The following is a 144,179-nucleotide window of genomic DNA, read 5'->3' on the forward strand; positions in this document are numbered from 1 at the left end:
GGCACACTCTGGACCACTGCCAACAGACCAAGGTAGGGTCAACTTTGTGGATTCCTGAGAGCCTCCCCAGCACCCTGCCTCTTCCTATTCCCATGATGTCCTCATCTATCATGGTATCTTCCTCCCTGCCCTCCCACTGTGTCCCTGTCCCAGCTGGACCCTCTCATTTCCCTGTTCTCATCCCCCACTTCTCACCCTCTGCCACCACCCCCACACCCAGTCTGCTCATGTAGATCTCATCCACTTCTCCTTCACAGGGTCATCCATGTGTCCCTCCTAGGGTCTTTCCCTGTTAGCTAGCCTCTCTGGAGTTGTGGGTTGCAGTCTAGCCATCCCTTCCCTCCCATTTAGTATCCACTTATGAGTGAGTACATACCAAGTTTGTCCTTCTGAGTCTAGGTTAGCTCACTCAAGATGATATTTTCTAGTTCCATCCATTTGCCTGCAAATTTCATGATATCATTGTTTTTTACTGCTGAGTAGTACGCCATTGTGTATATATGCCATATTTTCTTTATCCATTCTTCAGTTGAGGAGCATCTAGGTTGTTTCCAGATTCTTGCTATTACGAATAATGCTGATATGAACATAGTTGAGCATGTGTTCTTGTCGTAAGATTGAGCATTCCTTGGGTATATGTCCAAGAGTGGTATAACTGGGTCTTGAGGAAGACTTATTGCCAATTTTCTGAGAAACTGCCATACTGATTTCCAGAGTGGCTATACAAGTTTGCACTCCCACCAACAGTGGAGGAGTGTTCACCTTGTTCCACATCCTCTCCAACATAAGTTCCACATCCTCTCCAACATAAGCTGTCTTCAGTGTTTTTGATCTTAGTGAGGCATACTCATTATGTCTAATTAATTAAAACTGTTGTGGTATACATCGGTGTTTTGGTCTCCTCAACATAGCTAAAATTTACTGAACTCCAACAATGGAACAGTATACAAAAGTACAACCTACTATGTATCAATTCCTTAGCCTCGCAATAGATTGTCATCTCTCACCATGCTGTGAAAGATTGTCACAGGAATTAGCCCTATTAGAAGAAATAGGCTTGGCAGGGTTATATGACTAGTTTGCAAGATTGCTCAGTATAACAGGGCCCAAGGGGGCAGAGAGTTAATATTTATTGTTTATGTATAAGACTGTTTTGTCTGTCTGTATGTATGTGCACCCTGTGTGCCGTGTGCCTTGTGCCTTCGGAGGCCTGAAGAAGGTATCAGTTCCATCAGAACTGGGCTGCAGACAGCTGTGAACCTCCACCTGGGTGTTTGGAACTAAACCCAAGTCCTTCACAAAAGCAGCAAGTGATCTCAGCTGCTGAGCCATCTCTCCAGGCCCAGCCCAAGGCTATTTAATAGATCCACCCTTTGAATTTCCCAGGGACAGCCTTCACAGAAGTATTCTGCCTCCTACTCTAGCTTAGGAAAGTGCACTTCAAGTCACTGACATAAATTCCCCTCTACATTTTACATGATTCTACATGTGGACCAAACAGTATTCTTCAAAATCTTTTTATCTAGTACAATGTAAGTAACAAGAAAATTAAAGATGTCTTCATTTTAAAATCCCTACAAATCTTTATTTCCACTGCTGATGACAGTTAAAGCTGGTGTGAATCTATTAAGTTCTTTTTTGTTTTTCAAATAATATTAAATCTGACTTGGACTCAGCAGAAGCTAGTTATGGTGAATGTATGCCTGCTAAATCAGTCAGGTACAGACCTTTGAAAACTTCACCACAGACTTATAAAGGCTCTCAGTATATAGCCCCCCAAAAGCAGAAATTTGAAGCAATAGTAGGTCAAAGCTGTGTGGACAGGAAGAAGACAAACAGCAGTTCCTTCAGGAGTAGCAATAGTTCAGTTAATGGAAATACAAGAGGCTAGTGGAAGGATTGGACTGCCTCCATTTCCCTGAAGGTGACTGGGAAACAAAGCAATTCTGGTCATTCTTAAGCTAACCCATAAGGCCCAGCAACTGCTGTGTGGAAACACCAGCAACAAGACAGCAATGTTAGGATCCTGTACATGCGCAGCTTGGGGTCTGGCGTCTTACGTCATCAGTGGGTGTGAGCGACTATATACCTACCTTAAAAAGCCGGAGGCGGACCCCCGTTCTCTCTCTGCTCTCCTCCCCGTTTCCCTCCCCCACCAGGCCTGGCTCACCTCTTTCTCTCTCTCCCCCACCTTTCCCTCCTAATAAAGCTCTAAAACCACCACTGGGTTCTGTCGTGATCATGACCTTTCCGCCAGTAGTCAGCACCACCAACCAGCACCATTTAACTATCATTTGGTGCCGTGACTCGAGCTCCCTAAGCATCAGGAATGAAAAAACAAACAAACAAACAAAACCAGCTACTAAATGGGTTCCATGGACAGCACTGGTGACTTCATTGGTCCTTTTTGGAAAACAATAATACCCATTCTTTTAAGTTCCTGACTCGGGCCTGTGCCCATTTACTTGGCCTCTGCCTTTCAAATTCTAGAGAGATCTGAAACTACAGAGTGTTGTTGCAGGACCCATTCCACAAGCTACCATCCAAAGACACCTTCTGGGTGAACAATAGGTTCAGACATGTAAATGAGGTAAGATGCCTTTTCAACCAGCTATACTAGATCTGATAAAGGAAAATTAACCAACTGGCTTGAGCAACCTGAGATTGTTTTTAGAAAGTAAAGATAATAGCTGGGCAGTGGTGGCACATACTTTTAATCCCAACACTCAGGAGGCAGAGGCAGTAGGAGCTCTGTGAGTTCAAGGCCAGCCTGATCTACAGAGGGAGTTCCAGGACAGCCAGGACTGTTACACAGAGAAAACCTGTCTCTGCAAAAAAAATAAAATAAATAAATAAATAGTGGTTAGACCTCATGTGGTTCAGCCTGGTCTTGAACTTACTATGTAGCTCAGGTCATTGAACTTCTGATATTCCTGCCTTTGCCTCTCTCACACTGGGATTACAGGCGTGTGACTCCATACCTGTCCTGGCAGTCTGCTCTTTAGAAAGACTATCCAGTTATTTTATTCCCAACATTTCAACAGAAATAATGAGAAGCAGCAAGTTTTAACTGAGGAGCAGTTGGATAATCCCACTCACAGAGCCCAGATTAGTGTGCCCTATGGCTCCCAAAGATGCCCATGTCTAGGACCTAGAGGTGCTTCCTTTGTGACAGTTGATTAAATGAAGATACACTTAAGACAGGGACATTATCTAGGGCTATCTAAATGGGCATAGGGTCATCACAGGACCCCAGGAAAGCAGAGAGTCTGGGTTAAAGAAGGGATGAAGGAATGATGGAAGGAAGAGTGAATGAATGATGGAAAGGGAGTGAATGAATGATGAAGTGAGAGTGAATGAATGATGGAAGTGGGAGTGAATGCATGATGGAAGTGGGAGTGAATGAATTATGGAAGGGAGAGTGAATGAATGATAGAAGTGGGAGTAAGCCGAGCGGTGGTGGCGTACGCCTTTAATCCCAGCATTCGGGAAGCAGAGCCAGGTGGATCTCTGTGAGTTAGAGGCCAGCCTGGGCTACCAAGTGAGTTCCAGGAAAGGCGCAAAGCTACACAGAGAAACCCTGTCTCGAAAAACCAAAAAAAAAAAAAAAAAAAAAAGTGGGAGTGAATGAATGATTGAAGTGGGAGTGAATGAATGATGGAAAGGGGAGTGAATGAATGATGGAAGGGGGAGTCAGTGATTTGGGATCACAGCCCAGGCTGTGAAAAGCTACTAGGAGCTGAAAAAGGAAATGAATTCTCCCCTAAACCTCAAGAATCCTACCAAGACATTTGAGTTTCCAGCCTCCTAGTCTGTAAGATAATAGCTCCTTAATTCTAAGCTTCTAACGTGGTGATTTGTCACAAAATCAATAAGACATTACTATACTCTCCCAACAAAATACTTGTTAGTGTCATTCCTCGGCCCTGATCTGCCAAGGTGCTCTTTCGATGCTAAAACCTAACAACACTCTCATACTCAAACAAGTGATGTATAAAAATTTATAATTACAGTCCTCCTGTTCCAAATGCAAATACCCTTTGGAGGAGTAATCCTTTCTTAGCATTAATATTTGAGGAACAAATTAGTTATCATATCCTTTTCAGAGAGTAATTTGAAAGAAAAAAATATTCAGGGGTTAAATGGGGGTCAGGAAATAGTTTCTAAAACAGAAAGAAGGAAGCTACTGTGTGTATTTTAAATTTCACACTTTTTCTGGACCTATATCATCCCTTAGAACAGAAGCCTCCCAAAGTCATGGGCTTTAGTCTGCTTCAAGTTCAAGTTTACATTAGCTGATAGCAGGCACGCAATAAACACTGAATGAATGGACCTATGGAGCAGAATTCTGATTAAAATCCAGATTAAAGAACTCTTGAAAATTTGGGAAGTCCTCAGCATTTCCCACACCACCCAGTGGAGCTGGACAAAGGCTACCTTTCTAAGACATGTGGACCAGAAACACCCTCACCATCCTACCACCTCTGCCTGTGGTTCCTACTGCCCTCTGCTGTGGTGGTTGTTCATGGTGGAGATCATCAGCACTCTATGCTGAAGTGGAGAAATGCTTCTGAACCTTTATCTGTATCAAAAGAGCAGGAAATGTCAGCTAGACAGGACATCCCAGCCAGCCATCTTCTCCTGCGTACCCTCTTTGGAATTTTTTTTTTTTTTCGGAACCCAGGGCATTGCGCTTGCTAGGCAAGTGCTCTACCACTGAGCTAAATCCCCAACCCCTCGGAAATATTAACACAGTTACGACTCCCTTTACTGGTCCTACTGTTTATTCCCTTTGGGGCTTGGGGTACAGAACGCCCATCTCTGTGATGCTCATCCCCATTTCTCTACCTGGAAAACCGCACAGTGGCACTCAATGGGATTCTAAAGAAATCAAATGCAACTTTGGAGAAGGTGGAAAGAGCAGAGTAATGGTTCCCTTTGCATTGTGGCGTTTCTGTGAATAGCGGGGCATGGCGGTTCACATCTGTAATTCTAGCACTCAAGGAACTGAGAAAGAAGGATTGCTGAAAATTCTAGGCCAGCTTGAGCTACATAGTGAGTTCAAGGCTAGCCTGAGATAACGACAATGAGACCCTGTCTCCAAGGGAACAAGCAAAGGAGTTTCTGGGCTGTTTGTTTTTTGCAAATGATGGCAACAGCTGAAGAGATACAACTTATTTTAGAGAGAAGCAGATAGGTGCTCTGCCATACAGCCTTTAAAAAAAAAAAGCCAATACTCCATGTCTATGTATAAACAGGGCCTTCTCTATGTCAACCATCTGGAGTCAGTTTGTGTTCCAAACACTCTCAGTCTCGTGTGTCAAACCAAACGGCCTCCACCCCAAAGCTTGACAATTGTAGTAGTGAAGGTGGCCACCAGGGGCTGATCTCAGACAACATTTCTACATTTAAAACCTGTGGCTTCTGCCAGTTGCCTTTCATCTAACTCATTCTTATGGGCCTGGCCGGCCTTGAAATCCTCCTCGAATTCATCTTCAGTAGTCAATAGCACCAAATACTGTCTGTTGTCCTTTCAAAATCATGTCGCTTGGGCTCACTGGGCAGGGATCCAGCTGAAGTCAGTCTGGCATCAAGGTCCCCATGCAAGCCTCTAAGTAGCTCTCAACCTGTACGGGGCAAGCTAGCCAGCTATAAAGAGCACGTTATTCTTAGCTGAACATATTTTCACAGCATCCATGATGAGAAGTAAAGTCACATTGAGAATGAATGAACACCCTGTGATGTTTCGGGCTTTTTTATTTTAATTTTGTTTTGGTTCTGGGTTCCAGGATTAGCTTTGAACCTGCAGCAATCCTTCTGCTCGCTCTCTCAAGAGCTGGGGTTACAGGTGTGAGCCACCCTACCTGCTTGGAAAAAATGGAGCCAAAAGAGATGGGCTGTTAAAAGCGGTGACAGTGAGGGAGTCTCTGAAAAGTTCCTCCAACCTGTCACCATTGCTTCAGCAAATTAACTAACTGGAACATGTAGACAATGTTGAGGAAGATAAAACACAGAATTTTAAAATGTTAATACTATTTTTAAATAGGAAGGTAGTCCTAATACCACAAGAAGCACTTGAGAAGTTTGTTTTGTTTTGTTTAATTACCAGTGAGGTACAGACCTCACACCAGATTAATCAGACTTCGAACCAGAAGGAAAATATCAAAATCCCTGAGGTTGGAAACCAGGTGCAGTGTGTTTATAAAGTATCTCCAGGAGCTCTGATGTGCAGGAAGGTTTGGCAACCACCTATAAACATCTTTAAGCATTGGTTACATGAACTTGTCAAATAAGGAGGAGATTGGACGAAGATTAATAATATCCGATTCTAATTCTCTAAGGCAATAATTCTACTGATCAGATATAATAATCAAATCTATCATATAATACACAATAATCAAACATTTATGCCTGGACAAATATAATACTTCATTTGCATGTGCAAGGTCTACCTAGTCTAGGCCTCCTACTATAAGAAATAAATATCTTCAAAACCACTCATCATTTAGCTCCCTATGAAGACCAAGGAAATATTTTTCCATCCTTTACAGCAATCAGAAGGGTCATAAGTCAAAAAAGTATACACTTTGGAGCCAATATGGAAACTACCCGAGTTTGTGTTTTATTTATGCATTGGTCCATTTTGGTCTTTTTAGCTTCTTTGGCTGTGGCTTGGGACTTGGTGGAAATATTTTTTGTTTCTTTCTACATTATATCATTCAAAGTTTATGCCTTTAGCAACAAGTAACTCTCCATCCTTGAACAAGAAATATAAGTTTGTCCACTAGTGTGGACTGTGGTCAGAGACCAAGGTCAAGTAGAGCAGGATGGTTCTGTGATCTCTATAAATGAGATATGAGGGGCAGATAGGGAATGTTATGGGCTATGGCTACAACTGACTCTGGGAAAATGTTAATGGCTGCTTCTTGACTGTGGGAACATTTGCTCCTCACTTCACAGAAACGTGAAATTCTCTTTCCTATGGGTTTAACTAATGACTACGTCTTTTAAGGAACTATACAACCATAGTACACATTAATTTTTCTTTTTTCCTTTCTCTCTTTTTTTTCCAATATAGGAAGTCTTTTGAATCATATACCTAGTAAAAATATGCTCGGAGAGCAAAAAAATCAGTTAAAAATTAATTTAAAAGTCCAGAGATATCTATACTGCCTTTGAGAAAATATGAATTGTTACAAAGAAATCTAAGGTTCAACTTTTGGATATGAAATAGGGTTTTTGAGTCTTGGCCAGCTAGTCATGTTGAAACCTGGGCTTGGCTAGCAGGGGGCTTTCAGAATTCACTTAGCTTCCATGCCAGATTTTGAGAGGAAACAGGGAAGAACATGAAGCCTTCAGGGCTTCCCAAAACTTCCCAGCAAAAATCACTACCCCAAAGAGATGGCAGCATTTTAACAGGCCAAATCCAGCCTTTCAGTTAGTAGAGTTAAGTCACACACAAACACACACATGCTCATGTACACCCACCCCCTTACCTTATTGGGTAAGGGCACAGGGAAAGTTATGCCGGCCCCAGAAGATGCAGCAGCAGATTTTCTTGTGTATGGAAATAGTCACACATGACCATTGTCAAATAATGGCCTGGTTTGATCTGAACTAAGACCTATTTTCTGCACAGGAGGTAAGGGGTGAGACTGAACCGAAGTGATAGTCCTTTGCTATCTGTGTTCTGAGACATCAGTACCACAGGGCAAGACCTCAGGAACATCAGGGCCTGTCACAGTTGAACAAGAAAGGTTTCCATGGACACATGGAAGGAAGAATAACTCAGAGGACCCCAAGTGTGATTTCTATGTGAGAGGACTTCACGTTTCTAAATCTAAAGAGTCTGTGTGACTCCTTCAGGCAGATAATTCTGACCCATCCTGGGAAGAGGCTAAGGATCAAGGCCATTTCATGGACACCATCGGTGAGATTAATGTGAAATGTATGATTAATTTCCAAGTGCAAAAGAAGCACATTTATTATATTTAGAGGTAAAAGGGGAAATGTCTCATTCTATAAATAGGGAAAGAGAATAAAAAGCTCTATATCAGAATTCTATGCTAACCCCAAGCCTCACAGGCCAGCAATAGAAAGAGTATTAACAACTGATTCTTCTCTGATGGCAAATACTGAACTCCCAAATCTAGAACTGAAAGTCAGCTAAGAAGCATTGACTTAATTAATAGACTTTTTCAGCTAATGCAGACCAAGTAGTTCCAACGTGTCCCAAGCACTTTGTTAAGCACTCAAGGCATGAAGCTACCTTCAAGCACAGAACAACTGAGTAGGGTTGAGAATCCAGGTACATGATTTAATATGCTGTAAAGTATAATATAGGAGTGGGTACAAGACACTAGAGCAAGGAAATAAATCTTCTCATTAAGGACTTACAGAAGAAGTCCTTTTCTGCTGAACATTAATGCTGGGATAGATCAGAACCACATATCAAAGGACTTATGTAGAAGATATCATGAAAGGAAATAGTACCTGAAAAAAATTTTTTTTAATATCCAGGTGTGGTGGTACATGCCCATAACCACACAGCTCAAGAGGCTGAACCAGGAGGATTATGAGTTTGAACAAGCTTGGGTTACATCATGAAATGCTGTGTCAAGAAATCAAAAGAAACAGAGTGATGCCGCCGCTAGACTCAATTCAGTTATCTAGAGATAATTTGTCACTTGTTTTTGACAGAGTCTCACGTAGCCCAGGTTAGCCTTGAACTACTGATCCTTCTGCCTCCGTGTCTCAAGTGCAGGAATTATAAGCATACTACCAAGCTTGGCTAAATCTTTCCTTTAGCAATTTAACCTTGTGTACACATGCGCGCGCGCGTGTGCGCGCACACACACTGATTTTGCTTTCTTTTAAAACCTATGAATATATGCAAATAGACAGAATGAACCTAGTTTATAATCTGTCCTATATTTACATGGAGCTAACAAACAAAACAAAACAAAAAACCCTTGATATCTCCACACTCCAAGTCAAGAAAGAAACACACTGCCTTAAATATTTACAACAATTGATGATACTTAAAAGTTTCTTGCCAAGCTATAAATGCCAAATATTCTGGCTTCTGGTGTGGTCACTGGATTCTAGAATACTAAGACACATGCTGTTCAGTTTATGAGCAAGCCGAAGTTAAAGATTTACTGAACATTGCATGAAAACCCAGGAGCTGGTACAAGCTGGTACCATCCATTTATTACTGATATGAGAAACTAGACACGCCTACTATGAGCAAATAGTGACACGATACTGTGGGCGTGTCCCAAGGAAGTAGACCCCAGCTGATTGGTCATGTCACTTCATCACCACGACAATTACTAATGGGTTGCTCCCTAAGAGACCACAGCATTCTCTAGACCAGTATTTCTTCACAGGTGGCAGTTTTGTTCCCAGGGCACATTTGCCGGTGTCTGAAGGTATTTCCTGTTGTTGAAACAGAGAAAGTAAGCCTGCCTTGTAGCACACATCGGTAACCTCAGCACTTGGGGGAATAGAGGAAGAAGGATCATGGGTTCAAGGTCATTCCTGGCTGCATAGTAAATTGCAGTGCTCTGTAAGAGCATTGAGTGCTATTAACTGTTGAACTATCTCTGTTATCCCCCCCCCCCCCCGCCCCACTCTCCTTAGTTTTTGAGACAGACTCTCTCCCTGGGACCTGGAAGTCACCAAGTAGGCTGGGCTGGCTTGCCAGTGAGCCCCATAGATCTCCTGCTCACCTCCCCTGCGCCAAGCTTTCAAGCACACACCACCATGTCCAACTTTTTAAAGCCTGCACTCTGGGGGGGGGGGGGGGGAATCAAACATGGGTTACCATGACTACAAGGTAAACATTTTATTGACTGAGCCACCACCCCAGCCCAGTCTTCAGAGTCTTCAACTGCCCCCTCTCTCACCCCTTCTCACTGGAAGGCTTGTTTGAGAGAGAGGATAGCATAGCCTTTGTCTACCCCCCTGTGATAGTGGTCAGACTTCAGACACCCTCTTCTGCTTGCAGTCCAAGAGGCAGCCTTATTGCCGGACTATGGCATGCTATTTCACTTCGATATTTTTGCTTGTGTTGTTTCACCCTTTAAGGTTTTTTAAAATGTATTTCTATGAGTACAGATGTTTTGCCTGCATATAAGTATATGCACTACATGCATGACTGGTGCCCCTAGAGGTCAGAAGAGGGCATTGGATGCCCTGGAACTGCACTTATAAATGGTTATAAGCCAGCATGTCGGTGCTGGAATCCAACCTGGGTTCTCTGCATGAGCAACAAGTGCTCTTAACCACTGAGCCATCTCTCCAGCCCTTTGTTGTTTTATCTTTTATTAACCTCATTTTGTCTGACTATAGCCCGCTTCTCCTTCTAGATCCTACCATAAGGTCATCTTCCGGAAGCCCTTCCTCATTTCATCCTCCCCCGCTCTGCCCACTTCTTAAAACATCCACATTAGGTTAGATAGCCTATTGCACTCAGGGGTTAAAATCCAACCACTTAAAAATTAGTCCCTTAGCCCTAGTCTCCTAGAATACGGATGGCTAAATTTACCTGATAAGGTGATGGGGTTGGTTGGGGTGGGCCAGCATACACCTTAGGACAGCAAGAGTGAAGGGGAGGAATATGAGGCAGAGAAGGACAAAAAGCCAATGTTATGTTACTGAAGCCGTTGCTTCTCCAGAAAGGCCAGCTTGTTAGTCCTGGGTAACATCTCTCAAGAGCGCTATGAAGCCATTGTACTCAAAACAGTTACCGAGAGGAGGAAGGGGGAGGAAAGGGGGAGGAAAGTATCTATCTCTTGGTTCTTTCCTGCTCTCAACCTCCTTTTGGTCAAAATTTGAGTGCTGAGATACTAACCCTCCTCTTCCAAATGCATTTCCTGGTGTGCATAGGCTGCAACAGAGGTGCCTCTACCACAGCAGTGTGCTGCATGAAAGGATGCTGTTCAACAGTTATCAGTTGATGACGGTGACATCTTCATCACTGACATATGTGGCATTCTCCAGTGCTCAGCACAGAGGAGGGAAGCGGGGAGGCAGACTCTATAGTTCAGCAGGCAATCATAGGACAGCACATTGTCAAGAGGCATGGGACACAGAGATGGGTTGTTGTGACAACTTTGAAGGATCAAACCTATCTTTCAGATCAATGCCACACCTTTACCAACCCAACGGTACACTGACTTCTGGCCTTCCTCTGCATTCCAACCTCTGCTGGCCTTCTCAGGAAGTGTCACAGGACAACCTCCATCTGGACAGGTGGGGTAGACAAAATGGCCTCAAGTTAAACACTCAGCAAGTGTGTGCAATATCTAAACTCAGGCATCTGGAATCTTCCTGCTGCTGATGCTGAGGCCTGGTCTCATGCTTATACTGAGCACTTCGATTTTTACAAGAAGGTTTTAGCATATCTCTTCAATCAAAACTATTTCTTTGAACAGTCTTTGTTGTACAGTTTATTTCTAATGAATCTTTCCACTATACCCCTCTGCAATAGAACTGAGTCAACAATAAATAAAACTGTGGTATAGAAAAGGGCCCAGTGGTTCATAATGCTACTAAAAACAGCAAGACACCCTTCTTTGTTTTTTAAGTTTGAATAGTACTCCACTATAGATATTTATAAATTTTCATGTGTGGATGTAAATTTCTTTAATACATTGGCAAGCACTGAGGGTGCTTCCCTCTCTTAGATGCTGTGAACACTGAAGTAAAGATTTCTCTGTGTGAAATTAACTAGATACAAGAAGAGAAGCACTATACAATCTCACATGTAGGTGTGTATGTGTGTGTGTGTGTGTGTGTGTGTGTGTGTGTGTGTCTGTGTGTGCCTGTGTCTATGTCTGTGTGTGTAAGATGTAGACCAGAGGTCAATATGTCTTTCTCCTATCTATTGCTTTTAAACATGTTCTCTTGCTTAACCTGGAACTCTTCAATTTGCCTACACTGGCTGAGCATGAGCTGGAGGATTCATCTGTTTCTACCCGACCCCCAGTGCTGGAGCTATGGGAACACACTGTCATACCCAGCTTTCACATGGGTTCTGAATATCCAAGCTCATGTCCTCCTGCTTATGGAGTCTTTTTAAAAACTAAAATACAAATCAACAGAGACTAGAAGCCAAGAGAACAGAGAAATGATCAGTATAGGTCAAAGGGTACAAAGTTGTAGTTGTAGAATGCGTAAACCTAGAGATCTAACCAACGTTCAACTGGAGAACCAGAGCAAATACTACTGTGTCACCCTCTGGAGTTGATTTTAAGAGCTCTAACTACACGCTAATGTGTGGTTGTGTGAGAGGATGGATGGTTAGCTCTCTCACTGCAGTAATCCTCTCCTGGTGCTTATGTAGGTAAAAATATAGTGCTGTATGCTTTAAATAGATACCATAAAAACTTTAGATGGGCTGGGGAGATGACTCAGATTGAAGTACTAGCCAGACCAATGTGGAGCCTGGAGATAGGATCCCCAAACCCCCTTAAATGCCACATGGGTATTGTGGCCAGTTTATAACTCCAGCTTCAGAAGGTAGACACAGGGGATCTGCAGGTTGTTAAGGGCCTTGGAACGCAGAGATGGGTTGTTGTGACAACTCTGAAGTATCAAACCTATCTTTCAGATCAATGCCACACCTTTACCAACCCAGCGGTACACTGAGAAACACCCTAGAGAAACTTAGCAAGACTAGCTGTATTGGCAAGCTCTAGGTTTGACTGAGAGACCCTGCCTCAATGAAAAAGGTGAGAGAGCAATGGAGGATGATTCCTGACATCAAACTTGGACCTCTACAGGCACACACACCCACATGCATGCACACCCACGTGCATGCACTCACACACGTGCAAGAATGCATATACACACATACATACCATCACACAGACAAGCGTAGGAAAGATGGAGAGAAAAATATTGAGACAGAAGCCCCTGTCCATATAGTTATATTTGCTAGGAGGACCATGATCTTATACAACCCCTTAGTACATAAGCAACTTTTGTCCAAGTGTGTGTGTGTTTGGTCAGCTGTCTGTCAAGCTTTCCCTGGCTGCAGAGCAGCAGGTTAGCTGTCTTACACATCTCCACTCACTTCACCAATGACTTTTAGGGGAAGCCGGGCAGTGGTGGCGCACGCCTTTAATCCCAGCACTCGGGAGGCAGAGCCAGGCAGATCTCGGTGAGTTCAAGGCCAACCTGGACTACCAAGTGAGTCCCAGGAAAGGCGCAAAGCTACACAGAGAAACCCTGTCTCGAAAAACCAAAAAAAAAAAAAAAAAAAGACTTTTAGGGGGCTTCATGTTTCTAGCCCCTCACCATGCACCCCAAAGTAAAATCCGAGAACCTTCATCTTACTCCTCTCAAGGTGACCACAAAGTTAAGAACAGGATTAAAAGAGGAATTTAAAAAAAAAAATGAGTTCTGAGAAGTAAAATAAAGGATGTGCCTGAATCAATTCCTAGTCATATTCCATCCGTTTCTTGTTCTGAAAGTCTCAACAATAAGGAAACAACAGGAAGCTGTGGACAGTGATGTGTCCCCTCATGATCGCACCATTTGGCAATGACATTTCCACCGGCACATTAGTCAGCAGGTGATTTACTGCTTCCTGTTCTATTAATCATTTATCTGTTATTGCTCTGCATGCTGATATTACAGCTTCCTCCAGTCTCCATTGAAGGAGCATCTGGGAATGCGCATACCATCTGAAGCAGGCTGCAGAAGGCGTTCTGGGGAGTTGTATGACTTGGTCTTGATAGTTTACCATATGTGGACAGTCAAATCTCAGCAAGGCTCCTGAGTGGAGCCCACACAGGCTGTGTGTGTCCGGGGGAGAGCGGCGGCCTCACAGGGAACTTTCAACGTGTGCCTTCTTTTACAAAGTGCTGAGCTCGGGTGGCCACACAGAGCCAAAGCATGGGGAAGTTCAAAAGACAAGCAGCTCTTATCTTAGGCATCCCAACCCCAGTATCCCCTCATAAAGTGAAACATTTTGAACATAGATCAGGCCTTTAAAAACCATAAAAAAAAATCATAGGATTCTGCAAATGGGCTGTTGCCTCTCCATATTGGCATTGCTTTGCATAGCATCATGAAACAAAAAGTCAGTAATAAAAATATTCTTCCGCTCAACACTACAGGCAAGTAAGCACAGTTTCTTAACCAAATACAGTGTTTTGTATTGATGGAAATACATCTCACTAAGAAAGGGCTCCATGAGTGCTCCTAGTTGGGATCACAGAACCAAGTGACCTTGAGGTGGAAGTGGGCTCATATGCCACCATATGGTCTGATCTTTTGCTTTAGAGGTATAAACATGGGCGCTATAAGTGGAATGGACTGATGTCATCAGTCACTCAGCTAACTACAGAAACTAATGGAGGTGTCATGAGGTGGCCAGAGACAGAGGGAGATCTCCTCAGGGACCTCTGGCCAGCCACCTGCTCTTCCTCATTCCCACCGAGCCAACGCTGATTCTCATCAAACCTCTTTGCCTAAATCAAACCAAACTGATTGATTAAAAAAAAACTCAATCAATTAAGAATTTATTTTAATTTAAAAAATAAAATTTACCTGAGAAAAGTTGGCTTCTGTCCAGATGATACACACATTTCTAAAAAGCAGAAAGGTTGGCTTTTAAAAATGAAGTATATTTAGGGTGCTTTGCTCTCTTGTAGGATTCAAGAGTACTGAATCCCACGGGCCACTTTCTGTCTTCTGTCATTTCCTCATCTGGCTTTCTGGGTGCCACATTCGTCTGCCCACCCACCCCCAACCCTTTGCCTCCTTTGCAGTCTCCTCACTCCTTACAAGGCACTGGCACACTGAAGCCTGCCTCCAGTACGACCCCACACACACACACACACACACACACCCCACAGGCCTTCTCCTTCCCATCTTCTCTCCGCCCACTTTCCAGAGCAAAACCAACCAACCTAGCTTTTGACATACGCACGGCACCGACTCCCTACCCATCTCTAACTTTGTGTCCTTCCCACTCAGTGGCCAGTTCGACATCTCTCCCTGAGTGTCTAATAAAAAGCCTCAGACTTACCACAGAACCTTTGTCTCCGGCTCCACCATCTTTTCCCTGGCTGCCTTCCTCACTTCGGTGAATGTCTTCGCCTCCCAGGAGATGCCGGAGCCAAGACCTGCAGGGACACCCTTGATTGTCTCTGGTTTTTCTTTGATCAGTTTGCTAACACCCAAAGGGAAGCATTCTTCTCTCAACAAATCCCTCGACTTCATTTTAACATCTCCTCAAGTCCCCTCAACACACCACCCGCCTAACCAGCTGCTCGTCACTTCAGGGGTATTGGCCACTCCCAAGGCCATCCTTCCCCACGTCCCTTCCCACCCCTGCCTCTTCACTAATCTCAAGGTACAGTACACATACTCCCCAGGAACTCTTCCTTCTCCGTGGCTACTGTTTCTCCTTTCCCAACTCTGTAGCAGCCCTTGTCTGTAACAGCCATTCAATGCTCGAGTTCTATCCTGTCTTCACATTACACACTTGAGCATCTTCAACCACCCAGGTGGATCTAGAGGTCCTGGTGGGCAAGCACCCTTGCCGTTAGCTTCGTTTCTTCTGCCTGTTAATTCTGAACACAGTGTTTGCTGGAGCGTCCCACATCGATGTGTTAATGGGATTCTGCAGTTGGACCGGAAGTGTTTTCTACCTCCTCTTCCTGGCCTCTGATCTCTCTCCATCTTTCCTGTTCTTTTCTCTTCACTCACCTCCCTAACTCTGTTTTTTTTTCCCCCTTCTATAGTAGATATTTCTATCAGGCCAACTTGCCATCACATCCGCCCTCCTTTGATTAAACGCACACTGATTTCTTCCAAGCAACACCCTTCACCCATTCTCTCTGGAAGATTGAATCTTCTTACAGCTGCAGTGGCAGATGGGACCCCGAGTCCTCACAACCTAGCCACACACCCCTACACCCCTACACCCCTACACACACACACACACACACACACACACACACACACACACACACACGCAAGGGAGACCAGTGGCAGATGGGACCCCGAGTCCTCACAACCTAGCCACACACCCCTACACCCCTACACCCCTACACACACACACACACACACACACACACACACACACACACACACACACACGCAAGGGAGACCAGTTCAGAGATAAGCCTGAGTTTCACTCTGAGCCTGAGTATCCGATCAGGACGCATATTCAAACTTACAGGAAAGAAAAGCTTTCATTTTCTCTCCAATAGTCTTGGAATTGTGAGATTGAAAATGAGAATCCAGAGGTAGACATCTTTCCCTTGAGACAGGGACTCCCTCTGCAAGGAGATAAACCAGCTCTAGGAACTACAGAGAGACCATTCAGACCGAGACACTGTTAATTGATTACCTACATCCCGTTGTGCCTAAAGTTAGCAGCCCTTTTGAATTTTAGGAGACAATGATTACTTGTTTGCTTAAATTATTGAGGGTTAAGTTTCTAGTCACTAGCAACCGAAAGGATCCTACTGACTATTCCTTCTTCCGTAGACCAGCAGACCTTGAACTGAAAATCCTCCCTCCTCAGCATCCCAAGTAGCTGCAATGGCAGGCATGCTCCCATCAGGTCCTACTCTGATACATCTTCCTAAAAGCAAGCTGTCTTTTGTGGTTTAGGCCTGCCAGCAAATGGAGAGATGAAGTCTAGCTGCTAGGTTTTCATAACAGAAACCTGAGAAGCATGGCAGAAACGACTCTGATATAAGTACCGGTCCCAAATTGGGAGCTTTGTTCTCTCGGTGTTTCTCTGTGATGCAAACTGCAAATTGGATTGAGGTGCATTTCCTGATATAGATGCATTATTTTCCCTTCTGGAGCATGAGAATGGCAGGAGTCATCCCATGCCTATCCATCTGTCACGTGTCCTATAGTCCGGCAGCAGTGTGCACATAGACTGAGTTCCTGCTCACACACGCCGGAGTTGAAGAAAGCATTTCACTATGTCAGATCTGGGGTTCGGTCCTGGGGAGATGCACATGTGGCTTTCAGGGTGTTTATTGTTGGACAGTGGAGGAGTAGAGGCATGTACTGCCTCCAACAACTAAAACCCCTTCCTGTTAATGCCAACATTTTTGTCTTTGTCAAGTGACTATTTTATGAAGTAACCTCTGCATGCAGACACGTGTGTACAGAGTGTGTCAAGCAATAGCCCTGTCTCAGCCCTGGAGACTTTATTAACTAACATGAAGGGGGGACACGTAAACAAACAAGACAAAAACACTAACATTTTTGCTTTTGTTTATGTGGAGGAAGATGTCAGTCCAAAAACCAACACTACATAAATGAAAAAGAAAATTTATTCTCTCTGCACTAAGAAAGACTGAGCAAGTGTTAAGCTTTGGAAAGTTAGAGTCTATGTACATTTTGCTGAAAAAGCCTGAGACATAAGTGGTCTTACTATGGTAAGTTGAGAACTGTCTTGTACTTACTGAGTGAGAGGCAGCTACTGTCCTACGTGCTGAGGGTACTACAGTGGACAGAAAACCTCCCTGGCCCCTTGAGGTTTGTCCCAGTGAGGCGGAGAAGGATGCGCAAAGGAATAATACTGTATTGTTACTTTTGCCATCGCTGTGACCCAAATCCCTGAGAAAGCACCTTCAAAGGTGGAAGGATTGCTTTGGCCCAGTTTCAGAAGATTCATTCTGTCAGAGAGGGAGGGCATGGAGGAGCAGAGGAGCTCACATCCTGGCTGACAGGAAGCAGAGAAGAGGGGACACAGGAAGGAGCAGAGTAGGGTGCAACCCCTCAGACATGCCCCCCCTGACCCATCTCCAACCTTTAGCTCCTCTCAGTGATACCACCCCACCATGGCTCCCTCAGGGGACTAACCCACGGATGACGCCAAAGCCTCGTTATCTAATCAGATCTGGAAATGCCCTCATAAACACAACTGAAGTTAGCCACACTAATCCCCTAGGTGTCTCTTAATCCACTTACCTTAACAATAAAAATTAACTATCACAAATACATTGAGGCCATCAGGTTTTCTCTCGTATGTATAAAAGGGGTGGAGGCGTAGAGGTGTAAAGCTAAGTCATGATCTAAAAGGCAGCTACTATGGACGCAAAAGGGGGAGGGAAGAGAGTTAGAAAAGAGTCATAGGGAGGAATATAATCAAAATACTGTATGTATCGGTCATAATTAATGCCATTATTTTAAGTAATACATACTAAAAAAAACAAAAATAAAAACAAAACAAACAAAGGGCTCATGAGTAAGTCACTTGCCTAGTATGTGAATGGCCTTGTGTTCAATGCCTGGTACCACTTTTTAAAGGAACAGGGACAGAGTGGGAGAGCAAGGAAAGAGATACCATGATAAATTAAGACAAATGGAAATAGGAAGAGCCAGGGTGCTGGGGAAGCTCTCAGGAATCCACAAGATTGACCCCACCTTGGTCTGCTGGCAATGATCGAGGGAGTGGACTGGTCTACTGATCGAGTAGCCTGGACTGGTCTACTCTGGTGACCGGTCTAGGGAATACCCTAACTGTCATCATAGAGCCTTCGTCCAGTGACTGATGGAAGCAGATGCAGAGATCCACTGCCAGGCACCAGGCTGAGAGAGATGGGGGATTCTGTGGTCAGGGGACATGGAGATCATGATGGGAAAACATGCAGAGATGACCAGCCACATTATTGGAAACCCATGAACTGTGGAGCCACAATAGGGCTAGACTAGGCCCTCTGGATACCGGAGACAGTTGTTTAGCTCAAACTATTTAGGGGACACCCAGGCAGGGGGATTGGGATCCATCCCTGGTGCATAGGCAGCCTTTTTGGAGCCCAGGGCCTACTGTGGGTGTGACACCTTGCACAGCCTTGGTGCAGCGGGGAGGGGCTTGGACCTGCCTCAGCTCAGTGTGCCGGGCTCTGCTGACTCCCCATGGGAGACCTTGATTTGGAAAATGTGGGGATGGGGAGTGGGAAGAGGGAAGAGGTAGGATCTGTGGTTGGTATGTAAAGTGAATAGAAAATATCTTAATAATAAAAAAATGAAAAAACAAAAGAAGAAGAATAAATTAATTAAAATACTGATCTGATGATGGTTAAATCCAAGGAAGAGGGGAAGAAATCAGCAAAGGTGTAGGAGCTTCAGGAAGGGGTGTGACATGGAAGCAGGGAGGGCTGCAGATTTTAAAAGATGGTCAGTGAAGACTATTCTGAGGTAGCACGGCATCAGAGGCCCAGAGGAAGGGAAGCACAAGCCATAGAGACAAGTGCAGGAAGAGCTTCCCAGGCAGAAGGGACTGTGTGGGGGAGGTGCCGAGGCCAGATCGTCACTGCTGCATTTAAGGAACAGCAAGGAGGCTGCTCCACCCAGAACACACAGGATAAGGGGGAGAGAATGGGAGGGAATCTACGAGAGAGAAGTGGGAATGAGGGAGACGCCGAGCATTATAGGGCCTGATACGCCGGTGATTGTAAAGACTGGCCTTCCCTGAGAGCATGGGAAAGCCACCGGAGGGTCATAGCCAGGAGAGCAATGTAACCCAGAATGTTCCCAGGTTCATGTGTACTCCGACTATAGGGACTAAAGACAGAAACTGGGAGACATGTTAGTGTACCAATCCTGGAGGACCGCTGTGGTGTTTGGACTGTGGAAGGAGAAAGGCGGCCAGATCCCCACTCTACCAGTCACCATGACAACCTCGATACTCCCACTCATTGCCAACAGCCCCCTCGGTGTGCAGTACCTCCACTCTATGAACCCTCAAATTCCAAAAGACATAAATAAACACACCCTCTCTCTTGTGCAACACCATTATGACTTATAATAATTAATTATTTATGATGACACAGGAAAACTCTCATCACTGGGCTAGTGACCTTTACTCCCACAGATTATGTTCCCTCATTCTTTTCGTCAAGATAGCTAGCTCCCTCTCCCCTGGAGCCCAGAAATCACCGAAATGCCTTCAGTCCCCAAGGCTGCAGCTGCTGGGTAGAGCCCCGCCACCTCTGTCCATCTGGAGAAGGAGACACCTAGGAGAGTTTAATTTCAACCAGATGGAAATCTGACTACGGGTACATCTAGAAAATCAAGATTGCTCTTGGTGGCGGTGATCTGGAAAATTAAAAAGCTATGACGACTTAACCTCTTAGCTTCTATCTTTCACCTCCCTAAGGGTCATAAATTCATAACCGGGTATTGACGTGCTCAGTAACTAGGCACCCTTGGACACAACTTATCTCCACAGTAAGATGTGTATCTAACCGCTCCGTTCATTCTCCTGACCTTTGAGTTTCCAAAGTCAAACTTGAAAGAGGGAGGGACCAGGAACCAACACGGATTCCCTGGAAGTTTCTAGGAGGGGTGAGTGATGCATAGGGTGTGACTCCCAAGCCAGTGCAGAGGTGGGGCAGAGAGGACTAGGCCCTGAGAAGTCTAGAGCGGTTGAAGGAGGTGTGGACAATAAAGCAGAAATTAGGCACAATTAGAAAAAAATAGCAAAGAGCCAATGTGTGGGTTATTCTTGACTTGTGTCTTCTTCCCACAATGAGTCTCTTGGAGACAAGAGACTTTTGTATCCCTAAGACCTAACACTCTACCTGGAACCCGGTTAGTCTCCGATCTTTCATTTCCTCCAATTTGCAGAGCTCTTGCCTGCTTTGAACCTTAACACAAGCCACTACCATCCAGTCTGGAATACTGTATTTTCAAATGAGAACATCTTGTCCTTTGATTCATAGTTTAAATGTTAGCTCTCTAGCTGGCTAATCCCAGTGCTTGGGAGGTAGAGGCAGGGGGACTTCACCTCAAGGTACAGAAAAATGCACCTCTCACCACAAAGGCAATAAGAGGTGATACCAGATTCCAGGGCCAAAGGAAATTCACCAATGGCCTGGGAACACAAATTCAGGGTATCCCAAATACTGTGTTCTGCATGCATAGTTTTTTTATAGCTACAGAATGTAAGAAAAGCATTGATAAAGGTGCTTTTGGAATACCATGGTGGGAACATTAGGTAAGCAGGTTATAGCAAAGTGGAGACATCTCTGCTACAGGCCTCAGATGTCATTTGGTGACGTACTTCCTAGCCTTTGAGTTGGTGGACAAGTCACATTAGATCAGATGTGGAGATGGGCAATGGACGGCTATTAAGGAACCAAAAGACAGCCAAGATGATTGATTGGGCTCCAGATCTGCAACTTTCCATATCTCCATAATCATGACGTTCTAACCAGCTATTCAGCCTCGTAGAATCTTTAGCACAAGTAAGGCACTTTTTTTCTTTTTTATTCTGGAAACTTTAATTCACAAAATCACCCTGAACTACATGGAAACACTCTGTCTCAAATGTATATGTTAAATAAATGTTGGCCCCTTGAAAATCCTGTCCCCATTAAAAGGAAATATTATACACACACACACACACACACACACACACACACACACACACACACGCACACACACACACGATAATCTCTATTATGACATCCTTTCTTTATCTAGAACCTTCTCTTGGATACTGGCAGATATCGGGGTTTATTGGACACCTGCCAATATTTCCAGGTTCCTGTGACTCAGAGCAAGGGATCGGTCAGAGACACATGGATAGTAGCAAGCAAAGCGAGAGGATTTATTAAGAAAGGACACTTCAAAGGAAGGAAGCAGGCCAGAGCAGAGAGGAAGAGTCTGGGCACCCAGCAGGGCAGTGTACAAAGGAACCTAGACCTTCGGTTACCTTTTGCATGTTTCCCAGCTCATTTGCTCATGCATTATTTACAAGCTATCCAGTCCCAACTACCTAACTAAAAACTAACTCAACCCCTTTCTTCTTTAATCTTTATCAAAAATCAATTCCTAGCAGATCGAAGATGTAGGGCCTAAACATTGGAAGCCATTGCGTCACAGCCAAGCCTGATTGCAGGGGAGCCCACCCTGACAGCCTGCTCCACCCTGCACACCTACACTATATACCTACCCATCCTCCACGGCCCTTACCCGTGGCCAACATAGGGGCTGCTGACTCACTTGCTCTGAAGCAGTGAGTGATACAAGGAGCCCCCGGACACTCTAGTGTCCCCAGATCGACATCCTGATCCCAGAGGCCTGGGCAGGCACACAGCCCCGGCTATCACCCAGGGTTAGTAGAGCTAGGCAAGGATCCGAGGGCAGCTGTCAGGGAGAGGCTGGATTTCCCTGGCCACACTTGGTTATCCCTCTCTCCCTCATTCCCTCTTCCTCTCTCAACATGCCCAGTCACATGTGAGATGTCTAATATGGGTATTAGGCATTGGGAGAGGGGATGCCATGTCTCTTCTGAGTAGCATGTTAGAGAAGGGTGATTAGGCTTTTTATCTGAGGGAGGAAGGAAAGGTGCGTGCCTGTTAATGTAAATAACAAAGCCTTGCCGTCTTCTCTGTGACGCGAAGCAGTATTTTCACGTCATGTTTTGGACACACATTATTTATATTTTTAAAAAGCAGCAGAAGTCTTCACAACCCTGGCTATCTCATGGTGTTTCCTGGCTGGTTAGCGTTGGGACAGAGTGAGTGGAGTGCAAGAATTGGAGGTAAGGCTCTACACATTCACAGCCCCCCCCCCCCAGCCATGCTTCAGAATGGGGATCTTATTACCTAACACAAATGGTTTTTGTTTTGTTTTGTTTTTTTGAGGGAGGGTGTCATGTAGTCAGGGTGTCCTCAAACTCATTATGTACCCAAGTGCTGGCCTTGAACTGTGTATCCTTCTGCTTCTGCCTCCCAAATTCTGGGATTAAAAGTGTGAACCACCTGAGGGAGAGGGAAAGATGCCTCCCCCCTTGCCCCTTGCTACTAGTGGTAGACGAGAGAGCTGACCCTGCCCCTCACCAGATGCAGAGCTAGGAAGAGTGGGCCCTGCACCTCACCTGGGCAACACAGTAGAGCTGACCTCATTGATGGAGGCATGGGTGAGCTGGTTGTGAGAACGTGAGTGTGAGAGACTGAGCCCCGTCCCTCATCTATCATATAGTGGTGTGGGCAAGTGAGGGAAGCCCCCTCCCCATGCCCCTCAAGAACTGTGGTAGGTGGGAGTCCCTGAGGTCACTAGAAGGAGAGAGCTGGCCCTGCCTCTCACTAGCTGCAGCCCTAGGCAAAGTGGCCTCTACACCTCAACTGGGCAACACAGCTGGCCCTGGTGTTGTAGGTATGGGCCAGCCGACTCCAGGACAGGAGAGCAGGAAAATCGGCCCCGCCCCTTACTGCTTACTACATAGGGTGAGCTAGCTGGGGCAGAACTGGAGAGCTCACCCTGATGTTGAGGATGAAAGACAGCTGGCGGGTGGGCTGACCAACCCAGCAACCACCCAGACCCAGAACCAGAGCTATGAGTTGGCCCATCCCATCATCCACTCAATCTATGATCTGCTGGAGCATGTGAAGTTGGTTGGTGCTGCAGACCCAAAATTCCAAGATCTCCACGACACAGGACAACGGAATAATCCAAGAGGAGCCCCAGTGAGAGCCCAGTATTGATAGGGTAGCAAAAACCAGAGACCTCAAACCAGACCAATGATTCAACACAATGAACACATGCAAGTAACAGTATGTGGACTAAAAGGCTGTGTGACTCACTGTGTCACACTGTAGCTTCCACACCAAGATTTTTCTTTTCTTTTCTTTTTCTCTTTTCTTTTAAATTTTATCTTGTTTTTTATCCTGGAAGGGTGGGTTGCAAGGTTAGAGGGCAGATGAAAAGGGACAGGGAGATGAATGAAATCAAGACGCATGATGTGAAATCCACAAAGAATCTCTCAAAAAGTAGAAAGAAACAAGTGATCCTACTCAGCTGTAGGGGGCTGACCCAGCACCCGTGGCCCTCAATTTAATCCCTGTCACTGAAACAAATAAAAAAACAAAACAACAACCCAAACCTTGGAAAACACAGGATTTAAGCATCTCAATGCAGAAAAAGGATTTCCAAGCAAAAGAAAATAAACATTTATATATTTAAACAATTAAAACACCACAATTTCCTCTCATATATATTTTCATGCTTAAAACAAACCAGACCAAAGGCAAAAAACAAAAAACCTGGTGAAAAACAACTGTTCCACTTGGCAATGGTCTCAGTCTTACTGTAAAGTGTTTTATGAATAGAAATGCAAAGACCAGCGACTCGAACAGAAAACAGGAACATGCCCAAGAAAACAGCAGAAAAGTTCACAGAACAGCTTCAAGGGAACTGAATATATTTTTCAAAGATATGAAACAAAAGGAATATAAATCAAGTCACCATTCTTCCTCTTTGAAATTGGCAGGAGTGAAAAGTGGGGCTATGTGAGTGCGGGCAGCATGCGGGAAGGAGCCCCGAGCGCCATGATAGGGCGTCTGCTCTGTCTTTTCAGCACAAGGCATGACAGTGGTTCAGCGGACCTCAGCAGTAGTCAGCATTCTAACACCTGTAGTAGAAGATAACTTAATTACTAGAATTGTTAAGTACCTGTACTCTTTATACGCAATCTCATTTCAAGAGTCAACAAATAGACAAATAAAATCAAAGGTGTAAGACATTGATGCAGAAGACCCAAAAACAACCTAAATGGATTGTAATGATGGACTGATTAAATAAGGCTGAGTTCGTACCTGTAACAGATTAGCATATTTTAGTATAGGAAGCAGACAAGGCATGGAGCAAAATGTATCATGAAATCCTTTTGTTGTAGATGCACATACCAGATCATAGATAGATAGATAGATAGTTAGATATAGATAGATAGATAGATAGATAGATAGATAGATAGATAGATAGATATAGATAGATAGATAGATAGATAGATAGATAGATAGATAGATAGATAGAGATAGATACAGATAGACAGACAGAGAGGTAGATAGATGTATGTATGCAAATAGGGAAACAGACATGGGTGCATATGTATAGATCATTTTTTGAGAGGATTCATAGAAGCAAGCTTCTAGAAGAAGGGGCTGAGAGATCAGTAGGCTTACTTCTAATGGTTATCTTTCTAGTGAAAAAAAAACTTACCCAGATCTGCAGCTATAATTTTTTAAATTTAAAAACTATTCAGATTATATAAATATAGCCCTGTACAACTCAATGTATCTATCAAAAATTATTTGTAATAAAATAACAATAGTAATACAAATAAAATGGAATTTTCAGACTGCTTGTTAATGCTATGATGATGATGATGATGATGACGATGTTGATGATGATGATGGGTTTTGAGACAGGGTTACTTTCATTATGTAGCATTGACTATTCTAGAACTCACTAGGTAGACCACACTGGCCCTGAACTCACAGAGATCTGCCTGTCCCTACCTCTCAAGTGCTGGGATTAAAGGTGTGTGCCTCCACATCCAGCAATGCCTTTGATTGATATATATATAATCCAAGAATAACTTGGGGATGTTGAGATGGATCTGCAGGTAAAGGTTCTAAGTGTGATCACCTGCGTTTGTTTGATTTCCCCCAGACACACATATCAGAAGGAGAGAACAGACTTGCAAATTGTCTTCTGACATGCATATGGTCCCTATGGCATGCACATGTATACATACACATACACACACACATATACACACACACAGATGTACACACAAAATACATACATATATACATACATACAAATTTTAATTAAGAAAACCCCTCTTGGCAAGAGTGGTAGTACAGGATTGTAATACCAGCTGAAGCAGGATTACATCCAGCTGAAGACTAGTACAGGCTATATGTGTAACAAGAACCTATTTCCGACAAGAAGGGGAAAAGAAGGAATAATCTTCTCGAATTCTTTCAACTATTAGAAGTGAGGCAAGCTTAACCTTTTAGTTGTGATTAAGTAATTCAACTTAAAAAGTCCAAGCTTCATTTCTCGGGGTGTATTTTCTCTCGATGGCTGGCCCACACAGCCCAGGTAGCTAAAGCTCACTCACAGCTATCACCACTCCCTACCCATCCCCACCAGTGTATTCAAATCCAATGCCAAAAGTTACTTATTAAACACAAGAGATATCGTGCCCTGAGAAACCCATTATAAACTTTGTCTGTGGGAGAACAGATCTCTTCCTGAAACCCGGGACAGCCATCTCAGAGAAGAGGACATGGGGAGCCATCACGTAAGTATTTACTGCCTTTGGGAATCAGTTTTTTTGTTTGTTGTTTCGCCGGGGAAAGAATTCATCTCTAAACTCATGATTGATAACCTCATGCTTCATTGCTTTGATGGTCCCCTTCTTGCTATTTGGAATATATTTCTCTCCTGCCGGGTAAAAAATCTCGTAAGAGGGGCTTTTAAAAGGTGTTTAAAAATAGTGCAATAAAGATTGCCTCACAGAGGGCAAACGGCTTGCATGTATTTGTAGGATGTATAAGTAAAGCTTTTAGTTTGTGGCAAAATTGCACAAAACCTCATAGACTATTCCTATTTAGAGTTTGTGTGATAGAGGGGTTCCTGTTGAAAATATCAATACAGCAAGGTAAGATACTCCTGTGCAGCCGTATAATTTAGACTACAAGGTGAAAATCTCCCAGAGTTACCTCCAAGCAGCTTCAAACACCCAGATATTTGCAATTGTTCACAGTGTAGACTGAACGTTTCATTTTTCCTTCTGATGTGTCTAGGCTTATGAATATCATGTCTGAAATGAGTAAAAACTAACTAAAAACACTTACTGTTTGGAATCTTTGGTGCATGAGGCAAATAAGAAGTGAATCAGATTTTTAAGCTGAGATATGAATATCTTAAGCTAGTCCAGTAAGAATTTGAATAAGGTTGTGCTTCTCATGGCAAGATTTCATATATACAATATATTTAATATAGATATTTATAGAGTATGACATTAGGGTAAAGTGTCATAGGTAAAGGGAGTAAAACTCCAATTTTTCCTGCAAACTAGCTTTGTGTATAAGAGTTTGCCTTTATTGGTATGAAAGGGATACTCAGTGGTCAGAAACCTACAAGTGTTGCTTTCAGAGGGTCATTAACTTTTAAATCCTATGTAAATAACCTTTTCGAGCTAGCCAAGATGATGAGTTATCTATTCACTGTCTCTCCCAGAAGCCAAAAACTACTTATAATAATAAATTCTTCAAATGGACACAAGGGACTTCAGGAGACCACTGGCCCCCCACCTGCACTTTGGAGGACAATTTTGTTCCTTGAAAAAATCACCCCTCACTAGGGTAGCTGCCTTTTGAGACTGGAGCAGAATTTTTTATAGATTTCGTTTTTGAATCCCCAGGCCCTTTCTTACTCCTCTGAGAAGGCCGTTAACCGTTGTCCAAAGGAGACATCCCACCCTCGGTAGCCCTGCACTCACTCACGTACAGCCCATAGGCACTTTGTTTTCCTTTCTAATTATAAGATTTCTCACAGATGCAGTATCACCCAGCTACGGTCTTTTGCTTCAGGCTGAAAACCTCATTATAAGGCATGACTTGCAAGCAAGGATCACACACACACACACACACACACACACACACACACACACACACACACGAGTGCACTCACACATGCATGCACACACTCATGCATGCATGCACACACCCATGCACCCATGCACACATGCACCCATACATGCATTCGACCCACCCATGCACCCAGCACTCCTTAACCCACACAGGCAAAAGGCTTGTTACAATATTTGCAGCTAATGGAAAAATGTAGCTTTCTAGGACTTCACAGTTCCCAGCAGCATCCCATTAACAAGCCCCAGGATGCTTTACCCCAAGCTAAGTTACAGTGCAGCAAGGAAATTTAACAAGTGCAGAAGGAATGACTATATCCCAAAAGAGTAGATGTAAAACCCACTTAAAGAACAAAGTATTATCCCAGAAATGGCTCAAATTGACAGCCCTAGCAAGCCTCTTGAGTATCTACAAACCAAAACCTGAATGCCAAAACCAAGTCACAAAATACTAGTAAAATGCATGTTCCTGCAAAATACTAGTTAACATACTAGTTCCTGCAAACCTAAAATTGGACATGGTGTTGTGCTTACTCCAGTCAATTTAGCAAGAAAGTTTTAGTCATGGTACTTCCTGCAATGCCATTGGGCCATTCTCTTGGCTCTGATACTTGATTTCCACATCAACACACACACACACACCCGCACGCACGCACGCACGCACGCACGCACGCACATATTTTCTCTCTCTCTGATCTTTGTTCTTTCTCTCCCGTGACTATGAAATGAAATTTGACTTATTAAAACATTAAAATACATACAAAAAGGCAGACAGTGAACTCATGTACCAGCATTTGCTCATCTTTATGATCCAGGGTGCTGTACATTAAGTTTTAGGCTATCATTATCATTTAATACTGAGAAAGTCATACCTCCCTAGGAACACACCCATAGACCAATATTCTTGCAAAATCAAGAGAGCAATGGCCAGGGCATGCGTCTTCCAAGTGCTGGAGTCTCAGCCAGGCCAGAAACTGAAGAACACTTAGACTTTTGCTTTGTACTTTTCTTTTTCCTCCCCATTAGTGATTCTATTGTTTTTATTTTTATTTATTACTCTTGTATGTGTGCATGTGTGAGCATGCATGCCATGATGCATGCATAGAGGTGTGAGGACAACTCTGTGGAGTCAGTTCTCTCCTTCCACCGTTACATGACTTCCAAGGATCGAACTTAGGTCTCCAGACTTCCACCACTAACACCTTTTCCCACTGAGCCATCTCACCTGGCCTGAGTTTCTTTTTTTTTTCCCTTTCACTTCCTTCCTTCCTTCCTTCCTTCCTCCCTCCCTCCCTCCCTCCCTCCCTCCCTTCCTTCCTTCCTTTCTTTACTGATTTATTGACACTAAAGACATAATTCTTTGTGAGTAATCTGTTTGGAACAGAAGTAACCAAGATACTGGATTAGTAACATCACACCATACATAGTCAAAGAGTTCGCACAGCCTAAGCTGTCCCTGTGCGGCTGAGCACCACACATAGAAAAATAAGATACCTAGAAAATTGTGCTTAGGTTTAGCTAGATGGCTCATCAGTTCTGCTTTGTTGTGTGGGTTGTTTCCAAGAGAACTGGTATCTAGAGGAAAATAGAAAATTGAGCTGACCACTGAAGTGTGACAAAATAATGAAGAGGCAGAAAGCAAGACTTGGGAGGGACACTAAAAATGTGGAAATGCTCATGAAGCCAAACGGATGAGTGGTTTCTGGGAAATTATTTGCAACACTGATGAAGTCTAGAAAAACCCACAACTTTGCTATTCAACCCTGGGCCCTTGACCTAGAAGAAATATCAGCATTACCAGGACTCTTATCATAGATGCGAAACTGGGACTACAGAGACGGCTCCGTTGGTAAACTACTTGCTTCACAGGCATGAGTACCTCAGTTCAAAGTCCCAGCACCCAGATAAAAAGCTAGGCATGGCATGGCAGCACAGGTCTGTAATCCCAGGGCTGCACAGGAGGAGACTGGGGGATCCCTAGAGATTTCTGGCCAGTTAGTTTAGATGAACCTGGGAGTTCTAGGTTCACTGAGAGACCCTGTCTCAAAAATAAGGTGCCAAGCTAGGCATGGTAACACACCTCTATAATCCCAGGTGGGTCTCTGTGAGTTCAAGGCCAGCCTAGTGTACACAGTGAATTCCAGGCCAGTCAAGGCTACAAAGTAAGACCCTGTCTCAATAAAAGAAAAATAGAGAAGTGATTGAGGAAAACACTATCAACCTCTGACCTCCACAGGTACACACACACACACACACACACACACACACACACACACACACACAGAATCCCAGTGCCACCCAAAGCTATTGAACTTCAATCTGTATCAGTGAGTCTCATACATATGAAAGTCTTACAGTCTTGGGTGCAGGTTCCCAACACTGGATGGACGTGGGAGAGTTCTAAAATCCACTGGTGTCCAGGTCCCACCCTAGAGGTTTGAAATCAGTTGCTGTAGCTGTTGTCTTAGACATTAGGACTTTTAAGTGTTCCCTCAAGTAACACTTAAGTCCCATGCATACGCCTAACCATGAGGAGAGCTTGGCACACTGCTGATGAAAGCAGAGTCACTGGGAGTGTCTACGAAAGACCAGCTTGTAAACGTCACATCTGTCCAGCGGCCTGCTGTGTTGCCCGTGAACATGCCAAGGGAATGACTTGCTTGTGCTAATATTTAGCCAATGTAAACATTATCTAATGTGGAGAACAGTTTGGGACCAGTGGCAGATGCACACTAAGGGAGCCCCGGTTGAAGGTGGACCAAGTGATACTTGGGATGTGCGCAACAGGTCGGGGAACATGCCTAGATTTCTGGGGAAAGAAGGCAAGCTCTGGAGGCAGGTGAAAGTCTTGTAGGGAGTTTCAGGGAAGAAGGTACAAGTTTAACCAAGTGTGTACATTAAATTGTGACCTGTTACTCCAGTGTACCACAGTCAACCCCCAGCAGAAACACCCTGCAACCAAGCTTCCCTTCGCAGGAAAACATGTACAGTGGAAAGCTAGTGTTTGGGGTCACCATACTGAGTAAAGGAAGTTCTCAGAAGGACCCATGACAGCAAAATACTCCATGTACAAAGTATGCCATCTTTATTTACAGACAGGTTTTCTTTCTTTTTTAATTTATTTATTAATTATGTGTATAGTGTTCAACCTGCATGTATGCCTGCACACCATAAGAGGGCACCAGATCTCATCATAGATGGTTGTGAGCCACCATGTGGTTGCTGGGAATTGATCAGGACCACTGCTCTTAACCTCTGAGCCATCTCTCCAGCCCCTACAGACAGGTTTTTACTCAAGGTCTAGATACTTTTCAAGTGAAATTATGTGCCCCGGGCTTCTGGGGATTTCTGGACGATGGCCGATAAAAGCAGCCACGTTGAAAAGGTAGTGAGAAGGCTGCTTGGAACACATAGGGCAAGTATTGATACACTCACACAAGGAAGAAAACGAAACTCAGACCAGGAGCCACTTAGAATGCAGACGTGTTCATACACAACCTGGCAGCACAGCCTGGCATCCGTGATCTCAGCACAGAAGCAAGAACTGAAACTTAGCTGGGCAGGGATGGTACATGCCTTTAATCTCAGCACTCAGGAGGCAGGGACAGACGGATCTCGGTGAGTTTGAGGCCAGCCTGGTCTACAAAGCAAGTTCCGGGACAGTCAGGACTGTTACACAGAGAAACCCTGTCTTGAAATACCAAAAAGAAGAAAGAAGAAGAGGAGGAAGAGGAGGAAGAGGAGAAGGAGAGGAAGAGGAAGAGGGGTGATTTAGACATCCATTAAGAGATACATCATGGGGAACAGGGGAGATGGCTCTGTGGGTAAAGTGTCTGCTGTCTGAGCAGAATAATCTGAGTTCAGATTCCAAGAACCCATGTAACAGGTGGGCATGGCAATGTGCATCTGGAACCCTCAGTACTGGGTGAGGGATATGTAGGCAGGAGATTCCAAGAGCTTGCTAGCCAGTCAACCTAGGCAAAATAGTGAGCTCCAGATTCAGTAAGAGCCCCTGTGGAGCATGATGAAGGGAGACACTAATATTGACCTCTAGCCTCCATACACACACACACACACACACACACACACACACACACACACGGGAGTGTGAACACACCCTCACACACACACACACACACATATATATATATATATATATATATATATATATATATATATATGCAACACACACACACATACACAAAAGATCCAGCATGGATTTGGATTTAGCAAGTTCTCATACTGTGTCTTAGGTTCGTTTAAGGCTCGTATTAATAGTAGAAGCTAACTTAACTGTCATAATTAGTGGGAAAACAGGGTCATGACTTCTTCACCTTCTTTCATCCCCTTCCTAAGTCTTCACCTCCTCCAGCAATCCCCTAAGCATCTGCAAACAGTACTACCAATTGGGAACCACATGTTGAATACATGAGCCTATGGGAGCTATTATCATTCAAACCACCACAAAAACTTCCAAATGCATCTAAATTAAGCCAACATTTTACATCATTGTAGCCAAAATCTTTCTATCCAGCTCCATTCCCAGATCAATTCATGAGTGAGGCACTAACAATGATATGTTTTAAGACCCCCAAGTGGTTCTGTACTAACTGTAGATGAGAGTCATGGGCCTAGTGGCAGATGTACATCTAGGGTGGTGATTCCTAAGTGGGATCTGCAGATCGGCATCATGGGTATAACATAGGACCCACTGAATTAGCAACTGCAGAGGCAAAGCCCAGTGAGCTCATCTGAACGAGTCCTGTGGGTGATTCGGATGGTCACTTTGAAGAGCTTTAGCAGGCTCGAGCATGGCAAACACCACAGGCCCAAACATGGCAAACACAGGTCTAAGCCTGGCAAACATGTCACCGACAGGTTTTGCCTTGTCCCCTTCTTCCCTATCCCATGTGCCTTGCTAAAAAAAAAAAAAAAAAAAAAAAAAAAAAAAAAACCAATAGGTTACGTCCCTAAAGCTAGCCACCAAGGCCCATTCCCTTATTTGGCCACTTCCTCCTCCTAAGGCTGATTACCAAGGTCCAGCTATCTAAGTACTGAAGTCCAGCAATCAAAAGCCCTGTTCAGGGGCTGGAGAGATGGCTCAGTGGTTAAGAGCATCGACTGCTCTTCCAGAAGTCTTGAGTTCAATTCCCAGTAACCACATTGTAGCTCACAACCACTTGTAATGAGATCTGGTACCCTCTTCTGGCCGTAGGGACACGTGCAGGCAGAACACTGCATACATAATAAATAAATAAATAAATCTTTTTTAAAAAAAAGAATTAAAAAAAAGCCCTGTTTGGTTCACCTAATTAACATGCCCAATCGAAATTAAACACATCATCCTAACACAGGATTTTCCCCTTTACCTTCATAAAGTACCATTTGCCTATGTGCCACACCTGTGTCCTCTCTATCCAGAGGCAGTCCTTTGTCCCTCCAGAGCAAAGGTCCCTTCCTTTTTCCCTTGTTCCCTTCCCCTTCTCCTTCATCCTCTGTCTCCTGTCTTTCTCTTTTACTCTCTGCCCTTTGTCCCTCTGGGGAAAAATCGCGGTTGTGCCGAGAACTTGGTCTTGGGGTGTTTTGTGCCAACTTCATGCAAACATGTTGACACAGGTTTTGCCCTCTAGGCCTGTGTTTGCCATGCTTAGGCCTGCTAGAGCCCTTCACACTTAACTGCCAAAACTCTGATCAAAGCATAAAACCTCTCCCAGGTCCAAGGTAGAGCTGGGTCTCGGCTTTCTCTGTGGACCATTCTCAGCACCAAGCCTCCAGAGATGCCCAGATAATGGCCCCGAAAGTCTGCTTAGCTCCAGCCTTCCTCCCTGCTTTAGGCAATAGGGAACCCCCAGTCAATCCCCCATCATGGAGTAACAAGTGTGGGGCTGCCTTCAGATGGGCCACGCTAAGATGTGGAGGAGAAAGATTGGGAGATGGACAATCATCACCAAGGACAGCACAGGGAAGCAATGGTCCCGAGACAGTGAAAAGACTTTACCCCTTCCAGCAACCAAAACAATGACACTGGGCTGGAGAGAAGAGGGCAGGTGAGAGGGTCAAGTCACTGTGGTTTGCTAACTGCCTATGGGGGGGAAAAGGAGAATACAACGACTTCTAAGCGTCTGGCGTGTGTACCCAGGTAGATGGCCATCCATCTCAGAGATGGAAGGCAACATGGAGGTTTGCAAAATCAGGGTAAGTTCAGTGTTGGGGTCTGTTGAGTTTGGGATATCTTCCATACACCCAGCAGGCACCTGGATCGACACCTCAAACAACAGGGGGCTTGAGGTAACTGGGGGAGAATGAGCTCAGAGCAGGTTTCTCTGTTTGTCCTTGAGCAATTAGGTGTCTGATTATAAGCAGGACTAAAAATAGTTTCAATAACAAACACATTTATTGATCTGTCTGTTGTATGACTTTTCTTGGGGAGACATGAACCAGTAGCTACTCACCCTAGATATGGCACCAAAGAAAAACCAAATCAACGATTTTACCCAAGTTTAGCATGAACCAATGGATTTAATTGGGGTTACTTACAAGGACACAGGAGAGTGGATTTTTGCCTGCAAGAGTATGAATTGGTGGCTACAGCACTAAAAACAAGTTTCACCCTTTGGCAATTGTTAACTATTAATATGTCATGGGGAGGGGCAGAATCTAGTTCGGGGGCCTAGTGCACAATCCATGAGCTGGCTGCTTCATGAGCTCTCTCTCACATCTTCAAAAGAATGTTAGAGGGCCTGATTTAATGAGGCTCTCATGAGGGTAATCACAGCTTCTCTGATTCCAAGATAGAAACAGCAATGCCATGCCCAGAGGACCGCGTTCCACAACACAGCCTTAGCAGGCAGCCTGGAAGGAGACATGTGGTGTTTCAGTAACATCATTAAGGACCAAGCTATAGCTGCTTCTCTGTCCTGCCACCTCCATGTATGTATACCTCCTCCTCATGACACAAAAGGATGGTCATGAGTCACAGGAAGGAGGAAAATAGATCTTTCTCCTTGTGTACCACCTTCCTGTACGAGAAACATCTTTTTGAAAGTTCCCAGCATCCCATGTCACAGGGCAGACTGATCAACAGATTCGCCCTAGGCTGGCAAAGGGAGACTGAAGGGTTGTGAGTCCTTTGTCCCTGGGATAGAGTGAACCATCCATTTACAAAGAGGGGAGAGAGGAAGGGTTGGGGCAGGAGAAGCGTTGGCTCCATGCTGTTGGAAATGGTGTGACAGCCCAAATGAACCGGTAAGAGGGAGGCCTGATCAGACAGTCTAACCTAGGAAAACAGGTCTGCTCCCAGAGTCCATAAATATTGGCTCCAACACAAGCATGCATGTTGCATGCACACACACACACACACACACACACACACACACACACACACACACACACAGAGAGAGAGAGACAGACAGAGACAGGCTCTCAAGTCCCTTATACAAAACTGCTTAACACTGACATGTAACCTATGCACATCCTCTTGTATACTAAGTCCTGTCTAGATTAGTGCCTGGATAGCACTGTATTATATATGACGTGTAAATGGTTGTTCACTCTACTGTTTCAAAATTAATGACAATGAAAAATGCCTGTACATGTTCTGGACAAAGGCAATTATTTTCCAGATAAAGTTTTACCTGTGGTTGGTTGAATCTGTAGAAGCAAAGTCAATGGGCAATGTACAAAGACTGTACATCATCTCCCCTCAGCATCTGTACATATAATTCATCAGGGAGGGGATGGAGAGATAGCTCAGTGGCCAGGGGTGCTTGCTGAACCATCCTGAAGACGAGAGTTTGAATCCCAGTACTCATGTAACAAGCTAGGTGTCCTGTGCACGTTTGCAATCCCAGCTCCCAAGGAAGGCAGAAGCATGAGGATCCCTAGGGCTTGTTGTATTCCGGTTCAGCCAAGAAAACCTAAGTCCCAGGTTCAAGGAGAGCCTCTGCCTCAAAAGAACAGTCAGAGGGTGACAAAGGAGGACACCCAACACCCTCGTCTGTGCCCTGTGTTGTCTTCAAAGACACACATACCCACACACACACACACTCACACAGACTTATATACACATAGATAAATAAAGCATCTTTTTTAAACGTCAAAGAATTCTGGTTGGCTTGGGTCATGTCCTGCATGGTGGATGATCCTGCATGGCCAAGGCTGAGTTTACCTTTGGGAGTGGGGGCATTGCCTGATTTCTTCAAAATGTGGTGGTTTTTTGTTTTTTGTTAGCCCCCACTACTCATACTAACTTTCAGATGACTTAGAGACAATAAAAAAAAAACCAAAAACAGACAGGAAGTAAAACAACTCCCTCTTCATGTGATGGGGGATTTGAGTAGTTGTAGTGGGGGTGGGGGTAGAAGAAACACACAAAAAGGAATTTTAAAGAAAAGAATTACTAGGCCAGGAGCCAATGCACATTCAAACTCTCTTACTGGGGGAAAGAATAACATTCATTGTTTTGATACAGACTGAGATAGGAATTTGCTAAAGTGAATTCAGCTGTTTCACCTTGCTTCTTTTTCAGCAAATCAGGACTTGTCCTCACTGGTGTTTAGAGCTCTCACTGTCCAGTGTATATAATACCACAACCACCTACCTTGGTCCCAAATATTTTCTCTCTTCGATTCCAACTGCCCACTTATTTTTGACTCTTGAGGTTTCTAGAATACACCAGTTATTTTTTATCTTATAGGAAATGAATCCCAAGTGTTCACTCTGGGTGAATTGGCTAAAGACAGTCTTTGGCATTATAAGAAGGAAGTAGATCATTCCTTTCTAATGAAAAACATGCTTCGTTTGCCAATAACCCCTGAAGTCATGGCTCCTGCCACCTTTGAGAAATAACCTTCATCCCCCAGCAGCCACTCTGCCCTCTAAGCTCCTTTCCTTGGTGCAGTCCAGTGGCAACTGGATATCTGGAAGCTTAACACTCTTCCAAGGTCCCCAGCTCCCAAAACAATCTGTAGACATCCTTTGAGTAGACCGTCATTATCCCCATGACACAAATCTCATTTCTAGATAATTAATGCTATTCCCCTTCTAGCAGACACTCTGTGTTCTTGGGCCCCAACACAGTACTAAAAGACCCAAAATGGGCCAACCAAGAGCTGTCATGTAGTCGTGACATCCTTCAGACAACAGATCAGGAGATGACAGCCGACTTCTCGCTGAGATCTCTACTCAGCTCCAATTTGTCTTCCTAGTTACTTTATCCTGTTACTCATCTTTCAGATTTATCCTCAGAAAGACACAGTCCGCTTTTAAGCTTCCCTTGTATGGAAGCCCAGTTGTTTGCTCTTGGTGCCTGGAGATCTTGCCTTAGTCAGGACCCACATGCCCTTTACCACTAGAAGCTCAGCCTCTCAACACCTAATAAAGTAATGTGTTGACAGCATCATTACAAGTGCGTCTAGACCCTGGTCACGTAGGACCTTGGTACTATTGACATTTGGGCTCAGATAACACTTGGTTGTGAGGGGTTTTCTATGTATTGGAGAATGTTTAGCAAGCCATGGCTTCTATCCTTAGCTGGAAGAGTAGCTGTCCCCTGTTTGGGATCGTTGTAAATGTTTCTGGGAGTACCAATATTGCCCAGAAGGAGAAATCACACCTGGTTAGCTGAGAACCAATGCATTTGTTCCACACCTTTGAGAGAGAAAGACCGTGGGGCACAATCTGTCCCCATAATGTCTTCAGCTCTCTGGATCTGCGTCAGCAGTCATATCTGCTGCCTTTTGCCTTCACATTGACCCTGTCTCTTATCACAGGGGCAAAGCTCCTGAAGATCACTCCTTGTCCCGCACATGAAGACAGTGGCAGCTCTGGGGCAGCAGGTGTACGATGTCAATGATTAATGGTGGCCAGGGGAGGCTTCACTGTACAGTCAATGAGGAGGCTGGCAGACTGCTAGGCGGCAGGTGTCCCTAGTACAGTGACACTACAGGGTAAAGACGTTGGTGTAATCACTCACGAGTTCATTTACACACATCTCTTGCTTGGTTGCAGCCCACAAAAGGTTTCCCGGTTTCATCTCCCTGTGTCCTCACTCAGCATAATAAGCTGGCCACACATTTATACCTCTGAACGTCCACTGCCACCTTCAGGAACAATGGTACCTGCCACTTCAAGGTACTGGCTGTAGAAGAGTCTTAGGTCAGGCTTCCTTGCTTCTGGCCAAGTCCACAGTCACCTTTGATAGGTACATGTCACATCAACACATATAGCCTATGAATGTGTGTCTTTCTAGAAAATGCCCTAACTATGCTAATTGCCATTAAAGGGTAAGGTGGGCGTAGTAATACACACCTTTAATTCCAGCACTTATGAGGCAGAGGCAGGGGAATCTCTGTTGAGTTCCTGGCCAGCCTGGTCTACAGGGTGAGTTCCAGGACAGCCAGCTACATAGAGAAGCCTTATCTCAAAAAAAAAAAAAAAATTAACTAAAAAAAAGTAGCAACATATAGAATAGATGTATATGCAAGTTTATTTCTAATATAAGAAGTTTCACTCATTTTTTTCAATACACAGTCAATCCATGTAAATAAGGCATGTTGAGTTCTGATCCAAATTGATGTCTTTATTTTTCTTTTGCGTGTGTGTGTGTGTGTTGTGTGTGTGTGTGTGTTGTGTATGTATGCATATCCACATGTATATGGGTACACGTGAGTGTGCATGTGTGTGGAGGCTTGAAGTTGAGATCAGGAATCTTCTTCAGTGCTCTCCCCCTTGTACATAGAGACACAATTGAACCCAGAGCTTGCCTGCTTCAGCTAATCTACCTACTCAGGTTACTTCAGGGATCCCTTGTCTCTGCTTTCCCAGCCCTGGAATTACAGGAGGACCACTTCACCCACCAGACATCTACACGTGTGCTGGGGATCTCAACCCCAGGCCTCACATTTGTGAGGCAAGCGCTTTAACCATTGAGCTATCTTTCCAGCCCCATTTGTCTTCTTTCAACCTTATTTGTCAAATTATCCAAATAGCTTACTCATGTAGAGTGATGTCCAAACACTTAATGATCATAGTGTCACTCCAAAACTGAGTCTCCGAAAGCAGAATCCAGGGCAATACATGGCTCTGTCACACTCCAGCGCCCCTCTGTGGACAGAGCTCAGGCTTCTCCAAGCACTTCCCAGCTCTCTGATTTACCCCAAGATTGGTAATTACAGATACCAGTGGGAAGAGGCACTGGGGCTAGGAAAGCCCTGCTCTGAGCTGGTGTGATCATGGAGAACCCTGATAGAAGTAAAGCAATAACCACAGGGCAGAATACCAAATATTCCTGTAAGATTCAAGCTGTGCTTGAATGTGCCCAGCAGAATACAAAGAAAAACAGTGTTTTCTGTTTAGTAGCCTTGGTGTTTGCCATACAAGCACTTAAGTGCATTTTGATTAAAAAAAATAAGACTTTTGATCAAGTTGATTAACCAGAAGAAACCATGACCAAGAAACAATCAACTTAATGAAACCAATATGTCGTACTTAAAATGCAAATGGCCCCTTGATTGTTTCAAGTTGTCTCCCAACCACTACTCTCCGTGTCTGTGGATATGTCATGAGGATATTTTCTGGCTCAGAATTCATGAACTTTAACTGTGCAATAATTTGTGTTCAGACTAACTGGCTCAAAGCACAAATGACTAACCATTTAGAGGTATGAGGTCATTACAGGGACAGAAGTTTCTTCCATGAGCAAGTAGGTGACCATAGGCAGGTGACTTGATAACTAGACTGCAGTTTCTTTACCTGTAAAAGGACAGGATTAGACACATTCCTCAACGCTTCCCAAAGTGCAAACCTAAATACTGCCTCCGTGATGTCGGCTGTACACACATGTCACCTGATCGACTAACAGTTCTAATAACCGCCTTTAAATCTGTTTGCTTTTTTGCATCGCTGAATTTATCTTAAGAGGAAACTCTAGATTAGCCCCATAAATAGTGAGCTAGCATCGGTGTATGTATAAGGGAAAACAAAAGATGGTATCAAATTCTAACTAAGTTTGATGTTGCCTGCTAATGGCTCTGGTCCTGTCACCTGCTCTCAGATTTTAAAGTGAGGGGGAAAAAGAAGTTTGCATGAAACAGAATAAGTTGACGCAGTAAATATCGGAGGCCAAGGGGGCCGCTGTGCAAATACTTACATCCTGTTATCATCTAAAAGTAGCCATGGAGACATACCTGGATGGGCTGAGTGTTGCAACGTTATTTCCAAAAACAAATGATGGGTTGGTGATGGCCCTCAGCCCATGATGGCCATCTGCTAGGTTAGAAGAGTGTGAAACCCTAACATTATCAAAGACAGCCAGAAGAATTGAGAGAGAACTTAAAAGGGAATTTTTTTCTTTTTCTTATTACATCGTTATTTATTTTATGGGGTGTGTGCATGTGTGCGTGCATGTGTGTTTGTGTGTGTGTGTGTGTGTATGTGTGTGTGTGTGTACATGCACACTCACATGCCATAGTACACATACGGAGGTCAGAGGCACATGTGTAGACTTCAAAAGCCATCTTGTGGGGATCAGTTCTTTCCTATCATGTTGGTCCCAGCGATCCGACTCAAGTCATTAGGCTTGATGGCAGTCACATTCACCCACTGGGTCATTTCCCAGGCCTGGGAATTCCTTTTCTAATGGGAGTCCTAATGACTTCCCTGTCTTGGTGTTCTGTATCACCTATTTGAAAAGCCTCTCGTTATATTCCACTATAAGACTCTATGCTAAACCTCTCCCCTCAGTGTTCAGCATTTTGAATAAGGTCCAGGCTTTCTTACCTACGCAGACCCTCAGTACATTTCCATTCTTCTTTTGTCTTCATTGAAATATGACCAGGAAATGTTGATAATTATTGTTAGATCAATGGCTCTCAACCTTGGCTGTCCATTCGAACTGTCTGGAGAATTTCAAACGTACACAAGACTGATCGATACCCCCCTTTCCTGATTTAGTAGTGCCAAAGTGGGGCTCTGTCCTTTGTATATTTTGTACCTCCAAAATGATGGTGCTATGCAGCCAGGGTTGAAAAACTACTCACCTTTATCCTGGCCAGGCCGTCTTCCTCAGAGCCCATATTCCCTTCGTATGGTCTTAATTCTGAAGCTCTAAGCACAATTTAGCTCAAACTGGCTCACATCCGAATATCTGAGGCCTTGCTTTCCCTTCTCGGTTCTGTCTTCCCTCAGGTAAGGTCTGAGGGAACCCTCTCTCAGCTAGCATTGTCTTTCCCTTCCCTGCTCATCACCCTAGGAAGCCTGAAGTTATTTTCAACTCAGGATATTATGTTGATAAATTTTCTCTTCCCTTCCCCTGGCCTCACTGTTGTCCTTGACCCCCGACAATGACATGAACAAGGGCAAGCTATACATTATATAAGGAAGAGGAGCCTCTTCTCCTGAAAAGACAGAGACAGGTCTTGCCTGCCTAAAAGAGTTCCTCCGTTCATCACATGCAATATGCTTTGGAACTGGCAGCATGTGGCCCCATTCCCTTCGTGAATCATGCACATTGACCAAGCGCCTCTGTGGGTGGCCATCGTGCTGGGTACTGGGGATGTGACAGTGGACATGAAGTGACTCTTCCCACCGAGGAGTCTACAGTCGAAGGAAAAGGCTAGTAAATGTCTACAGTGAAGGGACTAGGCGAGACATTCCTAAGGTAGACTATAACCACAAAAGACAAAATCAGTGGGTGTGCTGGAAAAGGAGACCATAATCAAAACCCTAATTTATCGGTTTGCCAATCATATGGCTGATTTCCAATAACCGAAATGACCTCTCTGGGCCCAGAGTTCGGAAGAGATGCTCACAACAGGCCCTTGCAAACCTACCTAGTCAGCTTCAGACAAGATGGTGAACCTCAGTTTACCCAGCACTGTCACAGATTTAGCACCGAAAGTCCTGTCTCCCAAGAAATCCCCAGTTCTAGGCAGACAGATTAGAGACGGTTGCAGATCAGAGTTGAAGTTTTAGTATATTCCCATAAACAATTACGTTCTCCATGACTACGAACAGAATCAATGGCCATGGCAACCACTTATTTTAAAAAATGAAGCTGGGTGGTGGTGGTGCAAGTCTTTAATCCCAGCACTCGGGAGGCAGAAGTGGGCGGGTCTCTGAGTTCGAGGCCAGCCTGGTCTACAGAGCGAGCTCCAGGACAGCCAGGACCACACAGAGAAACCCTGTCTAAAAAAAGCAAAAACAGCAACAACAACAACAAAAATGGAGGTTCACAAGGCTCCGTTCTGCCGGTTGGTCCCAGCCAGGAAATTCCAGTGAGGAATCCACTCGAAATATTTTTCCTCTTCCTCCCTTGCCTCATCGTGATGACCCCTTGGGAATAACACTAAGACTTACATATAAGACTTACATAGATTCTATCAGACAGACAAGTGTTAACTATGTCAATATTTGACAGTTTGTCAGGCTGGCAATAGTCACTTCTCACCTACTCCCAAATAAACACAGTAGAAGTGGCCTTCTATTGGCCATACCTTTCCAATCCCTAGAATATCTTCGCTAAAATTACACACACATACACACACACACACACACACACACACACACACACACACACACACACACCATGCTGTAGTACTTCTTGTTCTGGAAGAAAGTTGGAAGTGTAGGGTGAGATGGAGAGAGGAGGAAGAAGTGTCCTCAGAACTTACGGAAGGATTGAAAAACTGATTTCTCCCCTGTCAGCTCTGGGTCATCGTGCCAAATGGCCGCTATTTAAACTCTCTGAGATTGTTGGGTAAGGCAAATGTTAATCTTAGTTTCCCAATGAGAAGCAGAACACACGATTCTGCTCCAGTGGAAAGGAACACTGGGAGAAGGTTCTGGCTACAGTGTCCCTCCTGCATGCCGAGTCTGCCTAAGAAGAGATGGAAGCCCATACTACCTTGCAAAGAGTTGGTATCGGTACCCAGTCTTCACCATTTCACTTTCTATTTTTGCTCCATTCAACATCTCTTGATCCCACAGCTAACTAGACAAGAGGATCTTGACTTCTCTGGCCAGGGGACAAGTGTCAAATGATGTTTCTGTGAAAGACGACCTTTCAAAGAGTTGGGCTGCAATTTCCATTCTGAAAACTAATTTTAATAGGGGCCCAAAGAATCAATAATGGCAAGTCAATAGCAGAGTTTCTGGACCCAGAGTGTAGGCATGGAGACTCATTCCATCACTTGACCTTGGATGGGTAATTTACCTCTCAGTCTTCTAACTTGGCCAGTCATAACACCTGTCTCCACAGTTGCTGCAAGGATTAAAAAAGAGTTTGATGTAGCTAATCTAGACCAGGGCCTGCCATAGTCTGTTCTTGGCTGTTAATCTCAGGGCTAAGTTTTCCTCCCACAGATTTCTCTGTGACTTTTAGTCCCTGATGCTAATTAAAAGTATAAAGTGGTTTTGGATTTGACAAAATGTACAATTAGTAATTTTTAGTTCACTATGGTAAAGGTAGGTTTTATTTTTATGTGTGTGTGCACACTCGAATGTTTATATGTTAAGGTTCAAGTGTGTACACATTTGTCTGAAGGCCAAAAACAAGCGGACAGCCTCAAATGTCATTTCTAAGGCGCTATCCATATCTTGTTTTTAATTTTTGTTTGTTTTGTTAAGACAGGATCTCTCCAGGTAGATCAGGCTAGGCTGGCTGGCCAGTGAGTGCTCGCCTGCCTCCCTAGTGCCAGGATTACACGTGTGCAATACCATACCTAGTCTTTTTTTTTTTAATGTGGGCTTTAGGGATTGAACTCAGACCTGTGTGCCTACAAAGCAAGTGCTTTACCAAAGAAGCTATCTCAACAACCCAAGTTCCGATTCTGAAGTGTCCAGGCTCAGCACCAGGGGAGGAATTCACTCAACCCAGTGCAAACCAAGTAAAAACAGAAGGTGATAACTGAAATACCGCATGCTCACCATACGCCAACCATTATGCCAAAGGTTCTATGTCCATGTCCCTATAACAGGCCATAAGAGGTGGGATTCTTACTAACTTTCAGAGGGGAAAACAGACTTAGAGAAGACAAGAGGGGAGAAAACTTTTATCTGGATCAAGAGTAAATATCTTCCAGGGCAGAGGGGGCAACTAGGCTGTCTGAGAAGTGCTTTCCCAAGTTAGACCTCGGGTTTTCTCCACTTTACAACATTCTTAAAATCAACACAAGGCAATTTGACAATGGAGTGGGATTCAGCATGTAAAAAGAAAACAATCATGCCATTTGTGACACCTTTGATGAACCTAGGAAGCACCCTGCTAAGTAAAATAAGCCAATCACTAAAAGATCAACACTGCATCCCTCCACTAAGGGAGGTGCCTACAATAGTGAAACTCACAGGGGTGGTACATGGAGCTGTGGCTCCCAGGAGTCAAGGCGCAGCACGGGGGTGTTGGTCAGCCACGGTACAGTCTCAGCCATGCAAAACAAGCTAGTTCTGGAAATGCACTGTGCAGCATGCAACCGCTAGTCAATGATATTCTAGCACACACTTAAAATTAGTCAGGCAGGTGACTCTAACGCAGAGTGCTCTCGCCACACATTCAAGGGAACACAGAAAGTTGGGGAGGTGAGGGTGTATCTCACCCCTTGATCATGGTGATAGTCCCATAGGTTTATGTGTAAAGGCATCAAGTTGTATTGTACCAAGTCCACTTCAATCAAATTGCCAATTTTTTCAAGAATATTGTTTGTTAAAAACTAGTGCAAGTTCAGCCAGAATAGTCAACATTGGTCGTGGTGCCATGAATGGTGGCGACGGGAATTGCTATGTCTGAGAAGGATCCAGGCATGCCCGCGTCTGTTTCCAGTACAACCACCCTCCACTTTGCTCCTGCTTCCTAGACCCAGAAGTCAACTTCTTCTAACCCCAGCCCTTGTTTTTAATACCCTCGGCTTCTTCATTTACTTCACAGCGGCCCCAGCAGCAGCACCTGGCAGCTCAGCAGCCCTCTGCCCTGTGCGCTTCCTGAGCCCTGCTGGCTCAGAGCCTGGACACCAGGCAACGATTCCCAAATATTTACTGAGCAGAGTACCCCCACGCCAAGACCTCCAGAGACCTGTGGTGGAAATATTAGATCCCAGGGCCGCTCCCATCACAGTTCAACAAGACTCCAGAGTCACAAATGACCCTTGCGTCCTTACGTCACCAGGCAGCCCACCTTCTACGTGCCACCAACCAAGTGATGACTGTAACCCAGCACGGTGCTGCTCTGTCGGAGACACGACAGCATCTGAACACCAAATGACACATGAGCGGGTGCATGTCTGCTTCAAAGACGAGCTGGTGACTCTCATTACAGGGACAAGAAAGTATTGTTCCTGAGGAAAAGACGAGCCAAGCTGAAGAGCAAGGCTTTCTAGTCAGGCTGAATTCGAATTCCAGTAACTCAGACTTGTCCACTCTCAGTCCCAATCCTCTGCTTAGGGAACATCAGGGTTGGAAAATAAGAGTATACTGTTAAAGAACTGGGCACTCCTAGGACTCCAGAGGCTGAGGTGGGAGGATTGCTCTGACTTTGAGGCCCGTCTGTACTATAGAGTGAGTTTCGGGCTAGCCTGAGCTAGAATGAGACTGTTTCAAAACGAAAGTACCCAACAACAAGGACAACCAAAGACTGAAAAGGAATAAATAGCTGTGCCAGAGCCACATGAATTAATTAAAATACATCAGAGAACATTAAACTCTCCTCTGAACAATGCTTCTCTTTCTCGCCCTTTTTTCTTCCTCCTTCTTTCTTCTCTTCCTCCCCAAGTGTTCAGGACCAATGTTGGATGGGGCAGGCATTTGAATGCATGTATGTCTCTGCACCACATGTGAGCCTGGTGCCTGGGGAGGCCAGAAGAGGGCACTTGATCCTATGAAATCGGAAGCATAGACCATTGTGAGGTGCCGTGTGGGTGCTGGGAATCAAATCCAGGTCCTCTGGAGGATCAGCTAGTGTTCTTAACCACTGAGCCACCTCTCTAGCCCCATAAAAAATTTTAAAGCAAAGTAGCAATTGCTCTACTATAAATAAAAAAAATTCTCTTCCTTAAATGTTAGATCATGATAAAGTCAACAAAGAGTGTGGTAAATTAGAATATTTTGCTAGCAGTTAGATTATACAGCTAGTAATGGGTAACATTTCACAATCTATTTACCTTAACTACCACGTCTTTAGTGGCCAACTGCAATAAATGATACTGTTTGGACATTGTGATATAGAGACATACATACGTGTGTGTGTGTGTGTGTGTGTGTGTGTGTGTGTGTGTGTGTGTGTGTTCATGCACAGATGTATGTCTCTTGAGTATTATTGAGGACCAGCCTTAATAATATTCTTCCCAGGAGCCCAGAAGACAGGCTATGAACGGTGAGAATTATTTTCCGGAAAGGAATCTATGTACACCATGCTCTTTTGTCCATATACTTTATTTCTCTAAGACAAAATTCTATCTATACAGCTTCAGCTCCTTCCTCACATTCAGCTCCTCTCTGTCCCTTCTTTTTCTGTCCCCTCATAGCCCTAGTAATAACTAATCCCTTATGTTTTTGATCTCCTCTTCATCCCCTGTTCCTTCGACCTCCATTTTTCCTCCCTCTTCTTCTCTCCTGACCTGATTCTTATTCTCTACAAAGATCTGCCTTGTTCCTTTCTCTCTGGCCATGCCACTCTGCCTGGGCCAGGAATTCCACTTCAGTCTTTACTGCACCTGGTTATGCAAAAAGCCCTATTGTCCTGAGTCAATAGTTCTGCAATGCTACTAGTCCTGAAGGCAAGGGATGGTCTGAGCTTCATTTGTACAAGAAACAAAGCTATGCATCTACAGTCCACCTGTCTCCTAGGCACTGCAGGGGTGTTACCTAGTGGATCAGCAATAGGTCTGAGAAGCTTAACTGTTTGCCATATGGTCTAGTAGTATATGAGCACACAAGAATTTCACAGCAGAAGACAGCTGATATATTAAAAACTGAGTAACACCAAATATTCCTTGATAAATTTTTCCTCTAGAAAAATGCCTTGACTTTTCTAGATATAGCTTTAATATATAGCTGAATCTCCATAATATATTCTTGGGGTCTGCTGTACATGTCAAATATATGTGAATCAAAATATGCAGAATATGAAACTTAGGTATCTTAATATATATGCATTTAACTTCCCAGATTTGTTGCTGAAATAGGCATAACTGAGCCAGGCATGGCATGGTGGCGACACCTATAATCCCAGCACTTGGAAGTAAAGGTTGGAGTCGCAAGAACCAAGGCTATCCTTGGCTACATAGTGAGTTCAGGAACAGCCTGGGATATGTGAGATCCTGTCTTGAAAACACATGTGTAATTGATAGCTACATAAACATCACTTTCTGAAATGTTGGGAGACACCACCGCAAGACAGAAGGGCAAGAGGTGACTGAGGAAGCAGGGAAGGACTTGCACAGATGCTCTGTAACAGTGGGCTATTTAGTGCTGGCGTGAAGCAGTCACGTGGTATAAAGCTGGCATACACTGACTCGCAGGTGAGCAGCCAAGTAGCCGAATCAGAGTTGAACCAGAATTCCTGTGGCTCAGGCCCAAGCCCTCATGCTGATGGTTGCTGGCATTTAATCTCTTGGGCCATCTTTGTTTCCTGAGTGTCGGTGGGTGCCAGGGCTCCTCAAAACAAAGCCATCAAAACACAAAGGATGTCACTCAGCCTCTGCATTCAAAGCAGGCAGGGTATCTATCTCTGCGCTCACTCAAAACCTGGGAAATATGGCCACCCCGGGCCGGCATCCCCTGAGACCAGCTCTGTCGCTGACCCACATTCCTCCCCTGTGAGAAGTTCTGCACCATGACCTTGGTTTCAAGACTGAAATCTCCTGGCTGGCAAACAGAACCAGGCCCCCAAGTCTGCTGCCCATTTAACAATGAACAATGGCTATGGCAATGCCTGCTACCTGCACATTCCAGAGGAAAGCCTGTACCGGTTTCCCCAGAGGAGCCCCAGGACACCCTAGGATCAACCAAGGAGCCACTGACAAACGTCAATACAGTCATTGTGGAGACAGACCCAGCCAGACAGAAGAAAAATCCAAACAGGCTGAGATTCCCCCCCCAACCCCCTCCCCCCCCCCCCCCCGCCCCCGCCTCCTCTCTCTCCCTCCTCTTCTCTGTCTGTCTTCCTCCCTCTCCCCTCCCCCTTTGCCTCTCTCTCTCTCTCTCTCTCTTCAATCATGACATGGAACAACATTAACCCTGCTGTTACAAAGAACAAGACTCGATTCTCTTCTCAACTAGGTTGGAAAGGACAGCATGGCTAACAGCGATTCCTACAAGGAGCTGGGCCTGGGTCCTTGTCCTTCCCTGCCAGTGATGGTGTTTCTGCTATGGAGCCCACTCAACATTAAATGCCAGGCATCCACACCCATAAAGAAGTCCCAGGGTCTTAGTAACTGTTCTACTGCTGTGAGGAGGAAGGAGAGAGAGAGGGAATCTCAGCCTGTTTGGATTTTTCTTCTGTCTGGCTGGGTCTGTCTCCACAATGACTGTATTGACGTTTGTCAGTGGCTCCCTGGTTGATCCTAGGATGTCCTGGGGCTCCTCTGGGGAAACTGGTACAGGCTTTCCTCTGGAATGCGCAGGTAGTAGGCATGCCATAGCCATTGTTCATTGTTAAATGGGCAGCAGACTTGGGGGCCTGGTCCTGTTTGCCAGCCAGGAGAGTTCAGTCTTGAAATCAAGGTCATGGTGCAGAACTTCTCACAGGGGAGGAATGTGGGTCAGCGACAGAGCTGGTGTCAGGGGATGCCAGCCCGGAGTGGCCATATTCCCCAGGTTTTGAGTGAGTGCACAGATAGATACCCTGTCTGCTTTGAATGTGGAGGCTGAGTGACACCATGACCAAACAACTCTTATAAAGGAATGTATGCAATTGGAGCTTGCTTACAGTTTCAGAGGTTCAGTCCATTATCAGCATGTCAGGAAGCATGGAGGCATGCAGGCAAATGTTGGAACAATTGCTGAGACCTACATCCTGACGCTTAAACACACACACACACACACACACAGACACACAGACACACACACACACACACACACACACACACATGGGGGGGGGGGCTCAAGCAAGCCTGGGCCTGGCTGGTATGGGCTTCTAAAACCTCAAAGCCCACTCCCAGTGACACACTTCCTCCAACAAGCCCACACCTCCTAATCCTTTTCAAATAGTGCCACTCCCTGATGACCCAACATCCAAATCTACGAGCCTATAGGGGCCATGCTCATTCAAACCACCACGTGAAGCATCACCTCCACTCCTAACACGTGGTTCCACACCCTCTCACTGAGTCCCCAGGTATCATAGTTTGAACCAAATGACACTTTGACTCAGCTTTTGCCCTTGAACTTGTTGGGCAAGTACAGGGGATGCTTTTCCCATCCCTCAGTTATACTTCCATTATACTTGTAAACAGGACAGGGCTGGGGACAGGGATGTCATTTATTATCTTCCATGATCAGAAAGTCCTGATTCTAACCTTAGTTCCCACTCAGCCATTCCCTGACCAGGAGATCTCAGACAAATCTTCACATGACCTCTGATAGCCCTCGAAACTTCTTTGTGCCCAGGAGGAAAAGGCATTCCTTTGAGGGTAAGCCACCCTGCCAACACTTGAGAAGTGTGACCTGACTCATAGGGACTTGAGGCAGAGCTTAAGCTCCACAGCCATTTCCAAAGCCCTGTGTTCAGCTTCCGCTCTTAGTTTTGAAGTGGGACAGCTAACACCTGTCCTGAGTGCTGTTGAGGCCAACAGGACCCATGGAGCAGTCTGGGAATGGACCCCTGAGGAGACAAGTTCTGCTGTCCAGGTTCAGGCTTGCCCCTGAAGAAGAGCAAAGCACACCATGTGCTCTTCTGAGACTCCTACTTCCACCTGCAGAGAACCACCTTTTCCTGGAGTTTGATTTAAAAAAAAATTATGGTGGGTAGCTGGGGGGAGGATGGCTCAGTGGGTGATGCTATTGCTTTATAAGTGTGAAGACCTGGGTTCAGATCACCAGAATCTACATAACATCGAACGCGGTAACACATATCTGTAACACTAGCGCTCCGATGGCAAGACGGGAGACCGAAAGGGAAAACTCCAGGGATGCTCCCAGCCAGCTAACCTGGGAGCAAAATGGCAAACAACAAGAGACCTGTCTCAAACAAGGTGAAAGGTGAAGGCTGACTTTTTTTTTTTTTTTAAGATTTATTTATTATATATACAGTATTCTGCCTGCATGTATGTCTGCAGGCCAGAAGAGGGCACCAGATCTCATTACAGATGGTTGTGAGCCACCATGTGGTTGCTGGGAATTGAACTCAGGACCTCTGGAAGAGCAGTCAGTGCTCTTAACCTCTGAGCCATCTCTCCAGAGGCCGACTTCTATCCTCCTCACTGGTGACATGGCAAATCCATGCCCCTGCTTACACACACAAGCAGGCATACGCATGCACACATCATGTGCACATATACACATACTTCTCTTCAAAAGTAGAGTGGGCTCCATGAGTATGTCTGTGTGGCCTCATGGGAACCATGCTGAAAGAACCCCACGTTTGCCTGAATACTCCAATAACATCATGTTGGAATTCGTCACTTTTGAGCATCGCTTGGTAGTGAGTCTTGAAAATAATGTGGCAGTTCTTGCCAACAAGCCTCCAACAGCAGCAGGCAAGCTTTCTCAACCCCATGTGAGGTCTGGGTAAGGAGAGTGGGAATGCCAGTCCTCTGCCTGAGCAGAAGGCCTGAGGCATAAGTGGGGTGAGCGGCAGGATGGTGCATGACCTGAAGCCAGGTGTCCTTGCCTATAACGAACACTGTGAGTGTAGTGTCCATTCTCTATAGATAACAAAAGAAGGTCTATAAACTGGCTGGTGTGTAGTGGGTGTTCTAAGAACGCCAGCCCACCTCCTGGCTTGTTTCAAATACTTCAGTACAGGTCATGTCAGGCTGGCAAGATTGTTCGGTGGGTAAAGACACCTGCCACCAAGACTGGTGGCCTGAGTTCGGTCCCAGGACCTATATGATGGAAGGAAAGAACACTGCAAATTATCCTGTCCTCTACATAGACTCACCTGCCCATACCTACAAACATATACAAACAAAATCAATCAGTTAATTAATACATAATCAGTTAATACATACAATCAATTCATATGTAAATAAATGTAAGAAAATTCTATAGGAATTATTTTTTAAATTAGTGGACCATGGCTTCATAAGCCAAAAAGGGTAGGGGTGGCCCAAAGGCCCCCTTTGATTCTCAGAACCTATGATTCTCCATTCATGGAAACCTCTGTCAGACCACAGACTTGGTAAGGCCACTTAGGGTCACAAGGGCAGAAACCCAACTCATAATCTCTTGAGCCAGGGTGAGTTTATGGTTGTCATTGATGAGACAGAAAGTCAAGGATCCAGGCACTGCCATGCTGGGGATATTTTTCTTCCTGCCCTCCTCCTCCTCCTTCGTCCATTCTCCTCACTCTTCGCTAGGTCCTGCTCTCATCTTCTCTCTTCTCTCTCACACTTTCTGCTGTGGTATGTAGTGGGCAAAATGGCCGCCAAAACAGCTTTCAGTTAAGCATCACTCTGCTCCACAAGGCCAGTAGAGGGAGTCTCATTCCTCTCTCCGTATATTGACTAAGGGAAGGACTGAATGACTCTTTCAGCTGCATCCTTAGTCCTGAACCAGTCATAACAGCCAGAGTGACAGGGCAGGTGTCCACATTGCTGACCAACAATGATGCCGACCAGGCCTCATGACTGACAATCTCATTTGGGATATCGAGAATGGGGGGCAGGGCAATCCACCAAAGAAACAGTGATGCTAAGCAGATAAATACCACACGCCCGTTGTCCCATGGGCAGTTTGATCCTCATTTCCTCTGTTCAAGGAGCAGAAGTAGAGTGAAGGTGATGTGGACCCTGTCCCCTAAGCCAGCATCATTGAAGGACATACATAGATGCCTTGTGGAGTGAGGCAAGGCAAAGAGTTGAGAGAACTCAGGTGTATCCAAGGTTATTAGCTGCAAAATGGCGATTTAACCCACCTTTACATTTTTAATCATGATCTGTTTCCTTTTTTTTTTTTTTTTTTTGGTTTTTCGAAACAGGGTTTCTCTGTGTAGTTTTGGTGCCTGTCCTGGATCTCGCTCTGTAGACCAGGCTGGCCTCGAACTCATAGAGATCCACCTGGCTCTGCCTCCTGAGTGCTGGGATTAAAGGTGTGCACCACCACCGCCTGGCTACGATCACTTTTATGGTGATCTGTTATTTATGCCAATGATATTGATTTTCCAGTTAAGTGCTAATGAAAATGTCTTTTTAAAATAACAAAGTCTGTTGACTGAGTGAAGGAAAGCCTTTATTATGCAAATAATAAGGCTATCAGTATAAGTAAAAAAACACATCAGTGCATGCATTAATTCCAAAGACTGAAACACAAGATACAGCTCAATATATAAATAGGACTTTTCTCTCCCAAGAGGATGAAAAAACTAAGAACTACTCTCTTGTCGGTTCACATAGAGCCTCCGGCAAACTTGATGATGTTCTTCCTGTGTGGATGGCACCAATCCAGGCCAGCAAAAGAATCTATAATAAGATTTCTTCAGCTTTGACCTGCAAACCCCGTTCCCTAGATGTATTTGTTATATCTGTCATGGAGGACAGATACTCCAGGGACAGTGGCCCACTGTGTCATGCTTTGTTTGAGAGAAAAGGACACACAAAGATGGGTTGGTATGAAAATCATTTGCCTTAGAGTTGGCCTGAGCAATTGTCCTTGAGAGCAGAGGAGACTCTTCTTCCCTGATCACCCACGGCCATCTGGCCCCAAAGAGTACCAGCCATCTCTCTAAGGCCAAAGCTTACCCAAGTTGATTTCCACCAGCATCTACTTGTAGAGTGGCATCTGTCCTTTCTTGAGATGATGGCTTGGTCTTCTATTCCAGCAAAACTAATTTAAGAATGACCGCATTATCCCCTTTTGAATTATTTCCTCTCCAGGCCAAAGAGAAAAGCCCTCGGGGTTTTGATGCAGACCGAGATGCCAAAAAGCTGTACAAAGCCTGCAAAGGAATGGGTATGAAATAATTTTGTTCATTTATTTGTTTTTGAAATTGATTAAGCTTGATGTCATGACCAACTTTCCCATAGTGACAGGAAGGTGACCTACCTGTCCTATGTATTCTAAGCTAATTCAAGTTGATCTCTTCCAGTAACTTCTTTATTTGAGGTCTCAGAGTTACCATAGGGGGCTCATTACTTTGAAGGGTATTGCAAGCTAAATCTTATGACATTTACTTTGACCTTGAAGTTATGGGGAACTTCATTAGGATTGAAGCTTATGCTATCTTAATCTTGTCTCAATCACTTTGGCCTTTTCCGTGGGAGGTCGTGAGGAATCAGATGTGACAAGAGCTGAGTGCAGGGCAAGGAAGATGCATCTGGAAGTAGACAGGCCTGCTCGGCAGTGACAGCTTGGGGAAATCAGAGAAAAGCACAGAAGTTGCAGCTTCCTGCTTACATCCTGCTGCGGCTCATCTCTAGCCTCATGTCAGGCAGACAGCTGTCCAGGAAAGGCCTTTATGGAAGCCTCAGGATGTTTATGCCTGAGGTTTGCTGAGTGGAAGGGAACCCCAGGGTACTTTCCAGGCAGCTGACACTTTCCTGATGCTCTGTGGTGAAGTCCAGATGCCTGGCCATGGGATGGAGACAGGAGTATGTTATTGGGTACGGTAATGATGTAGCATGCTTAACATGAACGCTTACTTCCTCACCTAAAATTCATTGTAAAACATCCGGACTGAGCATCTACTGAATGCCAAAATCAGAGTTCTCATGTCCCTTTTGTATGTGACCTCAGAATGGAGCCAAGGTGCCTCTTACTGAGTAGAGTGCCTGTGTGACCATTGCCTAGCTCAATGTCACTCATCCATCACTGTCCTGTTTAGTCTCCCAAACAAGCCTGTAATGTATATACTATTATAGTATATCAGGTGAGAATGAAAGGGTTGGTGTTAAACATTGGCCTCAAATCATAAAATTATGAAACAAGGGTGGAGCCTTCAGACACTTGGCCATCTGAGAGGTCTCTGATTTGGTTGAAAGTATAGACTCTCACCTCTTTTGACAAGTACACGCTGAAGCAAACATCATTGATAATTTACCTTCAAGACTTTGTGGGACAGTCCTGCCAGAGCAGAATTTAAATGTCTAGAGTGAAATTCTCCAATGGTCACACAAGTCATATGATCACTTTACTACTTCAAATGTTTCTTTGAGATAAGGCCTTGCTGTATAGCCCAGGCTAGCCTCAAGTTGGTGGCCACTCTCCTTGCTCAGTGCTGGGATCACAGGCATGCGCCGTCCCATGCAGCGTTGCAAGTTTCATCTGCAGTTATGTGCAGTCGTGGATGTGCAGGCCAACAACGGCTGTCGGGTGTCCTCTTTAACCGCTCTCTACCTTGTTTGGAGACAGGGTCTCTCGCTGAATCTGGAGCTCACCGATTGGCTAGACTGGGTGGCCAGCGAGCCCCAGGGATGCTCCTGTTTCCAAGCACCGATATTTCAGGTCTACACCGTGTTTGACATGGGGCTGGGGAACTGAGCTGAAGTTCTCATGCTTGCACAGCGAGGACTTTACCCACTGAGCAATCTTCCCAGCTCTGTTTTTGTTTTGAAGTCAGTGGCTCATGTAGTCTAGGCTGGCCTTGAACTCATTATATAACCAAGGTTGGACTGAACTGATCTTCCTGCCTCTACATCCCAAATGCTGGAGTTACAGGTAGGTGCCACCACACCCAGTTTTAATTTAAATTTTTAAGAAGTCAAATTTTAAAAGAAAAAAAGAATATTATTAATATGTTTTATTTTGATGATACAATCCCATTAATCCCAACTTATATAAAATTATCATTTTACTCCAATATTGACAAAATTATGAATGAGGTTTTTACATTCTGTTTTTATTTGTTTTCTTTTGTTTTGTACTAATTCTCTGAAATTTGGCCTGCACTCTGTACTTATAGAATATTTTGATATGCATCAATCACCCTTCAAGTACTAAATAGCCATGATTAGTCAGTAGCTGAGGGGTTGAATGGAGAGCTGGAAGCCCCAAGCAGAGCAAAGATTACATGCATTTCCACCCAGGCAAGTCAAAATTATAATGGTCCCTAATAAAATGATAGTTTATTCCTCCCAATGGTGCAAAACTTAGATTCCAGTTTGGGGCATTTTTACTCTCCTGGGATCTTATGATGCCCTGAGTATGCGGACAATCTGGGCTATGGGCAACCCAAAACGGTCCCCAACTTATCCCTAACCCGGACACTCTTTCTCAGCCTGTGCTCCTTTGCTGCCCCATCCCAGTTCCTAGGCACCACACCCTCAACCCGCTTCTGCCTAGACTTACTCTTCATGGAGTCATCACCATGAACTGACACCACCAAAGAGAATGCCTTAATATAACTGTGTATGGACCAACAGCCCCCTAGATATCAAAGCCACCAGAGATGGTCTAATTCATGGCTTCTCAGATGTTCAAAGGCACACTAGTTATCAAGCCGTCTTTGAGAGATATAGGGAAGAAGGAGACTGTCCACTTTGCATCTCCAATAGGTCTCAGTTAGTAAGAACACTGCAGAGTCTGGGACCACATCTTAGGGTCACGCTCAGGTCCACTGAGGTGCACAGAGGTTAAACTGCTCAACCACTTCAGAGCATGCTTCTGGCCTAGAACTCCAGTCCTAACTTTCAGCCAAGCACTGTTTCCCCACATTATCAGTACATGTTGTGTACAGCACCCTATGGGCCCTCATTACATGGTGACCATTAGGCCATTCCTTAACAGTGTGCTCAGATCCAATTAGGTCAGCCTGTGCATTAAGCAGACCCAACTTGTTCTCCATCAGAAAAGGTTGAAGGGAGGCCTCTAGAAGCTTTAGGACCCCAGAAACTTGGAGAGTGGCCTTGTCTTTATTTGGAAAAGGGGTCTTTGAAGATGTGATTGAGTTAAGGATGCTAGGAAGAGAGCCCCCTGGGTTACCTGGGTAGGTTCTAAATCCAATGACGGTGTCTTTCGGAAAGATAGAAGGAAGAGAAAGATGGCGGTGGGTTGGGGACATGTGAAGACAGGTAGAGACTACTCTCATGTAATCACAGGTCAAAGAATACCAAGAAGCTGGGAGAACCAGGACTATGGACCTATTGACACAGTGACTTCAGACTTCCAGTATCCAGAACTGTAGGGGTGCAAGTTGTATTGTTCGAAGGCATTGAATTTGTGGTAATTGACACAATGACCTCTGGAAAGGAATGCAGAGAACACGTGCAAGCCGCTGGTCCCCTCAGGCAGACAGGATTCAGCCCCACTCATCATTTCTCTCGACTCCCCTGGGCCCTTCTTCCCCACCATGTGAGAATGTGGGGCCTGGCCTCAAGCACCAGATCTAAGAACACAGCCTTCTGGGGTCAACCAGGTCAGCGTGGGCTGGAATTTCTGTTACCAGTTTAGCATTATTTATCTAAAACACGGAACCTTGTGGCCTTCAAACACTGTGGTCCCATCCTGCCAAAACTCCAGCACCATCCAGTTGCTCTCCAGAAAATTGCTGGGAAAGCATACCACAGATGCCCACAGGTACTTCCAGGCTGGTGATCACTTTGGCTCTGACAGAGCTATGTAATTACTCCCCATACAGCCAGCATGGAGGGTCTTTTTTTTTTTTTTTTTCAATTTTAAAATCGTTCCCAGAACCACTGTGGCCTGGCCCAAGTGCTTCAAACCATTACAAATGTTTACAGGAAATCGTTCAGCAGCACAGCCTGCTTCTAAGACACATGGACCGTGAAATTTGGAGTGAAGTCACCTTCAGCAAACTGCTTCTTCTTTGGGATGTAAAAACAGCTTCCAGGATCAACCCAAGACTTGGTCTCAAATGGCTTCAAGGTTATCTATGTGCCATTGTCCTGCCCTTCCCCCACCGGCAGGCTGGTGTTGAACCATCCATCCTGCAACCACTCTGCTCTCTTGTGTCTGCGTTTTTTAATGTTTTGTTTTGCTTTTTTTTTCTTTTTACACGAGGTCTTGCATAAACCAGAATGGCCTTGAACTCATTATATAGCCCAGGTTGATCTCCAACCTGTAATCCCCCTACCTCAGCCTCCTTAGTACTTGAATTACAGGGGTATATCAATATGTTCACCTTAAGATCTTTCTTGTTTAAAAGCCTTCTAGCAAGGAAAATGCAGAGAATTAGATATTTTTCTAATAAACTCAGTTTCCCTGATTATCCAGATATAGGATGCATATGACATCACAGTGGAGGAGAATGTTTACTATTGACCTTTGCTATATACAGTCCCTCTGAGTATAACACACAACTCACACCAATGCAGAGACAAGTTCTATCCTAAGGGTGTGCAAAAGTCTCCTTCCATTCATACATACAAATAGTCATTCATTCATTCATTCATTCATTCATTCATTCAGAAAGACATGAAAATACCAAATGGAGGCAGGAAGGCATGGGAGGCTCTAGGACCTAAGCCTACAGTACTGAGGCCCTCAACAGAGACAGGAGGAGACCCAAGGGAAGGAGGGTCCACAGAACCGAAAGGGTACATTCTGTGATATTTCAAAGAACACGAAATCTTTTCTGAGGTGAGATTTCTGGCACTCAGACATTTAAAAGTTAGTCACGAAAACATCGTCAAGTACAAAGATCCACGTCACCCAGGAGAAAGCCCTGGAGGAAACCAGGAGGAAACCAAGAGGGATGGCAGGAATGACAGTGTTGGAACCAAACCAGAAAGAGGCAGCAATTAACTCCTGCTGTTTTTGCAAGTGAGCTCATCCTAGGATTTTCTCTTTTTCTGGTTGGACCCAAATAGCTAAAATCTTCCCAGAATTAGAGGTGGAAACAACCCTTGAGATGAAATGACTGATCCAAGGACACAAAGCTGTTAGCTACCCCACGGCTCTCTGTCCCCTGCACTGGCTCTCTCCTTCTAAGTTCTGGCTGGGTCTTTCCAAAGACAGTCATAAGCGCTGATGCAAAGCCAAAGTTAAGGTAAACATCATAGGTGTTTGCCAGGCTCCATCTTCTTCCCTCCAGCCAGAGCTTTTCCATCTCCTTCTGCTCCCAACTCTTCCATCAAAATGTGTCAGCTCCATTTACTGGTCCCCTAGGATCCCAGTCTCCTAGCAGGGTAGTATTCCTTCACCAGTTCATTCATTCAGCTCTGTTCACAGGTCACTGCGACAATCCCCTTCCCCTTCAACTGAAGGTAGTCACCAGCAACTGCAGGACTCACCGGGTTTGGGGTTGTAGAGAGAGATCTTGTTTCCTGCCACAAAATCTGGAGGCAATGAGGTTGTATTCATGTCTTAGAATCTCATAATGACTCCCCCAAAATAACATGGCTTCAAACAATGGAAATGTGTTGATACTACAGGTCTGGATGGCAGAAGCCCCCCATGAAAGGGTTTGTGGCTCACATTATATTTCTATGGGCAGTGGCCATTTCAGAAGAGGCGACTGACCGAGTGGGTGAAATACTAGCCCAAATTCACAGGCGCTCAGCTTTGCATCACTTTCTTTGAGTACAATCAGTGCAGGACAATGCAAGAGGCACTTTCACAGAACATACTAGAACCACCATAATCCACTGTGTAAAGAGACTCAAGGCTATGTCATACTCACCCACATCCCTGAAGAGTCAATAATCCATTAGAAGGGATCTGGACCACCAAAGTTTGACCTTCCCCAAAGTTTTGCCAATACAAATATTATTGACTTAGTATTTCCTTCTTATTCAATGTATTCTTAACTCTTGTTCTTTCACAAAACACAAGTTCACATTAAAATTAAATCATAATTACTAAATGTAAAAATAGTCATAGATCAGCCTTTCTAAGTCAGTTTCATACTTCTATTCATATGACATAGGGAACACAGGTCAGTGGACCCGGTAGAACCTTCGATTCCCCCAAGCTCCCAGTTATGGCTCAAGCAAGATAGATGTAATTGACAACCCAACAGTGCCTCCTACCATTGAGTGACCACTGCCCAGGGCCCAGACCCCAGACTCACAACTTCACATCTATTCAATCCTCTAACTGGTCCTAACACTGGTGATATAACTGGTTATGGAAAAACACAGAAAACAGGAAATTGACTCTTCGAGGCTTATGAAGGTAACTGAGCTACCAACAAATATCTTTAAGAGAAGCTAAGTGAGCCTTGTGTTAGTCATCATAGAGATGGGTCTAGCAGAGCAGCTTGGGACCAAGTTGCAGCAAGTCTTGTTCCATTTGGGGATTCTGATCCAACCCTAGGAGTCATGAAGACTCATGACATTTAGGTTATGTGAGATGATCTGGACATTGAAGGGATCAGTGCCTTGCATCAGGAACACTAAAGGCAGTCAGAACTTGTTGGCAGTGGCTTCGGAAAGCAAAGGCAACAGCGGTGAACCCTTAGGATTTGGATTTTCTAACTAAGGTGATGTCATGCATGGAAATGAAATAATAGGGCAGAGAATGGACTTAAGAATTTACCAAAAGAATCCAGAGACGATACCCTGAAAGTAGAAATGCCTTGGAAAGCCATGACAATGTGGCTACAGGCAGCTAGAAATAAGGTAGGAACTCAGAGGAGAGAGCTAGGCTAGACTGGTTGGTCTAGAGCGCATCAGCAAAGAGCAGTGGTCATCTGAACAGGAAGATCACAACCAGAAAGGCCAATTGGAAACTGAGCTTACAGGGGAGGGAAAAGAAGGGCAGGTCAGCATATGATGCCGAGAAGAAGGTGGGGGAGGGCAGGGAAGAAACTAATGGGAGTCTAAGGGTAAACTAGTACAGTGTTTGTAGTTCAGAAAGATGCATGCAGGGACCAATAAAATGTTCCTTCCTCGGTTTCCTCGTCTATCATTAAGACTTTGAACTAGATGGCCTCAGAAGTGCCTTGTAGAGCTCACAACTGCTGAGTGTTGTTGTGGGACCCTAGCATACTCTATCATTGGTGAGCATCCCTTGCAGGGTGGTCTAGACACAAGCCTTCCGCAGATGTGAGACAGTGCCAGGTCCTTGGGCATTTACGTTGCTTGTTGTCTGTGGTATACAGCTTGTTGCTATATGCACCATGGACCTCTCTTTGGACTCTCTTTTCATTCTCACATACCTTGGAACTACATGACACCAGGTTGTAGGTGAGGAACTAGAAGTGTGTCAAAGTCTTTTGTGTGCATGTACACACACACACACACACACACACACACACACACACATACACATTTGTGGATAAGATTAATATTCTGTCAATTTGGGCTTCAATATTATCTATTCAGTTATAAGTACCCGGAGAATAAGGAACAAAACATACTCTTTACTAGGTCTTTAAAATAACTTGATTGAGATAGAATTCATATACCATATAACTTAGCCATTGAAAATATACAGTTCAGTGTTGTCTTAGTTAGGGTTTCTATTGCTGTGAGGAGACACCATGAACCACAGCAACTCTTACAAAGGAAAACATTTAATTGGGTGGCTTACAGTTTAGAGGTTCAGTCAATTATCATCATGGTGGGACATAGCAGCCTGCAGGCAGACATGGTGCTGGGGAAGGAGCTGAGAGTTCTGCATCATGATATGCAGGAAGTGGTCTATCTCACTGGGTGTAGCTTGAGCATAGGAGACCTCAAAGCCTGCCCCCACAGTGACATACTTCCTCCAACAAGACCACACCTACTCCAACAAGGCCATTCCTACTCCAACAAGGCCACACCTACTCCAACAAGGCCACACCTACTCCAACAAGGCCACACCTACTCCAACAAGGCCACACCTACTCCAACAAGGCCACACCTACTCCAACAAGGCCACATCTCCCCTTAGTGCCATTCCCTTTGGGGGCCATTTTCTTTCAAACCCCAACAAGTGTTTTGCTATATTCATAAATATATGCAGCCCTACCACAGCTAATTGATTTTAGATGAGACTGGATGTGTTCAGGGTGGTATGGCCATAGACAGTTGATTGATTTTAGAATACTATCATCTTTGCATACACCCTGTCCACTATGTCAATCCCTAACCCACTTTGTTCTAGATTTTCATACGAATAGAATCATGCAATACGTGGTCTTTTGTGATTGGTTCCTTTTACTTAGTCTAACATTTCCAAGGTTCATTCATATTTTTCTGTACCCTAGTCCTTCTTGTGACCCAGTAGTACTCTATTATATGGATACCCCACATTCTGTTTAGCCATCTGTCTCCTGATGGACTTTGGGATTTTTCTGCCTTTGGCAGATTTTGGCCAATGCTGCTCTGAACACTGTGTAGATTTTTTTCATCCCCCTGGGAGTTAAGTTAGGGAACACGCCGTAGGCATTTCTCTTTCTAACCATGCCTCTTACTGCCCTGTGCACAGGGTGAAGTCTCCACGGGTATTTGGGTGATTGGAAAGAATATGGTTTTCAGCACCAGACAGTGAAGCCATCAGGTCCACCTAGTCCCATTCTAGCCTCTGACCCCTTTAAAGCCGGAGACGCGACTTCTTCAGACCTGAATAACAACAACATCCATCGCGTTTCTTGATCACTGTGACTTTGTCTGTCTCCTACACTTCAGGGACGGATGAGGCGGCCATCATTGAAGTCTTGTCAATCAGGACATCGGAGGAGAGGCAGCAGATAAAGCAGAAGTACAAGGCGAAGTACGGCAAGGTACGCAGGGCTGTGCCAGCCTCAGCCCCCTCTACACACCCCTGGAGGGACAACACAGTTGACGTCAGAACACAGTCTGAGAAAAAGGCATTTGGAACCTTTCATTGACTAGACAAAAGACTAACATTGCTATTAATGCCTATAAATCAGTACTCCTTAACTCTTTTTTTTAAATTGACCTCGTTTTTCTATTACATTTACTCAGTTTTCATTCAATTTGGACTAATCCCACATAATAACTTATAGATGGGACAATGATTTGAAAACCAGTTTCCACAAGTGGGGCTTAATAGAGGAATATTCTTGTATTCAGCTGTCTTTGAGATTCATATTTCTTCATAAATTATTGGTTCGGAAAACTTTAAAGTTATTTCTTTGATTTTTGAGATGACATAATTACATCATTTTCTCTTTCCCTTTCTTCCCTTCCAACTCTCCCACATAATCCTCATTTCTTTCTTTCAAATTCATGGCCTCTTTTTTCATTGTTGTTACATACATAGAATGCGTGTGTGTGTGTGTGTGTGTGTGTGTGTGTGTGTGTGTGTGTGTGTATGTGTGTGTGTGTGTGTGTGTGTGTGTGTGTGTGTGTATGTATACATATACACAGAGCTGAGACCACCAAAGAGATTCTAAAAACACTCAACCATAAGTCCTCACATCAGCTAAGCCCTGGGAACAGTGACAGCATGGAACCATGGCCAGTTATCAGAGAAGCCAGGACAGGAGTCGGGGCTTCCTGTGCCTATTTCTTAGGCTCAGAAGCATAGAAAATACCAGCTTGGCTTTCATGCCTGTGGATCAAAAGACTGAGGAGCTGGGCCTCTCTAGAGTCCTATGCCTCTCTGACCTGGAAAAACGTATTTCAAATATATCAGTGGACCCATACTGTATAGTCTTGAGGAAGGCCTGCCTTGGTAGGGCGCAGTGTGAGGGGAAGAGACAGTAGGGACAGAGGCATCATATCACAGTCCCCTTTGAACACAGCAGACCCCCTTGCACAAAATATTCTGGCTTTTTCTCCCAAGCCCAGAGTTCAGAGCTCAATCAGAGAAATAGTTGATTTGTGTTTTCTCAGAAAATTCTTTTCAGGATGGAACAATAATATTCTTGCATAATATATATTACCATGAGTATTTTTTGAGCATTGAATGTGGGCACCGTGCTGAGTTTTCCATGAATTCTCATTCCCCCATGACCCTATGACATAAGTCTTGCTATTCTCCCATATAAAAACACTGACCATTAGTGGAAATTGTTGAGTCTTTTCTAGCTGAATATTTGGGGGCACATTCTTCATTTTCTGAGGTTTATTAGGTGGAGAGAATGAGATGCATCGATTCACCTGCCAGCCTTGCGGGGCTGTATGGAACTTTAGCTGAGAGACGCTCTCAGAACTCTAAAATGTTCAGTACATGTTCTTGCTGTTCCAAGTCATCTCGGGGTGGGGAGGCATCAGCCCTGAGCAAGGTGCCTCTCGGCCAGATTTAGGGGTAGGAGAGAGATGAATGGGCAATTGTGGCGACCACTGTCCTCAAGATCATTGCTATGGCTGTCTGGGGCAGGTGTCCTGTCCCTGGAACTCACATAGTAATGTAGGCAGACACCCATCTTCTCTTCCCATGACTCTTGCAGTCAACTGCTCTGTGCTTCTCGCAGGACTTAGAGGAAGTGCTCAAGAGTGAACTGAGTGGAAACTTCGAGAAGACAGCCTTGGCCCTTCTGGATCGCCCCAATGAGTACGCCGCCCGGCAGCTGCAGAAAGCCATGAAGGGCATGGGCACCGATGAAGCTCTGCTCATAGAGATTCTGTGCACCAGGAGCAATAAGGTCAGTCTCGCTTGAGCTCTTGGTCCCAGCTCCTGGAGGGCAGGTCACTCCTGCTCAGAGATGGCTGAGCCTCCCCAACCACGCCCCCCACCCCCCAAGGAAGCTCATCCCCTACATGGTATCCATAAGTGGATAAGATTCTGGGCAGAAATATGTCTGCTAAGCTCAAGCAAGAAGAATAACTCTTCTGGTCCTCAGGAGGTCGGTCCATCATCATGTTGCTGCCCCTGGCTTGACAGAAAAGCTGCATCCATCTAGGTTTTGTTTTTCTAATGGATGTGGTTTTCAGGAGGCAGGATTCTGTTTTATCTGTTCCTGCTCTGACTTTGTAGGCCTTCTGCTGTGAATATCATTAAGTATGTTTGTGTCACTGCCTCGTACATGGCTGTCACCAAGCATAGAGCAGAAAACTTCAATAATGGGCAAAGGTGGGTGGTTCCAGGGATTCCAGCGAGGGGCCCCAGTGGCCACTAGCATCTCCCTGGGTAATTCTCTGTCAGTGGGTTTTTTTGTTGTTTTTCTTTGGGGTTTGGGGGGCTTGGGGGTTTTGATGATGTTGTTTTTGGCTTTTTCTTTTCTTTTCTTTTGTTGTTGTTGTTTTTGTTTTGTTTTGTTTTGAGACAGAGGCTCATCTAAATGTAGCTGAGGATGACCCTGAACTCCTAATCCTGCTACTTCTGTCTCCCGAGTGTTGGGATTATAGGCACACACCACCAAACCCAGTTTTATGTGGTACTCAAGATCAAACTGAGGGCTTCGTACGTGTTAGGCAAGCACTCTATCAACTGAGCCACATCCCCAAGCCCAATCCTGGGTCCTTCTATTAGTAGTCTCTCCACTTACCCTTGAGAACACACCACCCTTTTAAGGAGCTGCGCAACACATTTGTTAAGGTGCTGGCACAAGCCAACTCATCTTTAGTTCCTAAGCCAGGAGGGTCGAGAATAAGATCCCCAAATCATTCTTAGAGAACCCGCCCTTCTCCACAACTTCCCAGTAGAGTGAGGAGGCATGGCAAAGAAAGTGCCAGAGAAAAACCAACATTCTGAAGCTCCCGGGAGGGAACAGTGGCCGTGGGTAGAACAGATAGCAAGGAAAATCTGAAGCACTGCCCTGCCACCATGCTTCGATGTAATGACATGGCCTGCTGACCACCTGCTTCCCCTGCTTGACGGAGACTCAGGCTCAGTCATGTCCCCACAGCACCGCCATGAACCAAGCCACTGATGAAATCACCAGTCCTCTGAAACTCTGGGGTTAATAAAATCCCTCCATTTCTTTTTCCTTTTTGGTGCTAGGAATTAAATTCAGAACCCACACCTACCAGGCCAATGCTCTACCAACGAGCTAAATCCCCAGCCTGTAACCCTTCCATCTCAAGGAGCTAGGGTAGAACCTCAGAGCAGGATTAGCACAGACCCCGTCTGAAGTCACTCCATTTTCTCTGTTCATTCCCACCTTTCCCAGAGATGCCCAGGTCCCTGCAAAGAAGCACCCGATGTCATGAGCAAGGAGTACCTACTTTTGTGAAGTGGTTCCTTACATTGTTGTTTTCTTAATCTTAGCATGGTTCCTCTAAGATCCAAAGCAATCAGTAAAGCCTTTCTTTCAATCAAATAGACCTGGCGATAAAAAGAATGAACACACACACACACACACACATACACACACACACACACACACATACCACATACAGTCAAGGTGGGGAGAGCTGGGTACGTGGAAAACACCAAGGGGAGGGAGCTGCATAAACAAATGAGCTGGCCCTACCACCTGGCCTGCCCTCCCTCCCCCACCGCAGCCCACACCTGCTTGCTTGGTGCCTTCCCCACACCTGCTCCTCTCTGACTTTCCTTCTAACTCACTTCCGAGCTGGGGGACCGACCCGACCGGGAAATGCCTGTTCTTAATCACTGCTGGCTCAAGTGTAAGTTGAGACAGCTCTGAGGTGGGAGACTCCACACAGATGTAAAACGATTCCTGCCCGTACACATTCTAGAGGGAACCTTGTACTGCTGACCCCGCAAGTTGTTTAAAACAGAGGCAAACTGGAAACCACGGAAGCAGCCACCCGGGGGGGGGGGGGGGGGGGAGGTTAGCTGAATCAACTGTGGCTTATGCTAGCAAGTTATGCTAGCAAGGGACGCTTTCTGTCTCTTCCAAAAAAAAAAAAAAAAAAAAAGTTGATCGTTGCCGAACCTTCAAGACAACATGGAGTTAAAAACAAGCCACAAAAACAATAAGCCCTGTTTTCCACTGTCTAAACATAGGATGCACACAGAATAGCTCTAGAAATTCTGTTGCTAAGATTTCTTCCCTCGGGGAGATGTGAACAATGCCTTCCGCTAAGGTCCCAATGACAAACCAAAGTACAGTTCCACAGAATCCACTCTGGGGAACCAAAGAGTTTATTAGGCTTGTTTCGAGAGCAGACAGTGCGGGGTTACAGGCAGGAGTGTGGGTGGCCTTGAAACAGCCACACTGGAAGGTCTGCAGGCAACATGGATGCCCGCCCCGCTATGGCTGCATAGAGGCAGCTCCCTTGATGTCACCAAGGGCAGAATGACACATAACTGGTTGGCAGGAGTGGCTGTATAGTTAGGTAAGGACCCATGATCCTCTACACCCCTTATCCCATGAGGGAAGGTCAACAGTCAACAGGCCGAGCTCTGATGAGCATTTGCAAGTGGGTGTAGGTGAGCTTACAAAGATGGCTGACGTTTGGCTTGGAGGAAGTACAGGAAGCATATATACACGTATCCAGGACAGACAGATACACACTGAACTCTAACCTTGGCTGCATGGGTGGAGATGAGGGAATGAGACTGGGTTAAGAGCCAGGGAGAACACTAGCTCAGCTGTCATATTTCTACCTTCCGATTACTAACCGCTGGTCGTCGTAGCTATGTTTGGGCTAAGGTGTGTTATTTTGATACATGTAGACAAAATGTCATGGTCAAGTTTGAAGAACCAGTGAATCCCTCACCTAAAATATTCATCATTGCCTTTATGGTGAGAACACTCAAGGCCCTCTCTCTAGCCGTGTTGAAATAGGCAATATATTCTTGTTAACGTCAACCGTCCTACTGTGTGTACTAAGACTTCTCCCTCCCACCTCACTGCGTATCAGGGCTTCTGTAGCTGTGATAAAATACCAAAACCAAGAGCAACTCAGGGAAGGAAGGGGGTATTGTAACTTAAGGTTCCAGGGGGATAAAAAGCCCATCATGGCAGGTTGTCATGGCAGCACAAGCAGGAAGCTGACCAATCACATCTTCAGTTGCATTCAACAGCAGTATAGCATGAGGCTGTAAACTCTCGAAGCCCTCTCCCAGTGACATACTTCTTCCAGCAAGGCTGTACTTACCCACAGCCTCCACAAACAGAGCCAGCAACTGGGGACCAAGTGTTTAAATGCCTGAGTTACGGGGAACATGTCTCATTCAAACTACCACACACTGTAACTTAGTACCATTGACCCCTCCCTGACCTCTAGCTCTCCAGCCTTTGGTAACCACCATTCCACTTTCCATACCTATGAGGTTACCGTTTTCATATTCCATAAATGAATGAGTTCATGAGGTGCGTGATTTTCTGTGTCTAGATTATTTCATTCACTGCACTCCAGAGTCAACCATGTTATCTTAGATGACAGAATTTCTTTCTTTTTATGGATGAATGTTATCCCATAATATAAATAGACTATATTGTCTTCATTTGTCTGGTGACTGGTCCCCCAAGTTGACTCGATTTCTAAGGAGACTGTATGCATACACCACTTACATGTTTGAAATGCTTACACAGAGAAGGTCATTTTACATTAGCAGATTCCCCAGGGGCCTGTGTGCCCTGCTCTGTAGGGACAACCATCTCAATAGAAAGTCACAAAGGCCTCCTGCATCTGGAGACGGACTTCTGCCTCATCTGTTTTCTATTGACTCCCAGCATGGACACTAATTTTTTCATCCATCTTCCTAGGAAATTGTCGCCATCAAAGAAGCCTACCAAAAGCGTAAGTAATTTTTGTTCCGGCTTTGGATTAAGTTTCGTTTTTTGTTTGTTTGTTTGTTCATTTTTGTTTGTTTTTAACACTGCTGGTAACTCAGTCATCCACTTTCCTCTTTCCCTTTTTCTTCCTCAAAAGTATTTGGCAAGAGCCTTGAAACTGATGTCAAAGACGATACAAGTGGAAATCTGAGAAAGATTCTGGTGTCCCTGCTACAGGTGAGAATAAACAGAAGAATGGGTCTTTAAGATCTTCTGTGACATGGGCCCCTGGGGCTCCAGACAGACATCATCCACTTCTCACTGAGAGACCTCGGTCCACTCTCCCCATTTCGCTGCTCCCACTTGGGCATACTGACAGCCGAGAACATGAGTGTGTAGATTTCAACCACAGAAGGAAGACTGGATAATCCCCTTACATTTCCCTGCTCCAAACATCACAGCTCAATGCATCATGGCCCGTTATCCACCAATGCCCATGGGCCAAGGGTCCAGATATCTGTTAGCTGAGCCCTTCACGGAGGGTTTCACCACGGTGAAATCAACCGGGCAGCCTGGCAGCCACCCAAGGCTCTGGAAGAATTCGTTTCCTTGGGGCCCTCTGCCCGATGTGACTGTTCTCTGCTGGCTGTCACCCAGAGGCCATTGTGAGTTCCGGGGACTTTCTCCTGCTCCCTACAGCTTACAGCCTGGCTGCCCGCTTTCTCCAAAGCCAGCAGCAAGAGTTCCTCCGGGGCCTCCACCTCTGACCTTTAAGAACTCTCATCTGATTGGGCCAAGGGTCACCCAGGATAATTTCCCTTTGGATTCATTTGCCTAATTAGAGACGTGGATTACATCAGCCAAACACTGCCCTGCTATCTGACATGATGTCATCATGAGATACCATCTCATCTGCTTTACTGCTCCATCCACACCCAAGGAAAGGGGTCAGGTCACTGGGGTCATTTTAACACTCTCCCACCCACCCAGGGCTTTCTTTTTTTTTTTTTTTTTTTTTTTGGTTTTTCGAGACAGGGTTTCTCTGTGTAGCTTTGCGCCTTTCCTGGAACTCGCTTTGGAGACCAGGCTGGCCTCGAACTCACAGAGATCCGCCTGCCTCTAACCCAGGGCTTTCTTTAGATGCCGTAGTCTCCCACAACCAACTTTCAGAGTTCTTTGGCATTGGCCACTGAATGCGGTATTTGGGGAGGCAGAATGCTTGCTTCCTAGTGGATATGAAGTTATATTAGCTCTCACTGAAGACTGTAGATTTGGTGAGTTACCATTGTCAGGTATGAGGGGGGGGGGAGGGAGAGAGACAGAGAGACAGAGAGACACAGAGACACAGAGACACAGAGAGACACACAGAGAGAGAAATCACAGAAATTAGACTGTTTTCAGTCTTTCCCAAAAGATGGCAGCAAAGAGCAGTCCTTGCTACTCTGCCAGACTGAGCTGAGCTCCAGCGATCCCCCCCCCCACCTTTCCCCTGAAGTCACCCCTGTATCACACGGCTCATCGGCTTTTCTGTGGTCAAGCAGGTACTTAAGTTAATGGCAATACATCCATCTTTGTAGGCCAGTCGAGATGAAGACGATACCGTGGACAAAGATCTGGCTGGTCAGGATGCCAAAGACTTGTATGATGTAAGTGTTTGCATGCACCTGGCTCCACACATTGTTTTGGTTTTTCACTTATTGCCATTGTTTTAACAGGCATTTCTTAATGAGAGTTACTTTAGAATAAAATATGTCCTTTGATAAGTGAATATATGCTACAATCTGCCTAGATCATATTATAAAGACTTGTTCCTGTTCTTATACTCCAGAGTTCACCACCTGTGATCCATTTTGGGACACAGGATGGAATAGATAACAATACAGGCAGATATGTATTGTTATATACATATATACTGCGGGCTGGAAGCTTTAAGTACTCATCTACCACTTGACTTCTATCGCCTGCATGTTTTGTACATATCTGTATGTGAGGCCTGCTCACAGTCTTATGAGGGCATCTCTTGGTTCTTGCCTTCTTAAAGAAAAGAATCCGGCTGAAAGGCATAGATAGTGTATGCAGAAGTTTATTCATAAAGCAAGTACCCCAAAGAGAGATTGGAATGGGATTCCCCCCCAAAGAATACCCCAAGTGGGGTCTGCTTCGCAGGTTTTAAGGGTGTTTTGTTGAGTATTTATGAGATGGGTGGCACACGCGTGGGATGAGATAGTGACTTTTCTCTCTCATGTCATGATGGACCAGATCTCTGTTTTAGGGTATTTCTTCTCATGAACCTCTAGAAAAGCCCACAAGGTAGAGAGTGAAAACCACAATGTAAGTGATGTTGTAATAACGTCAGGGGCTTTGGAGGACACAGGCCTTTAGTTGGCATGCGTGTGTAGCAGTAGCAAAAGCGGTTTCTGATATGTTGAGAACAACCTAACTACGGATTCAAGGGTGTTTAACCACCGAGTGGCATTCTGACAGTCAGGAGACATAGCCATTGTATGTGACATGACAGTGGTAGCCTTCTCCATTACGTTATATGTGAGTGCTTGCCTGCCCAGTGTCAGCAGCAATTTCTGTCCAGTCTTCTCACGTGGTTTCTTTTCACACTGTTGGCACTTGGCCCTTCAGGCAGGGGAAGGCCGCTGGGGTACGGACGAGCTTGCCTTCAATGAGGTCCTGGCCAAGAGGAGCTACAAGCAGTTGCGTGCTACCTTTCAAGCATATCAGATTGTAAGTAGTAAAGCCCTGAGGCTCAAGGGCTCCTTCTGGCATGGTCCTGAGCTATTTCTAAAGGAAACCAAGCTCTGGGATTTAGGACTGAGCGTTGGGGATGGGGTCGTTTACATCAGTGGTTCTCAGTGGTAGGAGAAGGAAGGCCCAGGGTACTGCTAAACACACAGAGAACAGCTCAACTGTGCAGAACTGACCAGCCCCGATTGTGGAGCTCTGGTTGGGATACTCCAGGTTACAGAAGAGCTAGGGCAGCAGAGAAATGTCATGTTTAGGAGCAAAGCTCTAGACTCAGAGGGTCCAGGTGCGAATCCTGGATCTACCAATAGCCAACGACTAACCTCCCCCTCCTCTTTTGTGAGACAGAGACCACGGGCATCATCATCCCCACAGAGTCATCTCAAGTGTGGGATCAGATGCAGGCTCAGGACCATATCTGGCATGAGGCAAGCATACAAGTGTTTGCTTTCATTTTTATGATTACAATTTACCGTCGGCCTCACAGGACTGATGTGCTATACCTCAGAAAAAGGATCCCGAGAAAAACATGCATAAATTATGTTTTTAATCTCATGGTCGCCATGAGCCAACAAAATGAGCTGGCTGTTCCAAGGTACTTAGTGATTAAGTCCTTTCCTGAGAGAAAATCTTTAATTGGCAAAAAGACTACAGGGAGTTTCAGATTTCTTTTGTCTTCTGTTTTGTTTCTGGGGGAATGCTTTCACCTCTTCAAAAACATTTCTGTGCTCTGCACCTGATTTCAATTTCACAACAGTATCAGAACTATCGCATGGGCTGAATGGTTATTTGATGGTAGCCCACAACGGCTGGACAAGGCCAGTCTGCCGAGCAAGGAGCCATCTGTAACTTATCAGGACCACACAGCAAGTCGGTAGCAGAAAGCGGACGAGGACTCCAGGACTCCCCAGCTGAGCTCTACCTTGGCCGGCAGGAGCTGGCGGCTCCTCACTCAAAATAGCCTCGCGTGTGTGCGGCCCCAGATGAAAAGACAAAGCTTTGGGATTGTAGCCTTACTGTATGTCAGCATTAAGGGCCTCCTGCTTTCAAATCGTGCCCAGTGTCATGATCAAAGGCAGCTGACCCCATCCTCCCCATTCTCCATGCCTGAAGCCCGTGGTCACTGAGCTGGAGGACTTATATGTGATCTATGTCCTCTTTCCACGTCACAAGGGCCACAGATGGAGTTTCTGAGGATGGCTGACATTGGAGATCACTAGAATCTCTCTCTGTCATTCTGTCTCTGTCTCTGTCTCTCTGTCTCTGTGTCTCTCTGTGTCTCTGTCTCTCTCTGTCTCTCTATCTCTCTGTCTGTCTCTCTCTGTCTCTCTCTGTCTCTCTCTCTCTTTCTCTCTCTCTCTCTCTCTCCATGAACTAGTAACTACCTCAATAAACTACTAAAAACAAGCGACTAGGATCTAGGCCATTACCACAAAGTTCATCCCCAAACAGCGACAAACAGTTATCCCTTAAGAACCCACTGAAATGAAAATTCTCAGTCCTCCCTTTGGTCCTGCTGAACCACATTTCCTTGGGTCTGGATCTTGAATCTGACACATGCTGAGGTTTGAGAAGTCGGCTCCAGGCTTATCGGGGCTCTGTGCCTTGGTTTCCCCGGTTGTAAAATAGAGTTAATACTACCTACAGGAGTTTGATTATATTAGGTAGGATTAGGATTCCTAAGGGTTGAATGAATGAACAAGAGAACTTAGTGCCTGGCATGTGGTCGATGTTCAATAAACACCAGCAATTGTTAGTTGCTTCCCTTTGTAACCAACAGTGACAACGGACAGATTAGGGAACCATCTGATTTCATGATCATTTATAGGAAAGTCGCTCTAGATCCGCTCCCAAAGCGTTGCTAGACTGTTGATGAGCTTTGCTGTTATTTTTCTTTAAGAGCTTACCCTGCTGTTAGAAACCAGGCCCTGTAAGGTTTTGATAAGTCACTGGCCAAAAGCACACAGATACTAGCGTGTGACCACTGGAGCGTTACTCAGTGCGCGGTCCTGGAGTAGAGGTGGATTTAATCTTCGGCACTACAGCTCAGGTGTTTACCCTTTGCCACCTCCTCTAAGCCCAAGTCTTAACTTCTGACTCCCTCCACGATTCCAGGTCCAGCAACAGAGCCTCTAAAACTGCCACACTGTGCAAAATGATCACGGTCCTGGTTTTATTAAGCGCAAAAGACTTACACAGTTAGAGAGCCACAGTGAGTTCTGCAAGCAGGGATCAGTAAGAACAGTACGTGCACATGCCCACGGCACAGCCTTGCGGCCTCTATGTTACATACCTCACTAGTCAGCGTCGTCACATACGTATCCCTAAGTCCACGCAAGAGGCTTTGGCCCTTTCACTGCGGGCACACTGTCAATTTGGGGGAACACATTTGAAAAGAAGAACATGTGTCCTCCACTCTTCCTGTAAGCTCCATACAGGCACTATCGCCCATTTATCTACCTGAGACTGCTTTGGTGTTAAGATTGGAAAACCTAGGTTCATCCAAAGTGCACCTTACGAACCAGGTATTTCAAGAACTGGTATGAAAAGGTTGCAAAGTAGGGTCCCAATAGCATGGAGCAGCCTACTGTCTTAAGACTGTGTTCATGGAGTCCCCACAGATCCCTAGCTGGGGAGCAGCAAATAAGGGGTGAGGCAGGAAGAAAGGCATTGTGTGAGTATCGCCCCCTAGAGGTCAGAGCATAGCATTGATGCCTAGAACTCAGGTAAGAAACCCACCTCCGCCTCTTTAGAACTGCACTCCGGACACTTTTGTCCGCTCTGGAGGCTGAGAGTCTACAGAAAACTGAAAGCCACCATTCTGGCTCCGTCCTCACAATAGAAACAAAAAGTGGCTTAATGTGGGTTTTTTTGCTTTTTAAACCCAGACCTGTGTGAACAAAACATCCTCATGAAATACAATCTCGGTCTTCACAATAAGAGCCCAGTTTCCGGGAAAGCGATAGCCCTCCCTCCAAAGCACTGACTCCCACATCAAACCCTAGATGGGTGGTTAGCAGCTCGGGGAGGGGAGCTCGAAAGCTCCGGTCCCCTTCTGATCTGGTGTCCTCTGCGGCACAAAAGACCTCTAGAGATGTGAATGGTGGGAAGAGCTTTGCTAAATCTCTCCTCCACCCACCCACACACAACTATTGTCCTTACATCACAAAGAATGTTTGGTTTGCCTTTGTTTTTCCAATAACCCCCCCAAATCTATCAGTGTGTGCTCAAATGTCTCAATTATTTTTTAGGGTCAATTGTGTCCTGTCTTCAAAAGACAATTTCTAAGAAAGAGACAAAAGCCCTCGAACCTAGCAGAGCATATTCCGTTCTCTCTATTTGCCTTCTCTGAGCTTGGCCCTGCAGTGTTTGTGTTAAGGATAGGCACAATTTACTTTAACTTTAGTTTCTGTAAATATTTGGAAAGAAACCTAATGTGTAATACTGTGCCAAGCGACGTGAGCCAGTAGTGAATGTATAAGACCATTAGCAATCACCCAGCGGTGAAGGAAAGTGGCATTTTGATGTGGTCAGCCCCTGGCTTCCAGCCCTTGAAGCCCCATTCTGTTATGAACCATTAGATCAAGTTTCATCATGAACTTCACAGTCTCTCTCCTTCCTTTACCCAAACTGTGAGTGACTGAGTCTCCAGTCCCAAGACAGGTAAGAAGAAGACACAGGGCCAGAGTTTCAACCACAGCTTCCCCCAGGAACTTGCCATGGGAAAGGGAGAAAACATAATGCTATAGCATGCAAAGAATTATTGTGGCAGGCTGAGGATATGGCTCAATAGATAAGAGCTCTTGATGAGCGAGCACGAGAATCTGAGTTTGAGTCTTATATCCACTTAAAAAGCCACCAGGAGTGGCCACAAGTACCCGTAACCCCAGAGTTATGGTGGGGGTAGGAGGAGAGACAGAGGGATCGCCTGGGCTTGCTGCCTGCCAACCTAACTCTACATCGTTCAGTAAGAGACTCTGTCTCAAAGGAATAAGGTGGAGAGATACATAATAAGGTGGAGATAGGGCATCAGTCTTCCTCCACTGGCCTCTGCACACACTGTCTGTGAATGGGTGTGCTCCCCTGTCTCTCTCTCTCATAAATGCACACAGGCACACACATACACAAAAAATATTCTTGTAGTATGCATCCATTATCCCTCGACTCTCTAATTTTACAGATGAGAAAATGGAAGCTGAAGAAGTGGCATTGGCTGGGGTCAACTCGGTCAACTCCTCAGCAGTGAGAGCCCCCGCCCTTGAATGGGGTGGGGCAACCATCCTGCCTTGCAATGCAAGAGGCAAGATAGGCACCCTTAGGGCACAGCACTAAGTATGGAACAGTGCAGCACTGCTTCTGAAGGAAGCTGAGGGATGCTGAGGCCAGAGCAACCCTGGAGTAATAGCTGGGGTTTGTTTGTCTTTCCAGCTCATTGGCAAAGCCATGGAAGAAGCCATCGAAGAAGAGACATCGGGAGACTTGAAGAAGGCTTATTTAACTATAGGTAAAGTAAAATTAGGGGGGTGCTGCCCCAGGGTGGGTTCCCTGGAACCATGCTGAGAGATAGCAGTCTCCTTACAGGAGTCATTTCGGAAGCAGCACATCTAAGCAGCACGGGGCAAGGCAGAAGGTGGATGGGATGGAGTTTTGTTCTCCAGGGAGCTTTGAAGGTGGGGTGTCCAAAGTGAGGCAAGGAGCCAAGTCTCCGCACTCTGTTAATGGCTGTACACCAACCAGTCATTGGACACGGTCTGTACCCGCAGGACCACTGGCAATACTGAGCAGTCAGCTCTCTTGCTTGGAAGGTGACTTCTGAGAAGGGACCCAGCTGTTAGCAGTCAGCAAGCACCCCTGGCACTGAGTGCCTGATCCTAAAGAGAGCATCTAAGTGGTCCATCACAGCAACTCCTGTGGTTTTACTGAGAGTGTGGGTCTCGGAGAGCACCTGTGAAAGCCCAGGACTGTTTTCTAAGCTCAGGTGGCAGTGTGGTGACAGTTTATATGACACACACTGAAAAGTACCCACAGATAGGACCTATGGACAAGTTTCTGCACATGCCCGATGGCCAAAGGGTTTCCTTTTCCCACTGGATTCCCTTCAGTGTTCTCAAAGAATGAGGTCTGTTTAGAAACAGAGGGGGGGGGGCTAGATCTTAGCCATGCCAAGCCAACCCCAGGACCTTCTCTTCAGGTGTTGCCCAAAGGCAGGAAATAGCAGAGAGATGGGCATGGGGCCATGTCTGGCATGCTCCGTTTTCCTTTCTGCAAGTCCTGAAATGAAGACACTGCCCATTGTCCACATTGCTGTGGTAGAGAGTCCAGGGAACCATCCCAAATGGCACAGGAATGGAGAGACATGTCCCCCCAGAAGAAGAACTAAACTAGTAGCCCTGGAACCCAAAAAAAATGTGCTCCTATTGCCAAACCCCTTTGTGGAGTTGGGAGCATTTTTTTTTTTTTTTGGTACGTGTTTTATTTTAAACAATGTCAACCATTGACTTTTCCCCACTATGCTCATTTTACATTCAGATTAGCAAACATTAATCTGATGTACAGAACTCCAAATGTTACCCACACTACTCATGCCCCACACTGAACACACATGGGCCCTGTGTGAACAGCCGTCCTTTGGGCTTCATGAAGGATCTCCCAAATGGATAGCATGCTAGTCATCAGTTAGTGATGACTAGTTCCAAGGGTCCAGACCTTTCCTGAACTTGTGGCACGAGAACCAGAAAGACCCCAGAGTACAGTCAGAAGACACCAGTGCCACCATTCCGAGACAGCACTTTCCTGAGTTGTTCTCAGTGTGGGATCAGAGGCATGAAAGACCCAGTTCTTGCTTGTGAGGAGCTGAATGTCCACAAAGGACACCCACAAATAGATATATTAAGTAACAGTGAAGAAAGACAGAAAACAGACAATAAGGATGGTGAAGAGGAAGGAAAAAGGCAGGCCCTGGAGTTGGGCACTGTGAACCACAGGAGCTGATAGACTTGTGGTTCCAAAAGTAAACGTGATTAGATAAGACCGTGCACATCCACCTCACAAAGCATACGGCTTCGTGACTGTGTTTTCTGGATACCCCCAACCCTACCCCACTTACCTTGTAAAGACATCACTTGACCACTCAAATCTAGAGGGGCTGAGATCCCGTGATCACCACCACATACACTTCTTCCATAGGGCCATGAACCACCTGCCTCAAAATCCCCTTTGAGGAAAGTTTCCTGGACCCCACCCCAGGTTTACCACAGAGAAACCAGAAACGGGATGGAGCCTGGAAAGCCACTGTCCCAAGCTCCCCCGTGATGGTTTTGTGCTCAGTTAGGTTTATGAAGCCCTGCTCTTTGAAGGCAAGAGGATCAAAGCATGGAGAGCCACGCCTGTCATGGCTTCCACTCAACATAAACAGTTTGATTACCGATATTCCAATATTCCCTGGCTGTCATGGCCCAACCTTCTGAGGGATTCCTGCTACTCGCTATTAACAGAGAGATGACCTTGGACATCCATTAGTGCTGTGCAGCATAGAAAAACTTTGTGGATGCCAGCAGCTCCAATAGCCTGGGGACCCCCGCGAGTCTCAAGTATGCACTTGTCAGAGTAGCACCCGGCTTCCCACCCACCTCAAACCAGGAATTTGGGAACTGTTCTTAGGATAAAGAGACCAAACACCTGGCCCTCCAGGTTCCCACTGAAACTTAGGTGGCTGCTGTATGGACTGAGGGAAAAAAAAGAAATTAGCTCCCCAACCTAGGTTCTGCTCCTCTCTCTTACCCAGAAACATCAGCCACACAGGTAGCGACCTAGGAAATGAAATCACTGCTCCAGCACAGATCAAGGCTCACATTCCAGGCTTATCCTGAATTTATTAATATCACTAACATTGGAAAATTGCTGTAATTCTAGCACTGTAACTCCTATCTGAGGCAGGAGGATTCTTGAGTTTGAGTTTGAGGCTAGCCTAGGCTATAGAATGAAACCCTGTCTCAAAAATAAATAAATAAATATAAATAAATAAATAAACAAAACAAAAACAAAACCCAAAAACAGAAAACAAATTTTAAAGAATCTAAATATTGGTAAGCTTTCTAGGAAAATGTCAGCAACCTAAGGAGTAAGTGGTTCGTTCTTCTTAAGCCTTTGTAGTGGGGGATGCCTATGAGCCTGGGAGGAGGGGTGAGAAATGCTTCCTTCCTGCTTTAGTTAGGGTTTCTATTGCTGTGATGAAATACCACAACCAAAGCAACTTGGGGAGGAAAGGGTTTATTTGGCTTACACTCCCATAATTACAGTCCATCATCGAAAGATCAGGACAGGAATTCAAGCAGGGCAGGAACCTGGAGGCAGGAGCTGATGCAGAGGCCATTGAGGAGTACTGCTTACTGGCTTGCTTCCCCTGGCTTGCTCAGCCTGCTTTCCCATCCTATGGGACCTCCAGCCCAGGGATAGCACCACTCACAATGGGATGGGCCCTCCCACATCAATTACTAATTAAGAAAATGCCCCCAAAGGCTTGCCTACAACCCGATCTTATGGAGGCGCTTTCTTCATCGAGGTTCCCTCCTCTCAGATGACACCAGCCTGGGTCAAGTTGACATAAAACTAGCCAACACACACTTACCTGCAGTGTGGAGGTTCACCCTATTGCCTGGTTGATGAGCAAACACTGAGCCTCATCAGTTTGCAAACAGAGCAAAGTTGGCAGGCTAGGGCGGACCAGAAAGGAGTGCACAGCAGAAAATAGAGGATCTTTAGTAGTTGGTACAAACATCTTTATCCCACGGACCAGATGAAAGATGCTGGGGACCTGCAGGGGATAATACAGAAGATGTCCAAACAAATGCAGTCAGGAAAACAAAGGGTGCAGAAGTTGCCGAACCCAGAAAGCAGGGCGTGGTCCAGCTGAGTAAACCTTCTAGATAATAAGGTTCTATTGTGGAAGGCTGCTGGCCATGCTGTGTTTCCCACAGAGCCCCGCTTTAGCCCCAGAGGTTCCCCTGCGTAGCATGTGAGTGCGTCCATGAGTGAGACTCCAGACCTCCACAGTATGAGGTGGGGGGGCACTCTCCTTTCCCAGAGCTTGCAGAGAATAGAGGCCATTTTCCTCATTCTGCAGTGGATTTGACTCAGCTCTGGTTGGAAAGCCATGCTACACTGACCCAGGGAACCTTCTAGATCTCATTTCGTAATAGTATAAAGTCAGATCCTTCCAAACCTCTGCCTGTCAAGTCTAGAAGGCCCACGGACAGCCGGGACACTCTGTGCCTGTGCAGGGTCCCTGGGTTGTTGGACAAACCACGAGAACATTTCACATCCTCCTTTCTCTCCCTCCCAGTGAGATGTGCCCAGGACCTCGAGGGCTATTTTGCTGACCTACTGTACAAGGCCATGAAGGGGATGGGGACAGACGAGGAGACGCTAATTCGCATCATTGTGACCAGGGCTGAGGTAAGATACACTGGACTCCAAAAAGGGGACTTCAGTTTCTTTTCCCCAGTTCATGTCATTGGCAAATCACATGGTGATGATAATGATGATGATGATGATTGATGATGGGACTACTTATCAAAAGTGTAAGACAAAGACAGCCCTGCCCTTCCCAGAATATGCAGAACATGTTGGACTCTGCTTCAGTCCTCTCCTTTTTGTTAAAATACAATAATAAGAGTTGCTTCTATTTTTGTCATCTGTGGCTCCAGAGGGCTGGTGGCGCTGTGTAAAGGGGAACTGGTGGAGTTGTTCCAAGGTAGCGCAGCTACGCCCTGCTCTATTTTAGGGAAGACAAGCCAGAGACACGGGAAGGGGTCATCGTTCAGCAAGACGGAGATAATACGCAAGTGATGTCCTCAGTCCTTTTATTTAACAGAGCACACCTTAGAAGTACCGTTTCTCAGAGAAAGACAAGACAAAATAAAACAACAAGAAAAATCAAAAACAAAACAATAGAACAGTTTCTTGGTCTTTTTCTCGATCCTGGCCCTCTCAAAGGGCCATTTTAGACAGACTTATGTCTAATTACCATCTCTCCCCCGCCCCCAAATTTAACAGCACAGATAATGCTGACTGTCTGTTTATGCACCATAAGCATATGAATGCCTTACGCATAAAAAGAACAGGGCTTCTTTTACTCCCTAAGGACCAGTTTGCACCCCATCTCAGAGAAGAATGTGAGTGTCAGAAAGCGAGGGGAAGATGTAGCCAGAAGCTGGAAGCAGCCGCCAGGCTTTGCAGTGAGCGCCTTGGGCTGTCCGACTGACCATGGTCAGACAGGGATGTGAAATAAAGGAGAAGAGGCAGGGGTGTCACTGCCGCGGAAGGAACCTTGGAGAACGAAGGCAGCTAAAGAGCTGAAAACCACAGACATCTTTCAAAAAAAAAAATGTTCAGCGGAGAGGGAGAGGTACCAGCCCAAATTCTGATCCACGTCTTTCGACAAACACTTAACATCTGACGTTGTTTTTAAATATAGCTCCACAGCAAGGCAGTTCTTTCATTTTTATTTCTGTTCCTGGAATTTTGCCTCCCCCTCTTCTTCCTCCGTGCCCTCCCCCCACCCCCTTACTCCTGTGAGCCGCCTCTCTGTTCCTCCTCTGGAGTTTGCACTCTCTCCTCTGCTGTGAGTCTGTCTGTCTGTCTCTCTCTCTCTCTCTCTCTCTCTCTCTCTCTCTCTCTTTCTCTCTCTCTCTCTCTCTCTCTCTCTCTCTGTTTTCAGGGGCCTTGCCTTCTTTATCTCTCCAGCTCTCAGCAACACAGCCCCTAGCTGAAGTTTCAGAGAAGTCTTGAGAGAAGCAGGGTTCTATTGACTCTTGGAGAGACTGGATTCCAGCAGAAGGCTTGTTGGTATTCTGGCTCACTTGCATATAGACCATGGGATGTTCAATCCCATCTCAGAACGGATCCCATGTGAGTGTGGGTAATCTCCACCTGGGGCCAGTCTCTTTGGAATGCTTCAGGCCCAGGCACATATATGTTTAGAGGATCTGCTAATCTTCCATATGCACTAAAACAAAATGCCAGCTGCCCCAATCCTGTACTCCACCCATCCTACCCCTCCCGCAGGACTGGGCATCCAGCCAGGCAGAGGACACCCAAGCAGGGCAGCAAGGTCACTCACAGCATCTGCCCTCCGGCAGTCTCTAACTGGAGATCAGCATCCTCTCCAAACAACCCCTTCCTCCCTGGCCTCGCCTAGCTTTCCTTCTTCTCTCTGTCTCAGCCCAGCCTCTCACTGGAGCAAGAGAAGGGACCCAGACGGTTGTCTCCGGTTCCTAGGTCTGGAGTGTAAGGCAGAGTTCAAACCAAAACCCAAACATGGCAAACCAAACTTTGTTTCTTTGCAGGACTTGTTTTGTCCCGACTGGAGTGTTTTGTTTTGTTTTGTTTTGTTTTGTTTTTTTCCTGGTGTAGCTCCCGTTTTTACAGCTGAAGGAGTCTGAAACAGCACAATCTTTGGAGTATTTTCCTCCTCTCTTCCTTCAGGCCCTGGGTTCTTAAGCTTTCTACAAATTAGACTCAAAATAAGCCCTACAAATGGTGATTGGCTTAAAACATGTTACCTGGAACTATTATCCTTCCTGATGCCCAGGGAAGCCAGAAGGCACAGGATCCCTTGAAACTGGAGTTACAGATAGTTGTGAGCCACCATGTGGGTGCTGGGAATTGAACCTGGGTCCTTTGGAAGAGCAACCAGTGCTCGTAACTGCTGAGCCATCTTTCCCACCTGCAATGCTCAATTTCAAATCTCCATCCGGAAAAATCTTCTTACCCTTCTACCAAATACTGTCAACAAATGGGCCCGACCTCCTACCTGCATGTGTAGAGCTCTGCTACCCAAGAAGGACTCCTTCTCAAAGACCTACGAAAAATTCAAAAGCAAACTATTTTGTAACACATGAGAATATATGCAATTTAAATTTTAGCTTCGATAGATAAAATTTTAACGGAATACACGTATGACACTTTCACTTTCGGAAGCTGAAGTAGGCTTTGCTTTTCTTATCCTCAAGATGTAAATAGTGCCAGCTCAGCCCCTGAGGGCTGTTTAAAGCTACACTAAATGAGCATGCTGGCTTAGGAGAGGGCCTGCCTTTTACGAAAACCACACCATCAGTGTTATCACCCACGCTGTTGTCTTTATTCCTACAGGTAGACCTTCAGGGGATAAAAGCCAAGTTCCAGGAGAAGTATCAGAAGTCTCTCTCGGACATGGTTCGCTCGGACACCTCTGGGGACTTCCAGAAGCTGCTGGTGGCTCTTTTGCACTGAGTCAAGCCAGAGCAACAGGAATTCCGGCAAAGGCCACGTCATCAGGATTCGTCAACGTAACACATCAAATGCACAAATGGGGCTTTTACGTGAAACCCTTCACCTCCTGGTTTGTGTCCTCGGTGGGCACCGTAAGGTGCCCCAAGGCCAAACAGTTGAAGTCAATGGCAGCCTCCTCCAAATGCTTGAGCAGTTCACCTTGAACGCTGGCCTAGCAAAAACCTAAGCTGCCTCTCAATCTTCCTTTAGCACTATAAGTGAGTGCTTTCTAAGCACATATGAAATCAGCAGTTGGTGATAAAAACCATGAACATTCATAATAAAATGTTTAGAAAATTATATGCCTCCCAGATGTATCGAGCCAAAGCAGAGATTAAATGGCTAAAGCGGAGTAAAGACAAGATTAAACGGTTTGTTCATCTCCCTTCTGTGTATTCGGTCAAAGTCTTTCTGTTAATTACAGTCATGGTTTGCACCTCCATCAGCTGCTTTTCCAAACTGGCTTGATGAGCTTGAGCTCTTGCTTGGGAAATATAGAGTTTGTGAAACTCAAATGTACTGGGGAATTGCAAACAGTGACACTGATTAACAGTCACCAGGGATGGCAGTCAAGGCCAGCATCGAGGAAAGAGAAGACCTGCCTATGTGCAATACTAGAAGTAAAACGCACTGACTATTCCTGGTTCAGTTGGGTTTCCTTGCTTCTCAAGACACAGGGCTCGCTGGAGTCTTCCTTCTGATCTTCAAATACAGTTACTAATATAAACACTAAGCAAAGTGCCCACAGGATCACAGTCAATGCCCGGCTTCTCAGGTGGATTGATTCTGTGATAATAGAGTCTCTGTTCCGAGATGCTGGTCTTACAGCCTCATGGGGCCAAGCATAGACTGTCAAGGTAACTTGCACACTTTGGGCAAGTTATCACAGCTGTCCTCCGCTGGATGAGAGCTATGCCTGGCACTGCTAAGTACCACAATTTCATATTTAATCCATAACCGTATGAGGTTAGTGTGACTTCCGTATATGACTTGACACAACTAAGACGTTAAATAACCCAGCTAAAGCCCATTTGTAAGCAAGAGAATTAGGATTCATATCCCAAACTGGATGGCTGCAGAGATCGTGCTACTGACCGTGTTTCTCAGAAAAAGAACCTGAAGGATGTGTGTGAGGATGAGTCAGTCGTCCTTCACCTGCTTATCTTCTATCTTCCATTCACTGTGGTGGGCTCCACTGAACCAAAGGTAAGAAGATATGGGCTGTTTCTTACCTAGTATATTTCCAAGCCAGTATTGAAAACAGATGCCTCCATAGTGCACGGAATATTGTAAGAACACTAAGAAAAGCAGATAGGTCAAATGCAGAGAATAAATAAGTGTCTGTGGAGCACTCAGACATAAACAGGACATCTCCCGCCAAGTCTCAGGGAACATCCCAGACAGGGAGATGGAAAGATTGTAGGAGCCACTGAAGGAAAACAGTGTCTTCTGAACGTGACATCAAAATTGCCCTCCTGAGCTCACAGCAGCTGTGGCTGTCTGCATAAGGTCTGCACACGAACGATCAAGGCACTCAACATTCCAGCAGAGATGGGGGAGCAGCACATGAGCCCCATCCCGAGCTGAGGACCCACGGACAGTTTCTTCATGGGTGTGGTCTCTAGTGGGTTGAAAGGCCAAGGAGCCTTAGTGGACAGATGTCTGTTTGAAAAGAAGGACAGGTTGGCAAGGCTACAGGAAGGTTGCTGAGTTTTTATGTTGACTCCAGGAGCAATGGATGTTCTCCCAACGTAGGACTTTATCTTTTGAACACTGCCAGTCATAGGCGATGTCTACATATTCAAAGAACATGATCAGGTCTGGACCTTTGGGAATCACCTGAGTAGCATTATAGCAAATAGCCCAAACATTCAATGTGAGGCTAGATGTCATGTGGTGGAATGACCTTTTAGTACTTAGAAAATGGTGACCCACGAGTCAAGAAGTGAACATCGCTACCTTCCTAACAGTCATGTCAAAGCTGAGATTTTACACATACAAAGTTATTTTCCAGGACCACATTTAGTAACATAACATTTTGAATCTACTTGGCCCCAAACAGAAACAAAGCCGTCAGTTCTTAGGAATCAGGACAGAGAAACAAAAGAGTGGATTGAGAAGAGCCCCAGTCAGAGTCGGCACGATTTGCATACAGAAGAGAGAGAGAGGTGTTCCGTAGAATCAGTATGAATAAGACAGAAAAGCAAGGTCATTTGCTCGAAGTCATCCAAGGGCAAAGTTAGGGCTGGAATTTCACCCCCGTCCTTCTGACCCCAAAGCCTGTGCCTCTCCCCACTGCACCAGCTCACGGCTCACAAGCGCTTTTGTCTGTAGTTTGGCTGAATGAAGCATCCAAATGCCCATCCCTGTGACCGCGGAAGAGTCACTCCACTTATGAGCGGGGCGGGTTCCTACGTGTCTGACTAAGTGAAAACTATCAGCTCTGTCCAAGGATCGCCACCCACACCCTAGCCTCTGGTACCCTGGCCACCTAAGGAATTCTCTCTTTCTTTTTCACACTCCTGTTCTACCTAGACCCTGCCTCATTCTTGCTGTGTCCTCAGTGTTGGAGGAGAGGAACTACCTGGGGCCGTGGAGAGAGAGGATGTAAAAAAACAGAAAGAGAAAGAGAAGAGAACACTCTGTCTTGGCCTCCACTGCACAGGCCTTTCCCCACCCCGCCATTCCTCCAGGGCCACCAGAGGAATGCTACCTCCTGCCACCCCAATATTCAAGACCCTGGGGAGTACACCTGAGCCCACTTCCAAGGTTACAAGAGGATAGCACACTGCTTCATGCCTATGTTAGCCCAGAATGCGTTTTCCCAGGAAGTTCTGCTTCAGGTTCTGATGACACTCCATGCTGCCACTTACCCCAGTGAGATTCTTGGGACATTGTGGGCAAGCAATTTGGGGGGGTCTGACCCAGGCAAATCAAGCATATGTCCACCCCCTAAAACTAAGGAGACTCATCAGAAGCTCTGGGTACATTAGCCCCTACTGTCCAAATTTCTCTCAATAGCTTTGCAGGTCCCAGGCGGTCTTTCCATGCATGCCTACCTCTCACATTTCCCCCACTGTGTTTGAGCGGTGGGACTTCTAGAGGCTAATGTACTATTGCTTATTGTCCCCAACTCACATTCCATGACATCACATCAGCATCTTGAAATAAGCTGTGGTATTTACAGTGTAGGAACTGGTAGATTCTATGGATCAGGTCTTACTGCTGGGTACTTACAACTGTCGTCCCACACATTTCAGACAACGATGCTTGATGCTCAGGCTCTACATATGCAAATACACAATACTCATGTAGGCATAAACAGATCAAAATCCACTTGTGTTTCTATGAAATGAGTCCATACAGTGTCTTCAGCTATCATCAGTGCCACATGGTTCTTGCTAGGAGGCGAAGGCTGACATCTGGAAAACAACACAATGGGGCGAGAGTGTAAGTGAGAAATTTCTAGTCATAAGAATCGCGAAAAATCACAGTGTCCAGCAGTTGCCACTGACTGTCTTTCCATCCCATGTGGCAGGATTTCCTCTTAATCTACAATCCAGAAATCTCAATTCTATGATCAGGCAGTACTCTGTTGGAGCCCAGTAAGTGCCATGGGGTTGTATCACAACATGAAGGAGATGCAGAAAGGAATCCAAGAACATATAGGAGGGGCGTGCATGTGTGAGCCAAGAAGTAGATGCCAGTCTAGCTTACCACAATCTGGTCACTCTGGATTCCTGGTGAGAATGAGAAGCCTTAGTCCTTACAAGACAGTCCCCTGTGATCCAATCCACTAGGTACCTTCTCAAAATCCCAACAGGTCATCAATCCACACTACAGACCAAGACTCTAGTATATGGACTCTGGAGAAGCACATCAACATTCTGTATACCAACATACATGTGCACACACAGGGAGAACTTAATTTGCATAAATAAATTTCATTTGCATTAATTAAATGTATGATGCACTATTTTACTTGTGGACGTCAGTAACTTTGTCCAGTGTGTAACAGAAAGGATGAGCCTTTGCTGATTGGTCCTCAGACTTCCATCCTCACACGCCTAAGGGATGGTATCTGAGGCTCTGAAGAGAACATTCCATGGCTTCTTTGTAACTAAAATAAAGACACTGATACCTTCTGTTTTTAAAGCAACCAACTCCCTGAGTTCAAAACATGTTCAGCCAATGATGACTCCCCACGGAAGGAGAGGAGAATCAGAGAAATAAGTACAAACCAAAGAAATCAGGGAAACTCAAATTAGGGCCGATTCCTGGAAAGTTTACAAAGTTTCTGGAGGGGTCTGGGCCTCTTCCCAGCAAAAGGGGCCCACAGCTGGCAGGAGCTGTCTGTTTTGTGAGCACTTGGATGAGAATGATGTATGTGGGACACCTATACAATAAAGTACCAGCCACTGTCAGCTTCGGTGGGCTTAGGGTCACTTGCCTGTTAGTGATTTGGGGTGTCTAATGAGTGGCACACTAGAACTGCTTAGAATATAGACAGCTCAAGACAAAAGAAACGTGAGGCATTTTTAGACTCTGAACTAGAAGACGAGAACTGATTTTGAATCACTACTCACAGGGAGGAGTAATGTGGACCAGGATAATATGACTCACCAACCAAAATGGACACTAATTAACTGAACTCCAAACCCGACCCAAGTATTAATTTTTTTTACTGCCCTGAAAACAATATCAGTGTTGTTGTTTTTCAAATCCTACTGAACCAGTTCAAATTAGAACCAGTCTTTTGAAAAGGTTGGGCCAGGAAAAAAGAAAAGAAGAACCATAAAAGCAAAATCATTTCCACACAAGTATTGTATTCACGTGTTTGTCAAATACCAGTGTGAACTGAATACGTGTTCTTCTCATTCAATCCTATTGATCTATTTGTCAGAACAGCTATTGACCTATTCTCTCTGCAAAAACCTGTTGGTGGGTCCAGGATTGCTGCCTGGGCTGGCAGCCTGTGGCGTGTGAGTAGGGGGTCCCCTATCTTCTGGACAATTATGGATTTTGCAATAGCAGATTGTATTTGTGTCCCGACCTATTTATATCTGCTGTGTTTGCCATTGTTGTAAAATAATGTCATTAATTCTTAAACAAGCTGATCAGCTATGAAAAGAAAGACCTGCTTCATTCCCGAGAAAGCCAAATTGAATATGCCGAAGAAGGGGAGGAAGGGATGATGGAGATGATTAACCTCATTGTCAACTTGACTAGATTGAAAATCACCTAGGAAACACATCTCTAGACATGTCTGAGTGAGGATTTTCAGAGATGTTTTAACTAGGGAGGGGAGACCTATCTTGAATATGGGCCACAGCATTCCACAGGCTGGGGACACAGACTGGATACAAAGAAGGAAGCGGGCTGGGTGCCAGAATCATCTCTCTCTGCCTTCTGACTATGTATACAATGTGGCCAGCTACATCACACGCCTTCCTCTATGCCTTAACCACTATGATGGAATATGCCCTCAAACTGTGAACCTTCCTAAACCCCTCCCTTCCTTCAGTTGATTTTTCTGTCACCACAAGAAAGAAGAAATAAAAACACTGCATGCCCATATGCAGCTTGTTCTTCAATGAAAATCCTCAATAAATCAATATACTTTTTTTTTTATCTCAAACACTAAACTGTTGTTGATGTTCTATTCTGAGTCACTGCTATACACTAAAATACAAAGATCCACCCCTCATCTCCCTGTGCTAGATGGGAAGGCTTCTATTGTGTGCACATCTTTTCATCCTCCTAAAACATTAATCTCTCTGTGATTGCCACCCCAGCTCTTTTTCCGGTCAAAGATCTCATGACCCTGTCACCAGGTCCCCCTCTCCCATCCTAGCCCTGACTGGAGTCAGAACAGAGGAAGAATGAGAAGACACGGAGAGGGACCTGTCTGTCTGCACACCTTGCCCTTCTGAGAGCCAACTTCCTTATCTGTAACATGGGGATGAACATTCCAGATGCTCCCCTACTTAAGTGTCCAAAGCAAAAGAACCTTCATTGATGAGAACAAACTACCTCCGGAGAAAACAGGGCAACTCCCTTGGCTAACAATAGATATTTTAAAAAGATAAATATATTTAGTGTCCTTTTGTTGTATTGTGTATTCATGTATATCCATGTGTGTGCAGGTACACATGTGTGTGGAGGTCAGAGGACAACCTCAGCTCTTGTTCTTCAAACACCATCTACCTTGATATATCATTTCTCTGGGGTTGACCAAATAGACTAAGCTGGTCCCAGAGATTCACCTTTATCTCCCTCCCCAGCTCTATCTAGAACGACAAGCATGTATCACTATGCCTGGATTGTGTGTGTGTGTGTGTGTGTGTGTGTGTGTGTGTGTGTGTGTGTAATGTGGACTCTAGGGATTGAACTGACATCCTCAAGCTACAAGGCAAGTACTCTACCAACTCAGCTCTCACTCTAGCCCACGTAGTGTCTCTTGGCATTTAACAAAACAACAGCAAGAACAACCACACTGATGCTAGATAGATGAGCCGCACCCACCTCGTCTAGAATCTTTGTGTAGACTAAATGGCAAAAAGCAACGGAAGCACTTCACAGAGGTAAACACGGTCCAGGAACTTCATATGCCTTCACTCTTCACCAACTGGGTCCTAGTGGATGAAGACCAGCCCAAAGGCAAAGAGGCAAGCAGACCTGAGACTGACAGAATGTCATTTATTGGAAGACTTCCTGACTAAAGTGTGGTCCTAGATGACATCAAACCAGTTGGATCCTTGCAATTTGGGTCGGAAAGAAAGACATACAAAGCCTAGGACAAAAATGACTTCATCCTAGCTGGAATGCACCTGGCTTATCTTAACACCAAAGAGTCAGTGAATCCGTGGAGCCAGGGTTGGGTTGTGAAGCCCCACATACCATGCTAATGGTTTTATTTACAAATAGTTACAGTTTTCTGGGAAACCACACAGCAAAAATCAACTAACACCATTCAGGGATGATCATGGTTGTTATGACTCAAGATGGCTGTAGTCATGTCACACAGAATCTACTGTGTCAGAAATACTGTTATCTGCCCAAGCCATCCCATCCTCTGTCTTGGGTAGCCAACCCTGAAATGGGAGTCATGAATCAGTCTACTGCAGGAGGAGGGACATGGAGGGAGCAGGTGCCAGATGAGTGCTGATCCTTGTCCTTTCCTCCTCCACTCACTCAACAGACCTGCTTGCTCTTCCATCCTAGTTACCTCCTGCCTCCAGGCTATCTCCCACCTCACAGCCAGATGCCTAACTGCATCCCTCCCATGATGTCCCCAGGCATGAGCCCCATAGGAGGGGTTGTTACTCTCAGATCTCAAGCTTTCATGAAAAATAGTTGTTTCCTTTTCTCCAGAGTGTCCAATCAGCATCCCATATATGTGCACATTTCCCAGTGGAAAACTCAGTCTCCAAAACCAGCTCCTTGCCCTCTCTTTCCCACCCAGTCACCACTTCTAGCTACAGAGAATTATCTTCTCAAATAATTGCTCAGGAATCAGCTTTGATTCTTCAAAAGTGTCACTTATTCTATCGCTCCAAATATCTTAGAGTTCCCATGTTTCAGATCTCCATAGTAACCACCACTTTAATCAGAGAGACTACAGAATCCTTTCTAGCCTGGATTCCACAATGGCTTCATGACCAGGCTTCCTGTTTCTCCAGGTGTATCATCTCTAAATTCTTCTGGAATGATAGTCTCTCTCTCCCCTGTCAGGCACAAGCCACCCTGGGCATTTTCTTCTTGTTCAAACTTAGTACATTTCTTCCTGCCTCGGGTATTCAGAGCTTGAAAGTCCTTCTACCTAGTATTCCCCTTCTCCTAGGCATTTCCACAGTCCCATCTCAGCATACATGTCACCTCTTCCAAGCCCAGTCCCATCCCATGACTGCTCTCAGAGCACATCCCAACTCTCCCTTCATCATTATTGTTGGGGAATATTATTGTAAGGTGTGTTACCTTTGTTTATGTTGCATTTGTTTAACTCTGTGAAGCTGTGGTACTTTGCCTGCCTAAAACACCTGATGGTCTAATAAAGAGCTAAATGGCTAATAGTGAGGTAGGAGAAAGGATAGATGGGGCTGGCAGGCAGAAAGAACTAATAGAAGGAGAAATTTGGGAGGAGAAGAAGTATCCAGAGAAGGAGGAAGATGCTAGGGGCCAGCCACACAGCCACACAGCCAGCCACAGAGTAAGAGTGAAAGTAAGATATACAGAAGTAAGAAAAGGAAAAAGCCCAGAGGCAAAAGGTAGCCAGGATAATTTAAAGTTAAGAAACGCTGGCAAGAAACAAGCCAAGCTAATGCCAGGCATTTATAATTAAGAACAAGCCTCCGTATGTGATTTATTTGGGAACTGGGTGGTGGGCCCCCTAAAAGAGCAAAAACCAAAAACAACACATTATCCTATACTATCTTGGAAGCTGTCACCATTCAAAATTATCACCCATTTCACTTATTCATTGTCTACCGCACCCACTATTAGAACATAAACACCAGAAGGCTGGCTTTAACTCCCACACCTAGAACAATGCTGACTTACATAGAATAGGGCTCAGTGAACTGTGGTTGGCCAAACAAACCCCCACAGGATCGTGTATCTTCCCTTCCTCCATCCTTTATCCCTTGCCTTCCTGTCATGAGTCAAGCACTAGGATCCCAGAAGACAAGCCTTTCCTCCCCATTCCCATGAATTTCCTCAGTCCCTCGGTGTGCTACCTTTTAGCTAGCTCCATCATAGTCCTTACTTCTTAATTCTCCATCGTTATCTTTATCCATTTGCCCAAGTAAACCAAGGGCTCTGTAAGGACTGTGTGTTACTCAGCCCTTCTACCCCAGTGCACACACCAACTCTCTCCATCCATCTCTCACCTCACCTTCTTACCTTCTTTAACTACAAGATAATTGTGGTGGTTTGATTGAGGAAATATTCCCCGTTGGCTCATGAATTTGAACCCTTGATACCCAGTGATGCTGTTGTGGGTGATTATGAAACCTTTAGAAGGTGCAGCCTTGCTAAAGGACATGCATTATTGAAAGTGGGATTTGAGGGTTTATAGCCTCAAATCCCTTTCTCTCTCTCTCTCTCTCTCTCTCTCTCTCTCTCTCTCTCTCTCTCTCTCTCTCCTGACTCCTATAGATGAATGAAATGTAATCAGCTAGCTTCCTGCTGCCTGCTGCCTTCCCTGTCATATCCCTCTAGAACCATAAGCCAAAATAAACTCCTTTTTTCTTAAGTTGCTTTTGGTCATAGTTTGGTCACAATTGGAGCAACAGAAAAGTATACAAATGTTAAACAGCATGCCCCTCCAGCCCCTTCTCCTTCACAGACTGACTTCACAGCACTTACCTTCAGTCATAACGTTCTCACTGATGGGGTGACTTCATTCACTCATCTTTCCTCTGCCTCCTTCACTGTCTCCCTGGTGCCTAGAACAGTAGCTGAGATGTAGTAGTTACTCACGGCACACTGGTGGATAAATGAGTCACCAGACATATTTGTTAAATAAAGGGATAATTAATTGATTAGCCTCCACAATGTACCCAAAAAGCCAGAAGACTCAATGTCATGCTTACAGTCATCACTCGTGTTTTTCAAAACAAGACACAGGAACATGAGTCATAAAAATCACATTCCGAAACAGACATTAGAGGAAGGATAAGAAGAGAGGTAGCTAATGAGGAAAATGTGTTTTGGGGAGCTCTGGGGCACCTACTGCCTGACTTACTGACTGCTTGCTTCTTTTGTTTGGCAGAAAGAACCTGAGCAGAGGCATCTCTTGATCTCTCCACTGTCCTTCTAATTCCAGTCCAATGAGACCATTTAGCCATCGGCCTAAGGGAGTCACCTAGCTCTTTGGTTTCAACAGAGGTTACACTGCAGTTGCCCAAGAAGACGAACAAAATTGCTGGCAGGCAGAAGAAGGAGGGAGGACATCCAGAAAACAGGTTTCCAATGCAGATTCCAAGAATAATAAAGGGCTTTTAACAGCCTCTTCCTGGGAGGGAGCCCCCGCATCTGCCTTCATCCAGGTCAGTGGGTTATCGAGTATGTGAGATCTGTCAGTGACCTCAGCTTAGCACCTCTCATACAGCATGTAACACACGCAATGATATCAGTCACATGGATCCACAGTATTGCTGAAGGGACAATCAATACAAGTTGACAACATGGAAGCCACAAAGAGCAGTCAGTCAACGTGAAGACTGGGCCTGAGCCAACCTGCAGGGCTATCAGAATAGAGGCTAGCTCAGGGCTGCCAATAGCTGGCCGCCAAACTAATGTTTCATTAAGATGCCATGTAGCCTGTCATAGGTCCATATGAGGAGAAGGAAATGTCTGACTGATTCCCAAAACAGGCTGTTAAATCCAGAAATGCATTCAAGGACTTAACTCACTGTCTTTACCACTGGATAAGGTCTTTGTGCCAAAGACAAGAAGGGAAGTTAGCCCCCTCCTCATTATAAAAGAACTCCTGGTAGAATCAGCTTAAGGGAAGAGGGGCTTGTTTTGTCTCATAGTTCAGAGGGTCAAGTTCATCAAGGTAGAGAACTGGGGGAAATCTGCCGGTGGCAGTAGTTGTCAGCAATGTGGTTTGTTCACATCTTGGTGGATCAGGTGACTTTATCGAGGTCAGCCTAGAAGTAAGCCAGGCTACAACTCTCAATGTTTGACCCCTGTGACCTGTGTCTGTCATCCATCCCTACTGTACCAGAGGCTCTATAACCTTCCCAAAAAGAGTTTTCCCAGATGAGGACCAAATGTTCAAACACCTGTGGAAAGCATCCCAAAAGTCAATGGCTTTTACTTCTTGTCTTAATGTGACTCAGAGAAGCAATGAATTGCGCCTACAGTAGCCAGGAAAAGCGTGTGGTACCCAGCAAAGAGGTTCCTACCCTTGGCTACATGGTGACTCCCTGGGATGCTCAGAAAATGCTGAGGCCTCAACTGTACCCCTAAAAATTCAGATTTGGGATGTGGTACAGCCTGGGAACTGAGGAGTTTCATGCGTAACCAGAGGAAAACCTGCTGCCCTGACAGGCTCAGGTTGAGAAGGTTCTAAAACCCAGGGCGCAGTTTTCCAAGAAGATCCCCCCAGTTGCTCCTTCATCCCATCCTAGACTCCTGTAAATCAAAGAAGGGAACTGTTGTCCAGAAGGGCCTACGGCATCAGACATGTACCCACTTGGGTTTTATTGATGCTTTTTTCTATAAAATCCTAATCCCTTAGGTTAGGATTTGAGGTTGCTGTCTGTCTGCTACGTGTTCACGCATCAGATAGTCCTGAGTGCCCACTATGGCTGTACCTACTCCTATCTGTACAGAGCTTTTCTTCTATTAAGGGCCACAGAGAATAAACAGTAAGACGTCATACCTGAATCATTTCAAAACCCCAAAGTGTAGTGAAGCAGAAGGGTGATGGGTATAGAGAGGCAGGTGTAAGACTCCTGCTGCCTCCAGTTCAGAACGCTGGATAAACTATCTGCACTGAGTCCTGAGAAATATCACCCCGTCGGAAGGAACAGCGCCAGAGCCTCCAGAGTGTCTCCTGCCCTCCCTTCGGCTCCCCTTCTACCGTTAGGGTTTCTCTGGATCCCCTGCCTCTGCCTTTTGGATTTGCTCCACCACAGGTACCGTTCACTGTCTTGTCCACATCTATCCCCACCCCACCCCAGAAGCTTTCCATAAGCAGCCGCTCCTCACTCTGCCCGTTCCAATCCACCTGCAGCGTCTGTGAACCACAGTGGCCATAGAGGCGCAAGACGTAATTGCTGCCGGTTTGGCCCCCTTGGCAATGTCCTGAATTTGTTGTGAATCATCACACCCTTGACTTTACTGTCTTGTTGTTTCACCTGGGCACTAGTCTCCGGATTGCTGGTTCTTCAGGACGTAGATACGATTTCCGGCTCCTTTGGAAGTTCCAGTCTGTCCTAGAACAGACCAAGCATTCATTCCCAGCTCCCCAACAAAGCTATTTACAAGAGAGCTTGACCAGGTTGTCAATAAGAGCTTGTTTAAGTGAAAGAGCTCATTAGCAATCCTTGTCTCAAAACCACACGGCCTATCATTATCTCCATTTTATAGATGAGGAAACCAAGTTTGAAGAAGATCCTGCCTCTTGGCCACATGTCATACAGCTAAGATTTCAATCCACATATGCCTTGGATCAGATTCTATACCAAACTATATGACTCAGGCTCACAAAGAGCAAAGGTTAGTATTCCCGTTCTAGATTTCAAAATAAAGAAACAAAAATTTGTAAGAGAATGAACATGGATTGAGGTCATACAGTGTGGGGCCGTGAGGGTCCAAAACTCACACTTCTCCTTTTGGCCTCTCAAAAAGGTCAAAAGTTCTGGTCATGATTCATCCCAAGGATACTCACTGTGTCCTCTCCTGATTATAATGCTACCAGGGAGGTCCTGACGGTGGCTGAAAATGCCTGTTGAAATGTCAGGCAGCAGAAGGTCATAGTATGCCTGCTCATTTTTAGTAATCCACCCCTTCTCATTCTCTCCATGATCGTTGGTGTGGCAGAAACAAGGGAAGGAGACGACCAAGAACTTGCCCTCCACCTGCATCGAGCGCCCGAGCAAACCCCACAGCCATCTACAGAGTAGGTTTAAGGCAGGTTTAGAAAACCAAAATACAGAACACATACTCTAACGTTGAAACTTCAGAAAATTCTGGACCTAAATATATCCTGAACGCTATTTAGAACTTTCTCATACTAAATACCCTAGTGAATGTGACCTACCGCACGGAATCATCATGAGAATAACTGTCAACAACTCAGGTACATGACAAGCAGCTGACCATGCTTGGTTGAACAAGGCTAGACCTGTTCAAAGAGACTATTCTTTCCTCTATGTGATAGCTAGAAGAGGATGATTCGGGATACATATAGAGATTTTTAAAGGTTTTTTGAGATTATAATATAATTACATTACTCTCTTCTCTTTCCTCGCTCCAAACCTTCTCACACACCCCGCTCCGCTTTCCTTCATATGTGCGACCTCTTTGCACTAATTGTTATTGCATGCATATACATATAAAATCCATAATATGTGCACATATTCTTATATATAATCTGTTCAGTCTGTATAATGTCACTGGTACGAGAGTTTTCAGAGCTGACCGTTTGGCACTGGACATCTCATGGGTGTGCTCTTCTCCAGGGAGGGCCACCTCTCCCACTCCCAGCTTTCCTCAGTTGCCTATGGTCCTTTGTGTAGAGTTGTGGCCTTGTGGATTTTTCTCCATCCAATCTGGGGTGTCCATGGGTGTCATCCTTGTTCAGCTCACACTTGGGCAGTCATGTTGGTGAGACTTTATGGGTACAGCTCCTAATGGATAGATCTACAAAACGCTCCTTCTGTAGGTTTTTAAATGGCCACTATGGGATATTAACTCTCAGTTTAATAAGCGAACTTGCTCAAGAAAACATGACGCCTGTGTTATGTGGGACTGCCCTCCCCTTGCCTCCAAAGTACTTTTCTCTCCCCTTGAGTTTCTCTGTGTTGGCCAGAGACAGCTTTCATTGCAGAACCTATAGTTAGAACAGTGGCCCTTTCCATAGGACCACAGCACTTAGGGGAAACTGAGGGCACCTAAGGACAAGGGGGGGAGGTTGAGTCTGGGGGTCATGTCACGTAAGTCTCTAAAAATTCCTCGTAAGAAATGCAATGGAAGACAGAAGTGCGTACTGCTTTTGCCAGTGAAAAAGAACTTGGCTGAGCAAAAGGAGAAAATGAGATGGGGAGATAAGAGAGGGGTGGGGTGGAGAACAGTGCCTAGGGAGAGAAAGCATGAAGAAACTTCGGAGGGAAATGTCAGGCGGGAAAGGTCTGTTCTGCCTAAATGAGACCATCTGGGCACCTTGTGTGGTAAGCTGGAAGGAGGGAGAAGGTCCTCAAAGGCCCCCAGACGACCCCAGGAGCATCTATGAAGCCAAGGTTTGGTTTTGCTTGGTTTACCTGTCTAAGGATTTCCCTTTCAGACCCCAACCAGCTCTTCTGACCAGTAAAGAATGTGCCTGGAATGTTCTTTCTAGGGATACTTCACATCCTAATAATGCCTTCTGGAACAACCTTTTTTTCTTTATCCCTGGAACTTCTCTCCGTTGTTGTATAAGTCATTATCTGATCTAACTTGGGGAACAGATGATTCCCAAGGGAATTAAAGAAAGGTGACTGACTGCACGGCCTGCCAAAAGTAGGATCTTTGTTTCTCCAAACCTACTCCATGGTCAGTGAATATGGTATGTGTGTAGTCTATGACATCACTTGGGACGGAATCGGGGATAGTGGTGCCCCAGTTTTCTAACATAGCCCTCCTGTGACTACAATTACTAAAGACATCTGGAGGCTTATACTCACTCCACAACGTCCCACGTCAGCAGCCACAGAGAACATTCCCCGACTGTCACTTGGGTTGAGTTAAAGAAAACTCTGGACATGACCATAGGAATCATGTACAAATGTCCCAGGTAGAGTCATAGATTCCTGGTTGCAATCATTACTACCGGTGTTGTGCAATGTCTTTGGGCAACTGTCAAAGCCCCGGGTATGATGGAGAGTTTAAGCAGCAGACTCTCCGACCTCCAGCTCATGTCTGAAAGTCCCTGCCTGTACTAGCCTGTCCGCTACGGTGAAAACACACGAAGGTGTTTCCTGCTTCCTTATCCAAAGCCCTGGGGCCTTTGGCAAGTTTTCCTCGGAATGGAGGTTACCAAATCAACTATGTTTGGCTTTGCCCACTCCTCCTACCTTTTGATTGTTCAGGTGTAAAAGAAAGTGAAGAGACGACAAGGGAAGCCTTTACCTGTCCCAGGGGAGCCTGAAAACCTGGTAGGTTCTGTGGACTCAACCTCAAGAGCAGTATGTAAAGCTGGTGTTCTAGTACGAAGTTATATATATATATATATTTCATAATAGTTTCCATTGTCCATAAAAAATGATTTACAAGGAGCAGTGAGTATTCACCACACCCCAGAGCCTGTATCTGGGAGCCATTGAATAATGACAAAGAAGTTGCAGCTAGTTTGAGAAAAACTATTGGGTGACCCCATCAGGCTTTGCCTTACAGAAAAGAGGAATTCTGCGTCTCTTAAAATCAGGACAAGAAGAGTTCATTTCTTCTACATGGGTACCCCTTGACTCGGAGACAAAATGGCCACAACAACAGTCTTAAAACCTTCCAGTCTTTGGAAGAAGTCAGATTATTCTCTCTCTCTCTCTCTCTCTCTCTCTCTCTCTCTCTCTCTCTCTCTCTCTCTCTCTCTGTCACACACACACACACACACACACACACACACACACACACACACACTCATACCGCACAAAGTCCCTATATCCTTTCAGAGACTGTAATGCTCAAGCAGGCGATAGGACAAGATGTGAAAGACCAAATAGGAGTCCCTGGAGCTCGCTGGCTAGGCCAGCCCGGTGACGTTGATAAGCTCCACATTCAGTGAGAGACCTTGTTCCCCTAAATAAGGTGAAAAACAGAAAAATGGATCAGTGCTTGCTGTGAAAGCAGAAGGACATGGGTTCAGATCCCTAGTGTCAGTGTAAACTCCATGCATGATCACACATGCCTACAACCCTAATGTTGGGAGGCAGAGGCATAGATCACAGGAGCTCCCTGGCCAGCCAGCCTAGCTGAAACAAGCTTCAGGCTCAGTGAGAGAATCTAGGTCAAAAAACAAGGTAGAGTGATAGAGGAAGACGCTGGACATCCTCCTCTTGCATCTAAGTGAACATTCAGAGGTATGCACACCTGTACACACATACGCATTTGCACATATATTACACACCACACACATATGTATTACACCAAAAAAATAAATGAGTGAATGCAGGGTTTTTAATTTAAAAACAAATGTTGCACAGATTAAAAATATTTTGGGTTCTAAACAAATAGTCCCGTCAACAATCAGGCATGGATGGAGGAAGGGATCAGGAGTTCCACCTCTCCCTACTGAACTATTTGCTACTGACAGATTCAGAGAGGGGGAGTTGTGTACCCACTAGTGAGCCCACTAGGCTCCAATGAATAGTCCCAATCCAGTGCTCACACAGATGGCCTAATGAGTCACCAAACAAAACCAAAACTCATGAACTTGGCAAAGGGACTGGTAGGGAAGAGGCAGGATTGGTAGAGATTGAAGAGACGAGGGTGCGAAGGGACAAGAAATGTGAACATACTACACACGTGTGTGCATGAAATTGACAAAAAACGAAATTAATCAGTAAAAAGTGTTTTTGGAAAATCTTAGAGACATAGTAAAATTATAAACAGTCTAAAGGAACAAAGCAAGCAATCTCCTGCATCAACACATGCTAACAGTTCCAGTGTACTTTTTGATGGCGGGTGGAGCGACAGAGGTACCCCTGCCTTCAAGGGGCTCCAAATTAGTGTGTGTGTGTGTGTGTGTGTGTGTGTGTGTGTGTGTGTGTGTGTGTGTAAAGAAAGACTTGATTGAAAACAGGCTGCTGTGAGAGCTTACCAAGGGTGTGTGTGTGTGTGTGTGTGTGTGTGTGTGTGTGTGTGTGAGAGAGAGAGAGAGAGAGAGAGAGAGAGAGAGAGAGAGAGAGAGAGAGTTCTCCTAGGGGGAGCCAGAACTCATCGGGGTGAGGGAGGATAGTCATGTGAGGAGGAGGAGAGTTGGGGAAGGCTTCCTCTCAGAACATTTTGGGCTCTTGAATTATTTTTCTATGGTCCCTACCAGATGCTATGAGGACAGAGATCATCTCTGTCTCCCCAGTGTCTTCTTAGATGGATGGATGGATGGATGGATGGATGGATGGATGGATGGATGGATGAATCGATGGATCGATGGATGAATGGGTGGGTGGGTGGGTAGATGGATGGATGGGTGGGTGGATGGATGGATGGGTGGGTGGATGGATGCACGGATGGATGGATGCATGGATGCATGGATGGATGGATGGATAGATGGATGGGTGGATGGATGGATGGGTGGATGGATGCACATCTCTAGGTTAGTCAGATTCTTGGTCAACTCCCATTTCCTCCAAGGAGCCTAATCCTATTTCTAAGATCAGAAAGTTCACTTTCCAAGTCAGACCTCCTTTGCAGGCCATTTGCCTTCAGTCTCATGAGAGCAAAGAGCTGACTGGCAGGAAAGCAGTTTGCCTGCCTAAGTGTCTGTCTTACCACTGGGGGCACCTGGTGGGCGGCAGAGAGCCCAAGCAGCGTGTTTCACATTCTATTCACAGAGCTAAACCGGGAAAGTTTAAGACACATCCTTGCTTACGTGCGTTCTTCTTTGCTGCCTTAATGGAAGCCGGGAGAGCTGTCCTGTGGTGTAAGAGATGTGTGAGGTCAGACTTCAGTTTACAGGAAGAATGGGTCCAGGCATCCGGGTTATAACATCTGCACACAGAGCTGAAGTCATCTCTCTGAGTCTTTTCTCCCCTTGTCTTCCACATGGAGGGAAATGTGAAGCTATTTCTGGTAGCAGGAGAGAGGCATGGAGGAGGAGTTGGGGCCGGTGACAGTAACACCAGGTCTTTGATCCCAGAGGACAGTAGTCAAGGATGGATGTGTGGGTGGATGCATGGATGGAGAATATGCCCCTGATCAAGGAACATATTCTTCTTTAGCTATTGTTGTGACTACAAAGTCCCTGTTCAACTTGCCACAGGCTGGGAGCTATAAAAAAAAAATCAGAGCAAGAGAAATACAGACTACAATAGACAGACATTACATACACAGCCGTCCCTCAGGACCTGCTAGGGATTGGTTCTAGGACCTTCTGGATATCAAGTCCCTCAGACACAGTTGTGTAGTATCTGCACACAGCCTGTGAGAATAAATACTCACACACCCTATGAGTACAGCTGCAATTGTTCCTCAGTGTTTTAACGGCAGGTGGTTGACCCACAGAGTGGAACCCGTGGCTATGGGTGGCTGGCTTAACACTGCAAGGTAGGTTTCATCCTGCAGCCTTTATAGATGCAGCTGTCCAAAGCCTCCACGTCTGCTCATCACATCTCTCCTCCCCTGGCCCTCAGTGGGACCAGGAAGTGCCCTAATACCGCTTGGGAGCTCCCTTCCAGCGAGGGTAGCTGCTGTGGATGTCTTCACATGCAGAACGTCTGTCCTTAAGCCATAGTTCCCTGAAGCCACTGCCACCAGGGTTCTCCAAAGGCAGGCAAGGCACACACCCAGAGGGCATGTGCATGTGTATATACATAGGTACATGTACGCACATGGGTGCATGTCCCTGTGGTCATGTGTGTACGTGTATGCATTTGCTTGGTTCTTGGTCCTAGTAGTCAAGCCTACTGATGGCGCACTGGCCTACCCCTCCCACAGGAATCCAGTCCCTGCACACACAGATGAGAAAGAAAGCCCTCCAGAGTCAGTACAGAAGTCTACCAGGAAGCAAAGGCTTCCTGGATTCACTTAGAAGGGCACAGTTATAAAAGGCACTGGCTGACATTCTGCTCTACACTTGGCTTTGGGCCAGAGATGAGCCAGAACTCCAATGAGGCCTCAGCACTGAGGCTCAGCCTTTCACAGTTCCTTTCTTTACCTCACCTTGAAGAGGATTCTTGAAGCACAAACCATAGCGGCTCAAGCTGGAAGGGTCAGGGTTCACACCTTCAAGGCCAGATGGGGAAAAGGATACAGAGACTTGTGACTTACCCAACGACATGCAACCAGTTCATGACAGAGCTCTGACTAGACTCCAAGACCCCCAAAAGCTGAGTCTCTAGAGGATGAGGAACATATCGATTCTTTGCTCAGGACTGAAATAAAAAGCTGCAGTGAACAGAAAACTAAATCATAACTGCAAACCAGACACCGTGATCTGCCAGACTCTGGTAAGATTATCTTCACAATAAGATAATATTAATTAGGCTGGGTACATTGCCAGCACTACACACATGTGACTGGTGTGTGACAGGGATGCCAAGCCCCATCTAACATGTGGGAAGTCAAGGCTGGAAGAACATAAATAATATGCCCGAGATTGCATGGATACAGTGAGAAGAACGACAAGATGGTCCCCAGCCCTCCTGTTCCCCAAATCTAGGCCTTGATTCACTGTGATACTGGCTTTGCTCAGAAAGGACACAGAGCTGGGTGTCCTCAATTATTTTGGGTCACCATATGCTCAAACCCCAAACTAAACTGTCTTCTCAAGGAAATTTAAGACAAAAAGGAAAAAGTTGTCAGAGAGAAATTGATGTATGAACAAGTTGGCTGAGATTACTCATGTGTGGGGGAAAACGTGTGTGTGTGTGTGTGTGTGTGTGTGTGTGTGTGTGTGTGTGTGTGTGTGTGTTTGCTATGTGTTAAATAGCTCAGCTCTGTGTCTTTTCCCAAATTCTACTTGGCCAGGCCAACAGAATGGAGCTTGCTTTTTCCTAAGTGTTAGAAACTAACAGATTTATTGTAGCTGGTCAGACACTGTCCATATATACCCAGGCTCATCCAAACACTTGACAGGCCTGGTTCTGGAAGGCCTGGCTAATTAGAAGATGGAAGGGAAATCCAAGGAGCCTTCCAGAGGCCAGTGCTGAGTAAATTCACTCTGCTCTTTGTCCTCAGAACATCCTCGGCTTGCTCAGCAGCTGGAAGAATTGGGATGCAGGCATTCAAAGCCCCGAGGAAGCGGTGTTTCCGTTGTTCAAGCTTCCAAAGTCCTGGCCTTAGCCCACACTCAACTTTCACTCTATTATACACAGCGATTATTTGACTTTCCAGTGTATCACATTATCGGCATTGTTGGATTTGATTAAAGTGAAGGACATGGGGGTCACATGGCTGTCCACACACAAGCTGCAAGTGGTAACCCTCATACTCTCCAGGGGGCTCCCCTCTTCCCTGTTCTCCATCCTGCTTCTGTTCAGTTCTGCTCAGTTCAGGAACTGAACAGAACCCACCCACTAGACGCCACATCCTGACCTGGATTTTGGGGAGGGGGAGGGGCGAGAGATCAGGCTTTCTGCGTTCAGAGATTCCAGCAGACTGCTGTGAAGTCTGAGGCACATCTGTTCCAAGGTGCAGAGGGCGTGAGGACAGTGCAGACAGGTGAGGAAGAGCAGGGAAGAATTTCAGAAAAGCCGGTGCACAGTCTGTATGTTGAAGGATGGATGGATGGATGGATGGATGGATGGATGGATGGATGGGAGCAGTGAGAAGAACTAAAACCAGCCTGAGAGGCTGCTGCGAAAGTCTGAGTAGTGTGGGAAGAGGAAGTTAGACCTCGCTGCTGCTCATGGCTAGAGCAGTAACGGGCAGCAGTGAGGGGAGAGGTGACACCTCCCCCAACCCTTCTGGTGTTCTGAAGCTCGTCACAGTGGACCTGACTGCCTCCTGCCCCATCACCGTCATTATCACCCTCACCGCCAGGACTTCTTCCTTCATGTCCTCCTCTTCCTCCGCCTCCTTTTTTTCCTACCCTCTTTCTCTCCATATTGCCTTTTCTCCCCGCTCCTCCTCTTCTTCCTTCCGTCTGTCTCCCTCCTATTTGTCTTCTCCTCTTCCTCCTCTTCCCTCCCTCCCTTCCTCCGTATCTCTTCCTCCTCTTCCTCCTCCACGTCCTCCTTCTCATCTTCTCTTGCTTTCTCTCCCTTCCTTCTTTCTCCACCCTCCCGTCCTCTCCCCTCTTCAACTCTCCTCTATCCCTCTCCCTCCTTTTTCTTCTTCTTCTTCTTTCTCCTCATCCCATTCTTCATTGTTCTCTTTCTCCCTGGACCAATGTGCCTTGCCTCCTGCTTCGAACTCACTTCCCTCTGGTGAGAGGAGACAGAAAAGGAAGCCTGGGGTCTGAGAGAGCCCAGCTGAAGAGCAGCTGTCAGGTGTCCGGAAGGGGCAGGTGACAGGGAGAAACAGTTATTACAAGTCAGAGCATGCAGTCACACAGACAGACAGACAGACAGACAGACACACACACACACACACACACACACACACACACACACACACAGAGTGAGAGAGAGAGAGAGAGAGAGAGAGAGAGAGAGATAATCATAGAGACAGAAGGCTCAATTACAGTCAGGACTTTCACAAGTCTAGAAAACTCCAGAATGCCTGACAAATTGAAAAAAGAAAAATAAAGCCTTTGCTCTGGATTCCTTTGCCTTAGGCCTGGAAGGGAAACCACAGCCCTGACAGCAATCCTGCCAGGTAGGAGGCGGTGGGTGAACACCTACTGCATAGCACCCAGGGTTCCGTCCATTCTCTGCCTCTCCTATGACCATCTGCCCCCTGGACTGTGAGCAGGAGCTGTCTTCAGTGATCCTGCACAGGTCACAGCAACCTGTTTACAGACAGCTAGAGTTCCAAGGCGCTCTTAGGACAAGGGACTCAGGATGCGTCCAAATGGACAGCAAAGCCTTGGTCAGAGAATTCGTTCCTCCCTTTCTATTTATGCCGGGGTAAACACTCGCCAAGGAAACAAGGCATGTGGGCATGCGCAGCCCTGAGGGCCCTGGGGTGGCTGCAAAAGGCAACTGGAAAGTCACATGTCATAACATTGGAAAGTACATACGCAGCTATTCTTAGGCTTGGAATGTATACACTGTCTGCCTGCCCGGCAGCCTCGCACAGCGCTCTAGAGCCGTGAAAGTGCCTGCAGCATAAACAAATCCAGAACTCTCCTAGGACAGAGAATTCGCCAGTAGAAGGAAAGGCCTGTGGTTTATGGTTTTATTCAGAGCCTAAGGTAGAAACCTCCTGAAGGGACGAGACAGACCCAGCATCTGTGGATGTCACTGCAGCCAAACAAGGTAAGTGTCCCTAACACTTCATTCCTCGGCAGGCAGACTGCCTGTGTCACCAGACCCACAGCAGTGTTTGGTCCTTGTTCCCCATTAATTACATCTTTAAAACAAAGCCCAAAGACCATGCAACCTTCTCTCTAGATCTTGCAAAAGCCCACTGTGGTCCCTCACTTCTGTCCAGTGACCAGAAGACCACACCCCCAGAAACGTCAGCCTTGGGGAAGAACTCACCCCCAGAAAGGGATTCGTAGATGAATTTACTGACAAATCTGCTGAGGATCTGGACAAAGGCGAATATTTCCTGCCAGATGCATGGACTGTTTTCTTGTGTCGGGCTAATCTGTGAGTCCCTGGCCATCAACTTGAGGTGAAAGATGCCTAAGATTCGCTGGAGATGCTATGTGTCTCTTAGGATAATCACAGCCTGAAGTAGATCACTTTGTGGTCTGGGGTGAGGATGGTTCCCTCTTCCGCCTTTAGTGTGCTCTGTTTGTGAGCCCACAGACTTGGAAAATAGATAGTGGTGAATGAGCCTTGGAGCCCCAAGAGCTAACCCCTCTGGTAGACACTGTCAGAAAACCTTGACCTTGCTTCCATTTGGGGCTTCCCTCCTTCTTTGTAGGATGGATGAGGAGTTACCAGATGGGGTTGTCTTCAAAGACCACGACTTCTCCTCTGACTTGTTGAGACAGCTCAATGGCTTAAGGCAAAGCAAGATCCTGACTGATGTGAGCATCTGCTCTGGAGCCTGGGAGGTCCCTTGCCACCGCAATGTGCTGGCCTCCAGCAGCCCCTACTTCAAGGCCATGTTCTGCAGCCACTTCCGGGAGAGCAGAGAGGCCAAAGTACAGTTGAAAGGCATCAATGCCACCACCCTAGAGCAGGTCATCACGTACGCGTACACGGGAGAGGTGCACATCTCAGCGGCCAATGTCCTCCCACTGATGGAGGCGGCTGCCATGCTGCAGTACCCCAGGGTGTTTGAGGCCTGCTCATCATACCTGCAGAGTCAGCTGGCCCCCAACAACTGCCTGGGTCTGGTCAGACTCGCAGAAATCTTAAGCTGTGAAAGCCTGAAGAAGAAAGCCAGGGAGGTAGCCCTGACTCGCTTCCCAGAGGTGGCGGCATCGGCTGACCTGAAGGAACTCTGTGCTGTGGAGTTGAGAGGCTACCTAGGAGATGACAGGCTCTGTGGAGAGGAGGAGACGGTGTTCGAGGCCCTCATGGCTTGGGTCAAGCATGACCTCAAGGCCCGGTGGCAGTACCTGCAGGAGCTGCTGCAGCAGGTCCGCCTGCAGTACATCCACCCAGCCTTCTTCCACCATTTCATTGCCAACGACGCCCTCCTCCAGTCCTCGCCCGCATGCCAGGCCATCCTGGAGGTGGCCGGGAGGCAGATCTTCTCCTCATATGGTCCCAGTGCCCAGGACTGCAAACTCCTGTGGCATATCCCCCCAAGGAGCTCCTACCAAGACTTCCTCCTCCTCCTGGGAGGGCGGAAGGACAACCAGCAGACCACCAGGGATGTCTTGCTCTACAGCCTACAGACTGGCCGGTGGCAGAGCCTGGCCAAACTCCCCACGCGGCTGTACAAGGCCTCCGCTGTCACCTTGCACCGCAGTGTGTATGTGCTCGGGGGCATGGCTGTCAGTGAGGGCAAGAGTCTCCTCAGCCGCAGAGTCTATATCTTCTCTTTGAAACTCAACCAGTGGAGGCTGGGGGAGCCCATGCTGGCAGCCCGCTACTCCCACAGGAGCACCAGCCACAGGAACTTCATCTTCTCCATTGGGGGCACTGGAGAAGGGCAGGAGCTCCTGGGGTCCATGGAGAGGTATGACAGCATCCGTGACGTTTGGGAGAGCATGGCTGACATGCCGGTGGCCGTGCTCCACCCTGCTGTTGCAGTGAAGGACCAAAGGCTCTATCTTTTTGGGGGTGAGGACATCATGCAGAACCCTGTGCGCCTTATCCAGGTAATGGACTGGTCCTTCTCACCACACACACACACACACACACACACACACACACACAAATACACATGCCTGATATAATGGCATATATACATACATATTCATATGTGTGTCTCTAGTCATGTGAACATGCATTTACATGCACATATATAACAGCATAAGCATGCACACATAAACATATATGCATACACATAATCATATACAGATATGCTCATACAGGCACATGCACATATATGATTGGGTATATATATATGCACACATACATGTGCATGTATTGTCTCATGTACATTCATCCACATGAACATGTATAACAAACAGTATAAATATGCATACATACACACATATGCATACACATAATTATATGGCACAATATATGCACATATATCATAACATATGCATATGTACACATACACATATACACACATATAATGACAAATATATGTGTACACATACATATGCATGTATACATTCATGGGTACACACGTGCATGCATATTATGTATATGTTTATACACTTGCATGTGTATGTGTATACTTGTGTGTACATGCATTCATGTGCACATATACAATAGCACATACATATGCACAGATGTCATAAGTATGTATGTGCATATAGGCATTCTTGTGTATTCATATACATATACATACCTGTATGCATCTGTGTGTATATCCATATACTCTTATTTATCATGGCATATACATATCTATGCACACATGCATATATATACCTTTATACATATGCATGCATGCAGACATATATGCATGCACATGACATATATAATAGTATATGTATATGAGAACAAATATATTGATGCTTGCATGTGTGTATGTGTACATGTACATGCCCGTGTATGTGTACATGTACATGCCCACACAGGCACGCACACATACACATGGGCATGCACATAGCACGCATACATACATGTACATATTTGCCTTGTGCAGGGAATGAAGAGAGGAAGGAACTTTTCAGTGTTTTTTTACTTATGAATTTTTATTGTGAGACTAATGCAAAGTCATGTCAAGGACACTCCCCATCACAAAGACCTTGTCTTCGCTTGAAGGAAAAATAACCCAGAACTTCAGGCTGAAACATATTGAAAGTCAGACAGCAGTCCTGGAGCGGTGCCATTAACCCCCAATCCACGCCTACTCCCCGCCTCTGCCATCAAATCCTCTGGAGCCTGACCTCGGATCTCTGCATAGGATCCCGGCATCTGTGCTTTCCGAAAACCTCAGGAGGCTCTAAAGCGTGGCTGGGTCTGGGAGCCTGGGCCTTAACCGACAGGAGAAATTCATCTCACTCACACAGTCCCTGAGAAGTCTGACAGAGGCCGCCTTCAGAATCCCCAATGCTGCCCACTTCGTGCGAGAGTCTAACAACTGCTCCGTAAGCGGCAAGCTTCTCTTGCTGTGCAGAAGACTCCACGGTGCGGATTCTGTCCGTCCACATGCTTATGCTGAACACGGTAAAGGCTCTGGAGACCTGGGAGGAAACAGGAAGTTACATTTAACCTTCAAGCCGTTTCCAAGACAGTTGCGGTTCAGAATCTGAAGATAGGGGTGCTCGGCGCTTGGGAGGTGTCCTAAGGGGACCAGAGGGAACTGCAAAGAACATGAAGCTAATTTGAGCACAGAGAAGAGCTGACGGATAAGAAAAGGGTGAGAGAGGAGGGAGACATCAGAGTGGATGGTAAGAAGCTAGAACCAGGAAGTACCAGAGGGCCTGACTGGGCGTGAAAGGGCTGGCAGCTGAAGAAGTCAGTTATCTGCAGAGCGAGAGACGGATCCTGGGTACGGGTCCTTTGTAGAAAGACCCAGAAGAAAAGGAGGAGGCACAGCGCGCTGCCTGAGGAACTGAGAGCGTGGCATACAGTTGCCAGGCAGAGCAAGGAGGAGGAAGGATGCACGTCAGACGGTAGCTGGGGAGGGAACAGGTGGGCGCCCCGTGTAAGCGTCATCATTCCCTCCCCACGCTACCCCAGCGACCTCCTCCACCCAGACGCTGCCTCCAAGCTCCTCCTATCAAAATTCTGGACCGTTCCAGAATGGCTTGTGGAGATGAAGCCGTAACAGCTGGACTTTGTAAATCTTGTCAAGAGATTGGGATGGTAACCTGAGAGGAAGGGGCAGAGAGAGCATCAAAGCTTTTCGTGCATGGCGGAGAAGCAATCAGATTTGCGTTTTTAGCTCCCTCTAGACCCATGGTTCTCAACCTGTGGGTCGTGACCCCTTTGGGGGACTTGAACAGTCTTCAACCTGTGAGTTGTGACCCCTTTGCGGGAATTGAACCGCCCTTTCACAGGGGGCACATATCAGATATCCTGCATATCAGATACTTACATTACGGTTCATAACAGTAGCAAAATTACAGTTATGTAGTAGCAGCAATGAAATAATATCATGGTTGGGGGTCACCACAACATGAGGAACTGTATTAAAGGTTCACAGCAATAGGAAGGCTGAGAGCCACTAATCTAGATGCTTTAGAGAAGGTACCGGAGGAGAAATGGGAGATTTTCCCAGAAGCCCAGGCAAAGGGTGCTGGTGGCTTAGACACTTGGAGTGGCACTGGAGGTTACCTTCACGCCTTCTTTCTGTACCCCATACTCCCCGTGACCATCAAGAAGAGCCTCACTCCTCCCAGAAGTACCAATCTCAGTCCCACCCATTGACTTGAGCTGGGAGAGACTTGACTCTGATCCCCAGAAGAGATCCGCCAGAGCGCTTCTGTGGAAAGCTAGACCTCCTCCCACCTCTCTTGACTGTTTTCCCAAATAGCATCAACAAATAGGCTGGTGACTTCACATGGCAAAACGGTCACCAATTTCCTAAGAATAAAATGCAAAGCACAAATACACTCCCAGCTAACAGATCAAGAAATCCATAGTGCAACCAAACCAAGGTCCTCACAAAGCCAAACAAATACAGACTTGTGAGCAATCCTTTTGGGGTATAGCTAAGGAAAGCCGAGAGTGGGTGAACACGTTCATTTGCATGCTTTTCCTACTGGTCTAGCATTAGCTTTGAAGTGGATTTCTACTCACCTAAATACGGTTTAATCTGAATACTGAGAGTCACTTGTGGAGCAGGTTGGGTTTTCAGGCAGAGTCAGTGGAGTCAGTGTTCTTTCCAGAGCTGTCTTTCAATGGTGTCACCAGACAAGGCAAACGTATATAGTCCCTTTCTACCTGGCCTTTGTTCCACCTCTGCTACTGGATGCTACAAATCCCATACCATGAGGGAGTATCACTTCCTACCTGGGTCAAACACACCCTTTGTTACCTGGCCACAGTCTCTCTGAGGTACTGTGAGGATTGAGAGGAAATGATAACTCTGTCTTTGAAACCAAACCCCAAGCTGAGAGAACAGAAGGGTCAGGAGGCAGCCAGAATTTGCCTTCCTACCGAGGATGCTGCTTCTCAAGGAGTGTGTCACCAATGTATTTTCAGATGAAGCCGTGGGGCTTCCCAGCCATTGCAACCATACTCAGGCTCCTCCAGACTTCAACAGGAAGAAGGAATGATATAGATTCCAGCAGCGGGGGTGTCTCGATCTCAAAAGCATCCATCAGGGTATCCTAAGACAGCTGAACAGGTAAAGAGACCTGCCATGAAAGCCTCATTGAGTTTGGCTCCCAGAACCCAGGAAAAGTGGAAGGAGAGAATAGACTCCACAAAGTTGACCTCTGGCCTCCACACGTGCCACGGCACAAGCGTACACACATATACACATGCATACCCACGATAATATAATAATTTTTAAACTATCAGGAAATGCCACACTCCCTCAACAGACCCATGACACTGGTGATCAAGAGCATGGTCTCTGGATTGAACCAGAAACTATTGTTTCCACTCAGTCTAGCTGTGCAAGTCAGTTTCTGTGAGCCTCAACAGTCTAATCTGAAAAACGAGGAAGAAATAGTGGCTACCTGATAACTTGTTTGTGAATGTCAACTTCTTCATGATACTTATTGATTTCTTTTAAAGATGTATTTATTTTTATGCCTATGGGTGTTCTGCCTACATACATATCGGTGTATCACATGGATGCTGTGGCCTTGGGGGGTCAGAAGAGGGCATCTAATTCTCTGGAAATGGAGTTAAAGACATTTGTGAGCCTCCATGTGAGTTGCTGGGAATTGAACCCAGAACCTCGGGAAGTACAGCCAGTTCTCTTAACCATTGAGCCACCTCTCCAGCCCCTGTTTATTATTTTAGAAACAAAGTCTCATGTAGCCCAGGCAGACCTCCCTGTGTAGTCGAGGATGACCTTGACCTTCGGATCTTCTGCCTCCACCTCTTGATGACTAGGATGACAGGCAGCACCCACCACACCCGGTTTATGGGGTTCTGGGATCAACACAGGCCTCATACATGCCAGGCAAGCACTCTACCAACCGCCCTACATCCTGAGCCCCAAACTGTTATCAAACGGTAAGAATAAGGTCTTTGATAAGGCTAGAAATTATATTTTATATGGAAAATTTTCAGTGACAACTACTATGTCATTTTCATCTGAAAACAAATATTTTGTTTCTTCTTTTCCTGCATGGAGTCCATCCTTTATCTCCTGTGCTAAATTTTGCCTATTCCTTACCAACTTACACTTAATATTTGAATTTTAAACTGAGGAAATCCACAGAATCACAATTGGATCTGCATTTCAGAGCATGGCTAATGAGCCTCCTCTTCGGTTTGTCTTCCTCTCTTGTTTCTCTTCTTTCACAAAAACTCTAATTCCTCTCAGGCATAAACTGTTCCCAAGTCTTCCTTACATAGCCTCAAACTTATTCTTGGTTCTCTGGCCCTCTTAGCTACACAGGGACATTTAGAAATATAAACATGACCTAGAAATAAAAACTATTGGAAAAAATGATTGGTTTCCTAAATATCCAAGTTGCTCCATTTCTCATTGAAAATAGCCCAAGAAGGTAAGTAAAATGCCTACCCCAATGCAGAAGCCTTGGTCCAGTTAATGGAAATATAGTCATTAGTTTCATGGGGATCACATGAGTAATTTCCGATACATCCTTCTTTCTGCCAGCCAGAGTTCTTTTATTGATATTAATACTTACACTTGAAAACCCGAAAAGAAATAGAAAGAAAAATTTCATTTCTGATTCACCCTGTAAATGACTGCTTGGACCAGTGAGATAGCTCAGCAGGTAAAGGCGCTTGTCACCAAGACTGTTGACCTAAGTTCAATCCCTGGAACTCACATGGCAGAAGAAGAGAACAGGAACCCAAACGTGGTCCTCTGAACTCCACACTTACACACACACACACACACACACATACACACACACACCACGTCACATACCACACACACACACCACACCACATACCACACACACACACACACCACATACCACACACACACACCACATACCATACATACACACACACACCACATCACATACCACACACACACACACACACACATACACACACACACACCACATCACATACCACACACACACACACACATACACACACACACCACATCACATACCACACACACACACACACACACACCACACCACATACCACACACACACACACACACACACACACACCACATACCACACACACACACCACACCACATACACACATATACATACCACACCCACACCATACCACATACACACACACACCACACACACACACACTACACACCACACCACACACAACAACTACCTTTTTTCTCTTTTAAAGAAGTTAACTTTAAAATTTGGTACCATGATTCTGTTTCCCCCGTCAGGTGTACCACATTTCCAGAAACACGTGGTTCAAGATGGAGACAAGGATGATAAAGAACGTGTGTGCCCCCGCCGTGGTGCTGGGGGAGAGGATTGTCATTGTGGGAGGTGAGTGAACCGAGAATGACTGGCCAGGAACAAACTGGACAGCTCCTGGGGGAAAGGGCTGCTGACAGGCAAGTGTTACACCTCAGGCAGGTCTTCTGAAAAGCACATCCATCCTCTGAGGAGAGCGTGGAAAACCGGAAAAGCTATTTACCTGGAAGCTTCTTCCTGTCTCTCTGTATAAGCAAGGGATGGAACTGTATGAGTTCTGCAGAGCTGTTGCTGTGATAAAAATGTAATATGTGGCTAAAGCCGGCGGGATTGTCCAGACACATGAAGAAGAGATGTTTCCTGCTGTTAACCCTGGCTAGGTGTGGTGACTCACACCTAAAATTTGAGCACTTGGGAGGCTGAGACAGGAGGATTGTCACTAGTTTGAAGTCAGTCTGTGTTACATAATGAGTTGCAGACCAGACTAGTGTGAGACCCCGTCTCAAAATAATAATGATAATGATACTACTAATAACAACAACAATGATAACTAATGTATCATTTCTCTGTAAATGCATAATGTATTATGGTTAAGAGGGCCAGTTTAGGGGTCAAAGAGACCTGGGTTCATATCCCAACTCTACCATTTAGTGGTTATATACTTTCTGCAAGTTATTCAACTTTCTATGTCTTGGTTTGCCTGTCAGTAAAATAGTGACCTTTAAAATAACTTCCCAGTAGCCTGCCATGGGAATCCATTTCTGTGTTCCCAAAGAAGGTCTCCTTCCTTGAATGCTGTGGCTCTTGGGTCACACAGGGGAGATGAACAGGCCAACGGGGCTGCCAAAGCTACTGGAAGGCAGAGTCTGCCCCTACTCTACAAATGGCTTGCATGGCTGCCTACATTTGGGCCAGAGCCAGAGAGATCCGGATGCCAGCTCCAGCTCTGCCAGGCCACAGTAGGGGAACCTGAGCATGCATGCTTTAGTTCAGAGTCCCAGCCTCGTGTGGGCAGGGAGCAGAAGCCCTTCTTCAACCACTGACCCACAGCCCCAGCTGAACCCACCCACAGCTGTTTTATATGGTATTCAATTTTCAGGCTACACAAGGAGGATTCTTGCTTACGACCCTCGGTCCAACAAATTTGTCAAATGTGCAGACATGAAAGACCGGAGGATGCACCATGGGGCCACAGTGATGGGCAACAAGCTGTATGTGACAGGTGGGCGGAGACTGACCACAGACTGCAACATTGAGGACTCCGCCTCCTTTGACTGCTATGACCCTGAGACGGACACCTGGACATCCCAGGGACAGCTACCTCACAGACTCTTTGACCATGCCTGCCTGACACTCCAGTGCATACCCCACATGGCCAGCCTCACATGAAGGCCACAAGAACCTATCTTGGTCAAAACACTGTGTGACACAAGAGATTGGAACCCAGTTCCAAAGGCGTAGAGTTGAAGGAAGTCAAAACTTCCACTCTCTACACAGTAGTCTTTTTTTAAAAAAAAATGCCAGTGGGTGCTTTTTTAATTCCATCCCTATCTCTTGAACCAATGCCAGAAATTGCGCTATTATAACTGGGTAGGTCTGCATCACATCCCTTCAGATGGAAGTAGGGTTAACGACTTGATTGATGGCCCAAACTGCATAGAATCAGACAGAAGATGTTTCCCAGAGGAAGAAAGAATTCTGGACACAGATGGAGACACACACACACACATACACACACACACACACACACACACACACACACACACACTTGCCCAGGTGGTCCTTAGCATCCAGAATGGGAGGGTTAGCCCAAGAGGATCCTTAGAATCACTCAAGCCAGATGGCAGCTTGTGACACTGTTGTGATTGTGACTGTGTCCCTACATTTCATGGATACAGCGCATTGAAAGTAGGCTCAGTTCGGTATCTACCTAGGGTTTGCAAAATTATCCTGTAACGAAAAACATATGAACAGAACCACAGTTGCTTCTGGTGCCAGATGACCTTTTAAAGCTGCGGAATTAATCTGGGTTTTCATTCCAGCAAAGTGTTAGGAAAATGGCTTTTCTGGGGAAAGCCAACAGATTCCTCAGCAGCAACAGCAACTCTTCCCTCCGGACATCAGGGCTGACCCTCCCTGTGGCCCCTTCACTTCCAAGTGGCCCTCATAATCACTCACTGTTGAGCCCATGGAAACGCTGAAGTGCCCATCAGAGGCTCTCAGTGAGGCCCCGATGACATGATCACAGGGAAGATGTTTGGAAACATCACTGAGTCCCATTTAAGATGGATGCACAGGGGTTTTCTGAGGTGAGGTCCAGAATTCTGTAGTTCTGAAAGGCATCCTAAGGTGACCCTGTCACTCAGCCATGGTGGAGAACTAAAGCCCTGCTCTGCTGTGTGCACTGAAGACCACCATGGCTACTCTTTCCCACCCTGTCCTGACCAATACTAGGCGATCTCAGTGTGTAAGCAAAGTTGTCTCCCACCCACGGAAGCATCTGGAATAAATTTGCCATTCTGTGTTACATGCTGGAGTCTCTCTCCCTTCCCAGTGTTGCAAAGGCTTCTCCTTTCTTCCCGCGTTCACCTCAGGCTCTCTTCATGAGGTAATACTGTGGTCCAGGGACTCTGCCAGCACCATTGACCCTGCCCCTCAGCCTACACGCTCCCTCTTTCTCTAGACCCTCTCCCTTGAGACAAGGTTTCATGCAACCCAGGTTGACCTCAAACACACTATGTAGCCTTGACCTTCTAACCCTCCTGCCTCCGGCTCCTGGGTTCTGAGATTACAGGTACGTGCCACCATTCCTGGGTTATGCTTCACTGGGGATCAAACCCAAAGCACTGCACATGCTAGACAAGCATTCTACCAACTACAGCCCTAGCCCTAATCCATCTATTCTCCTTGAAGTGTTTAGTCGGGCTCCTGGTCCCATCTCTTCTTGAACATGGACTTGGAAAGGTACCCAGTGACAAAACGCTGCCCATACAGTCTGATTTCGTGTCCTGCCCATGTTGACTGACCACACAGCACATCACTGCCCATCCTCCACCTTGAGCTACTTCCGTCTTCCCACTTCCACGACGCCTCTTGCTCTTGTTTCTCCCCATGGTGACTCAGTTTTGTCTCCTCATTTTCATGACTGTTAAATGGGGATATGACAGAAGTTTCAGTTCTTGGTCCCTTTCTCGTATCCCCTCTCTCCTTGGATGATTGAATTCATAAAATACAGGTAATTGTGTATTATTCTCTTCCAACCTCTGCAGGCACCAGACATGCACATGGTGCTCATACACAAACGTGTGCAGATAAAACATGCATACAAATAAAATGTATGGTGTGTGTGTGTGTGTGTGTGTGTGTGTGTGTGTGTGTGTGTGTTAAAAATAGGTCACTCTCCTGTTTAGAATTTCCCCAAGCCCTCCGAGTTCACACAGGTGAGCCCCAGAGACTGGTACGATTCCTCAAACCTCACTGCAGGCTCTCCATTCTTGTTTCAGACCTCATCCACCATCATGGTTCATCTTTCACTTAGCAGCAGCCATACTGCTCTTCAGGGTTGTACATCCCAGGCATCTGCTCTTCAGGGTTGTACATCCCAGGCATCTGCTCTTCAGGGTTGTACATCCCAGGCATCTGCTCTTCAGGGTTGTACATCCCAGGCGTCTGCTCTTCAGGGTTGTACATCCCAGGCAGCCCAGGCAGCCCACTTCCCCATGCCCACACTTGCTGTTCCTCTTCCTTCTCCCAGACTTCAGCCTACACGGTTCACTTCCACGTCCCCAGATCTCTGTTCAGAGTGTCTTCATTTCCTGACCACCCTTCATTCATCTATCAATTCATCCTCCCGGTGACATCCCTAAAACAGATAAAAATACCCCAGTCCCTGTGCCCGCCTTGTGACTTCTCTGGGGCAATCCATCCCTCCTCATCTCCCGGCCCGTCTCCTAAGGGGACAGGAGCCTCCCAGTCCTCCCTATAGCCTTCCTTGAAGAATGTATACAGCTCTGTTTTCCTGGTCATGTTACTGTCCAGCTTAACATGCTTCAGAATTTCCCAGTCTTTTGTCTATCCTGGACAGCCTTCAAGAATCCTACAGCACCTGCTTCAGCCTTTGTCATGTCCGTCACTGGTTGCCTCTGTTTCCCAGCCTCCCTCTGTCTTTCCTTCCCTCCCTTCCCACCCCACCCCCACCCCAGGTCTTTGTACGTGCAGTTAGTTGCCTCTACTGATAAAGAGGCTCCTAACTTCACCTGCTGTGATTTCAACCCATACTTTACCCAGCAGAATAAGAGGCTCTGCATCAAGGAGGCCCTCTGGGGCTGGGGTCAACTCTCTAAATGCCTCCATTGTCTCTTATACTTCCCCTTGAGACCCCCACAGTACTTAATGCTGATGGTCAACTTGACGGGATCTAGAATCATCTGGTAGACTAACCTCTGGGCATATATGTGAAGGAGTTTCTAGATTGGATTCATTGAAATGGGAAGACTCATCCTAAATGTGGACACCAGTGGTCCATGGGCTGGGGTCCTAGACTGACTATAAAGGAGAATGCCAACTGAGTGCCAGCCTTCATTCCTCCCTGCTTCCTGATTGCGGGTACTGTGTGACCAGTACCTCATGTCCCTGATGGTGGGTACCGTGTGACCAGTACCTCATGTCCCTGATGGCGGGTACTGTGTGACCAGTACTTCACGTTCCTGATGGTGGGTACCATGTGACCAGTAAGTACCTCATGTTCCTGATGGTGGGTACCGTGTGACCAGTACCTCATGTCCCCACTGCTGTGACTTCTCTACGGTAATGGACTGCACCTTCAGACTGTAAGCCCACACAAACCTTTCTCCCTTAAGTTGTTTCGGCCAGATGTGTTGTCATTAAAACAAGAAAAGTAAATAATAAAGACCCTCATCTTATTTGTAATGAGTTGATGAACCTTCCCGCGTTCCACCCACCCCCACCCCCACCCCCGCTCCCAACACCTGTCCCGCTGCCTTCTGCCTCCCCAGGGCTCTCTCAGTGACTGTCATGTACATTGTAGATCCTCCATAAACATACAATAAATAAACTGAAGTTTTGATAAGTGAAGAAAGATGTTAGGTCCACATCGTCTCTGAGATCTCTCTGACTCAGAGGGAAGGCCATGTAAGTACTGGATAAAGGCCCAAGCTCCTCAGCTAAGTAAGCATCATTCTGTCCTTCCCTCTGGCCCCCTTTCTCACCCTGAGCTGGATTTGGTAGGTTCAGGTGGACATGGCATGACATGGCCAGGAGCCTAGAGACTAAAATACTTTTATACAAGTCTGTTTTCTGGAATGGGGAAGTCATGCTGTCTGTAATATCCTGTAGGAGACATGGCTTTCTTCCCCTCTCCTCTCAGTCCAATCATTAATAAGCTGCCCTGAGCTGTGGTTGTTTAAAGTTCATCCAAGTCTCCCTGGGGTACAGAAGAGCTATGTGAACCACTTCCTAGGGTTCATAAAGAAAGGTGGTATGCCACAGGCCAACTCTGTGAGTCCAGGGTGCCTTCGTGGAAAGGGCATCTCCACACCTACACATCTAAGGCCCCTGCTGACCAAACCCCAAATCCAAATTGCATTGCAAAGCAACCCTCAGCGTGCAAACAATCTTTTCCAGTCTGCAGAGGATAATCTCTGTCCAAAGCGAAAGAGAAAGATGGTTTTGGCACGGGTCTTCCTTGGTCTCGCTGGCTGAGCACAGCCTGGAAGGCCACCGCTGAAGTCAGAGTATATTTAGCTAGCAGCAGTTAAACTAAAGTTTTAAGTAAAAAAAAAAGAAAAGAAAAGAAAAAAAAGTCAAGGGGCTTGACTAATCATCTTCACAGACAGCAAGAAAAGGAGCGGGAGAAGAAACTGATCAAGGGCCAGCAAAGAAAATATCAAACACCCCATCCCATGATGAGAGAGCCAGCAGGAGAGAGAAGGTGGTAGCCGAGGAAGAAACTGAGTCAGGGAGTGTGGGCAAAGGGATCGGGGTTGGAGGGGAGGCCAACCCTCAGGGCTATACAGCCCAAATTCCCAGTAGATGTCTGGAAAGGAGGTCTGGCTGTTCCGGGGTCACCATCACACACACAGCAATGACTACCCAGACACTGAGTCGGGCACCCACCAGACACTGTCATGGGCCCATCCCACACAGACCCTTCCTGATTCTCTGTTCATAAGCACCAGTGATGCTCACCTCCAAGGCCTAGAGCCGCCACTCACCTTCCAGAAAGGTGACTCCTCTGCAGCTACTCTCTCTGACCAAGAATATAAAGTCTTAAGTACCTGTCCCTTACAACCAAATCCCCAAACAGAACAGACTGATTTTACCATCTCTAACAAAATATGAATGTCCCAGAGGACACCTGTGATTGGATTTGCTCACAGACTGTATCCTTCCCAGATCTAAAATCTTCCCAGCCCCTTCTTGCCATGCCCACCATGCCACACCCATCATGCCCCTGTGAATTAGCACCCACTACATCCCTCATGATGACTTTCCTAGTGGGCACTTTCTCAACCTTCGTCTCCTCTGTTCTGTGACACTTTCTGCAACCTTCCTACCCAGCCTTTCCTCCTTGGTTCTAGCCATTTCCACACGGTACCATCGCAGGAACTTATTTCTTTTATTTGTCTATGTGTGTGCATATGCATGCATGCAGATATTCATGCAAATGTACAAGTCGGGGTGCACATGTGTGTGTGTGTGTGTGTGTGTGTGTGTGTGTGTGTGTGTGTGTGTGTGAGTGATTCTTCCTCAAACCTCCAAATAACCTTGTTTTCTGAGACAGGGTCTCTCACTGACCTGGAGCTTGACTATGAGACTAGAGTGGCCAGCTAACAAACTGTAGGGATCCTTCTGTCCCCAACACCGCCCCCAGCCACCGTCTTATCCTCCGTGTGAGGATTACAAGCACATGCCGCCATGCCCAGCCTTTCACATAGGTACTGGGGATTGAATTCAGATCCCTATCCTTGCATGGCGAGCATTTTACCAACTGACCCACCTTCCCAACCCTCCCATCACAAGATCTTCTTGACATGAGTTGGAATGAAAGCTCTTCATGGGGGCAAAGCAGAGTCTTAGTCCTTGGAGACCCCAGGGTCACGCTCATTAAGTTCTTGGCAAACAGTTTGGTGGAATAAGTGAGCAGATGAAGAAGTGCACTGGCCTCCGGGGCCTTGGATTGTCCATGCAGCTCTGCAGCAACAATGACTTAATTACCAGGCTGCCTGCCTTAAAGGAGGCAGGAACCCAGATGATGTCTGACCTTTAAAACTGATCAAAGATGGGGCTAGAGAGAGAGAGAGAGCTCAGGAGTTAGGAACACTTGCTAGTGCACAGACATACGTACAGGCAAAACACCCATACACATAAAATCAAAGTAAGTTTTCAGTTACTGAAGATCTGAGGATAATGAACATCATTCTGCAACGGAGTGGAATCTAATAGGAAGACAATGACAGCTTCGCCCAGAGAATCCTGCTGGAAACCAGCTGAAGATACGTAGCTACTGGGCCCAAACACTACTGGTCCGCTGAACCCCAGTGCTCTGCCAGCTCACTCTCTTCTCGGGTCATTTTCCCAGAGAATTCCTCCTCTAGTTATCTAGACTTTGGAAGGCATCAAGGTCTATGTCAGCCTCGGGGACCCTGACTACCCCTTCTCCCAAACAGCTGGTGATGTAAGCAGACAATGTAGTGTAGAGGACAGGAACTTGGGAGCAGAAGAGCCAGGCTCAGATTCCAGTTCTGTTCCTCGCTGGCAGGACAGTAGTTTCCCAGCTGCCTTCTCTCTCTAAGCCTCACCGTTTACATCTGGAAATGGAGTGTTTAACCCCTGAGCAGATAATGAGTCTTCCTGGACCATCAAGTGTCTGCCATAGAAGGGAAAAGGGCACACAGCTCAGGCTTTTTCTTCTTGTTAATTCATCGGTCTACCTGCCCTTGCTACTGGTTAGTCTATACAATCTCAATGAAAAAAACCTCCCTAATTGCTTTTACCAAGGGCCAGCAATTAGCCCTGCGGATGGAAAGTCCTCCCACTCCATTTCCACAGCTGTCCACACCACAGTTCCTCTCACTGACTGGTCCACCTCTGCTTATATTACCCCTCTGCTCAGGCGTTCACTCAAACACTCATTTAGGAACTCAGCAAATAGTACCCAGAATCACCTGTGTTCCATGCATCATGCTTATCTGGGAACCACAGAGTGAACAAGGAAGAGTACCCTCCCCCATCCCAGCCACTGATCCTTATACAGAGCCCACAGAGCAATGGAGTTTTATCCATCACGTCTTGTTCAGATGAAAAGGGACAAGCAGGGACCGGAGCCTGGTGGCTCTTCTTCAGGGCTGTCTTGGGTCCTTGAAGTTGACACTCATTACCCAGGGCTACATTTACAAGGCACACGAGTTGAGTATTTTAGAAGAATTGAGTGTATTCTTCATGGTTCTGGAGGAGGAAGTCCCAAACCAAGGTGTGATGGGGCAATGCTCCCTGCACAGGATCTAGAAAAGGTCTTTCCTGCTTCTTCTCTTTCTGTGACTCCAGGAACACTCAGTGTTCCAGGGCTGCAGATGCCTCACGCTCCCTGGCCTCTGCCCCCTGCCTCATATACATAGCTTTTTCCTCTTGAACTATCTTTAGGAAGATGTTCTCATCAGATTTAGGGGTCTAAATGCAGCCTGGCATCATCTGTTTCCTCTTTTATGCCTGCTTGTCTCTTTTATGTCTCTACTTCCAAATAGGACCAAATTCTGCGCTTCTATGTGGGCATGAATTTGGGAGAAGGCACAGCTCAACCCACTGCAGATACCCTGTGCTCCAAGAATTCTTAATGGTCTTCATCCCACTCTGCCCCTGCAGGACCACCAGAACACTAAGTCATCCCAACATCTCCATGATCATCGGGGACATCTTTTCTTTTATTGTATCTATCTCCACTCCTAGTATAGGGCCTGACACCAAAAAGATACTCAGCAAGTGTCATTTTACAGACTTAAAAGACAGAGGGGAAGTGGGCACAAGACATAGCTTTTTAGTAACTTCCTACAATCCCAATACCTGCCAAATGTCCATCAAGAAGGAGGTATAGGAACAGTGAGATGCTTCCGCAGGGAGAGGCACTTGCTGCCCAATCCAGTGACCTGAGTTCAATCCCCAGAACCCACATAATAGAGAGAACTTATTCCAACAGTTTGCCCTCTGCCCTGCACACATGTAAACATGCACACACACACACACACACACACACACACACACACACACGTGTGCGCGCACATGCACACACGCACGCACGCACGATGGATGGATGATAGATAGATAGATAGATAGATAGATAGATAGATAGATAGATAGACAGATAGATAGATAGACAGATAGATACAATAAAAACTTTGTTTATAAAGAAGAGGTAGGGGTCTGTGAGAAGTTACATGGTCAGGCACATGGAATTATCTAAGATGACTCTTCCCATTTCACAGTGTCACCCACCACAGCCTGCTCTTGTCTTTCCACTGTGGCCCTTTGGGGTGATCGCATGCTAGAGTAGAAATTAGTCCAGGGGGCTGCTGGGGGTGGAATCAGCTTCTGAAGTGCTGGCTCCCCTACAAGCTCACAGAAATTCCAGAAACTTGTTCCAATGCCATTCCACTCTCTTCATGTGGGGAATTTGGTTTCTGTTTTCCCTAAAGATCTCCATGAGTCTCTTTTCATTTTTGTTCCATTTACTTGACTGAATTAAAATGTCAAGGCCTATGAACCCCAATTCCCCAGTCACCTTCCCATAATAAGTCAGTGGTACAGAAAATGGAGCTTTCAGGACACAGCCTGGGAGGGAAGGCTCCACAAAGATGGTAACTCAGGAAGACATGAGCCTGGAGGTCTGCCTTGTTCAAAATCACAGGCTGTCTTTGCGGTTCCCCCAGAAGACCCATCATCCCTACCCACAAAGTCACCTCCAGACAATGAAAAAAAATCAAGGCCTGTGGAAAGGGCTGTGTAGGGAGCTGGAGAGGAGTCCTGTCCAGGCTGAAGGTGGAACCAAGGGGCAAAGCAGGCACGTCCTTAGCAGGACCTCAGAGGTGGGACCTTTTGTCCAGTGCTGGCCAAGAAAACAGAATGAGCTGGGTGGTGGTGGTGGTGGCGGCGGCGGCGGCGGCGGCGGCGGCGGCGGCGGCGGCGCACGCCTTTAATCCCGGCACTCGGGAGGCAGAGCCAGGTGGATCTCTGTGAGTTCAAGGCCAGCCTGGGCTACAGAGTGAGTTCCAGGAAAGGTGCAAAGCTACACAGAGAAACCCTGTCTTGAAAAAACAAAAAAAAAAAACAAAAACAAAAAACCAGAATGAATCCCCATTTGAGTGTGTTTTATTTGGCTTGCTTGTCTGGGGAGGAAGAATGCTAACATTTTTGAGGGGGTCATGACTCTACACCTAGAACCAAGACCACTGGTGGCTCAACACAGGAGCGACAGTTATGGCGATCTGCCCTGATGAAACCTTGCTGAGTGAATAAATCAAAGAGTGATAACGGAAAACATCACTGTTCATTTAGCTCGACCAGGCATGGGGCATCACAGGACAGCCTTCCAGCACCCCACACTCACCTGTCCCTGGCTGCCCTGTGGGAAGCAGCCCCGTCTCTGCATTATTCCCCCTCAACCTTCCTTCCCTCCCTTCAGACCTTTTATTATAATTATTTACGAATCTGTTTTCTTCCCTGACTTTAGGTAGTTGACATGCAACCCAAACAGTCACGTCACGTTGAGCAGAGCAGACCTGCTATGTTCACAAGTCTGTTTCTGGGGCTCCAGTGACAGAGCCGGCCATCAAGGAAGCAAGAGCCAAATGCATGCAGGCACACCAGTGCAGATGCTGTGGGTTGAATTTGAATGTCCCTCCACAAGCTCGTGGTTTGAGTTCTTAGTTCCTTACTTGTGAAAACTGCTTTCGAAGGCTGTGGGGCTCCTGGGAGATGGGATGTAACTGGAGGAAGTGAGTCATAGGGGGGCGGGCCCCTGAAGGTTCCTGCCATCATCTCTGCTTTCTGCCCACCATGGTGGGCTGAAATCTCTAGGAAACCGTGCGCCAAGATTCACCTACCCTCCCTTGAGTTGATTATGTCAGATATTTTGGTCACAGAGACTAGGAGGTAAATAATTCACCAAACATCCAGGGTGCAGCCCAATTGAGAAAGGAGGCTGAAAGCAGTGGAGAGAAGGATTGGAATTCTGTTGAGCCTTCGGTTCAATCTCTAGCAGCCACATAAAAGCCCACAGAAGTAGTGTATGCCAATAATCCAAACACAAGCAGAGACAGGAAGTTCCTGGGTGTATGTTATATATATATATATATATATATATATATATATATATATATATATATATATATATATATATATATTAATAGGATGTATTAGACTGGCTCACAGTTTATGGTTTGATTGCCAAAACAAAGGCTGTTTCTCAAAGTAAAGTCCAAGAATTCAATAATTAATTGTTCAGTCCATAAGGGTGGATGTCTCCGCTGGTCTTCAGTATTCTCTGGAATCCTGAAAATGTAGGCTGTGGTACCTGTGAAGGCACGAACTTGGCAGTAAGAGCCAGGGCCAGTGGGCAATGACCAAAAGCTCCTTTCTTCCACGTTCTTTATACAGGCTGTCACCAGAAGGTGTGGCCCAGATTTAGGGTGGGTCTTGAATCTCAAATGACTTAGTTAAGAAAACTCCCTCAAAGGTATGTACATCTAGCAACTTCAGGTTTAGTTAATACAGATGTAGTCAGATTGACACCCAAGAACAACCATCACACTTGGGGTTGGATGTCCAGCCAGTGTACCCAATCAACAAATTCTAGTTCAGTGAGAGACCCCTATTTCAAAAAATAAGGTAGAAAGTGATTGAGGAAGACACCCAACACCAACTTCCGGCCTCCTCACACACATACACCACATATACACACTCACCACATACACACATACGCGTACCCAAGACTAGAACACAAGTGAAGAACCTCAAGAAGAAAGCATCTGGAGCCATCCAGGGGAAACTCAGTTTCAATGAAGATATCTGATCAGAGACACAGAGTGACAGACAGCTGAAGCAGAGATGTGTGGGAATGCTGGAGCCACTGGAAGACAGCAGAAAGAGGCAACCGATTCTCTCCCTACTGACGATGGAGGGAATATGGTCCTGCTGACACCTTCAGTTTGGACTCGTGGACTCCTGTGAGTAGATACATCCCTGTTGTCCTAAGCCAAGCTTGTGATGATTTATTACAGCAGCCGCAGAAGTCGCACACACACACACACACACACACACACACACACACACACACGCATCACAGGACATCTGCGGGAGCTGAAAGAGAGCCTGTGCCTCAGCAGTCAGCACTCCACCCCTGTAGCGTTGAGCACCACTCCCTTCTGTTCCCTGTGCCTCCATCTTTCTTCTCACTGTGGGATGGGATGTAGGACAAAGACACCAGAGCTTTTGTTCCCTCACACAAGCTCTTTCATCGCTCAAATCCTTCCCAGAAACGGAACTGTGCCATTGTCCAACTTCTCCACACTTTACTGAGTTCTGAGACAGAATCCTCTGAGTTCCCAGGTCTTCTTCAAATGTCTCCATCTGTCACAGAGGATGGTGGGTACCTGTCCTTGTCGTCAGGTCCTCACTGGAGGAGACAAAGTGCACCGCACTGGACAGTCTCTCCCTCGGTCTTCCAATGTGAAAGAGGTCTCTGGGCAAGTCTTTCAACCCCTCAAATACGTAATTGCCAAAGTTATATTTTAGGGATTATGAGATTCTCTCTCTCCTACTCGGGGGCTCTTGAGGGAAACTTCATATGAATATTGAAAACCAAAAGAGTGGCTATGGGATTAGGCTTATGGTGGTGCATGTCTGTAGCCTCAGTACCCAGGAGGCTGCAACAGGAGGACTGTTGGGAGTTCAAGTCCAGCTTGGGCTATATGGAGAGTACCAGGCCAGCCTGAACTACATAATGAGATCCTCTTTCAACTAGCAAAACAAAAAAAAAAAAAAACCCTATGAATGGTGGCAGATACAGACATGAAATGCATAGGGATGGTAGCAGAAAGAATGGGAGGGAAGAGAAATTAATGGTTCACAGTAGTGTTGCAGAAGTGCATCATCTCTCACCCACACCATACAGTCGCTTCCTAACTCTTCCCTCCTGGGTCCTTTTATGGTTTGAAACATCCTTTGGAAGCTTACTGTAGTGGTTTGAATGAGAATGGCCTCTGTAAGCTCACTCATACATTTGAATACTCGGTCCCCAGTTGGTGGAACTGCTTGGGAAGGACTAGAAGGTGTGGCATTATTGGAGGAGGTGTGTCACTTAGGTTTCAAAAGCCCACACCCTTCCCCATGAGCTCTCTCTGCCTCGTGCTCATGGATTAAGATGTGAGCTTTCAGCCGGGCGGTGGAGCCAGGCGGATCTCTGTGAGTTTGAGGCCAGCCTGGGCTACCAAGTGAGTTCCAGGAAAAAGGCACAAAGCTATACAGAGAAACCCTGTCTCAAAAAAAAAAAAAAAAAAAAACAACAACAACAACAACAAAAACAAAACCGAGATGTAAGCTTTCAGCTCCAGCTCCAGCACCATGCCTGCCTGCCTGCTGCCATTCTGTCTGCCACGATGGTCATGGACCTTGGGAACCACGAGCTCCAAATTAAACACTTTCTTTCATAAGTTGTCTCAGTCACCGTGTTTTATCACAGCAGTTGAAAAGCAACTAAGAAACTCACAGTTTGAGCACTTGGTACTTATAGTATTCTTTTGAAGACTTTGGGGCCTTTGGGAGGTTAGGATCTGGGTGGCAGAAGTGGGTCCCTAAGGGCCAGCCTTTAAGGGATAACCCATTCTGTGTTTCCAGCCGGCTTGCTCTCCTCTCTCATCTGCAGACACACGAACTATCTCCACCACATGCTCTAACCATGATGGACAGCACTGCCCCTACAGCCACATCTCCCACTACAATGGACTTCAACCCCATGAACCCATGAGTCAGAATCTTTCCTTCCATACGTTGTTTCTGTTACTGAGTCATACCGACACCACCGGAACTAACACAGCTCCAATCTCCCTTCTCCTCGCTCTTTCCCGGCACTAGGATCATCCAGGCAATTCCAGTGGGGATGGTGAAAAAAATAAACCCACTTATGTATCTAATGATCTCGTCCCTGTTTAAGCCCCTCAGTGGTTTCCTACCTCAAAGATCCTGGCTCTGCTTCTAGACCCATGAGTCCTTTTATGTGTGGAAGAAGAAACAGTCTCCATTGGATTAGATCTTGTGGTGGGCTGAATAAGAAATGTCCCCCTCAAGCTCATGTAAGTACTTGGTCCCTGGTCGGTTGCTCTGTTTGCAAACCTTTAGGAGGTTGAGACTTGCTGGAGGAAGTATGTATGTCACAGGGGGTGGATTTGAGGGTTTTCTGTCTCACTCCACTTCTAGCTTGCTCTCTCTTTATCCTTTTGGAGGATGAAGATGTGACCTATCAGCTTCCGGCTCTGGCCACCTACTTGCTGCCATGCCTACCCTGAGGGTATGGATTGCACATCTGGAACTGTCAGTCAAAATAAACTTTTCTTCCATAAATCGATTTTGGTCATGGTATTTTTATCAACGAAATGGTAGTAATTGATACAGATTCCAAATAAAATGGTAGCCAAGGACCTACCCTATAGTTACTCAGTGAAGGCAGTTTTCCTAGCTGACCCCACAATCCCTCCTCTCTTCAACTGGTCAAAATGCTTTCCTATTTATCTACCAACAAACAGCACTTAGCTATTAGCTGCAGCTATAGATAAATAGAAACAGAGGCTAAATAGGCCTGACGCTTGGCCTCCAGCTCTTCATCCAAAGTGGACAACGTGACCTTCACATTCATGCCTAAGGCACAGGACACTGGTTCCCTAAAGGCTTGCTCCCTGTGGATGTGGCCAAGGCTTCTGTTTCTCAATAAGTCTTCAAGGAAATGCTTTTGCCCTCAAAATTGCCCCCTTCTCTTTGTCTGGAATGACGATTTATTCCATTATTCAGTGACTGGAAATTCATGAAATTTTGTGGTTACAGCAAAAAAAAAAAAAATGTGTCACACACAATTTCATATGTCCATGCAATGGAACTGAGGAGAGCTGACAGTAGAAATAACCATTTCTCCCTGAGAGTTTAATGGGCCTCTGACCTGATTTCGTCTTAACAATATTTTTACCCTCTTAATCAAAAACACTGTTTTTGTTTTTTAAAGGTAATTAGAGATAAGGCTGTATAAATAGAGATAGCGGTCAGAACTCCATAGTGCCCTGGATTAGTTTCAAGATTGGAATGCTCAAATGCAAATGTAGCCTTTTCTGAGTCATGGAGCTGATGGGAGCCTGAGGGACCAGTTGTTCCAGTCCAGAGAGGCATCATGGAGAAACAGGAACACCAGGGAGCCTCAGAAGAGGTCCAAGGACTTGAGTTTGAGATCCATCTCTCCCCAGAATAAGAATGGGACCCTGAGAAGATCCCTAAGCTATGATTTCCTCATGTATGTATCTCCTCTGCCCACGAACCTTGAGGAAGTTCTAGTCATAAACATAAAAGTGCATGATGAGCAACAATGGCTCCAAATAAATATTCCTCCACATTTATCACTCTGTATCTCCCAGATCAAAGTCCATGTAGCTCAGACAGGCCAAAAACAAGGGGATATTCAGAGAAATCCACCAAACACATTCCTGTGACCAGCATCCAGAGCAAGAAGTAAGACAATATGGGATTCTAGGCCCCATATCTCCCCTAGGGAGAGCCCCTAGGTTCTCTAAAGGTAACTACTGCCCTGAATCCTTGCTTGTTAGAACTGCTGGATTCTGTACAGATGGAGTTGGTTTGAGTTTGTCATCCTGTCATAGTTTGTTCAACATTAAGTTGTAAAATTCACTTATGTTGTTGTATGCACTTAAAGCTCCTTCATTCTTGTTGCTTATAGCATTGAACTTTGCAACTCAGCACTCAAGATCCATGTGTTAATCTTAGTAAGCATTCATGCAGTTTCTTATTTGGAGTTAGTACAGCACTCTTGTGCGGAACTTTAATGGTGTGTGTGTGCGCGGACTATTCGGTACGGAATGGGGAATGAAAGGGCTGACTCAGAAAGCATACAGGGATTCAGCTTTACAGATCAGCCAATCAGCTGCCCAGACTCCCACCAGCAGTGCGTGAGAGTTACCATTACCCCACACCTTCAGCGTTTGTATTATCTGGCCATTTTGGTGGTCGGGAGTGGTTTCACATTGCAAAGTGTTTTACTTTTAAATATAAATCAGATTAGGTGGTTTTGCCACTACACGATGTATACAGCCAACTCCCAAACCTCATCTCCAGGGGCAGATTACGTCTGACCTACTTCTCCAAATGTTCCGTGTACAGCACTGTGCTCCAGCCTATGGCCTCCTTCCTAGTGTTCAAAGCTCAAGTTCTCCCTCGTCTTGGGATTTTTGTGCTCCCTGTTTCCTGCCTAAAATGTTCTCTCTCTAGTTACTCCTGTGGCAAACTCCTTCCTGTTCATCCATACAATCAAGAACTATCATCTGTGACCAGGTTTCCTCTCAGATGTTACCTCCCTTTCAAGATTTTTCTTAGATTTTTCTTAGCCATCAGGGAGTATAGTCATGGCAGCCCCTTGTAGCACCCATGTTCCCTCCCATTTCCTCTCTTAAGATGTGTTTTCTGGGAGGCTGGAGAAACAGCGAAGCAATTAAGAGTGCATATTGCCCTTCCAGAGGAAGCCAGTTTGGATCCCAGCACCCACATCAGGCAGTTCACAACCGTCTGTAATTCCAGCTCTAAGGAATTGGACGCTCACTTCTAGCCTCTGAGGATACCCACACACATGTGGCAGACATTCACACAGACATACATATATATATGGAAAGAATGTGCTTTCTTCCTCCTTATACTAAAATACAAGCTAACAACAGAGCTCATATATTTATTAATGCCTAAAATGCTGGACACAAAAATATTAAAAAAAAAAACAAAAAACCTTTGTTGGAAAATGTTGAGTGGAAGGGAAAACATTGGGAGACAGCATTTGCAAAGAAAGTTACAAAACAGTATAGCCAAGGGAACTCCTTCCATCTGAGGCTGAGAGCTTACATCCAGATCCACAAGCAGTGGGCAGGGAGAGAGAAACTGGGCCTAGGGTGTGCTTTTCAAACCCCAAAGCCCACCTCCAGTGGGCCACATCTACTAATCCTTCCCAAACAGTTCCATTAACTGGGGACCAAGGATTCAAACATAGAAGCCTATAGGGGCCATGCTCATTCAGACCACCACACCCGTCTATCCTCCCACTCAGCCGATAAAAATTAAGCTCAGAAAGATGTAATAACTTGGCCATATTAATGACATGTTCTTTACAGAGGTGGAGCCTGAAACCAAGTTCATGACTTCTAGTGTCCCACATTGCCTACAAGAATAGGAGACAAAATCTTACTTTGTATAAATGTGTCCACAGTTACTGAGTGTAGGGCACTGATGGCTGATTAATCCTGGAGACAACTTTCCTGTACCATGAAGGTCAACAACACAGCAATAAGCTATGAGATGAAATCAATTATGGGTCCCCCAAACCATCCTTGACCTTAGTTCAGAAAAAGAGGGTAATTGAAAGAGTGGATATAGGTTCATTGTCCCTCCTCTGAAGAAAGCAAAGAGAACCATCTTGGTTGGAATAATTTCCCTGGGCTACAAGAACCTGAGATCTTTCAGGAGACCATGCTGTTCCAGGTGAGAGTCCGATCTCACATGCTTAATTTGGGTGAGACTCAGATCACACCACAGTGTGGGTCTAGGGGCGGGTTGCATAATTGGAGGAGTAATCAGTACCTCAGAGAATGTCAGCCAAAGCACTCCTGACACCACTTTCAGTCTTACTGAATCATCTCCAGACCCCATGACTGGATGAGTCACTGATCTTTGGGGTCATGACTTGATCAGGTGCTGCCCTAGAAATGAGAGCTAAATTCTTAAGGGGAAAGAGATCCTGTAACTGGAACTCCGGCTTTCCCAGTGGTCCAACCTACCAACTCTTTGGTTTCCAGAGACTATTGGAAGACATGTTAGTCTCTTCCTGTCAATCTAAATAATTGAAAGTGGAAACAGAAACCAACTAGAAAGGAGAAGGGATGGCTATTTGAGAAGAAACCAATCTGGGGCCTCCACACTCAGCTGAGCTGAGCTTCCAAGACAACTCACCCACACCACAGGGGATCCCAGCTCCTTGAATATTTCCATACAACTGCTAGAGTGCCATCCCAGCCGTGTGCCTGGGGTCTCCCATATAGAGGAATGTTAGAGAGAATGAAGCAGAAGCCACAGTATGCACCTGCACTCAGGGGTCGTATTCCAGCATATTCATAGTATCTTGCTAGCAATACAGGTCACCCTCTCTAAGATGGGAGGAAACCACACCAGAACCTGCCAAAGTCTGGAGGTGGTTTGCCCCCAAAGCGTTTCTGTGCTAGATGCTTGGTGGTTTGAAGAGGTAAGACCTAGAGTGAGGTCACTGAGTCACTGGGCGAAGCAGCCCTTGGAAAGAAGTCATGCCAATCTCCCAGGGCAAGTTACTTCTCTCGAGAGTTGATTATAAAGTAAAGCCACCCCGAAGTTCAGCCTCTTCTACACATGATGTCCTCTTCTTGTCTTTGCCATGATATCATCTATCACTAGGGTGAGACAAACAAGACTCCTCCCATCTTTGACTTTTAATCTCCAAAAGCTAAATGCACATTTTTTTAAGCGTCTAGCCTTGGGTATTTTGTCATAACAACAGAAAGTGGACCAGCAGACATGAACCTCAGGAAATAAGTCTCAACATGAAGAACAACCTTGGAAGAATGGCAACCACATCTGGGTTGGATGTCTGAGGAACTGGCCAGAGGTTATGTGCCTTACCAACTGCCAACAAGGACTGGAGCCAGACTGGCAAACCCCAGAGCCCATACTCTAGCTATAAATAACTTGATATGACCTCCTTAATCTCTTGTTATTGCCCTAGGCAAACATGCAGGACACAATTGCTAGGTCAAATTGTGTGGACCTTTTTAATGCTGTTGATACACACTGTAAAAAAATATAATCCCCCCCCAAAAGGAAACACTAATTGACAATCTGAGCGAAAATCCATGTGGACTCCTATCTAGCTCACACAGTGGATATTATCTCTAGGCAAATTTCTATGGATTTTATAGGTTACAAACCCTTGTTTTGATTTTCATTTTGAATATTTCTTCATTTGCGTATTTTACATAGTGGAATCATTTAAGAGCATCAATTACAAGGAAAAGAAGCCAATTTTTCCCTTTTTACTGAGACATATTTGTACATATTGATGGAGGACAGAATGACAATTTTATAAATGTGTACAGTATGTGGTAGGTAAATCAGGATAAGAAGATCCTCCGTTTATATCTATCTCTTCTATTGTTAGGGTAGGAAGCATTTTTTTTTTTTAATGTTGGGAACTTTCATGCTCCTTTCTAGTTCTTTCTAAATCTATCATAGATTGTCATACATAATAGTTACTTTAGTGTGCTAGAAACACCAGCCCGAATTCCTCCTCTTTGTCCTGGGGCCCTCGATCTGATCTTCTAGCCTCCCCTCTACTTAGCCATCCCCACTCAAGTGACCACAGTTCCATTCCACTCCTCTATGAGTTTGACGCATTAGTCCCTACAAATTAATGAAAATGTGTGGTATTGGGGTCTGACTCATCTTGCTTAACATGATAACATCCAAATCCATCCATGTTAATGTAAATTAAATGCAGTAGTTCTTTCTTTTTGTAGCAAATGATATTCAATTTTGTGTGCATATCACATTTTCCTTACTCATTTATCTACCAATAGGCACCTTGATTGATTATATATTGACTATTGTGAGTGGTGCTGTAATACATACAGACATGCAGACATTTTCTCAACATAAAAACATTATTTCATTTGGATGTACACTCACTCGTTAGCTGGATTGCTGGGTCATATGATAACCGTATCTTTGTTTTTAAGGGATTCCCACACTGTTTCCTATACTAATCTACATTCCCATAAACATTGTCTGGGTTCCCTTTTCTCTGCATCTTGCCAGCACTTTTTTTGTCTAGGTTCTTGGTTGGTTGTCTTTTGTCTTTTGATGCTAGCCATTCCAACTGGGCTGAAGTTATATCTCTCAATAGGTTTTCATTTGCATTTCCCTAATGATCAATGATACTAAACATTTTTCCATATTCCTACTCAGCTATCTTATTCTGAGAAATGTCTATTCAAATCTTTAGGCTATTTTTAATTGGATTTTTTTCCTTCTTCTGGATGTTTGCGCTAAGGTTTTTTCTCCCCATGTATTCTGGATATGAATCCCCGGTCAGACAGAGAGCTTACGAGTGCTTCCTTCCCCCTCCCCCCACTCTCCATGGTGTCTCAGTGCTATAGATTGTTCTCTTGGCCACAGAGAAGATTCTTCATTAGAAATAATCCAATTAACTACTTGTTGTTGTAAATTACAGAATTGAAAGCATGCCAGATAGCTCATGGAAGTTAAAGGAAATGTTAGAAAATATGTCTGAAAATGCACCACGGTCAAAGCATCCGCAAGGCCCTAGGCAACAGGAAAGGACAAATGGTGGCCTTGTGGGCTACTGCCACTGGGATGAATCGGTTTAATATTCTACACGTCCCCTTGGTAACATGTCTAATTTTGTGTAAGGTGGTACAGGAAGAGGTCCCTTGATTCAACCAAGACAACACTTAGTCGTGGGAGAATGGAAATAAATCGCTGTTACAAAAAGATAGAACAGATTCTAGACAGCTAAAGAACAATAAATGTCTGCTTGGGACTTAAATCTGGTGGTTCCCAAACCTCTAATCTTTTCATTAAATTACAAGTTCTTGCCTCTTTACACTGGGCCATCATCTGTTCCACTAGTTGCTCAAGTAAAATCAAGGATGTTAACCTTCTTAGCAGAAGAAGTTCAGCGTGGTTGGAGTCTCCACCATGGACAAGCTAAGGGAGAACCTCTTTGGTTGGGAGAAATATCTAAAACCATAGAAATATGAAAATAAGACTCCTTCAACTTGCCCACTGAAATAATCAAGAAGGAAGAGATAAATCTACACAGATCAACCCCTTGACTCCAGGACAGCAAACATTTTCTGCAAAGAGCCAGGTAGCAAATAGCTTATGGTTGTTTCATAGCCTCTGCTGCACATGCTCACCACTGCTGCTGCGGGACATTGATAATAAGGAATGAATGAGCATAGTCATGTCCTAATAAAAATGTATGTATACAATCAGTGGCAGGCAAGCTTTAACCTGGGGCCACCGTGCTGAGTGCTGCTTTAACTAAACTACAAGTAAATACTGGCTATGGGACACTAGCCCTACACTATGAGGAAATCCAAGCTTCATGGAGAAGTCAGCTGGGGAGGACCAACAGTCCAGTCGAGCGCCCCCACCCGGCCATTGCACCAACTGCTAGTCATATGAAGGCATCATTTGGAAATTGATCCTTTGACCCCCAAATCAACAGCCCCCAGCGATTCTATGTGGAGCAGAGATGATTAACCTAGCTAAGTCCTGTCCAAACACAGGGCCCACAAATTATAAATAAAATGAAATTGTTGTTTTAAATCACTATTCCAGGACACTTTGTCACTCGGTGGTAGATGTTTCAGTTTTGTTGGAGATAAATAACCATTAGAAATATTAGGAGCTGCATGTCATTCAAAGAAGCCATTGCTGTACATTAGAATTGCATGGACAATCTATGCAAGATGGAAAGTTCTAGACCACCTCCCACTCAAATCTCTCTTCTAGTAGGATTAGAGTGACCCCAGCAGTCACTTTGTAAACAAGTGTCGTATGACTCTGATTTCATGAACCAAAACTCTTATTTGCATACTCAACAGGGAAACCCAACACACACACACACACACACACACACACACACTCACACTCACACACACATTCACATTTCTCTTACCCTATATCTCCAATTTGCCTTTGACTTGAGCCCTAATAATTCAGTGTGGGCTATTTGTAGCCTCCAGTCTGGTTAGGTCTCAGAGTTAAGAAAATCCTGTGTCAATAAAACCTCACCAAAGGAGATGGTAAAGCCTGGATCCTCATGAACTGGTAGATTAATCTAAATTGAACCTGAAGACTTAATTGTCTTCCAATTTTAGAATCTTAAAATATCCATGACTGCAAGATTAAATATCTCTGTCTAAGACACAGTATGAAAACTTTTATAATCCTCATTATAATTCTTCCTCCAAAAGGCGAATCTCTTCAGACACCTTGGGGACTTTTCTGGATTCTGTCACAGACAAGGCCTTTCTGGAAAGCAGAGCTGCTGGGACTTGGCCATTATCTGCAGATAAGATTTCAAAGGGCTTGTCCGTGTGGGTGAACTCTGGCTGGGGCTGAATGTTTCGGGAGGTTTGCTTTGAGGAACTCAGACGGGGAAACTGATTTATAAGCACGGGACTGCCCAGCTCCAGTGCAGTTACACACAAACAGGGTCACCGTCTGTGTGTTCTCTCCTGCTTAAGCACTTATTTGGGAACAAGGAAAAGAAAAAACCTAAGAGTTCATTGGTGGTCTATTGACCACTTCCCACAGTCAGTTCAAAGAAGCAAATACTATTTAAGAGGCTTTGGATGTGTCTCTAGTGACAAGCTTGAAGTTTTTATTTTATTTTAACGTTAATATATATTAATTATAAAAATAATAAGACATTTTCATACATGTATACAGTGTTATTTGTGTCCTTTTTATCCTAAAACATCTATGATTCCAAGACTTAAATTCTCCTCTTAAAATTGATTGGCTGAGCCGGGCGGTGGTGGCGCACGCCTTTAATCCCAGCACTCGGGAGGCAGAGCCAGGCGGATCTCTGTGAGTTCGAGGCCAGCCTGGGCTACCAAGTGAGTTCCAGGAAAGGCGCAAAGCTACACAGAGAAACCCTGTCTCGAAAAACCAAAAAAAAAAAAAAAAAAAAAATTGATTGGCTGTTACTCATTACCCACTGGTTCAAATGGGCCTCCCAGTTTAGCTGGCCCATTTTACAAAAGACCAGCCAGGAAGTTAAATAGAGTTATTGGGAGGAACAAAACCTAGAAGATTGAGAGGAATCCGGTGAGATATCAGGATGGGCCATGGCATGTGTACTAAGTCTCTGGATCCCCAGGTTGGAGGTGTCAAACAGAAAAAGAAATGGGTCGTAACCTAGGTGTGGTGGTGCATTCTTGTAATCCCAGGACGTCGGAGGCAGGGGGATCTAAGGCCCAAGGCTGCATCAACAATGCCAAATAACACGGGTGGAGGGGATGGAGAGAAAAAGAAGGTACAGGGAGGAAATGAGAGAAGAGGAGAGGGGAAAGAGAGGGGAAGGGAGGAGGAGAGAAAAGAGAAGAAAGGAATAGGAAAGGAAAAGAGGGATGAAGATGAGAAGGGAAGGCAGGGAGGGGAAGGAAACACTACAGTGTTTCCTCTCTCGTTGGCTAAGCCTTAAGAAAACTTCCAAGGAGTCTGTCCCGATAAGAACCTTCTAGACCTTTATGGATAGTCATTAATTGGTAAATAGGCACAGTGATAATGATCCTAAAAAAATGTTAATCCTTGATACCAGTTATCATAACTGCTCTCTTTCTGTTCCAAAATCGATACTAACCCATGTGGGGCCAGGCAGGGTTGAGAGGGAGGAAAAGGAGCAAATGACTAGGGAATGCTTTTACTCGGCACCCACTCAGGACAAGGTGCTGTACTGGGCACATTGAATGGACGCTCCTGTCAGCCTCTCAGGCAAGCTACAAAGACATTAACCGTTCCCATTCTACACGTTCAGAACACTTGCTCAGTATCAGCCAGGCAGTGATGGGTTTAAATTTCCCCTCTGGTGGAAACCAAACTCCATACTCCTTCCGTCATAGCCACCAAAAACCAAAAATAAGTTTTAGCTCGTCACTTCAGTGATAAGCAAAGTACTAATTATGTGAGCATTCAGGGGAGGTTTATGACTTCCCAGCCATTGAACTAAAGCTGCCACTGACTGTGGCATTCAGTCCTCACTCTGATGCTGTAAACAGCGAATGCTGTCCTCGGTTCACTAGGAGGAACCTGAAGTTAAGCTTTTTGCCTGGGGACAGCCAGTGAGGAGGCAGCGAAGGTTTAAGCCAGACGACCTGATACCGAACACCAGAGACTTAAGCGCTGCACATCGCAAACTTATTTTAGTTCAATCAGCCATAAATAAAAACCTGTTCTCGCTCAGTGTACTAAGAAGGACAGGGACAGAGGAGAGTTTAGCTGCAATCCAGGGGCTTGATAAACTGAGAAACGCCTCTTGGCCAGCATCTGGAGGTTACCAAGGGGTAAGCTCTACAGTGACACGGACCAACATGCAATTTTTTTTTTTTTCCCTACAGTTTCCTCCCATGGCCCAAAATGCAATCAGTAATCATGAACTGCTCCTGGTCAATCATCTCTTTTGTTCTTAAAGAACACAATGCTGTTTCATGCCTCCCGTGACTACGGCTGCTGCAGGACCCTTTCCAGCAAGAACAACACCCAGGCTCTCTCCGCTTGGGGCCTGGAAAATGTTTCTGGCATCTTGGCAGAGATGAGAAAATGGAGGAGGGAGATGGGGGCTGGCATGCAAATGTTTACATATAGACAGCGCAGCAGGAAGCTGGACTCGTGAAAGGTCTCAATTCCAAAATTGGAACCAAAACCTTTCAGAAGTTCTCTGGGCCTCGGGATGGGTCAGCTGTTAAGGAGCATGGCTATGAGTACCACTCTGTGTTTACAGGTTTGCCCCTTGCCCTCCATGTAGACATGACTTTCTGTATCCAAGATGAGACCTGATGATCTTGTTACCTGGGCTGCAGAAACCCAAACAATTCCGAGTCTCCAGGACAAGACTTTAGGAAGAAGGCCCACAGGAGACTGCCTGTGGGGTAGACTTTCACATCCACTTGGATATACAAGCATGCCAGGGTGTGCCCAGCATAAAGTGCTGGCCTGTATGCTGCAAACTGCTAATATAGGGACTAGGAAGAGGGCCCAGTCAGTAAAGCATGAGGACCTGAGTTCAGATTCCCAGCACCCATGTCAAAATAAAATGGCACAATAGTGATCACCTGTAATCCTTGTGCTCGGTTTGCTGGCCGGCCGGCCTACCCAATCAGCAAGATTTCGATTCAGTGAGACCCTGTCTCAAAAAACAAAATAAAATAAAATGAAATGGAGAGCAATTGAAGAAGATACCTGATGTGGACCTCTGACCTCCACGTACGTGTCTACACACACAGGCTCTAGCACACACCTGCTTGTTCATACACAAACACAGGAATACAAACACACATATACACACACAAGCTAAGGTTATGAGAAATAAACAAAGCTGGAAGGGGTGTGCCAAACTAAAAGACGTGGCCACTATGCAAAATGCATGATGGTCTTTGTTGCAGTTGGGCTGGGCGGGGAGGAGGAAGAGAGAATTCCTATGAGGGATATGACGGGCAATTGCAAAATTGAATATGGGTGTTAGCTAACAGCATTAGCCCAAAGCTAAATCTCAGCTTGAACATTATGCTGAAAGACTGTTCAAAATGACAATGGCCAAACCATGTATAAAAACAGAAATTTAACCCCAAACTGCAAGCCCAGTCTACCCAGGAAACCAACCCCATTCCTATGACCATCAGCCCGGGATGTCATATAATCACACAATGCGACCTTGTCAGAACCACATGGTCACCCCTCATGACAGAAATGAAACAGTAAGTAGCTTCTGTAATCTTAAGAGCCCCAAACGGCCAGGTCTTGATGAATCACTGACAGCTTGCCTAGATTTAAGCCTTAGTTCCAATTTAGAATCAACCAGACAGAGCCACCTGCAGCTCCCCCATCTCATGGCATCTGCCCTTTTTTCCAGTGCAAAGTAGTCTCTGCCAAAATGACGGGGCTTCACTTCCTTGCCACAGAGCAAGTAGCCCTAGCTTTGCTGGCTTGTCTGGTCCTTTTTTATGGCCTCATCACCATGCCATGTGAATAGTCCTGTTTATTGGAAAGATGAGCCAAAGCGTTGGTTGTAAAGAGTCTCAAATTATTCAGGAACAGAAATCTGTCTATACAGACAGAAATAAAGCAGGTGTGACAATGGACTAACAACTCATGTATCTGGGCCAATGGTATGAAACCTCTTTGTACAATCCTGACAACTTTTTTTTAAATGTGACTTATTCCTGAATAAGAAGGGTTTTAAGTTCTCTCCAGTTGAGTGCTCACATCTTGACCCGTGGGGCAGCCCATCCCTGTTCACCTGAGATTGTGGCAATGGGCTGGAACTTTCTGTGTCGCTTTATCTGTCTGTTCATCTTTCGGAAACAACCATACGGAAGATGGGCCCCATCAGCCTGTTCCGGAGGAAAGGATCATATGCCCCACCTACACACAGCAAGCCTTGACCCCTTTGTTGATTATTTGTTCATATTGCTGAGAACATAGAGCAGTGATTCTCCACCTGTGGGTTGCTACCCCTTTGGGGTCATATATCAGATAGCCTGCATATCAGACATTACGATTCATAACAATACCACAATTAGTTATGAAGTAGCAATGAAATCATTTTATGGTTGGGGGCCAGCACAACATGAGGAACTATATTAAAGGGCTGCAGCAGTAAGCAAGTTGAGAACCAGTGACATAGAAAATCTCAAAGCCTTTTTTCCCTTCTCTCTGGGCCAAGGGTGCAAAAGCATTGTGGTACAGAATCACCAGGGTGTTATTCTTATTAGCGCTCATGTGTACCATGGACTATGTGATGCATGAATCTCGAAGACTAGGCATTTCAAGGATATCTGGAGGCTTGCCATCAGTTTGTTAATGTTAAAATGTGCTGGGGATGCTGTGAATGTGTTGCTCTGATTGATTGATAAATAAAATGCTGATTGGCCAGTATCCAGGCAGGAAGTATAGTGTGGCAGGATAAGAAAAGAGGAGAATTCTGGGAAGTGGAAGCCTGGGTCAGGAGACACTGCCAACCCCCACCATGAGGAGCAAGATGTAAAGTACCAGTAAGCCACGAGCCACATGGCAAGGTATAGATTTATAGAAATGGGTTAATTGAAGATATAAGAACTAGATAGCAAGAAGCCTGAGCAACATGGCCATACAGTTTATAAATAATATAAGCATCTGTGTTTATTTGGGTCCAAGCAGCTGCGGGATTGGCGGGTGAGAGAGATTTGTCCTGACCGTGGGCCAGGCAGAACCAGGAGATAACCCCAGCTACAAAAATGAGTTCTAGGAACTAACTAGTATAACTGTCATCCTCCAAAGTTGTTACCTATGCATTCCATAACCTGGCCTTCAGACTCTTCCTCCTACCTTGCAACATATTAAGTTGTTCTATTATGTGTGAGCTCCTCTTATTCATTAGTGCCTCAGTTCTTTGCCTTGGCTGTACACTGAGCTATCTAAGAAGCTTGACAGAGTACCTGTGCTGATCCTAAACCCCAGACACTTAACTGTTCCCAGGTAATGCCTGGGACTTCTTGTATGTTTGGTTTGGTTGCTTGCCTTTTGGTGCCTTCCCCCACCTCCAGGATTCTTAGTCATTCTAATGTATGCAGTTGAGATTAAGAACCACTTCTCTCCTACATTGCTTATAGAAAATATACTCCAAAGTGTTTATGGGTAAAGGGATGTCTGCCCTTAACTCTCAAGTGGTTATAAAAAAAAAATGTTCATATCTATAGAAAGAGAGAGGGAGGAGGAAGTAAAGCACACATCCATGAAGCTCTTCCTTCCAAATCCTCCATTACTTTAGGGATGGGCTTGATCATTCATCTGGGTTGATCTCACTAAAGACCCCACATAGAAGCAAGTGTCCTGAGGTTCTGAGGATCTGTGTGGCCTTCACAACAGTGATTTATTTTAAGGTCTTTCCCAGAAAAACAAATTAAGGAGAGATGAGCAAGTCAACAACAAGCAAAGCTAATCACTGTAATTTCCCATCTATAAACTCCCTGCTTGGATTCACAAACCCCCAGTGACAGCACAGGAAACATCCCCTTGTGACTGTTCGAGTTGCCACAAGACAGAAAACAACAGATTGTTCATCCAGATGTAGTTACAAGACACTGAAAGTACACGGAGCAAAGGCATGATGAAATCGACTCAGATTTACAGCAACAGGTGGTGGCCTCTGAGAAGGCGTAGACGTGGTCATCTGGCCTCTTGTACACACCGCAGAGAGAACAGGGAGACCCAGCACCCAGACGTCTGTTGTAAGCGCTGTGGCTAGCATTCAAAACGGGCAGGGGAGGGCACAGGGGTGTGGGGAAAGCAGGCATGTGCCCACTTGGCTCTTAGTCCAAATACTCATAAGTATCATAGAAGGGGCTTCCAAGCACTCCTCCTATAACTTCCACCCTCAGCCCAATAAGATCAGTGACTTTAGACAGGGCCTGAGCATTATTTTTAAAAGCTTCCTAGACAAACGCACTGTGTGCTTGACTTTGAAAATGACCTCCACAGGGAATTCTCTTATCTCTCCAGGCAGGCAGGACACTGAAGTCCTCAAGCCTCCGATTATTCTCACCTGAAAAGAATCTGCGGGCAGGAAGGATATCTCAGTGGTTAAAAGAGTATACTGTTCTTGCAGAGGATCAGAGTTTGGTTCTCAGCACTCACATAAGGTGGCTCACAACTGTAAGTCCAGTTTCAGAAGATCTAGAAGCCAAGAACACATGCACTACATACAGATACACACATATACATCTAATTAAAAGTAAATTTTAAAAAAAAAATAATAACAAGCAGCCATGATTAGTCAGTCAGTCCGGGCTCACTGGTTTCCATCCCTCATTACAACAGGATCCAGAGCAGAAGGCAGACATGTCAAGATCAGGTCTAGAAATCAGCACTCCGATATCTGGAACATTTGGAGTCCTTTAGAGTATTTGAGATACCCATTGGCCAGGTATAAATAACATCGGAACCACCTGTAGAATTTGTCACAGAGGACAGCCAGGGTGGTTCTGCTCCCTTAGACTGACTCCACAGATCTGGACTCAGCCCCTGAGTCTTCCTAACAAAGAGCCAGGCAGCTGTGGAGCCACACCTAGAGAAACACTGACCTTACAGGATGACTTACAGGATGACTTACAGGGTGACCTTACAGGATGACAGAGCACTCTAAGAAGCCAAGTGCATTATGGGAAGAACGCAGCCTCTGACAGCAGAGACAACCTAAGTTTGAACCAGTTATTTCATCTCAGCATGAGTTGCATCCTTTGTAAAATATTGACCTTGTCACTTATAGATTATAGAGTATAGATAGAGTATATAGATTATAGAGTAACAAGGCCTATCTTATGGAATTAAAAAAATATTACATGGGGGCACTGGAGAGATGGCTCAGTGGGTAAGAGCACTTGACTGCTCTTTCAGAGGATCTGGATTCAATTCCCAGCATGCACATGGCAGCTCACAACTGTCTATAACTAGTTTCAAGGAACCCAACACTCATGGCAAAACACTAATGCACATAAAATTTTTTTTAAAAGTTACATGTAAAAATAACTCAAAATCATCTAATACAGTACCCAGTACACTGACTCTCCATAAGTTTATTCATTGTGGACCAAAGCACATCTCAAAAATGACTTGGCTTTCCTACCTGGGATGTTGAGAGAGAGTGATATCTTCAACCAAGCTGTGAGAGATAATTAGAATTAATAGGTTGGGAGTACCGCCTGAGTTGCTACAGACCAACAAGGTCCTCCTTTACCAAGGGAGACTCCCCGAGGTCAGTTCTTCACCTAACTTGGTGTTTCCTACCTAACCCAGGAACTTCCTTTCTTTCGCTCTGGGAATGTCTTTCAAAGGCTGGGAATGACTTTGTGTTCTAACACTTGGCTGCCCCCAAAAAATAAGCAACCGATAACAAGAGCAATCTTCCAAAATACACAGAAAATGCCACAAAGCTCTTGGGCATTCTTAAGCATTCCAGCTTCTCTCCGTAATCGTCCACTGAATCTTAATGCTTTTCCACTCGGTATGCAAAGGGTGCCGTAAAGAAACTGAAATGGCTGCTCCATTCCTGGAAAAGGAAGTTTATTCCAAACTGCCATGGCTGTGTATAGGGAAAGCAGAGAGAAGCGAGATGAGGAAAAGGAAGAGGAGCTGCATAAGGAAAGCCAGAGAGATGGAGGGAGTTTAGTGTAAGGGAGGAGGTGAGAAGGGTTAGGACGCTAGCATGGGCTTTGAAATGGATAACAGGTACTTGAGAAACTGAGGAAGCCTGGAGGCCAGCATGTGTGTGAGGAAGACTGGGTGACTGGCTCCCACATTTTACCCCAGGGTACTCTTGAGGATGAGGGATAAGAGATTTAGATAGAAGGATAGAGGGGAGAGAGACAGATGGAAACACACGAGAGCCTCGGGAGGGCCTGGATCCTCATCTGCTGGCCCCTCCTGTTTCTTCTAAAGGGCTATTTATAGGAATGCCAAGGGGTGGGGCAAAAGACCTCCCCCCAGCACAGCCAAGTGCAGACCCTTTTCAATCACCTGGTAACCATGCACATGATCAAGCAATCCTCTAATGCAGCTCTGCTGGGTAAAGCAAGCTCAGATCTCACTAGGAAATCTTTGTGGGCCTCCACAAGCATGGGCTTTGATATACTAATAGGCATCACAGGTGGCCTTCTGCCAGAGGGACTCCTCCTTTTGACAGATGGGAACCAGTTTGACAAGTTCTTGAGGAATGCTGGCTTTTATCTAACTACTAGACGTCTTCCTGTAGTCCATGTTGAGCTCATTTCTATATATTTGGACTGCCTTTGGAGTTTGGGGAATTGGAGGTTCCTTTGGACATTAAAAAAACAAAACAAAAAACTGTACTTTCATTCCTAGGGGTGGCACTCATCAAATTTCTCGTCTCCTGAACTTCCTCAGACAGGGCATAGGACCCTCCCTCTTCATTAAGTCCCTTTTCTCAGCCAGAAAGCCCTAGGGTCAGACGTTGGTGTCTGTTAATGCCCCTTCAGGTGTCCACTGGATGGCCTGTATCTTTGAGGAGCTGCCACAGTAACCCTTGGATCCTTGAGTCATGGTCTCTGCAGACTTCTCCTCCACCAGAGAAGTGATGAGATGAGGCTGTAATATTTTTAGGTATCCGGAGCCCAATATGCCATTCATATTTACCCACACACCCCTACCTAAAATGTACAACAGGGGTCCAATGGTAGCAACAACGTAGAACGGGAGCAACTTGTAATTCCTCGAAATATGGCCTCCGCCTAGCTCTTTCCTCATCCCTCGCTAGAAAGTGATCACATGCCGAGAGCGTTGTCTTTGGGGTTGTTGTGTTGATCATGTCTCCTGTTACAGTGGTGTCACCAGAGTTCACTTCCGGAAACAGATTGTTCTGGCTCTGGGCTTAGGCTGTTTCATCTCAGGTATTGTTAGACCCTAAATTAATCTGTAAACCCCGCCTTCCCAAGGGCCAGGTAACTTCCTGGGATTCTGGGAGTTGTAGTTCTTGGGAAATAACAAAACAAAACAAAAAACAAAAACAAAAAGTGCCTCACGGGAAAGTCTGGTGGCCTATGGGTTTTGTCTATATAAGCCAACATTTGTCTCAAGGCCAATCAGCTGGAAAGTTTCCAGGTGGTGATCCTGACCAAAATTCCATCTTGGTCAATATTTAAAATATTAATAAAAGCTTGCTTTAATTTGGCCGAAATGGTGGAACTGTTTTGTTTTGTTTTGTTTTGTTTTTTTCCTGACGAATTCCAGGATTTACAGTATGTGATGTTGACAGGCATGCTCCAGATTACCATGACCAGACAGGAGTCATCTTCTATCCTCAAAATGGAGTCAAAAGCTACTCATGAAATGGAGTCTGTCGAGGCAAGCCACAGTCTAAAAGATCACTGTTTGACACTAACAGTACAACTTAGAGCATGGCACAGCCTGATCTCAGCAACTTCCATTTTCCGTCTTCTAGGAGGTTGGCGTTACTAGCCTCCAGATAAGCCCACATGCCTACCACCGAAATAAAGGACAGATCTGAGGCCTCTAAACCTGGTCCATCACCACCCATAGTTTTCTGAGGCATGCCAGCTCCAGGGAATTCAATTATTGAGGTCTAGCCACTTCCCCCAGAGAAAGAAAACACAAAGCTATGGCGAAGAGGCAGGAAAGGATTTTAATCAACACAGCTAAACTCTATTAGGAAGACAGAAAGTATGTGCATTTCAACCATCTTCCCAGTGCTGGCTTGAGCTCTAGGATTAAACAGAGGAATAGCAGGGCAGCCGGCAGGAGGTGTGAATAACTAAGCAGTCTGGGTCACTCTGGGTCTGCAAGGTGATCAGAAGTCCTGCTGCTCCAGGAGATAAGCAAGTTCCTAGGAGATGACTGCTCCTGCTTGTGTGAGTGACCTGAGCATAGGGAGCTATGTGTGCAAAGCTCTGCTTTTCCTGGAGACCAAGGTGACATCACTGCAGCTTTAGGACAATCCCTGGGGACTCTGATGCCTGCTGGATATCTGGGACAGGACACTGTAAGGGCGGGCAGTAAGATGCCTGTTGCCTTTATCTGTGTCCTGACAGCCTAGGAAGGGGATGAGCTAGGGTAGATAGCAGTTCTTAGACACTTCTCGAGTGATTGGCATGCTGGCATGCAGAGCAAAGCAGGAGTCTCCCGATATGTCAGATTCAAAATGTCTGGCATTAATTTACCTTTGTAGGCTCAAGTGAGGAGTCAGTGTTTTATGGTTAAAGAGGGTCTGGGTCAAAAGAATGTAGTCCTAGGGGATGAGTGCCTGATTCCTCAAGCCTAGAGTAGTACTAAGGCCATGTAATATGCTAACACCGAAGAAAACTAACTGGATGAAGAAGGGTCATGTGTGTACTGTGCCAAAAACACAGCTGTGTCTTTCCACAATGTCAACGTTTATTGAATAGCAATAAATTCACAAGGTCCGGTGGTTTCGACGATAGAAACTTGACATATAGTCCACCTATCTTGGTAGCCTTGCTGAGGCAAATGCAAGTTTTTTTTTTTTTATTTAATTGTAGTTACTAATATTAGCTTTCATATCACACAGCACGTAGTAAATATCTCTCTGTCTCTTTCTCTCTCACACATGTGTGTGAGCATGCATGAGTGTGTGAATGTGTGTATGTGTGTGTTTATAGGTTACAGAATAAATACAGGCTAAATAGGTTGCAGCAGAGTTCAAAGGATTTCAGAAGGGGCTAATGTGCTGAGAAAGAGTCTGGACTGATAAAACAATGAAGTAAACCAGTGCCCCGTGGCAGCTGCTGCTAGAGCTGCTGGATTCGGGTTTGGGAGTTAAGTCACAGTGAGGTGAAAAATCTGAAGCAGGTCAGGTCCCAGTCTCGATGGACGAACAGGTGGATAGGCCGGGAGTCAAGTAGGCCACATCCACAGCAGGTGACCAAGC

At 45.6% G+C, this 144,179-nt stretch overlaps 2 protein-coding genes across 2 annotated transcripts; both read left to right on the forward strand.

The window, feature by feature from the left end:
• Positions 1–25,968: 25,968 nt before the first annotated feature.
• On the forward strand, positions 25,969–81,154 carry Anxa13 (annexin A13). The gene is made up of 11 exons (XM_059247491.1): positions 25,969–26,092; positions 52,462–52,537; positions 61,096–61,190; positions 62,850–63,020; positions 66,999–67,032; positions 67,165–67,244; positions 68,585–68,653; positions 69,642–69,743; positions 74,190–74,265; positions 78,103–78,215; positions 80,913–81,154. The coding sequence occupies exons 1-11, from the start codon at positions 26,078–26,080 to the stop codon at positions 81,030–81,032; spliced, it is 951 nt and encodes a 316-aa protein (XP_059103474.1). The 5' UTR covers positions 25,969–26,077; the 3' UTR covers positions 81,033–81,154.
• Positions 81,155–103,476: 22,322 nt separating this feature from the next.
• Positions 103,477–112,226, forward strand: Klhl38 (kelch like family member 38). The gene is made up of 3 exons (XM_059247884.1): positions 103,477–104,826; positions 110,590–110,695; positions 111,723–112,226. The coding sequence occupies exons 1-3, from the start codon at positions 103,477–103,479 to the stop codon at positions 112,010–112,012; spliced, it is 1,746 nt and encodes a 581-aa protein (XP_059103867.1). The 3' UTR covers positions 112,013–112,226.
• The last annotated feature ends 31,953 nt before the right edge of the window (positions 112,227–144,179 follow it).

Source organism: Peromyscus eremicus, chromosome 20 (genome assembly GCF_949786415.1).
Source record: "Peromyscus eremicus chromosome 20, PerEre_H2_v1, whole genome shotgun sequence".
Lineage (NCBI taxonomy): Eukaryota > Metazoa > Chordata > Mammalia > Rodentia > Cricetidae > Peromyscus > Peromyscus eremicus.

Bases quoted from the DNA above. Each gene is read 5' to 3' on its own strand.
- Anxa13 (XM_059247491.1), top strand. The intron at 63,021-66,998 runs GTCAGTCTCGCT...CCATCTTCCTAG, and splicing joins TGTGCACCAGGAGCAATAAG to GAAATTGTCGCCATCAAAGA. The intron at 78,216-80,912 runs GTAAGATACACT...TTATTCCTACAG, and splicing joins TCATTGTGACCAGGGCTGAG to GTAGACCTTCAGGGGATAAA.
- Klhl38 (XM_059247884.1), top strand. From the start codon at position 103,477: ATGGATGAGGAGTTACCAGATGGGGTTGTCTTCAAAGACCACGACTTC. The intron at 104,827-110,589 runs GTAATGGACTGG...TTCCCCCGTCAG, and splicing joins ACCCTGTGCGCCTTATCCAG to GTGTACCACATTTCCAGAAA. The intron at 110,696-111,722 runs GTGAGTGAACCG...TTCAATTTTCAG, and splicing joins GAGGATTGTCATTGTGGGAG to GCTACACAAGGAGGATTCTT.